Consider the following 144179-nt stretch of genomic DNA (forward strand, 5'->3'; position numbering starts at 1 on the left):
GCGCCAGAGTGACAATTTTGCACCCTTACTATCTTCCTAATGAATGATTATATGTGATAAGCCACCAGAAAACCAGGTTTATTGAGTTTTTCCAACAAATTGAGATTTTTGCAATTTTATGTTGCTTTGGTATAAATAAATAAAAATACCAAATATTAGAATTTATCTCCTTTTATTTCAGGAGCTATGACGCTGCAAAAATGAGATATGTTTTAAGCAATTTCTCACAATGCATTGAAAATTGGAAGAAAAGTCAAATATGAAAAAGTAATCTAGAAGATAAATACAAAGTTATTAAATAGTAAAAAAAAAAAAGATTTATTCATTTAAAATGTTTTGTGAATATAATGGCATCATTTTCTATCAAAGTTTAGTGCAAAAAGGTCATGATTTGAGAAGTTTTACATTAGCTTTTTACATGTAATATAGTTGTCTAAAAACAGAACTTTACGGCTTATCATTTTGAAACATCACACAATTATTCCTATCTAATAAAGGTAATACTAGTAATTAACAAATAATTTTACCTACAAACTACATACATGTACAAATAATTTCAAATACTGCAATTTATATAATATATGTATTATATTATACATAAATATGTATATTATGACACTGCACATTACAGTACACAATACACCTAAAATTTTACATCTCAGGAGAGGCAAACTGCTTTGGACATTTTCTTTTCTCTGGGTCTATTTTGACACGAGGTTTTGGACACACAGGCTTAGGGCAAGACTGTAGACTATCTGAAGTATCCCTGCAGAATGGTCTGATTTCATCATAAAGATACCACTGTCTGGCAGCATCAAGACCCTTGGGTGTAATCACGGATGGCAGGGTGTCAACATTAGGTAGTTGCTGTCCTTTCTTCAAAATGTTGATGGGTTTCTCTGCAGAGCTACGATAAGCCTTGACAAAGACAACTCCTGGACTTTCTTCAGACATTCTGAAATGGTGGAATTTAGAGATGGATGGTAGTTTCTTGAAGAAAGCTTCAAAGAAACTTGTCCAGTCGTAGAAGGAGACCGGCCTCTCAGCATCGTTGATGAGCTGGGGTATGTTGTGGCCATTTCTTGAGGAGCGCCTCACTGATTCTGCTACCTCATCAAGAGTTTCTGCTGTAGAATGTCTCCACTTCATCTTCCAGAGGCCAAAATGCCAGTCTGGACTAAATTTTGTATGTCCAGCTTCCATCAAGGAAAACTCTATGCTGCGATGACGACCTGTCATTATCCTCCACATGCCATATCTGAGAATTTCAAGACTTAAACATTAACATGTGATATATACAAATACTATAAACATGTACAATCTATAAGTTTGTTCACAGATATACTTAAAAACATATGACACTCTTTATGTAAGGAACATTTGAACTTTTTACCTAATCATTGTGTTGTTTTTGTTTTGTCCGGCACAATTGTCCATCTGCAGCACAGCATCCTTCTCTCCATATCCCCATTGCTCAAAGAAGTGATGTAATAGGCTCACCACAGTATTGGCTCCCTTGCCTACCTCCTCAGCCTCATCCACCAGATAGAATACTTGCTCACCTATAGTAAAAGTGAAATCATTGATTTACTCGCATATTCTTTTCAATATATTTTTACAACCCAAATAAAAGAAATTTACAAATTAGACTTGATTAAGCTTGATTGTTAATGATAAAACATGTACCTGCTCCCTCTGCACACACACCAAAGGCTTGGCACTTTCTGGGGGGTTTTGAAGAACAGAGGCCCCACCTCTTGTGCATGATGAGGATAGTGAATCTGCTGAGCAAAGTCAAAGCTGTACATCTGAGTCATGTCTATTGTACATACTTGTCCTAAAATAAATAACATTTTGAATGACTATGTAACCTCTAAAATACTTATTACAATGTACATGTACTATTTCAAACTATATAAATCACTCACCAATACTTATGAAATGCATTTACAAATTTCAAGCATGAATTTATGCAACATATTGCTCACAAAGATTGTTGTTGCTGAGTAGTTCTCGTGCAACTATCCATGACCATTTACGATATCTTGAATTTTGTACATTAATTACTTGGTGTAGACTATCATCTTCAATCAGGAGTGAGTAATAAATAATATTAATTTGACTGTATGCATGGAACCAATTTATGAAAACATTTATTTACCTTTACCAAACACAATTAAATGGTGTATGTGATGAAAAAAATCAAGAAGAAACTTACCTCTTTCAGTTTGATTTAAGTCATGTGTTTGAAACAGTTCTTTGGACAGTAGACACCTTTCTCTGTAGTATTCTCTCTGTTGCTTGGCTTTGTCCAGGTGACACGTGTACTCATCCAGCATGGATTTCTTTTCCTCTTCTGACAGGTTCCCTGCATTACTGATGTTATGAACATATCTCTGGCACTTGGGACACAGATCAGTAGCTGGCTTCATAATCAGGATGTGTGGTGTTTGTTCCAACCAAACTTTCTTGAACTCAGATAAGCTCACTTGTCTGTCATTTAAACGAAACCTAATTATGCATAGTTTTGAAGACTACCATGAAATTTTCAATTTCATGTTTTCAAAAAATACAAAACTTTTTGGACATGTACACTATTAATCAAATATGTATATCATTAGTACCGGTAATTATTAGGAATGTTAATTCTTTTAAAGTACATCATGTGCACCATGTATTATAACACACTCTAAAATGCTCAACAGACCCACAAAATATGCACTACATTATTTGGTTATTATTCAGCATGAGTACATCAAATAACTTTGACTATTTTATTAAAACAGAATCACACATACCTATAATTAAGCATTGTCGCTGCTTGGTTATAAAGTTCCCAAATATCAGACTTTGTCTTGTCAGAGGGAAGCAACAACAGGACTTTGTCACCACGGGTTGAGTAGTTTGGCTGTCTGCCTGGCAGTGGGAGTCCATTCTTCAATGTGTATTCTTTCAAGAACTGAGATATACGCTGAACATCTGTGAGGCTGAGTGCATGTTTAGGGGTTTTCCCAGTGTTTCCATGAATCCTAGGTTTTAGGCCATCTTTATCCAGAGATGCAGCTATCTCGGCATACTTGCTGACCAGCAAAATAGTACTTTTGTGCTACTCTTTCTCTCTCTTTTGTTTTTTGCTTTTTACTTGTAGACTGGGACCAGTATGTACTAGATTTCCTGTGTGCGGCAAGTTGAACTTTCACTGTTAAATCTAATTCCTCACTTGACATTTCCTGACACTGTTGTCTGTATTCTAGCATGTGGTCGAATTCGATTTTTGTACTACATGGGGAACCATACAATTTACTGCAACCGCATGTTTTTGTTTTGAATACACCGACAAAATTAACTTCGTCTTGGTCGACAGTTCTGTATTCAAATTCGTGTTGATAATCTGAATTACATGTAGAATCTGAATAATTACCGACACTGATGTCTGTAGTCTCACTGTACTCTTCTTCGTCTTCGGACGATGACAATGGCACAAACTCGGTATGATTTCCGAAGTATAAATCATTCAAAGATGTGATTTCATCGATGAAAGGTTCATCTTGGTGACAAATTATTTCGTCGGGCACTTCACTGGCTCTGCTTGACTGGCTCATAATGAATATTTTATCATTCTCCTCTACTTCAGCGTAGCTGTCAATGTTCGTCTGCGGAACTTCCCGCCGATTGTTTATATTGGTTATACTTTCGTTTTTACTACGTCCGATAACTCCGACAAGAAAATGCGGGATGCCATTCGTGTATAAAATTGTTTCTCTTATATTGTATAGACCTAAATATTTTACACGACGTTTTTCCCCAAAAACTTTAATTATGATTGAATTTGACTATTGAGCATTAATTTTGTCAAGGACCATGGAAAAACTCGGAATACTTGTAACGTTACAATTTGGCTATCAATCGATACACACGCAGTAAATAAACATATCAAACGTTACATTACTATTGTCGTAAAATTCAATTTTTTGTGTAACACAGATTTAAAATTGACTTTATTTTATTCATAATTAGTTTATTGATTAAAATCGACGTAGTTTTGTATGGAAATCATTTCAAAAATGTACAAAACGATTATGGGAAATGTGTCATTCTTTTTTCGTTATAAAAAACGCGACGTTATTGACGTTGTGTTTCAGCGCCGTTTTCTCGATTATGACGTAAACTCAACAAGCCTGGTTTTGTCGTGGCGACTCACATATTTATAGGTAAATATCTCACCTGTCAGGCGAGATACACTTAAAACAAAAATAATTATATACTCTCTAGGCAGTTGTCTATCATTTGACATATATGTTTTTTGGGGGTTCTTTTTTCATGTTTTTGTTTTGTTTTGTTTTTTGCGAAACTACAACTCAAGCGGATTCAAAAATGCCATCTTTAAACAAAGATAACTATCAAGCACGGCAATAACAACACTTAAGATTTTTAATTTTAACCCAATGTAATTTTTTAAAACTTAAATCGTCAATAAATTGATATCAAGATAAGAGTTGCAGAGATAAAAAAAACTATTAAGAACATCATTCACACATATGTTTATTTTAACATTTTCATTTTTTAATCTTGCAGTATGCTTAATTTTCAATCATATATGCCTTTAAAAACAATGGTCATTTAGTCCAATTTTATCCGCAATAATTGGATAAAACATTGTTTTGCTTTCCTTTGAGTTTCAAGTAATTTTTTTTAAACATACATGTTGACGCTGATCAATAAACGGGGACTCTTTATTGGAGTGTTGTTGCTTGGTGCTTGCTATGGGCAGATAGCGCCCCTCTACGAGGCGCAATCGAGCCTAACATCCGGGACTCTAGTAGCAGCGGGCTCCATCGGCGTCGTGGCGCTTGCAGGTAGGGCTGGATCACTGTGATTAGAAATGCATTGACAAATACTGTATTTGTGTTATCTGAAAAGAAAAAAATAAAGCTTATGTATTACAGCGACTGTCGCGGTGGCGGCATTGTCTGTCCGTAGGGATGTTAGAAATTGTTACTGCGAGACAACAACTCAAACTCCAGAGGAGTCCTGTGCTCACAAATGTGAAGACTTGGTCGCATCAGAAAGGGAAAAATATGAAAAGGAAAACGAAGGTATTTGAACGAGCTATGAAGACCGGTTATATTATGGAGTTAGATTATGAACATTTTTGAAAAATGGTTATGGTACTTTTAAGCAAAGAAATCATGTGTTTGATCTGTTAATGCAGTATAAGTACTTCGGTTTACAGCAATCATTCTACAAGAGTGAGATGCTTTTAGACCAAGTCAAAGAGTTCTTTGTAAAATGCAGCCCGGAACTTTCTTATACTAAAGTCCAACTTTTTTCTTAATTTTTTTAAGACAAAGAAAGTCAGAGTGGCTGTCTGAGGTCATTCATGATGCATGAGGTCATATGTGCCAAGTTTGCTTAAAATCAATTAGGGTCAAAAGGTCATACATAATCTCAGGTCAAAAATAAAGTCAAAGATACAATGATGTAAGGTCAGAGAGAGGCGATTTGCCTAGGATCAAATGTGTTGAGTATGGTGTAAATCACCTACGATCATAAGGTCATTCTGACATCTCTGGTCAAGGTCACGCAGATGTAAGGTCAGAGAGAGGAGACAGCAGTTAATGGAATCTACCCGGACTGTTAGTCACGTGATTGTCTGGAGCCTATTTTTGGGGAATTGGACTGTAAACACAAATTGCTGCATTAACAGGAAAACTTCTAAATCAAAATTACAAGGCAATTTTGAACAGCAAATCAAAATAAAAACATTTTACAGGACAATTTCTAACAGCCAATCAAAATAATTTGTCAACTTCCAATAGCCAAAATAAACAGGATTTTTTTTTTCAATGTATGAAACTTAAATGATTTTAAATGAAGGCTAAATTTTATCTAACTTTTTGTGTTTGCTCCGAGAGAAAAGAAACCAGCACAACTGGTTTGATAAAGAACTTTATCTACATCACATATCATGGTAGGTCATAACTCTCTAATCCATTATCTCAGGTGTTAATTTCACTGGTCACAAACTCTAACCCAATATCTCAGGTGTTAATTTCACAGGTCACAAACTCTAACCCAATATCTCAGGTGTAAATTTCACTGTTAATGCAGCATTTTTATTCCTATCCTACAATGAAAGCATTCCTCTTTTGTTTTCAATGGTTGCCATGGTTACCATTCTCGATATGGGACCATCTTATCTCTTTGGACGCTAGTTTGAAAAAAACAAAGTGTCATCAAATTATGGAGGGACAAGTTGGACAAGGGGGTAGGAGTGACCTTCCCCCCAAACACAAGACTGAGGGGTAAACAATGCAGCACGTTTCTCATACACACGAGACAATACAGGTAAATACAGGTAAATACAGGTAACAAAGAGTAACAGTTGTTGAATCCAATACATGTCTATCCAATTATCAGATCTCTATGCCCAAATGCAACACTGCTATTCTTCTGAATATATATGTTTCTCTATTTCCCAATACTCCACATAAGTGTATAGATATTGTAATGGTGTGTAATGGTTATTTTCATTCCCATGTTATTTTTGCCCAATTAACCAACCCCTTGAATTAATAAATTTAAGATGGACCACATTATTAAATACACTAAATTTCTCTGTGTTAATTTTTCATGTTTCAAAAGAGGAAAAATTATTTTCTCAAGCCATTGGGCAAAAATAACATTGGTGTTGAAATTCACCTGGTGTACAGTCAGATCACAAAAGAAAGTGAGTGTTAACAGACTTCATCTGTGTCCGTATCGTTTCACCTTTATATCTCTAACCAAACTACAACAGTGTCTATTTACAGAATATATCTCTAGAGTATAAGCATTGTCTCAAATATGCAGGCAGTGACATTTCTCCTTATCATGAAATACATTCACAGTAACTCAGTCATCCGGGTCAGTTACAGACCCTAACAGCCATTCTGATTGGTTGCTTCCAAATAGTGCTGTCTCTGTATAAAAATTAAAGTTTCTTTTTTCTGATACACAAGACATCTGGACAAAATACACCAAAATAAAAGGGAAGCCAAAAAAATCAAACATGATACTTTAAGCTCAATACCTCCTTCTGCGGGTTGGCCCACTAAAAGAAAACCAAGTCAGATATATATCTACACAGCACTATGCCCATAATCACAAGCATTATCAGTTATCACAAGCCCACTTTGGGCATCGTCCATGAATACTATTACTGACCCACACGTTTTTTAACCCAGCCATTAAATGACTCAATCTTTGGCTCCTACTCTATGCCTTGTTCCCAAAATGATTACTTCTTATAAATTTAACTTCTTAAATATAACTTCCCAATAAATTGTTGCTCTTGAATTTTACTTTGCATTGAAATTAAATTCCAACAAATTTCACATCTTCTTACTTCCATTAACATTAACTACTGTAATTTTACTTCCTATGAATTTAATGCAATTTTTTCTTTCTGCTTTGCATTCATATCTACATTATGCAATATCTTGAGTTTTAAAAATGCTGCAAATTGTCTTATCTGTAATCTTTCAAAAAAATGTGTTATCTGTTTTAAAATTGTAAACAAATAATAATATCCATTCTTAAAACCTTTTCCTCTCATGCATATTATAATTCATATATACATGTATCAAAACAATCACCCATAGATTTTACTTTTAAAAAAGTTCAATAAAAAATATATATCTACAAAAATTGACAAATAATAAGATTTGAATGCTATGCATATATATGAGATAGATACGGTACAACAGAGCAGAATATCATAAAGTTGATGTGTCGGCTGTTATAATAATAATAATAATAATAATTTTTATAGCGCCCTATATAATAAAATTATCACTCTAAGGCGCTTTACATAAGATGGACATAAAATGGACATTACAAAGCATAAAATGCATAGCTAAAAAACAGAAGGAGAAGTAAATAATATATGTCGACAGATTACAATCATCTATGGTAAAAATTTGGATATAGTAAAAAGTTTGCGAACACATAAATATATATCTTAAAAATTAATCAAAAGCCAGTTTTAAAAATAAGTTTTCAATTGTTTTTTAAAACATTGAACGGATTTGGCTTGACGGATACGCACTGGAAGGCTGTTCCATAAATAGGGAGCAGCAAAGCTAAATTGTCTTTCACCATATGTTCCAGTGCGCACCCTAGGTAAAATCAGTGACAAGCTCCCGTCGGATCGTAGAGTCCGATTTATTTTACGGATTGTAACTAATTCCTGCAAGTATTCTGGAGCGAATCCATGAATTGTCAAATAGGTAAAAACAAGAATTTTATATTTCGGACGGAATTCAACAGGAAGCCAATGTAAGTCAGCAAGAATAGGGGTGATGTGATCTCGTTTTCTTGTTTTGGTCACAAGTCGAGCTGCGGTATTTTGAATTTTTTGTAATTTATCCATGGAGCCTTTGTTTACGTTAAAAAGTAAACTATTTCCATAGTCGAGTCTTGAAGTTACTAAGGAATTTACCAATGTCTTACAAGCGTCTGTTGAGATAAATCCCCTGATTCTTCCAATGTTTCTGATATGATAGTTACAAGTTTTAATGATGTATGAAACTTGCTTTTCCATGGTAAGAAAACTGTCGAAATGGATGCCTAAATTTCGAACTGAATTTACACTGTTGAAGACGCTTTCTCCGACTTTTAATTGTAGGACTGGCACATTTCTAGATTGGAATTTTGTTGTAAAAATTATCAATTCGGTTTTGTCCTGGTTTAATTTAAGTAGATTATTTGACATCCAGTTACTTATATCCTGCAAACATTTTTCGAGTCGTAGAAAGTAGTCGTTCCAGTTTTCATGGGTTTTAATTATCATGTATACTTGGGTGTCGTCAGCATAACAATGATACTTGAAACCGTGGTGACGACATATGTCTCCAATTGGTTTAGAAAAAAGACAATATAATTTTGGTCCTAAGACGGATCCCTGTGGAACACCAAACTGAAGATGGCAAGGGTCTGAAGTATCCGATCCAATCACAACACGTTGGTGCCTGTTGGTAAGATATGATTTTATCCAAGCCAGGGATTTTCCATGGATTCCATAAGTTGTCTCTAGCCGTTGAAATAGAATTGTGTGATCTATAACATCAAAGGCTGCTGAAAGGTCAAGGAGTACCATTACCGCGGACGATTGATTGTCCAAAGCCTCCATGATGTCATGATTAACCCTGAGAAGTGCTGTTTCCGTAGAGTGTTGTTGTCTGTAAGCCGACTGTAAGGAATTCCTTAACAAATTTTTGTCCAGATGTTCGTCGAGACGGTTTGCAACAACTTTTTCCAAAATTTTCGAGATAAAAGGGAGATTAGATACAGGACGATAATTTTTATATACTTCCTTATCCAGACCGGATTTTTTCAGCAATGGTCTCACTAGTGCCTCCTTGAAAACTGATGGTACTTCTGATTGATTTGCTTTGGTAACAGTGACACAGGGCTATACTTATTACATGTATAATGGCTACTCATCACATCCCTAATCTTGTCACAGGAATTATCAGTCACATACCTTTAATGAGTTCAGAGCAGTGTACAATTTCCTGTACGGACACCGCGACTTGGTGCGCACGTGCTGCCAGTGTCTGCTTGGCCTCCTGGGAAGGTTTCTGGACCACCTGAAAAATGGCCGTGAAACAAGAAGGTAAGATAACAGAATCACATGCCCCACATTTCTATAACAATCCTTCCCCACATATCAACAGCTTCAATCACAACAATCCTTCCCCACACATCAACAGCTTCAATCACAACAATCCCTCCCCACACATCAACAGCTTCAATCACAACAATCCCTCCCCACATATCAACAGCTTCAATCACAACAATCCCTCCCCACATATCAACAGCTTCAATAACAACAATCCTTCCCCACATATCAACAGCTTCAATAACAACAATCCTTCCCCACATATCAACACCTTCAATAACAACAATCCTTCCCCACATATCAACAGCTTCAATAACAACAATCCTTCCCCATATATCAACAGCTTCAATAACAACAATCCCTCCCCACATATCAACAGTTTCAATAACAACAATCCCTCCCCACATATCAACAGCTTCAATAACAACAATCCCTCCCCACACATCAACAGTTTCAATAACAACAATCCTTCCCCACACATCAACAGCTTCAATTACAACAATCCTTCCCCACATATCAACAGCTTCCATAACAACAATCCTTCCCCACATATCAACAGCTTCAATCACAACAATCCCTCCCCACACATCAACAGCTTCAATCACAACAATCCCTCCCCACATATCAACAGCTTCAATCACAACAATCCCTCCCCACATATCAACAGCTTCAATAACAACAATCCTTCCCCACATATCAACAGCTTCAATAACAACAATCCCTCCCCACATATCAACAGTTTCAATAACAACAATCCCTCCCCACATATCAACAGCTTCAATAACAACAATCCCTCCCCACACATCAACAGTTTCAATAACAACAATCCTTCCCCACATATCAACAGCTTCAATTACAACAATCCTTCCCCACACATCAACAGCTTCAATAACAACAATCCTTCCCCACATATCAACAGCTTCAATAACAACAATCCCTCCCCACATATCAACACCTTCAATAACAACAATCCTTCCCCACATATCAACAGCTTCAATCACAACAATCCTTCCCCACATATCAACAGCTTCAATAACAACAATCCTTCCCCACATATCAACAGCTTCAATAACAACAATCATTCCCCACATATCAACAGCTTCAATAACAACAATCCCTCCCCACATATCAACACCTTCAATAACAACAATCCTTCCCCACATATCAACAGCTTCAATCACAACAATCCTTCCCCACACATCAACAGCTTCAATAACAACAATCCTTCCCCATATATCAACAGCTTCAATTACAACAATCCTTCCCCACATATCAACAGCTTCAATAACAACAATCCCTCCCCACATATCAACAGCTTCAATAACAACAATCCTTCCCCACACATCAACAGCTTCAATAACAACAATCCTTCCCCACATATCAACAACTTTAATAACAACAATCCTTCCCCACATATCAACAGCTTCAATTACAACAATCCTTCCCCACATATCAACAGCTTCAATAACAACAATCCTTCCCCACATATCAACAGCTTCAATAACAACAATCCTTCCCCACATATCAACAGCTTCAATTACAACAATCCTTCCCCACACATCAACAGCTTCAATAACAACAATCCTTCCCCATATATCAACAGCTTCAATTACAACAATCCTTCCCCACATATCAACAGCTTCAATAACAACAATCCCTCCCCGCATATCAACAGCTTCAATTACAACAATCCTTCCCCACACATCAACAGCTTCAATAACAACAATCCTTCCCCATATATCAACAGCTTCAATTACAACAATTCTTCCCCACATATCAACAGCTTCAATAACAACAATCCCTCCCCGCATATCAACAGCTTCAATAACAACAATCCTTCCCCACATATCAACAGCTTCAATAACAACAATCCTTCCCCACATATCAACAACTTTAATAACAACAATCCTTCCCCACATATCAACAGCTTCAATAACAACAATCCTTCCCCACATATCAACAGCTTCAATAACAACAATCCTTCCCCACATATCAACAACTTTAATAACAACAATCCTTCCCCACATATCAACAGCTTCAATAACAACAATCCTTCCCCACACATTAACAGCTTCAATAACAACAATCCTTCCCCACACATCAACAGCTTCAATAACAACAATCCCTCCCCACATATCAACACCTTCAATAACAACAATCCTTCCCCACATATCAACAGCTTCAATAGCAACAATCCTTCCCCACATATCAACAGCTTCAATCACAACAATCCTTCCCCACATATCAACAGTTTCAATAACAACAATCCTTCCCCACATATCAACAGCTTCAATAACAACAATCCTTCCCCACATATCAACAGCTTTAATAACAACAATCCTTCCCCACATATCAACAGCTTTCATAACAACAATCCTTCCCCACATATCAACAGCTTTAATCACAACAATCCTTCCCCACATATCAACAGCTTCAATAAACTTCATGTTTTGAATATTCTATTACTGACTCTATGCATACTGTGTGCTAACTTTGTTTACATTGTGATAACTGTGCACATTGTGCTGGGTCCGTGCACATTGTGCTGACACCACACATTGTGCTGACACCACACATTGTGCTGATTTTTTACATTGTGCTAACTGTGCACATTGTGCTTACACCACACATTGTGCTGACACCACACATTGTGCTGACACCACACATTGTGCTGGGTCTGTGACACTGTGCTCTGTACACTTACCGTGCTGACCTGCTCCAGTAGATCTTTGTAGACAACAGCACAGTTCTTACCGGCTGCTATCGTCTTCTGTCGGACTTCTGTTGTCTCTGCAGTGCTGGCTGTGCCCTGTCAACACACAGAAACATCAATATTCTTAACATTTCTTGGAAATACAGTTTCAAGGAAATGTAAATTTGTGGACAATGATCTTATATGTTTTACATTGTACTCGAATCTCTAGCAGAATATAACATACCCTGCATGTTGCCAGTAAATCAAAGATGGCCTTGCGTCCCATGTTGGCACAGATGATGACGTCCTCTTGGCGACCCGAGTTCCCAGCAGCCACTTCTTTGGCGGTCGCCGTGGTGATAGGTTTGGTCAGTCGGATCAGATCTTCTGCCGTTGCTTTCTTCTCTGGCAAGGTTCCAGCCTCGTACGACTATGAAAGAAAACATCAAACAGTACAGTGTCTGTTGATGAAGGAGAAAAAACATAAATTGGGAAATAAACCATTGGACTTTAGTCGGATTACCCCTGGATAATCTTAACCTCCTGTCCTATGGTCTCTATGGTAGACTCCAGGGCCTGAGTTACCTGTATTTGTACCTGTAGTTACCTGTGTATCAGTGTATTACCTTAACCTCCTGTCCTATAGTCTCTATGGTAGACTTCAGGGCCCGAGCTACCTGTATTTGTACCTGTAGTTACCTGTGTGTATCAGTGTATTACCTTAACCTTTTGTCCTATGGCCTCTATGGTAGACTCCAGGGCCTGAGTTACCTGTATTTGTACCTGTAGTTACCTGTGTATCAGTGTATTACCTTAACCTCCTGTCCTATGGCTTCTATGGTAGACTCCAGGGCCCGAGTTCCCCGCGCGGCTTCATCCTCCACGGTCTTCACCGTCTTCAGTAACGATGTCACGTTGGTCACCATCACCTGGAGGGGAGATTGATATTTACTGTTTACTTCATCTGTTGTTTTACACATACTCTCATTTTCATTGATAAGTGACTGTTTTCATTAATAACTGTCTTATCATACATCCTGAATTTTGCTAATTTTCTTTTTTTTTCATCTTTTTACACTACAAAAACAAATTTCTGATAAGGCAGGTCAGACAAAACTTTTTAAAACAATATTTACTTACCTAAGAATGATTTTTTTCAAGTGTTTGATACATATGACTTGGTAATACTGTTTTTATTTGATGACTATTAACACAAACTTCTACAATATTGTTTATCTCTGAATGTCATAACCATCCTTCACCTCGATCAAAATCAAACACGTTTCTCTGAACAATTATTTTTAATTAACACAGACATGTTATACAGAGTCAAGCAAGATATGTAAATAAGAACAAGATATACAAGGCTTCCCTATCTAACATAGATCATAATACATTAATGGTCACAACATGGAGATATCCTTATTCAGCCCTACCTATGACATCAATTACACTATCAAATTAAATAAAATATTCATTGAGACTTGAGTTTTTCTTTCTTCAGACTTATTAAAAGGAAAAGCATTTGAATTTTTCATGCAAGAGTTGTCTTTCTTATCAAATAGGTCAATGTACCTTAAAGCTAAGCCTAACACAATGAAACAAGATTTTCTTGTCTGAACAATGCATTGTCTTTCTTATCAAATAGGTCATTGTACCTTAAAGATTAGCCTAACACAATGAAACAAGGTTTGTTTGTCTGAACAATGCTTGGTTTGAGATGAAAGCACAAGCTTGTATGAACAGGGAGACACAATGCAGGTGTCTGGAGATATCTGCATGTCCCAGCCTCATGCTCTCAACAGAAGCTTGCAGGGAGGTTTAATACTACAGGCCTCAAACTCCAACATCCTGCCTCTCAGCTAAACTTAAGGTGGCCAAATGGTCAGATGTACTGTCAAGTTATTTTATAGCCAAATTTTTAAATATATAAATTCATGCTTATTTTTATATTTTTTTCTCCAAATCCTTTTTTTTAATGTTAAATATAGAGGTCTTCTCTTCCTGAGGTTTGAAATGGTACAAAAATTACAAAATAGCCACCATTTTATAACATTACCAAAAGGTTTTTCTTTTCGAGTGAATCAAGCCGATGGTCAAGTTCCCCGAGTCTGAGAGGCAAAATGATTTGGTAGTTCACGCAGCTCATATAATTATTGGTACTGAATTCAAATTCTTGAGTTAAAATACTTAGCAGCTTACTGTTTCCACTGACAAATCATGATATGTATAGGAGTCCTGTGCTGGCTATAACCACCACAGGGAGTGAAATGAGCTGGAAACAACATTGTTACTGCAACACAAACATGTTACACCAAACTGTGCTCATTTCTTCCTATCAAGAAAGCACTGCAAAACTAATACTCAAAAATAGCTTTACTGCAAAACTAATACTCTACAATAGCTTTACTGCTTTTTCCATCCCCAAAAAATGTGAAACTTTAAACTACCAGGTAAATTTACAATGTCCAGTCAGTTAAAAGGTAGTGTGTCAACAATAATTTGTAGTCATATGCTAATTGAGTGTACAGTGCAAGTCGGTAAAAGGTAGTGTGTCAACAATAATTTGTAGTCATATGCTAATTGAGTGTACAGTGCAAGTCGGTAAAAGGTAGTGTGTCAACAATATTTTGTAGTCATATGCTGATTGAGTGTACAGTGCAAGTCAGTAAAAAGGTAGTGTGTCAACAATAATTTGTAGTCATATGCTGATTGAGTGTACAGTGCAAGTCGGTAAAAGGTAGTGTGTCAACAATAATTTGTAGTCTTTTGCTAATTGAGTGTACAGTGCAAGTCGGTAAAAGGTAGTGTGTCACCAATAATTTGTAGTCATTTGCTGATTGAGTGTACAGTGCAAGTCGGTAAAAGGTAGTGTGTCACCAATAATTTGTAGACATATGCTGATTGAGTGTACAGTGCAAGTCGGTAAAAGGTAGTGTGTCAACAATAATTTGTAGTCATATGCTGATTGAGTGTACAGTGCAAGTCGGTAAAAGGTAGTGTGTCAACAATAATTTGTAGACATATGCTGATTGAGTGTACAGTGCAAGTCGGTAAAAGGTAGTGTGTCAACAATAATTTGTAGTCATATGCTGATTGAGTGTACAGTGCAAGTCGGTAAAAGGTAGTGTGTCAACAATAATTTGTAGTCATATGCTAATTGAGTGTACAGTGCAAGTCGGTAAAAGGTAGTGTGTCAACAATAATTTGTAGTCATATGCTAATTGAGTGTACAGTGCAAGTCGGTAAAAGGTAGTGTGTCAACAATAATTTGTAGTCATATGCTGATTGAGTGTACAGTGCAAGTCGGTAAAAGGTAGTGTGTCAACAATAATTTGTAGTCATATGCTAATTGAGTGTACAGTGCAAGTCGGTAAAAGGTAGTGTGTCACCAATAATTTGTAGTCATTTGCTAATTGAGTGTACAGTGCAAGTCGGTAAAAGGTAGTGTGTCACCAATAATTTGTAGACATATGCTGATTGAGTGTACAGTGCAAGTCGGTAAAAGGTAGTGTGTCAACAATAATTTGTAGTCATATGCTAATTGAGTGTACAGTGCAAGTCGGTAAAAGGTAGTGTGTCACCAATAATTTGTAGACATATGCTGATTGAGTGTACAGTGCAAGTCGGTAAAAGGTAGTGTGTCACCAATAATTTGTAGACATATGCTGATTGAGTGTACAGTGCAAGTCGGTAAAAGGTAGTGTGTCAACAATAATTTGTAGTCATATGCTAATTGAGTGTACAGTGCAAGTCGGTAAAAGGTAGTGTGTCAACAATAATTTGTAGTCATATGCTGATTGAGTGTACAGTGCAAGTCGGTAAAAGAAACATTGGAGGAAAGGGGTGAACATGTTTTAGCAATAATTAATCCCCATGCAGAAATTTTCTGTAACTTGCAGGAAGAAATGAACACAGTTGTCACTAGTAGCCTGGTCAATGGTTCAGTGTGAAACAGGGGGATGGTTTCTATGGAAACACCAATTCAAATGCAATCTGTTGTTTCTTAAATCTCAAACCTCTACAGGATTTCAAAATTTCAATTTATAATGATAGAAGCTCTCACAAAAAGTCATTAATCACAACATTCAATATTTTTCTTCCTTTTTTTAAATTGTTTCATTAACAGCTCTTGTTTTTGTAAATTGTCAACAACACTAGAACAGAGAAATATCATCCAATTAGATGGCTCGAAATTTTTAACTGCACTCAGTACATGCTGGAAATCTAGATAGTATACCCGTCCGGAAAACCCTCGATCAGGGAGTCTGTCTTCTGTAAAATCACACGACTCCACAAATCAGACAACAGTTAACTTAACAATTGTATCTATCAACGCCTAGGCGGCCTTTGTCAAATTATACTGTATATATTTCTTACAATTAAGAAATAAAAAAAATATTTATGCACAGAAAACTTTTCAATTTTTAAACCTGTTTAAAATTGACTTTAAAAAAAAAACTTTATCTACATTTTGAATACAGAAAAATCATTGCTAATAAAAATTTAAGTTGTGCCTGGAATTGTTTGAAATAATGATTAGCAGAAAAGGTTTATAATTATAGACCTGGGCTACTCCAATAATTGATTGCCAGAAGAGGTTTTTCCATAGAAGAAGAGAGTGCATTACATCACTACACCACAACACTACCATCTCATCAAGGTTAAAGTTCTAACACAAGGTCAACGCTCCGTCCTTATGTTACAGTAATTCACTAATCAAAATTTTGAGCATTTATATAAGCAAATATTTTCAAAACTTTTTGAGTTTAAATAAAAAATAATAAACAAAGGTTTTAAAAAACTTTGGTCAAGGTTAAATGAAAATAAGAAATAATGTTGAATTTTGAGTGACCTTGGCAGACTCTTTGAGGGTCATTATTGCCGGATCAGAGACGTTTTTGCCGGAGGCGTTCTTGGTAGCGCTGATCAGATCATAGAGTGCGGAAGCCACATCCTTCACCGCGTTAATTATCATCACCTGAAAACAAGCTTACTCAGTTATTTCCCTCTTGAAAATTTGATCACTTTGGCAAATTAATTGATTCAACACCTTCATCGTTACAATGCCAAGTTATAAGCCACGTACCTGAGCCTGGTTGGTTAGATCCGAGTGAGGCTGCGCTTAGTTTGACGACATCTGCGAGTTTGGTGATGGTTTTGACGGCCTGTTGAGCGGCCCCGGTGAGCGTTTCCTGATCTGAGGCGGCGCCCTGTACCAACTTCTTGGTCTCCTCTACCAAAGCCTTCGCCGTTTTTAGGATGTCCTCTCTATAAGTGGTTACAAAAATAAATATCGTGGAATCATTAAACTTTGTGGGGGACAATTTCCATGCATTACTTTCATGAGTTATTTCATACCTACAATAGGAAGTATGACTCTATAACCCTTATTCATTAATGGATGAGAGGTACCCACAAACTCCACGAAAATTGATCCACCACAAAATCTAATGATTCTTCAGTATGAGACTACTGTTGGAGTGGATCAGTGGGTGGGGGTATTGAGGACTATTTGTCAGTGGATGGGGGTATTGAGGACTATTTGTCAGTGGGTGGGGGTATTGAGGACTATTTGTTAGTGGGTGGGGGTATTGAGGACTATTTGTCAGTGGGTGGGGGTATTGAGGACTATCTGTCAGTGGGTGGGGGCATTGAGGACTTTTTGTCAGTGGGTGGGGGTATTGAGGACTATTTGTCCCATTTACCTGTGGCTGGTGAAACTGTCATCTTCCTCAGTACACAGAGTTCCGGCGGTGGCAAACATAATGGTGGTGTCCAGATCAGCAATGATTACGCTCACCGCGCTCGCCGCATTGATACAGGCCTGGGTACTGCGAGACCCGGACTGTAGTGTTGCTAGAACAAAAGGCCACCTTCTCACTGACGCTGCGGGCATGGTCCTGGAGATCGCGTCTCGCGTATGTGTCGTGTAGGTCGCCCTGGACTTTGCCGGCGTCCTGTACCAGTTCCACACAGCTCTTACCCAGGTCTTGGACCGTCGTACGGATGCGATTCGCAATCTACAGATAAACCAACAAAATATATAACAATGAAATCAATGGAAATCTACAGACCCAACATAATGGATTTCTCAGAGATCTGTTAAACTTAAATATTATGGTAGCAATTACACTGATTATAAAGCCAGCATCTTTGGTTTCAAGGGAATTTCCCATTAAAAATTCAATATTCAGCTAGACAGGAAAAATGTTTGAATCAAAATAAAACCAAATGAACACTTTTTCATGCAGATAACCATATTCTTGACTGAACAGTACACAGAGCACACAATATTCATCCAAATTTGTCTACAAAACATTTTTAAAGTAACAGATAAACTAATAAACTAGGAACCACCAGACATTGTATCAGACTTGTGACTCCACTTACATCCTGACTGTTGGAGGTTGCGGCGGCATTTGCGGAGTTACTGGCCAACACATCGTAGTCTCGTGTCAGCTGATTGGCCAGTCGCCCGAGGTCGCCCGGGTTCACCCCCGCCTTGCCCACCATCTCCTGCGTCGTCATGGCGATCTTCTTGGCCAGACTGACCATGTTGGACAGGTACTCCACGAAAGACATCCCCTCCCTCACCATTGTCTGCTCGTCCGTCTGTAACCATAGAAACAAAAGGGTGTCAATATTGTAAACACAGACTCCTTTATTTGATAGACCTTATTATGTTACACCGATATGTATCCAAAATGTTCATAATGGCATAAGTTTGTTAAAATTTCATGATTTTAAAAAATTAAAGTCGATCAAATTCTTCCTCCAGTGCCACTATCAACACAATATTGGGGACTTTAAACAGAGCAAATTTTGGAGGAAAGAAGGTCCTTTATGTAAAGATTGTACCTACCTTAGTGATTGATTTGGTGAGTTTCTCTATCATACTGTTGACTACGCCGGCCTGTGAGGCGGCATCCTCCAGAGACTGTAACAGGTCCTGTACGACGTCCATTGTGTTGTCTGCTGCTGTGTCAATGTTATCATGGGTGTGCTTAGGGGCCTTCAACATAAAACAAGATATTGTAGTCTACAGAAGATCCGTGCACACACTTGTCTATTGTAAGGATTTGCTGCTGTGTCAATGTTATCATGGGTGTGCTTAGGGGCCTTCAACATAAAACAAGATATTGTAGTCTACAGAAGATCCGTGCACACACTTGTCTATTGTAAGGATTTGCTATGAAGTCCAGACTTAAACATGCCTCCTCTTTTTATCTTATGATACTCTAACCTCTCTATCTTATCTCTGGGTTGCCTCCCCCTCCTATCTTAAGGTACACTCTCCTTTTATAATAAGGTACACACTCCCTCTTTTTTCTTTAAGCTCATTCCTCTTCTCTCTTAATGTACACCTACCTAGGGTTCCCTACCCCTTTTATCTTTAGGTTCACTACTCATTCTACCTTAAGGTACACTCACCCTTCTGTCTTCAGGTACAACCCTCGCTTCCATCTTAAGGTACACTCCCCCTTCCATCTTAAGGTACACTCCCCCTTCCATCTTAAGGTACATCCCTCCCTTCCATCTTAAGGTACACTTCCCCTTCTAAGTTCTATCTTAAGGTAATTCTCCCTTCTATCTTAAGGTACAATCCCCCTTCCATCTTAAGGGACACCCCCCCCCTTCCATCTTAAGGTACACTTCCCCTTCTATCTTAAGGTACATCCCTCCCTCCCTTCCATCTTAAGGTATTCTCTCCCTTCCATCTTGAGGTACACTTCCCCCATTCTATCTTAAGGTACATTCTCCCTTCTATCTTAAGGTACACCTACATTAGGGTTGCCTCCCCCTTCCTTACAGGAGTACATGAACTGAAGTGCCGACTAGGCCACGGTCTTAGTCAGGTCCAGGATGTGGGTCCGTTGTTTGGAGTTCTGGATAAGCGAGGCGGCGCCTACAGCACCGTCCGAGAGTGGGCCAAAGTAGCTGGCCATCATTGTCACCTATAGATAAAGGGGAACTTTAAAAGTTAGTACTTACCTCTGTGTACATTGTGCTAACAAAAGGCATGTAAAAAATGACCATTATTATTTTGGATTATCATTCAAATTTCACAGAGAATGAGCCATGTTATCTCACATAATAAGTATTAAATATCACAACCGATGCTCTGTATACTGACCCTGTGACCCAGATTCTCCGGCTCTGCTTTAGCTGAATCCTTGACCTTGGAACAAAGGTCATGGATTTCTCTTGCACTCCCAATCATCTGTTCTTGGAATCCCTATAATACCATTCAACAGTAATAATTACCGGTAATGATTATTTACGAATATTGAAAATTGAACATATTTTGATTACTTTAAAATCTTAATAAAGGGGGGGGGGGGGGAGAGGTGAACTATCAAATAAATATGTTAAACTGTTGAAACAAGGGAGGGGGTGATACCTTAAAAATCTAGACATGAAAGGGAAAATTTGAAAACTTAAATATCTAGATATTGGGAATGAGGGGTTGATAATTTACAAATCTGGACTCATGGAGACATATTGGTGAATGGGGAAAAGGTGGTTTTGGGTGGAGTAAGTACTGACCCTGAGGGATTTCTCGGTCCGTTGCTGTAGACTCTGACTGATGGCGGCCAGTGAGGCCTGGTCCAGGTCGCGGATGTAGCGGTTCAGTTTGTCGATCGACTCGTCACACTCACGCTGACCCGGCGCACAGTCCCTGAAATATTCAGATGTATATAGTCAAACAGGTCCTGATGTTTTACAGGATATATGTTCAGTTCAAGATTATTACATTCCTTGAAAGTATACAGTCAAATACTATAATATGTGTCAAGAAATAACAGATGTATAGTGGAATGGACCTCAAACAAATTAAAATCAAGCTTCACAGAAATACAGTAAAATACTATAATATACATGTCTGAAAATTTAAAATCACTTTTAGGAATGAACCAGGCCATTGAAGAGCTAACACTTTTGTAAATCTAGAAATGTTGACCAACGTTAGGAGCTGGCATTATAATAAAGACTTGCACTATACACTTACTTGATGAAGGAAAGACTCACTAATGGTGGACAAACTTACTTGATGGAGGACACAAGTCGTTTGATGGCCTCGGACACACTCTTGGAGTGGTTGGAGTACAGTTGGTAAGTGGGCGGGTCCTTCGGGTTGACTGCCAGCTTTTTGGCGGCCGTCACCATGTGACACGCTCCATCCATCATCGCCTTACCTGCCGACACAATGGGCTCTTGGGCCTTCCTTGTCTACATATATATACAGATAAGTCATCTGTGTGTCTTGTCCCAGAAAATTAGGAATAACTGCATTAAACTTTCTTGAATTATGAAACCCCACCATGAACATATTCAAGTACATTTCTAATATGGGGTTTTACAGGACAACATAATCCTGGTAGTTGGGTGCTTTAACTTGCTAACTGTCTGCTAAATGTAGCTAGCTTAGTAGCTATCTGCTATATATTGCTAGCTGTCTTACTTCCTGTATTTATCGATAGCTTTTCATTTACTGTAATTACCTCAGGGCTGATCTTGACACTCACCTTGATGGCCTTGACCAGGTTGGCTGTGCTGTTGGCAACGTCCTTGGCACTCTGTACAAAGTGTCGCTTAGCGACAGGATTGGAGGTCTTGCTGGAGGCCAGGCGACAGGCGTTACACAGGGCGGACGTGTGCTTAGCAACCACTGTTGCTGCTGACAACACCTACAAGGGGAGAAAACTCTAAATCATCTCTACACAAAACACATCCTGGTGACAAGGTTAGAAATAATTACAAGTTAATCAAAGCAAAGTCATTACAAGTCTACTCTGTGTATGAAGTAAAATTGTTAGTTAAAATATTAATTCTTAATACAAAACTGATTTTAGATCTTGGCAAAAGTATGAAAAGTAGATAATCTCCTCCATTCATCAAAGTATTTTTTCATGTAGCACACAAGATGATGCTTGTATATATATGATACATAGCCTGATACCCTACAAACTTTTAACATAGAGATAAACACACATATATCTGTTTTTCCTGGTATACTGTAGAACAAGTTAACTCTGATATTTCTTGATACACGATACAATTCTGTTAACTATGATACGCTTTCTCCAGCAATACATGTTAGTAAAGTAAATAGCAACCCCCACTTAGCGCTGTTCCCGATTCTATGATATATATGATATATGATACACAGAAACATGCAAGATACAGGTGATACGGATTGAATTTCAACCTTCTCAACGATACACAGTGTGAACTATTGAACAATCTTGTCTAAACTTCTATCACGATACGTAATGTCGTTTTAATTATATCGTCTGTGATGTATCTAGATTCTGTGCGACGTCATACCACTATATTGAGCCCTGTATCTATTAATATCATATATACATTACAAACTCTTAACAGCCTACAACTGGAGAGTCTATAATTGTAAATACAATCCAATGACACTCAATGCATGCTTTAACATGGTGGTCAGAAACCATGAACAGAGACTATTGAATTATTGCCCTACACTATATACTAGAGACCATGAACAGAGACTATTGTATTGTTGCTCTACACTATATAACAGAGACCATGAACAGAGACTATTGAATTGTTGCTCTAAGCTATATAACGGAGACCATGAACAGAGACTATTAAATTGTTGCTCTACGCTTTATAACAGAGACCATGAACAGAGACTATTGAATTGTTGCTCTACACTATATAACAGAGACCATGAACAGAGACCATTGAATTATTGCTCTACACTATATAATAGAGACCGTGAACAGAGACCATTGAATTGTTGCTCTACACTATATAACAGAGACCATGAACAGAGACTATTGAATTGTTGCTCTACGCTATATAACAGAGGCCACGAACAGAGACTATTGAATTATTGCTCTACGCTATATAACAGAGACCATGAACAGAGGCTATTGAAGTGTTGCTCTACGCTACATAAGAGAGACCATGAACAGAGACTATTGAATCGTTGCTCTACGCTATATAACAGAGACCATGAACAGAGGCTATTGAATTGTTGCTCTACGCTATATAACAGAGACCATGAACAGAGACTATTGAATTGTTGCTCTACGCTTTATAACAGAGACCATAAACAGAGACTATTGAATTGTTGCTCTACGCTATATAAAAGAGACCATGAACAGAGGCTACTGAATTGTTGCTCTACGCTATATAACAGAGACCATGAACAGAGACTATTGAATTGTTGCTCTACGCTACATAAGAGAGACCATGAACAGAGACTATTGAATTGTTGCTCTACGCTATATAACAGAGGCCACGAACAGAGACTATTGAATTATTGCTCTACGCTATATAACAGAGACCATGAACAGAGGCTATTGAATTGTTGCTCTACGCTACATAAGAGAGACCATGAACAGAGACTATTGAATTGTTGCTCTACGCTATATAACAGAGACCATGAACAGAGACTATTGAATCGTTGCTCTACGCTATATAACAGAGACCATGAACAGAGGCTATTGAATTGTTGCTCTACGCTATATAACAGAGACCATGAACAGAGACTATTGAATTGTTGCTCTACGCTTTATAACAGAGACCATGAACAGAGACTATTGAATTGTTGCTCTACGCTATATAAAAGAGACCATGAACAGAGGCTACTGAATTGTTGCTCTACGCTATATAACAGAGACCATGAACAGAGACTATTGAATTGTTGCTCTACGCTACATAAGAGAGACCATGAACAGAGACTATTGAATCGTTGCTCTACGCTATATAACAGAGACCATGAACAGAGGCTATTGAATTGTTGCTCTACGCTATATAACAGAGACCATGAACAGAGGCTATTGAATTGTTGCTCTACACTATATAACAGAGACAATGAACAGAGGCTATTAAATTGTTGCTCTACACTATATAACAGAGACCATGAACAGAAGCTATTGAATTGTTGCTCTACACTATATAACAGAGACCATGAACAGACACTATGGAATTGTTGCTCTACGCTATATAACAGAGGCCACGAACAGAGACTATTGAATTATTGCTCTACGCTATATAACAGAGACCATGAACAGAGGCTATTGAATTGTTGCTCTACGCTACATAAGAGAGACCATGAACAGAGACTATTGAATCGTTGCTCTACGCTATATAACAGAGACCATGAACAGAGGCTATTGAATTGTTCCTCTACGCTATATAACAGAGACCATGAACAGAGACTATTGAATTGTTGCTCTACGCTTTATAACAGAGACCATGAACAGAGACTATTGAATTGTTGCTCTACGCTATATAAAAGAGACCATGAACAGAGGCTACTGAATTGTTGCTCTACGCTATATAACAGAGACCATGAACAGAGACTATTGAATTGTTGCTCTACGCTACATAAGAGAGACCATGAACAGAGACTATTGAATTGTTGCTCTACGCTATATAACAGAGGCCACGAACAGAGACTATTGAATTATTGCTCTACGCTATATAACAGAGACCATGAACAGAGGCTATTGAATTGTTGCTCTACGCTACATAAGAGAGACCATGAACAGAGACTATTGAATTGTTGCTCTACGCTACATAAGAGAGACCATGAACAGAGACTATTGAATCGTTGCTCTACGCTATATAACAGAGACCATGAACAGAGGCTATTGAATTGTTGCTCTACGCTATATAAAAGAGACCATGAACAGAGGCTACTGAATTGTTGCTCTACGCTATATAACAGAGACCATGAACAGAGACTATTGAATTGTTGCTCTACGCTACATAAGAGAGACCATGAACAGAGACTATTGAATCGTTGCTCTACGCTATATAACAGAGACCATGAACAGAGACTATTGAATCGTTGCTCTACGCTATATAACAGAGACCATGAACAGAGGCTATTTAATTGTTGCTCTACGCTATATAACAGAGACCATGAACAGAGGCTATTGAATTGTTGCTCTACACTATATAACAGAGACCATGAACAGAAGCTATTGAATTGTTGCTCTACGCTATATAACAGAGACCATGAACAGAGACTATTGAATTGTTGCTCTACACTATATAACAGAGACCATGAACAGACACTATGGAATTGTTGCTCTACACTATATAACAGAGACCATGAACAGAGGCTATTGAATTGTTGCTCTACACTATATAACAGAGACCATGAACAGAGACTATTGAATTGTTGCTCTACGCTATATAACAGAGACCATGAACAGAGACTATTGAATTGTTGCCCTACACTATATACTAGAGACGATGAACAGAGACTATTTAATTGTTGCTCTACACTATCTAACAGTGACCATGAACAGAGGCTATTGAATTGTTGCTCTACACTATATAACAGAGACCATGAACAGAGACTATTGAATTGTTGCTCTACACTATCTAACAGTGACCATGAACAGAGACTATTGAATTGTTGCTCTACGCTATATAATAGAGACCATGAACAGAGGCTATTGAATTGTTGCTCTACGCTTTATAACAGAGACGATGAACAGAGGCTATTGAATTGTTGCTCTACGCTATATAACAGAGACCATGAACAGAGGCTATTGAATTGTTGCTCTACGCTATATAACAGAGAAAATGAACAGAGGCTATTGAATTATTGCTCTACGCTATATAACAGAGACCATGAACAGAGGCTATTGAATTGTTGCTCTACGCTATATAACAGAGACCATGAACAGAGGCTATTGAATTGTTGCTCTACGCTATATAACAGAGACCATGAACAGAGGCTACTGAATTGTTGCTCTACGCTATATAACAGAGACCATGAACAGAGACTATTGAATTGTTGCTCTACGCTATATAACAGAGACGATGAACAGAGGCTATTGAATTGTTGCTCTACGCTATATAACAGAGACCATGAACAGAGACTATTGAATTGTTGCTCTACACTATATAACAGAGACCATGAACAGAGACTATTGAATTGTTGCTCTACACTATATAACAGAGACCATGAACAGTGACTATTGAATTGTTGCTCTACCCTACATAACAGAGACCATGAACAGAGACTATTAAATTGCTGCTCTACACTACATAACAGAGACCATGAACAGAGACTATTGAATTGTTGCTCTACACTACATAACAGAGACCATGAACATAGACTATTGAATTGTTGCTCTACACTACATAACAGAGACCATGAACAGAGACTATTGAATTGTTGCTCTACACTACAAAACAGAGACCATGAACAGAGACTATTAAATTGTTGCTCTACACTACATAACAGAGACCATGAACAGAGACTATTGAATTGTTGCTCTAAACTATATAACAGAGACCATGAACAGAGACTATTGAATTGTTGCTCTACACTATATAACAGAGACCATGAACAGAGACTATTGAATTGTTGCTCTACACTATATAACAGACCATGAACAGAGGCTATCGAATTGTTGCTCTACGCTATATAACAGAGACCATGAACAGAGACTACCGAATTGTTGCTCTACACTATATAACAGAGACCATGAACAGAGACTATTGAATTGTTGCTCTACACCATATAACAGAGACCATGAACAGAGACTATTGAATTGTTGCTCTACACTACATAACAGAGACCATGAACAGAGACTATTGAATTGTTGCTCTACACTACATAACAGAGACCATGAACAGAGACTATTGAATTGTTGCTCTACACTACATAACAGAGACCATGAACAGAGACTATTGAATTGTTGCTCTACACTATATAACAGAGACCATGAACAGAGACTATTGAATTGTTGCTCTACACTATATAACAGAGACCATGAACAGAGTCTATCGAATTGTTGCTCTACACTATATAACAGTGACCATGAACAGAGACTATCGAATTGTTGCTCTACACTATATAACAGAGACCATGAACAGAGACTATCGAATTGTTGCTCTACACTACATAACAGAGACCATGAACAGAGGCCATTGAATTGTTGCCCTACACTACATAACAGATACAATGAACAGAGACTATTGAATTGTTGCCCTACACTATATAACAGTGACCAAGAACAGAGACTATTGAATTGTTGCCCTACACTATATAACAGAGACCATGAACAGAGACTATTGAATTGTTGCTCTACACTATATAACAGAGACCATGAACAGAGACTATTGAATTGTTGCCCTACACTATATAACAGAGACCATGAACAGAGGCCATTGAATTGTTGCCCTACACTATATAACAGAGACAATGAACAGAGACTATTGAATTGTTGCCCTACACTATATAACAGTGACCATGAACAGAGACTATTGAATTGTTGCTCTACACTATATAACAGAGACCATGAACAGAGACTATTGAATTGTTGCTCTACACTACATAACAGAGACCATGAACAGAGACCATGAACAGAGACTATTGAATTGTTGCACTACACTAAATAACAGAGACCATGAACAGAGACTATGAACAGAGACTTTTGAATTGTTGCTCTACACTATATAACAGAGACCATGAACAGAGGCTACTGAATTGTTGCTCTACACTATATAACAGAGACCATGAACAGAGACTATTGAATTGTTGCTCTACACTACATAACAGAGACCATGAACAGAGACTATGAACAGAGACTATTGAATTGTTGCTCTACACTACATAACAGAGACCATGAACAGAGACTATTAACAGAGACTATTGAATTGTTGCTCTACACTACATAACAGAGACCATGAACAGAGACTATTAACAGAGACTTTTGAATTGTTGCTCTACACTATATAACAGAGACCATGAACAGAGACTATTGAATTGTTGCTCTACACTATATAACAGAGACCATGAACAGAGACTATTGAATTGTTGCCCTACACTACATAACAGACACCATGAACAGAGACTACTGAATTGTTGCTCTACACTATATAACAGAGACTTTTAACAGAGACAATTGAATTGTTGCCCTACACTACATAACAGAGACCATGAACAGAGACTATTGAATTGTTGCCCTACACTATATAACAGAGACCATGAACAGAGACTATTGAATTGTTGCTCTACACTACATAACAGAGACCATGAACAGAGGCCATTGAATTGTTGCCCTACACTATATAACAGAGACCATGAACAGAGACTATTGAATTGTTGCTCTACACTTTATAACAGAGACCATGAACAGAGGCTATTGAATTGTTGCTCTAAACTATATAACAGAGACCATGAACAGAGACTATTGAATTGTTGCCCTACACTATATAACAGAGACCATGAACAGAGACTATTGAATTGTTGCCCTACACTATATAACAGAGACCATGAACAGAGACTATTGAATTGTTGCTCTACACTATATAACAGAGACCATGAACAGAGACTATTGAATTGTTGCTCTACACTATATAACAGAGACCATGAACAGAGACTATTGAATTGTTGCTCTACACTACATAACAGAGACCATGAACAGAGACTATGAACAGAGACTATTGAATTGTTGCTCTACACTACATAACAGAGACCATGAACAGAGACTATTAACAGAGACTATTGAATTGTTGCTCTACACTACATAACAGAGACCATGAACAGAGACTATTAACAGAGACTTTTGAATTGTTGCTCTACACTATATAACAGAGACCATGAACAGAGACTATTGAATTGTTGCTCTACACTATATAACAGAGACCATGAACAGAGACTATTGAATTGTTGCTCTACACTATCTAACAGTGACCATGAACAGAGGCTATTGAATTGTTGCTCTACACTATATAACAGAGACCATGAACAGAGACTATTGAATTGTTGCTCTACACTATCTAACAGTGACCATGAACAGAGACTATTGAATTGTTGCTCTACGCTATATAATAGAGACCATGAACAGAGGCTATTGAATTGTTGCTCTACGCTATATAACAGAGACCATGAACAGAGGCTATTGAATTGTTGCTCTACGCTATATAACAGAGACCATGAACAGAAGCTATTGAATTGTTGCTCTACGCTATATAACAGAGACCATGAACAGAGGCTATTGAATTGTTGCTCTACGCTATATAACAGAGACAATGAACAGAGGCTATTGAATTATTGCTCTACGCTATATAACAGAGACCATGAACAGAGGCTATTGAATTGTTGCTCTACGCTATATAACGGAGACCATGAACAGAGGCTATTGAATTGTTGCTCTACACTATATAACAGAGACAATGAACAGAGGCTATTGAATTGTTGCTCTACGCTATATAAGAGGGACCATGAACAGAGACTACTTAATTGTTGCTCTACACTATATAACAGAGACCATGAACAGAGACTATTGAATTGTTGCTCTACGCTATATAACAGAGACCATGAACAGAGACTATTGAATTGTTGCTCTACGCTATATAACAGAGACGATGAACAGAGGCTATTGAATTGTTGCTCTACGCTATATAACAGAGACCATGAACAGAGACTATTGAATTGTTGCTCTACACTATATAACAGAGACCATGAACAGACACTATGGAATTGTTGCTCTACACTATATAACAGAGACCATGAACAGAGGCTATTGAATTGTTGCTCTACACTATATAACAGAGACCATGAACAGAGACTATTGAATTGTTGCTCTACGCTATATAACAGAGACCATGAACAGAGACTATTGAATTGTTGCCCTACACTATATACTAGAGACGATGAACAGAGACTATTTAATTGTTGCTCTACACTATCTAACGGTGACCATGAACAGAGACTATTGAATTGTTGCTCTACACTATAAAACAGAGACCATGAACAGAGACTATTGAATTGTTGCTCTACACTATATAACAGAGACCATGAACAGAGACTTTTGAATTGTTGCTCTACACTATATAACAGAGACCATGAACAGAGACTATTGAATTGTTGCTCTACACTATATAATCAGAGACCATGAACAGAGACTATTGAATTGTTGCTCTACACTATATAACAGTGACCATGAACAGAGACTACTGAATTGTTGCCCTACACTATATAACAGAGACCATGAACAGAGACTACTGAATTGTTGCCCTACACTTTCTAACAGAGACCATGAACAGAGACTATTGTATTGTTGCTCTACACTATATAACAGAGACCATGAACAGAGACTATTGAATTGTTGCTCTACACTATATAACAGAGACCATGAACAGAGACTATTGAATTGTTGCTCTACACTATATAACAGAGACCATTAACAGTGACTATTGAATTGTTGCTCTACCCTACATAACAGAGACCATGAACAGAGACTATTAAATTGCTGCTCTACACTACATAACAGAGACCATGAACAGAGACTATTGAATTGTTGCTCTACACTACATAACAGAGACCATGAACATAGACTATTGAATTGTTGCTCTACACTACATAACAGAGACCATGAACAGAGACTATTGAATTGTTGCTCTACACTACATAACAGAGACCATGAACAGAGACAATTAAATTGTTGCTCTACACTACATAACAGAGACCATGAACAGAGACTATTGAATTGTTGCTCTAAACTATATAACAGAGACCATGAACAGAGACTATTGAATTGTTGCTCTACACTATATAACAGAGACCATGAACAGAGACTATTGAATTGTTGCTCTACACTATATAACAGACCATGAACAGAGGCTATCGAATTGTTGCTCTACGCTATATAACAGAGACTATGAACAGAGACTATTGAATTGTTGCTCTACACTACATAACAGAGACCATGAACAGAGACTATTGAATTGTTGCTCTACACTACATAACAGAGACCATGAACAGACACTATTGAATTGTTGCTCTACACTACATAACAGAGACCATGAACAGAGACTATTGAATTGTTGCTCTACACTACATAACAGAGACCATGAACAGAGACTATGAACAGAGACTATTGAATTGTTGCTCTACACTACATAACAGAGACCATGAACAGAGACTATTAACAGAGACTATTGAATTGTTGCTCTACACTACATAACAGAGACCATGAACAGAGACTATTAACAGAGACTTTTGAATTGTTGCTCTACACTATATAACAGAGACCATGAACAGAGACTATTGAATTGTTGCTCTACACTATATAACAGAGACCATGAACAGAGACTATTGAATTGTTGCCCTACACTACATAACAGACACCATGAACAGAGACTACTGAATTGTTGCTCTACACTATATAACAGAGACTTTTAACAGAGACAATTGAATTGTTGCCCTACACTACATAACAGAGACCATGAACAGAGACTATTGAATTGTTGCCCTACACTATATAACAGAGACCATGAACAGAGACTATTGAATTGTTGCTCTACACTACATAACAGAGACCATGAACAGAGGCCATTGAATTGTTGCCCTACACTATATAACAGAGACCATGAACAGAGACTATTGAATTGTTGCTCTACACTTTATAACAGAGACCATGAACAGAGGCTATTGAATTGTTGCTCTAAACTATATAACAGAGACCATGAACAGAGACTATTGAATTGTTGCCCTACACTATATAACAGAGACCATGAACAGAGACTATTGAATTGTTGCCCTACACTATATAACAGAGACCATGAACAGAGACTATTGAATTGTTGCTCTACACTATATAACAGAGACCATGAACAGAGACTATTGAATTGTTGCTCTACACTATATAACAGAGACCATGAACAGAGACTATTGAATTGTTGCTCTACACTACATAACAGAGACCATGAACAGAGACTATGAACAGAGACTATTGAATTGTTGCTCTACACTACATAACAGAGACCATGAACAGAGACTATTAACAGAGACTATTGAATTGTTGCTCTACACTACATAACAGAGACCATGAACAGAGACTATTAACAGAGAATTTTGAATTGTTGCTCTACACTATATAACAGAGACCATGAACAGAGACTATTGAATTGTTGCTCTACACTATATAACAGAGACCATGAACAGAGACTATTGAATTGTTGCTCTACACTATCTAACAGTGACCATGAACAGAGGCTATTGAATTGTTGCTCTACACTATATAACAGAGACCATGAACAGAGACTATTGAATTGTTGCTCTACACTATCTAACAGTGACCATGAACAGAGACTATTGAATTGTTGCTCTACGCTATATAATAGAGACCATGAACAGAGGCTATTGAATTGTTGCTCTACGCTATATAACAGAGACCATGAACAGAGGCTATTGAATTGTTGCTCTACGCTATATAACAGAGACCATGAACAGAAGCTATTGAATTGTTGCTCTACGCTATATAACAGAGACCATGAACAGAGGCTATTGAATTGTTGCTCTACGCTATATAACAGAGACAATGAACAGAGGCTATTGAATTATTGCTCTACGCTATATAACAGAGACCATGAACAGAGGCTATTGAATTGTTGCTCTACGCTATATAACGGAGACCATGAACAGAGGCTATTGAATTGTTGCTCTACACTATATAACAGAGACAATGAACAGAGGCTATTGAATTGTTGCTCTACGCTATATAAGAGGGACCATGAACAGAGACTACTTAATTGTTGCTCTACACTATATAACAGAGACCATGAACAGAGACTATTGAATTGTTGCTCTACGCTATATAACAGAGACCATGAACAGAGACTATTGAATTGTTGCTCTACGCTATATAACAGAGACGATGAACAGAGGCTATTGAATTGTTGCTCTACGCTATATAACAGAGACCATGAACAGAGACTATTGAATTGTTGCTCTACACTATATAACAGAGACCATGAACAGACACTATGGAATTGTTGCTCTACACTATATAACAGAGACCATGAACAGAGGCTATTGAATTGTTGCTCTACACTATATAACAGAGACCATGAACAGAGACTATTGAATTGTTGCTCTACGCTATATAACAGAGACCATGAACAGAGACTATTGAATTGTTGCCCTACACTATATACTAGAGACGATGAACAGAGACTAATTAATTGTTGCTCTACACTATCTAACGGTGACCATGAACAGAGACTATTGAATTGTTGCTCTACACTATAAAACAGAGACCATGAACAGAGACTATTGAATTGTTGCTCTACACTATATAACAGAGACCATGAACAGAGACTTTTGAATTGTTGCTCTACACTATATAACAGAGACCATGAACAGAGACTATTGAATTGTTGCTCTACACTATATAATCAGAGACCATGAACAGAGACTATTGAATTGTTGCTCTACACTATATAACAGTGACCATGAACAGAGACTACTGAATTGTTGCCCTACACTATATAACAGAGACCATGAACAGAGACTACTGAATTGTTGCCCTACACTTTCTAACAGAGACCATGAACAGAGACTATTGTATTGTTGCTCTACACTATATAACAGAGACCATGAACAGAGACTATTGAATTGTTGCTCTACACTATATAACAGAGACCATGAACAGAGACTATTGAATTGTTGCTCTACACTATATAACAGAGACCATGAACAGTGACTATTGAATTGTTGCTCTACCCTACATAACAGAGACCATGAACAGAGACTATTAAATTGCTGCTCTACACTACATAACAGAGACCATGAACAGAGACTATTGAATTGTTGCTCTACACTACATAACAGAGACCATGAACATAGACTACTGAATTGTTGCTCTACACTACATAACAGAGACCATGAACAGAGACTATTGAATTGTTGCTCTACACTACATAACAGAGACCATGAACAGAGACTATTGAATTGTTGCTCTACACTACATAACAGAGACCATGAACAGAGACTATTGAATTGTTGCTCTAAACTATATAACAGAGACCATGAACAGAGACTATTGAATTGTTGCTCTACACTATATAACAGAGACCATGAACAGAGACTATTGAATTGTTGCTCTACGCTATATAACAGAGACTATGAACAGAGACTATTGAATTGTTGCTCTACACTACATAACAGAGACCATGAACAGAGACTATTGAATTGTTGCTCTACACTACATAACAGAGACCATGAACAGACACTATTGAATTGTTGCTCTACACTACATAACAGAGACCATGAACAGAGACTATTGAATTGTTGCTCTACACTATATAACAGAGACCATGAACAGAGACTATTGAATTGTTGCTCTACACTATATAACAGAGACCATGAACAGAGGCTATCGAATTGTTGCTCTACACTATATAACAGTGACCATGAACAGAGACTATCGAATTGTTGCTCTACACTATATAACAGAGACCATGAACAGAGACTATCGAATTGTTGCTCTACACTACATAACAGAGACCATGAACAGAGGCCATTGAATTGTTGCCCTACACTACATAACAGATACAATGAACAGAGACTATTGAATTGTTGCCCTACACTATATAACAGTGACCAAGAACAGAGACTATTGAATTGTTGCCCTACACTATATAACAGAGACCATGAACAGAGACTATTGAATAGTTGCTCTACACTATATAACAGAGACCATGAACAGAGACTATTGAATTGTTGCCCTACACTATATAACAGAGACCATGAACAGAGGCCATTGAATTGTTGCCCTACACTATATAACAGAGACAATGAACAGAGACTATTGAATTGTTGCCCTACACTATATAACAGTGACCATGAACAGAGACTATTGAATTGTTGCTCTACACTACATAACAGAGACCATGAACAGAGACCATGAACAGAGACTATTGAATTGTTGCACTACACTAAATAACAGAGACCATGAACAGAGACTATGAACAGAGACTTTTGAATTGTTGCTCTACACTATATAACAGAGACCATGAACAGAGGCTACTGAATTGTTGCTCTACACTATATAACAGAGACCATGAACAGAGACTATTGAATTGTTGCTCTACACTACATAACAGAGACCATGAACAGAGACTATGAACAGAGAGTATTGAATTGTTGCTCTACACTACATAACAGAGACCATGAACAGAGACTATTAACAGAGACTTTTGAATTGTTGCTCTACACTACATAACAGAGACCATGAACAGAGACTATTAACAGAGACTTTTGAATTGTTGCTCTACACTATATAACAGAGACCATGAACAGAGACTATTGAATTGTTGCTCTACACTATATAACAGAGACCATGAACAGAGACTATTGAATTGTTGCCCTACACTACATAACAGACACCATGAACAGAGACTACTGAATTGTTGCTCTACACTATATAACAGAGACTTTTAACAGAGACAATTGAATTGTTGCCCTACACTACATAACAGAGACCATGAACAGAGACTATTGAATTGTTGCCCTACACTATATAACAGAGACCATGAACAGAGACTATTGAATTGTTGCTCTACACTACATAACAGAGACCATGAACAGAGGCCATTGAATTGTTGCCCTACACTATATAACAGAGACCATGAACAGAGACTATTGAATTGTTGCTCTACACTTTATAACAGAGACCATGAACAGAGGCTATTGAATTGTTGCTCTAAACTATATAACAGAGACCATGAACAGAGACTATTGAATTGTTGCCCTACACTATATAACAGAGACCATGAACAGAGACTATTGAATTGTTGCCCTACACTATATAACAGAGACCATGAACAGAGACTATTGAATTGTTGCTCTACACTATATAACAGAGACCATGAACAGAGACTATTGAATTGTTGCTCTACACTATATAACAGAGACCATGAACAGAGACTATTGAATTGTTGCTCTACACTACATAACAGAGACCATGAACAGAGACTATGAACAGAGACTATTGAATTGTTGCTCTACACTACATAACAGAGACCATGAACAGAGACTATTAACAGAGACTATTGAATTGTTGCTCTACACTACATAACAGAGACCATGAACAGAGACTATTAACAGAGACTTTTGAATTGTTGCTCTACACTATATAACAGAGACCATGAACAGAGACTATTGAATTGTTGCTCTACACTATATAACAGAGACCATGAACAGAGACTATTGAATTGTTGCTCTACACTATCTAACAGTGACCATGAACAGAGGCTATTGAATTGTTGCTCTACACTATATAACAGAGACCATGAACAGAGACTATTGAATTGTTGCTCTACACTATCTAACAGTGACCATGAACAGAGACTATTGAATTGTTGCTCTACGCTATATAATAGAGACCATGAACAGAGGCTATTGAATTGTTGCTCTACGCTATATAACAGAGACGATGAACAGAGGCTATTGAATTGTTGCTCTACGCTATATAACAGAGACCATGAACAGAGGCTATTGAATTGTTGCTCTACGCTATATAACAGAGACAATGAACAGAGGCTATTGAATTATTGCTCTACGCTATATAACAGAGACCATGAACAGAGGCTATTGAATTGTTGCTCTACGCTATATAACAGAGACCATGAACAGAGGCTATTGAATTGTTGCTCTACGCTATATAACAGAGACCATGAACAGAGGCTATTGAATTGTTGCTCTACGCTATATAACAGAGACAATGAACAGAGGCTATTGAATTATTGCTCTACGCTATATAACAGAGACCATGAACAGAGGCTATTGAATTGTTGCTCTACGCTATATAACGGAGACCATGAACAGAGGCTATTGAATTGTTGCTCTACACTATATAACAGAGACAATGAACAGAGGCTATTGAATTGTTGCTCTACGCTATATAAGAGGGACCATGAACAGAGACTACTTAATTGTTGCTCTACACTATATAACAGAGACCATGAACAGAGACTATTGAATTGTTGCTCTACGCTATATAACAGAGACCATGAACAGAGACTATTGAATTGTTGCTCTACGCTATATAACAGAGACGATGAACAGAGGCTATTGAATTGTTGCTCTACGCTATATAACAGAGACCATGAACAGAGACTATTGAATTGTTGCTCTACACTATATAACAGAGACCATGAACAGACACTATGGAATTGTTGCTCTACACTATATAACAGAGACCATGAACAGAGGCTATTGAATTGTTGCTCTACACTATATAACAGAGACCATGAACAGAGACTATTGAATTGTTGCTCTACGCTATATAACAGAGACCATGAACAGAGACTATTGAATTGTTGCCCTACACTATATACTAGAGACGATGAACAGAGACTATTTAATTGTTGCTCTACACTATCTAACGGTGACCATGAACAGAGACTATTGAATTGTTGCTCTACACTATAAAACAGAGACCATGAACAGAGACTATTGAATTGTTGCTCTACACTATATAACAGAGACCATGAACAGAGAGTTTTGAATTGTTGCTCTACACTATATAACAGAGACCATGAACAGAGACTATTGAATTGTTGCTCTACACTATATAATCAGAGACCATGAACAGAGACTATTGAATTGTTGCTCTACACTATATAACAGTGAACATGAACAGAGACTACTGAATTGTTGCCCTACACTATATAACAGAGACCATGAACAGAGACTACTGAATTGTTGCCCTACACTTTCTAACAGAGACCATGAACAGAGACTATTGTATTGTTGCTCTACAGTATATAACAGAGACCATGAACAGAGACTATTGAATTGTTGCTCTACACTATATAACAGAGACCATGAACAGAGACTATTGAATTGTTGCTCTACACTATATAACAGAGACCATGAACAGTGACTATTGAATTGTTGCTCTACCCTACATAACAGAGACCATGAACAGAGACTATTAAATTGCTGCTCTACACTACATAACAGAGACCATGAACAGAGACTATTGAATTGTTGCTCTACACTACATAACAGAGACCATGAACATAGACTACTGAATTGTTGCTCTACACTACATAACAGAGACCATGAACAGAGACTATTGAATTGTTGCTCTACACTACATAACAGAGACCATGAACAGAGACTATTGAATTGTTGCTCTACACTACATAACAGAGACCATGAACAGAGACTATTGAATTGTTGCTCTAAACTATATAACAGAGACCATGAACAGAGACTATTGAATTGTTGCTCTACACTATATAACAGAGACCATGAACAGAGACTATTGAATTGTTGCTCTACACTATATAACAGACCATGAACAGAGGCTATCGAATTGTTGCTCTACGCTATATAACAGAGACCATGAACAGAGACTACCGAATTGTTGCTCTACACTATATAACAGAGACCATGAACAGAGACTATTGAATTGTTGCTCTACACTATATAACAGAGACCATGAACAGAGACTATTGAATTGTTGCTCTACACTACATAACAGAGACTATGAACAGAGACTATTGAATTGTTGCTCTACACTACATAACAGAGACCATGAACAGAGACTATTGAATTGTTGCTCTACACTACATAACAGAGACCATGAACAGACACTATTGAATTGTTGCTCTACACTACATAACAGAGACCATGAACAGAGACTATTGAATTGTTGCTCTACACTATATAACAGAGACCATGAACAGAGACTATTGAATTGTTGCTCTACACTATATAACAGAGACCATGAACAGAGGCTATCGAATTGTTGCTCTACACTATATAACAGTGACCATGAACAGAGACTATCGAATTGTTGCTCTACACTACATAACAGAGACCATGAACAGAGGCCATTGAATTGTTGCCCTACACTACATAACAGAGACAATGAACAGAGACTATTGAATTGTTGCCCTACACTATATAACAGTGACCAAGAACAGAGACTATTGAATTGTTGCCCTACACTATATAACAGAGACCATGAACAGAGACTATTGAATTGTTGCTCTACACTATATAACAGAGACCATGAACAGAGACTATTGAATTGTTGCCCTACACTATATAACAGAGACCATGAACAGAGGCCATTGAATTGTTGCCCTACACTATATAACAGAGACAATGAACAGAGACTATTGAATTGTTGCCCTACACTATATAACAGTGACCATGAACAGAGACTATTGAATTGTTGCTCTACACTATATAACAGAGACCATGAACAGAGACTATTGAATTGTTGCTCTACACTACATAACAGAGACCATGAACAGAGACCATGAACAGAGACTATTGAATTGTTGCACTACACTAAATAACAGAGACCATGAACAGAGACTATGAACAGAGACTTTTGAATTGTTGCTCTACACTATATAACAGAGACCATGAACAGAGGCTACTGAATTGTTGCTCTACACTATATAACAGAGACCATGAACAGAGACTATTGAATTGTTGCTCTACACTACATAACAGAGACCATGAACAGAGACTATGAACAGAGACTATTGAATTGTTGCTCTACACTACATAACAGAGACCATGAACAGAGACTATTAACAGAGACTATTGAATTGTTGCTCTACACTACATAACAGAGACCATGAACAGAGACTATTAACAGAGACTTTTGAATTGTTGCTCTACACTATATAACAGAGACCATGAACAGAGACTATTGAATTGTTGCTCTACACTATATAACAGAGACCATGAACAGAGACTATTGAATTGTTGCCCTACACTACATAACAGACACCATGAACAGAGACTACTGAATTGTTGCTCTACACTATATAACAGAGACTTTTAACAGAGACAATTGAATTGTTGCCCTACACTACATAACAGAGACCATGAACAGAGACTATTGAATTGTTGCCCTACACTATATAACAGAGACCATGAACAGAGACTATTGAATTGTTGCTCTACACTACATAACAGAGACCATGAACAGAGGCCATTGAATTGTTGCTCTACGCTATATAACAGAGACCATGAACAGAGACTATTGAATTGTTGCCCTACACTATATACTAGAGACGATGAACAGAGACTATTTAATTGTTGCTCTACACTATCTAACGGTGACCATGAACAGAGACTATTGAATTGTTGCTCTACACTATAAAACAGAGACCATGAACAGAGACTATTGAATTGTTGCTCTACACTATATAACAGAGACCATGAACAGAGAGTTTTGAATTGTTGCTCTACACTATATAACAGAGACCATGAACAGAGACTATTGAATTGTTGCTCTACACTATATAATCAGAGACCATGAACAGAGACTATTGAATTGTTGCTCTACACTATATAACAGTGAACATGAACAGAGACTACTGAATTGTTGCCCTACACTATATAACAGAGACCATGAACAGAGACTACTGAATTGTTGCCCTACACTTTCTAACAGAGACCATGAACAGAGACTATTGTATTGTTGCTCTACAGTATATAACAGAGACCATGAACAGAGACTATTGAATTGTTGCTCTACACTATATAACAGAGACCATGAACAGAGACTATTGAATTGTTGCTCTACACTATATAACAGAGACCATGAACAGTGACTATTGAATTGTTGCTCTACCCTACATAACAGAGACCATGAACAGAGACTATTAAATTGCTGCTCTACACTACATAACAGAGACCATGAACAGAGACTATTGAATTGTTGCTCTACACTACATAACAGAGACCATGAACATAGACTACTGAATTGTTGCTCTACACTACATAACAGAGACCATGAACAGAGACTATTGAATTGTTGCTCTACACTACATAACAGAGACCATGAACAGAGACTATTGAATTGTTGCTCTACACTACATAACAGAGACCATGAACAGAGACTATTGAATTGTTGCTCTAAACTATATAACAGAGACCATGAACAGAGACTATTGAATTGTTGCTCTACACTATATAACAGAGACCATGAACAGAGACTATTGAATTGTTGCTCTACACTATATAACAGACCATGAACAGAGGCTATCGAATTGTTGCTCTACGCTATATAACAGAGACCATGAACAGAGACTACCGAATTGTTGCTCTACACTATATAACAGAGACCATGAACAGAGACTATTGAATTGTTGCTCTACACTATATAACAGAGACCATGAACAGAGACTATTGAATTGTTGCTCTACACTACATAACAGAGACTATGAACAGAGACTATTGAATTGTTGCTCTACACTACATAACAGAGACCATGAACAGAGACTATTGAATTGTTGCTCTACACTACATAACAGAGACCATGAACAGACACTATTGAATTGTTGCTCTACACTACATAACAGAGACCATGAACAGAGACTATTGAATTGTTGCTCTACACTATATAACAGAGACCATGAACAGAGACTATTGAATTGTTGCTCTACACTATATAACAGAGACCATGAACAGAGGCTATCGAATTGTTGCTCTACACTATATAACAGTGACCATGAACAGAGACTATCGAATTGTTGCTCTACACTACATAACAGAGACCATGAACAGAGGCCATTGAATTGTTGCCCTACACTACATAACAGAGACAATGAACAGAGACTATTGAATTGTTGCCCTACACTATATAACAGTGACCAAGAACAGAGACTATTGAATTGTTGCCCTACACTATATAACAGAGACCATGAACAGAGACTATTGAATTGTTGCTCTACACTATATAACAGAGACCATGAACAGAGACTATTGAATTGTTGCCCTACACTATATAACAGAGACCATGAACAGAGGCCATTGAATTGTTGCCCTACACTATATAACAGAGACAATGAACAGAGACTATTGAATTGTTGCCCTACACTATATAACAGTGACCATGAACAGAGACTATTGAATTGTTGCTCTACACTATATAACAGAGACCATGAACAGAGACTATTGAATTGTTGCTCTACACTACATAACAGAGACCATGAACAGAGACCATGAACAGAGACTATTGAATTGTTGCACTACACTAAATAACAGAGACCATGAACAGAGACTATGAACAGAGACTTTTGAATTGTTGCTCTACACTATATAACAGAGACCATGAACAGAGGCTACTGAATTGTTGCTCTACACTATATAACAGAGACCATGAACAGAGACTATTGAATTGTTGCTCTACACTACATAACAGAGACCATGAACAGAGACTATGAACAGAGACTATTGAATTGTTGCTCTACACTACATAACAGAGACCATGAACAGAGACTATTAACAGAGACTATTGAATTGTTGCTCTACACTACATAACAGAGACCATGAACAGACACTATTAACAGAGACTTTTGAATTGTTGCTCTACACTATATAACAGAGACCATGAACAGAGACTATTGAATTGTTGCTCTACACTATATAACAGAGACCATGAACAGAGACTATTGAATTGTTGCCCTACACTACATAACGGACACCATGAACAGAGACTACTGAATTGTTGCTCTACACTATATAACAGAGACTTTTAACAGAGACAATTGAATTGTTGCCCTACACTACATAACAGAGACCATGAACAGAGACTATTGAATTGTTGCCCTACACTATATAACAGAGACCATGAACAGAGACTATTGAATTGTTGCTCTACACTACATAACAGAGACCATGAACAGAGGCCATTGAATTGTTGCCCTACACTATATAACAGAGACCATGAACAGAGACTATTGAATTGTTGCTCTACACTTTATAACAGAGACCATGAACAGAGGCTATTGAATTGTTGCTCTAAACTATATAACAGAGACCATGAACAGAGACTATTGAATTGTTGCCCTACACTATATAACAGAGACCATGAACAGAGACTATTGAATTGTTGCCCTACACTATATAACAGAGACCATGAACAGAGACTATTGAATTGTTGCTCTACACTATATAACAGAGACCATGAACAGAGACTATTGAATTGTTGCTCTACACTATATAACAGAGACCATGAACAGAGACTATTGTATTGTTGCTCTACACTATATAACAGAGACCATGAACAGAGGCTATTGAATTGTTGCTCTACACTATATAACAGAGACCATGAACAGAGGCTATTGAATTGTTGCCCTACACTATATAACAGAGACCATGAACAGAGGCTACTGAATTGTTGCTCTACACTATATAACAGAGACCATGAACAGAGACTATTGAATTGTTGCTCTACGCTATATAATCAGAGACCATGAACAGAGACTATTGTATTGTTGCCTACACTATATAACAGAGACCATGAACAGAGAATATTGAATTGTTGCTCTACGTTATATAACAGAGACCATGAACAGAGACTATTGAATTGTTGCTCTACGCTATATAACAGAGACCATGAACAGAGACTATTGAATTGTTGCTCTACGCTATATAACAGAGACCATGAACAGAGACTATTGAATTGTTGCTCTACACTATATAACAGAGACCATGAACAGAGACCATTGAATTGTTGCTCTACACTATATAACAGAGACCATGAACAGAGACTATTGAATTGTTGCCCTACACTATATAACAGAGACCATGAACAGAGGCTATTGAATTGTTGCTCTACACTACATAACAGAGACCATGAACAGAGGCCATTGAATTGTTGCTCTACACTACATAACAGAGACCATGAACAGAGACCATTGAATTGTTGCTCTACACTATATAACAGAGACCATGAACAGAGACCATTGAATTGTTGCTCTACACTACATAACAGAGACCATGAACAGAGACTATTGAATTGTTGTTCTACACTATATAACAGAGACCATGAACAGAGACTATTGAATTGTTGCTCTACACTATATAACAGAGACCATGAACAGAGACTATTGAATTGTTGCTCTACACTATATAACAGAGACCATGAACAGAGACTATTGAATTGTTGCCCGACACTATATAACAGAGACCATGAACAGAGACTATTGAATTGTTGCTCTACACTACATAACAGAGACCATGAACAGAGACTATTGAATTGTTGCTCTACACTACATAACAGAGACCATGAACAGAGGCCATTGAATTGTTGCTCTACACTACATAACAGAGACCATGAACAGAGACTATTGAATTGTTGCCCTACACTATATAACAGAGACCATGAACAGAGGCTACTGAATTGTTGCTCTACACTATATAACAGAGACCATGGACAGAGACTATTGAATTGTTGCTCTACACTATATAACAGAGACTACTGAATTGTTGCTCTACACTATATAACAGTGACAATGAACGTAATAAACTTTGCTGCTCTATGGTTTCCATGGAAACAATAAGACAGATGTGGCGCCAGACTATCTAAGACCTTTAGAACACTACTGAGGTGAAGACTGAGGACTATATACACTAACATTTATCACTAGAAAAGAAATCCCTACTAACTAGTTAATATGGTCAATATCCCCGAGTCCTGGCAAGTCTAACCTTTTGAGGTTGAGACAACTGCCAGCTACAAAGAAAATCTAATTCAGTCTGTATAAAAGTAAAATAGAAATTGCCTGCAGTTGAGACACGTTTTACCTACTGATGTACCCTAATTGCAGAGGTTGAGATAATCAAGTCCTAGCGAGTTCAATCTCGCCGAGTCTATACAATCACTACATATATACAAAGTTCATATGATAGATACACAGTTCCTACGGGGATACACACAGTACCATGGTAACTGTTACTAGGCAACAGTATAACATTTTAATCGATCCCCTTGTCAAGATGTCTGATGAAAAATGTAACAGAAAATGATTTAATTTTCACAATGAAGCTCCTCTTTAACAACAAGAAATGTGTTACCATGGCTACCAGTCATACAGACGAACTCTCTACAGAGAAGCTTACACAACAGTATAATGATTCTACGTGTTATATGGACAGGAAGTTTACAGAATTCTGGGAAGTATACAATTACGTCGTGATATCTTACATCATGCAGAGACCGCCTCTGAAAAGCGTGTGATACAAAAGAGAAAAAAATACATAAATATGCATGTACCTAATATAATGAATATTTAAATCTCTGTGTATGAAAGAAAAATACAACTCATGAATATGAATGAACCAAAGTATCTCTAAAGCACAAACATAAAAGTGAGTAAGATTTTTCTAAGATCATAGAAAATTGTGTTCTTGTATGTTGAATATTTTAAATACAATGGTAATTTGAAATCTAGATATGTTTAATTAAAGAGAATGAAGTTGATCATAAAAAATCTGACAACATGAATAATTATGAAGATATTTAAAGTCGTATACGAGTTGGAATGACCCAGACATTGTTACCCACTGTACCTTCTTTCTATCAAACAATAGAAGCTGTTTAAACAAAAAATGTTGCAAATACAATATTAGCCATGTAATAAATTAATGCTACAACAAATCTTTCTTAACTTTCTTAAAAATATGCTCAGTCAATAAAGCATGAAATAGAAGACTTAAAAGATTGACACAAAATGTAACTAATCATTAAGCACAAAAAAAAACAACGACCTTGAGCCACAATTTTTCATGACCTTAACCCAGATTTTGTTTTGTCTTTAAACATGGAAGGCTGACAACACAACGATATGGCGGTAAATAGCTCTGTGTACGCAATTTAACCAAAATAATTATTTTGAAAAAGATAATAAACATTCCACACACAGATCTACAAGTAAACTAAGGGTCACAATGCACAGGGTTACGTGACCCCAAGGTCATGACCCCAGGGGTGAAAGGTCACCTACCATTGACCTACAGCTTTCCGCCATGTAATACTAAACAAAGGACAAAAAGGAAATCAATTTACTTTGATTACTGAAATAAATCAAAATAACCAACAAATGAGGACAGAAAATGTGCTATGATTTGATTTCACCAATTCTAAAAGGGGGCTTTCCAATTGTATATTAATAAATCAATGCACATACAAATCATATAGCTTCTTTGTTGTTATAAAGCAAATGATTTATTTACAGCAATAAATTCTGGAGAGGAGGAGAAGGGGTAAATTATGCTGTATGGCTTCTGAGTGAGTTGGTCTTGATAAAAGTACACTGCTTTAAATCCTGTTATATATCATGGAGCATCATTGATCTGCTAGAAGCCAGGCTACGTTATCCACAGAATACAGAGTTATGGCTCTAAGGCAATTAGGCTGTAATCCAACAGCTCCTATAGCAGGATATATAAGGAGATACTTCCTTGTGAGATACATGTAACTCAGGTTCTGCTACAAGCAGTCAGTTTGTCTAAAGACTTAATTCTTTTTGCAACAAATTATGTCTTATAACCTGATTTGTTAAGAATGAAATGAAATTATTTTTGAAAATTACCTCCCATTTCACTGAAAATTTAAATCTTAAACATTCACGTAAAAAAGTTTGCTTATATTATGTCCTGAACTTTGTGGTTATTGGGAATTATGAAATAAATTCTAATACAACACAAGCTCATTCAAAGAGGGGCAATAATGATGTTATCACCAGTCGGCTCAATTAGCTCATTCAAAGAGGGGCAATAATGATGTTATCACCAGTTGGCTCAATAAGCTCATTCAGGGGGCAATATAGAGGTTTGAGAATTGATGCCATGTATTGCAATCTGACTGGTCCAACATTGGATCTGTAAAAGCTCCTACAGGGCTTGATTGACCAGGCTCTATACAGGTCCATTAGTAAGTCATTAGTCCTCCACTAATTAACCACTGATTAACGACGTACCTGTTGCTGGGAGCTGGCCGGGTTAACCAGGTTCTGACACGCCATCTGTATGGCCTGGTTAGCCCGGGCAAACTGGGACTGGTCCACCAGCCCGGCCTTCAGGGCTCTGATGCTCCATCAGCAATGCCCACAAGGTAGGCCGCCTGTAATTTAAAGGAAAAACAAATGTTATTATTCATTCATCATACATATTAGGAAGATCTGGCACTCCATCAGCTGCGCTACCTCTCTTCAGAGAGTTTAAAGACGGTCCTTCTCTACAGACAGTTCCTCGGTACCTCTATATGTATTTTACATTCTTTCGTTACAAAATAACCATGCCATTTTGGAAAAAAAATCTACAACTCATACAAATCAATCCCTGTGTACAGAGACTGTTCTTCTACATGAAGACTTTTGAGACGGTCCTTTACCTGTGAGGCGGCCTCAGTGAGTCCACAAACAGATGTTGAGAAGTTCCCCACAGAGTCACAGAAGTTCTCCAGGTCGCCCTTCTTGGCGTGGTTCGTGATCCCAGTCATAGAGTCTCCCAACAGCTGCAGGACAGAAAGAGGGGCCAGTTAGTTAATCCAGTAATTAACTAATTAACTGATCCAGATATTAACTTACCATTCAAAATATTATTAAATCTGAAGTGGTATGACAGGCATAATGTCAGTATAATTTATGAGTGATACAGTTGGCTTAATGATTCATCAAACACATCATCAATACATATACTGGTGAACTTATAGGAGATCAATATCATCAATACATATACTGGTGAACTTATAGGAGATCAATATCATCAATACATATACTGGTGAACTTACAGGAGATCAATATCATCAATACATAAACTGGTCAACTTATAGGCGATCAATATCATCAATACATATACTGGTCAACTTATAGGAGATCAATATCATCAATACATATACTGGTCAATTTATAGGAGATCAATATCATCAATACATATACTGGTCAACTTATAGGAGATCATTATCATCAATACATATACTGGTCAACTTATAGGAGATCAATATCATCAATACATATACTGGTCAACTTATAGGAGATCAATATCATCAATACATATACTGGTCAACTTATAGGAGATCAATATCATCAATACATATACTGGTCAACTTATAGGAGATCAATATCATCAATACATATACTGGTGAACTTATTGGAGATCAATATCATCAATACATATACTGGTCAACTTATAGGAGATCAATATCATCAATACAAATACTGGTCAACTTATAGGAGATCAATATCATCAATACATATACTGGTCAACTTATAGGAGATCAATATCATCCATACATATACTGGTCAACTTATAGGAGATCAATATCATCAGAATAAAGCAAATATTACATGCATCCAAAAATGTAATTCACATTTAAAGCCTCAAATTGTCTGAGTTTTTTCATATTGAAAACAATACCAAGGAGAGAGGAGTTGTAAACATTTGTAATACATGTAGTAGGCACAAACAGGCGAAGGAACCAAGCTCAGGGCCAGAGAATCTCAATTTGCTCATTCTCTGATTGACAGTTAGGCTTATTAGGGGACCATCATATAGTATTTGAGAAGACACTGTTGTAATGAGTTTTCCGGCTTAAACATGCAACAAACAACAAAACAACACACAACATAATGTTGACAGACAACAGACGGGGGGGGGGGGGGGGGGGGGGGTTAATGTTAACACACATACATGCTTTCTCTATATTGGGTTCTGGGATTGTACATTGGGGAAGAAATCTGTTCTTTATAAATGCTTATTTTAGCAAAATTACCGAAACTGAATTTTAAAAAATACATATGATCATATTAGTATCTGATTATCACAAAGGCAACCCATACCATAAAATGAAATTTGTCATGAATTTACAAAGCCTTGAAACCTCAGATCCTATGAAATGAAGTTTCTAAAGATATTTTAAAATTAAACCAACAACATATTTCATTTAATTTTTCCAGAGGAAGAACAAACAATCTAGAACTTGTAAGATGATAGCTGCACTGTTAATTCTCTGTGTATATCACATGTATGCTGTCCAGCTATGTACTTAGTACAGATAAACAAGAGAAATATACAATAAGCTTAATACAAAGTTTTTCCAGGTACATGTACAGTAACTAGCTTGGTTATTTTCTACTTATCTAATTAATGAATAAATACAAGATTATTATTCTATTTTCACATATGTGTATGCATAAAGCACTAGCTATATTTTTTTTTATCAAAACATAGCATAGAAGTCATTTCCTTCATTTTTTTGGTGGTGGGGGGGGGGGTATTAATCAATTTTCAAAACAACAAAGGCAGACACAAAAAATGACAACAAACATGCAACTGATGATGAAATTGACAGAGACAAATTGGAAAATAAAACCCCACAATCCAAGAAATAGTCCATAGAAAAACAAGTCTAAATCAAGATAACATTGAACAAGCACCAGTTTTCCCTCTCCCTTCACATGGCTGAACCCTGACCCTGAAAACAGTTTGTGGGAACACATAACAAGCTCAACATTGTTAATATAACGACCTTACACTAATTACTGGCCCATCAACTGTGACATGTACATTGTCAATATAATGACCTTACACTAATTACTGGCCCATCAACTGTGACATGTACATTGTCAATATAACGACCTTACACTAATTACTGGCCCATAAACTGTGACATGTACATTGTCAATATAACGACCTTACACTAATTACTGGACCATCAACTGTGACATGTACATTGTCAATATAACGACCTTACATTAATTACTTGCCCATAAACTGTGACATGTACATTGTCAATATAAGACCTTACACTAATTACTGGCCAATAAACTGTGACATGTACATTGTCAATATAACGACATTACACTAATTACTGGCCCATCAACTGTGACATGTACATTGTCAATATAACGACCTTACACTAATTACTGGCCCATCAACTGTGACATGTACATTCAAAATGACTGTTTTTTTCATTTACTTGAAGTTTCATTAAGTTCATTTGAGAAGGTTGGGTGTTTCATTTGAAATACAAGTGAAGTTCAGAGGTTAGGATAGTGTGTGATTATGTGTTCTGTGAGCAAATATAAAACGATGTGATCAACCCAAGATTTTTTGTGAGGGTGGGGGGTGGGGGTGAGGGTGGAGGTGGGGTGTTGAGCATGTCTGTTATAAGCTTTCTGGGTACAACAAAAATAGAAGAGATACAAGAGAAGGTGAGATTTACCCAGACTTGGCCCTGTGATAAAATCCTCACAAAATCAGCCAATCAGTCGATAGCATTCAAAACAGTATTATACAAAAAGCCAATCAGTTTACAGCATTCAAAACAGTTAATTTACAATCAGCCAATCAGTCAATAGTATTCAAAAAAGTTTAGAAATGATTAGCCAATCAGATATTGACATTCATAAATAATTCATAATATAGATGGCTGTAAATGTTAAAAGATTTAAATTAAAAAAAACAAAATTAAATATTAATCTAGTAGGATTTGGGAAAATTCTAGTTATACATTATTCAGCCATTAACAAAGATATGAATTTTTATTGCAAAGGTTTGTAAGTAACATGAAGACGAATGAAAACAAACCTAAACTTCATTCTATATACAAGACAAAGAGATTTTTCACAGATTCATTCTCTACACAAAAAAGTCAAAAACTGATAAAGCATCACTTTCTACTCCGACAGTCAGCCATCATGCGACTTAGTTCTTGGATACATTCAGAGAGTTCACTCTCCGCGCCACAGACATTGTGATACAGGCGAGGAATGAGTTACCTACCTTAGATTTCTCCATGACGGAGTCCAGACATTCGAAATACGACAGGTCGGTCACTGGCTCATTGGCACTCTCCAGCATAGATTTCATCATCTACAATAAAACAGCATCACAGCATTAAAAAAATACAGCATACTGAGCATTGAGAAGCATTGTACAGCATCGATTCTTACACGGCTCAAATCTTTATAATAAAATACACATCTTTAACATTTTCATTTTCAGTTTGGAGGGAAAGGGCTTAAGAGGAAAGGAGTATAAATCTAAGGAATCCACTACAAATAATGATTTTGCTATGAGGATGAAGGAGTAATTCATCTGTAAAATCAGAAGGATGAAAAGATGTCTTTTAAGGATAAGTTATGTGATTTCTGAATCTTACTTACAACAGTGTCATAAAGCCATACTCTACAACTTCTTTCTCACTCTTATCGTAATAATAGTCTGAGGGCGTTATCACACTCCTTCTGTCCTTGGTTATATATACTACATACACATTGGAGGGTGTTACTGACCTGTATCTGTCTGAGGGCGTTATCACACTCCTTCTGTCCTTGGTTATATATACTACATACACATTGGAGGGTGTTACTGACCTGTATCTGTCTGAGGGCGTTATCACACTCCTTCTGTCCTTGGTTATATATAAACTACATACACATTGGAGGGTGTTACTGACCTGTATCTGTCTGAGGGCGTTATCACACTCCTTCTGCCCTTGGTTATATAAACTACATACACATTGGAGGGTGTTACTGACCTGTATCTGTCTGAGGGCGTTATCACACTCCTTCTGCCCTTGGTTATATAAACTACATACACATTGGAGGGTGTTACTGACCTGTATCTGTCTGAGGGCGTTATCACACTCCTTCTGCCCTTGGTTATATATAAACTACATACACATTGGAGGGTGTTACTGACCTGTATCTGTCTGAGGGCGTTATCACACTCCTTCTGTCCTTGGTTATATAAACTACATACACATCCTTCTGCCCTGGAGCCGACACAGTACAGACGTTGATCACTGACCTGCCATGGTGAGTCCAGATTTGATGAACTCTGAGTAAGACGAGCTGTACTCGCGAGATGACTCGGCGAGTTGTTTAGGTGTGCCACGAGATGCGGTGACGATGTCACTGGCGGCCTGGTTGAGATTGACAGCGGCGTTGTTGATCTCGATCTGGATCTCCTGGAACGTGCGGTCTGTGCTCGGGTACTACAATGTACAGGAATGAAAAATTAAATCAATTCCTAATAATGATGCATAGATAAAGTAAATTTGTTTAAAAGATTACTTTTTATGAGATAAGGATTTCTATGCATATGTGAAGTAATTTAATTCTGAAAGAATGAGAACTATTTCTGTGAAAAAGGTGACTTTTTATGAGCCAAGTTAAAATTTGAGATGAAGTTTGTTTACTGTTGACATAAGGTTGCCTATTCGTCTATTTCTAAGATAGATGTAACTATCTCGGTGGATGCCATTTGACTCTTTATCCACTTATTCTGAGATCAAATCTGCTTCCGACTTTGTCTGCGGAACAGACAGATCTGCATACCTTGGTGGACGCCAGCTCCTGGCTCGAGTCTGTGATCTGTCTGATGGCGTTATCCACGTCTCTCTGTCCGGGAAGGGCGTTCACACAGTTGTTGAGCGCACTCGACACAGCCTTGGCCACCTGGTTAAGTCGAGCCTGGTTCTCATGATTTTCTGGGTCGTTCATGGCTCGCTTCGTCTCCTCCAGTAGATGCGTCGACTTGTCGATGAAGTCACGGGCGCTGTCGATCACTTGCCGTCTGACCTCGATGTCTTCTGAGGTTGAGGCGACACCGCGCGTGGCTTCTGTCAGCACGCGGAGAGCGTTCGCGGTGTCCCTGGCTGCTACACCCACGTAATTCTCATTGCCCTAAAAAATCACCATATAGTGGAAATATATTATATAGATAAATATATAGATAAATAAAATCCAATTCCCTGAGAAATGACCATAGGGAAGAATGTGTGAAGAAAAGCCACAACAGAATGAAATCATGTCATATATATATATTATACTGTTCACTCCGTTTTTTCTCATATCACAAAAATTACAAAAATGGGAGTAAATACGTTACTTTTTCATTTGCATCAGCCATCTTGTTTCAATTTTTGCGTATCATATTTTTTGTGATGTCTTATTTTTTTACAGCGATCATCTATTACCAGAATATATGAAATGTTCTATATATTCTACAAAATTTCTGTCTCCATTATACATTTATCTGTGTTTACCTGTGAGGCAGCCGTCAGTAGCTGAGCCATCGCCGATCCCACGTTCTTAGAGGTGGAGCCAAGTTTCATGGCCGACGCCTCCACCTGAAATACGTAACAGTATCATGTATCAACTCCATTCCACCATATAACAATAGAAAACCATGATACAATATCAAATCTCCCATTTATATAATAATCAAAAAATATCTGATACTTTACACCTGACTATATAATCACCATGACTTTTTCCTCTTGGCCTTACCGTTTCACCGGGTAGTGGCACAAGGTTACCGCTGTCGGCGGCTCTGCGGTACTCCTCCAGCTCGCGGTCGAGTTCTGTCAGCTGATCAAGGGCGGCGTCAACCTCCAGTGAGATACACATCTCCTCTGCCTTCCCAGAGGCGGTTCTCAGCTCAGCGAGCGCGGTGGTCATCGTCTTCACTGCCTGGTTCATGTTCATGCTTGCGGCTTGATCTCCAACCGTTGGGGCTGCGGCGTTTGCGGCGGATACCAGCTGACTGGCAGGCTGTCAGAAGAAATGTGGCCAGTGAACCGAGATGTGAAACTAGTGTCTATTATAATAGCTATGCACATCATATTATTTTGATAAAATAAATAAAATAAGTTAAATATAGCACAGAAACCTTAGTATTAATATATTTTCCTTTCTCCCCCAAACACTGCAGCGAGATTTTACATATATTGTACTATCAATGTTTGATTTTTTTTCTTGCCAAATGGTCTCCCTTACAATTTGTACTTTATACCTGTATAAATTCCTTGCTGGCATTGATCAGTTGTAGCTGGGCTGTAGCGCTGTCCTGGTTTGTCTCAGATCCCCGGAATCCTTGGATCAACAGAGGCAGCTGTTCATTCATGATCTGTAGAAGGAGAACAACATGTGATAGTCTCAGCCAATAAAATACAACAATACAAGGAGGACACACTATTATTTTCTTAGCCAATCAAATATGGTTTTACAAAAACTACAGTCCTAATCAGCCAATCATCGGCAGCATTTGGAAGACACAATACAATATTCTTAGACAATACTTTAATCCTCTGGAGAAACAGAAGGAATGCAGATACAATGCTTAGTCATAGAACACAACAAGAAGATTTGACCCCTTGACATTTGCCAATCAATTATAACCCAGCATTTGTCAGTGTTTCAACGTTCAGTGTGTCTTGTTAGTCATTTAACAACTTCAGGATTTAAACCAAGAACCTTTAGCTTACTGGCCAATCTACTATACCTCCCATAGCTAAGTGTTTCCATCATTATATAAATTGAATTGGGACTTCTTTTATTGAGTAGAATTATGGAATGATGTCCCCATCACTGCTTACCTGACATTGTTGTGTCAGTTGATGTTCCGAGGTTTTGTTAGTGTTGGATTTGTTAGCGTTCTTTGAGGCGTTAATCAGCTGTGTGGTGGCTGAGGCGGTACGACGTGCGGCGTTCTACAAAACATGGATATAGTCTCTTAAAGCCCAATTACATATTAAAGTACGATTGTAAAATACTCGTTTTACAATCCAATTACATTTCAAAGCATGGTTGTAACCAGAATACACCTAAATGACTCATGTAAAGTCTCATCACAACACATGATTGTAATATCAAGCCATCATGTCGTATATCATTTATTGCAATTAAATTACAGGTTCTAGAGATAATTAAACGACACTTAATGAGTCTCTGACCTCTAGCCTCCTGATGAGTTTCTTTTTGAGGGCGTTGCTGGCGGCGATATTTGTGGCAGCCCGGAGATCCTCTGCAGCGCCTCGTAGTCTCTTCTGCTGCTCCGAGTCGTTCGGACTCGACGCACAGCCCTGTAATATTAGAATATAACACTTTACTAAAATTGATTGAACATGATATAGCTGTCAACTGTGATATACAACTCTGTAACAAATATAACATTTGACTTTACAAATGTTAAACATGATATAGCTGTTCACTGTAATACACAACTCTGTAACAAATATAACATTTGACTTTACAAATGTTAAACATGATATAGCTGTTCACTGTAATATACAACTCTGTAACAAATATAACATTTGACTTTACAAATGTTAAACATGATATAGCTGTTCACTGTAATATACAACTCTGTAACAAATATAACATTTGACTTTACAAATGTTAAACATGATATTGCATTCTACAGTGTCAGCTGCTTTATCTTTACCGTCATATGTTCTGTGGCCTACAAATGTCTACATAACCAGACACACAGTATACTATTACACTTCCAATCTCATTGTTCAATGCACACAACTTTTCCTTACCTTGGCAGCTTCCACCATGTTCGCGGTGGCATCAGCGAGTTGTCTGGCGGCGGCCAGGAGCCGCTTCTGCATGTCCGAGTGAGAGTGGCCCTCAGCTTCTCCCCTGATGGCCCCAACCAATGAAGAGGTCGCCTGAAAACAACAGATATCAAGGTCAAAAATTATATCATAAACAAGTAAATATATTGAAACAGTCAACAGTGTTAAATTTCTGAGCCATGTAGGTGCTAACCCAATCTAGCATTGACTTTTATAGAATTGAACTTATGAAAGATGTGTGAGATATTTGCGAGCTTACCTGAGCTAGCTGCCTGGCCTGTCTCACCATCTCGTGGGCGTCGCCCACACTACTGAACAGTCTGTCCGTCACAGTCAGGATCGTGTCCACTGCGTCCTCGTGGGACTCCCCAGCCTGAATATCAAAAACATACATTTACTACCTCACTGCACAGAAGAGTTCAATGACATAATCTTGGTATCATTAAAGGCTCAATGCTTTGTATCAAAATATCCTTAAAATGTGTTTGTCATTATAACAAAAAATTCAGTGTAATAATTTCTTCATTTTTTCTAAATATTGTGTAACAGGTCTATTTCAGAGAGAGAGAGAGAGAAAGAGAGAGAGAGAGAGAGAGAGAGAGAGAGAGGGAGAGAGAGAGAAAATAAAAAGCTACAGAAAAAGAAAACAGTGACTATCCCACTTACCGCGGTGGGCCCTGCCCCCTTCTTGATGTGCTGTAGCAGGTCGTTAAGAGCCTGAGTAACCGCGGTGGCTGCGGTGCCTAGGTCGGCCAGAAGCTTGTCGTCGCTGCAGGACTGCTGGGCCGCCTCCACGATTCCCTCAACAAACTGAGCCACACCCTTTGTGGCGTGTATCAGCTGTTCCTGACAGGCCGGGCTACTGATGGTCGGAGCCACCACCTACAACATATATAGTGATACAATATAAAACGGTGTTAGTACCAACAGGCAGATGTCATCCTAAGAGATTATTATTCCAACCAATAGGACTTACTGTAACAAATGGATAAATTCAACCAATAGGACTTATTGTAACAAATGGATAAATTCAACCAATAGGACTTATTGTAACAAATGGATTAATTCAACCAATAGGACTTATTGTAACAAATGGATAAATTCAACCAATAGGACTTATTGTAACAAATGGATTAATTCAACCAATAAGAGCCACCATCTACACCACACTCAAAGACAGTATTTGCACTTAACATACAGGATCAATAAAAATCCAAGGTCTCAACAAATATAATGATTTCCATCCTACTGGATCAATCCTACCCAATAGGATCAATCTCAGCCTTTATGATCAATCTCAGTCTATAGGATCTATCTCAGCCTTTATGATCAATCTCAGTCTATAGGATCTATCTCAGCCTTTAGGATCAATCTCAGCCTATAGGATCTATCCCATCCAATTTGATCAATCCCGATTCAAGAAATCGGCCGCATTCTTTTGAGTATTTCTAACCTATAAGATCATTTCCAGAAGAATTTGTCAAGCAAAGGGATTAGTCTGAACCTCATGAATCAACCCGAAAAAATCAGATCCAAACAAATGGGTTAGTCAAACCAGTAAGTATCAATCATAAAGAATTCAAATGAAAAAATGTATATCATCTATTTCATATCACAATATTAGTACTAATATCAAACTCTGATATTCAATCTTTAAAACAGATTTCATAAAAATCAAATCCAAATTAACAGCAAACTAAAGGTTATCCAAATAAAATTGTGTTACCAGTCAGCATAGCTTCTTACCGAACCAAAGTCATGGAGCTACAGAGATATACAGAGACAATCTGAAAGCTTTGTACAAGCTATTAGCTCTGTCAGTCAATTTACCTTTAACTTAGAAGTGACAAAGTGTAACAAAATAGCCCTTGTTACATGTAATTACATAATCGAACAATGGTGATTGGACTTTATATTTTACGTATCCTATAACTTTGACTATACTTATTGGACGTTACATATTATTCTGTGAACTATTGTGAATTGACTTATCATTTTATTTCAGAATCAGTATAGAATGCTTTCGTAAAGTAAATACCTTTATTTAATGTATATTCCATGTTAATTGAATCACGAATATTTTGTGTCCATCAAAGACTATATTGCTTTAAAGGAAGGTCAGAGAGAGAGCCAATAGCTACCATGTTTACATTTATGGGGTATATTGTTTTGCGGTGATGATCCGTTAATGACATGTCTCCAAATTGGACATTAGGTTCCAGATTAGTACACAAATAACCTGAGGGGGTAAAGTTTAATGTAAACCAAACAATTACATACATCAATCTGCTAATTGAAGTCAATTAGCCGTTGATCGGTTCATGTAGATGACAATAATTGGTCACGATACAGTGACCCTCCCCCCTAGTAAATAACTGTCGTAACCTTGGTTGACCCTAAGAACACTGATTGAGGGCGGGTTCTTGACTGACCAGCTCGACGCCATCTTGGAGCATCATAGTAACAGGGTGTTGGCGCCCTCTTACGGGGCTTTTCAACAACCAATGAACACTTGTTTTACTTTGATAGTTGTTTTCCCCAAATATTATAAAACTACTAACTTCTCGCAAGTTAGGTTAATTCCGACGCTCTTTCGAACTCTCAACATCTCTCTCTGACTTCCCCGAATTGGGACTGTGTATTTAGTTTGCTTTTTGCCGAATAAAACCACTATACGATCACTTAAGACTTTTACTTAACGTGTGCACTACTTACGTAAGATACGCGTGGTAGTGTTATACGGGCTGATTGGTGCCAGCGACCAGGTTTTGTACCTTCTTTAAAAGACTTTGGATTTTTGGATCTATCTAACCAGTCACGGTAAGACAATTTTATTATTCTTTACTGTCCTGTTTTGTAAGTCCGAGTCTCATCTACTCTTGATTTATTCTTATTTATTCTATTATTCTTTTGGGTATTTATTGTCTGGTAAACATGACTGAAGGTTTAGAACAAGCCACAAATATTGTTGCTGGTACGATACAGCAAGGGTTTACTGAACTTAGTACGACAGTGAATGAGAAACTCAAACAAATTAAAATCGCCATTAAAAAGCAAGAAATCATAATTGATACACCTCCTTTTTCGGGGAAGCCGTCGGAATTCCGGGCTTGGATAAATGCAATAAACAAAGCTTTGGTCTTAAATCCCCATTTGACAGATGATGAAAAAGTCCGTCTTGCTCTAAGACATAGTAGGGGGGATGTAAGTGACTATATCGGCCTGTACATTGAACAGCGCGTTCATGACCAAACTGTAGAAAGGGGATGGGGGCACCTGAAAAACCAACTAATTTTAAGATTTGGGGAATGTAATGACAAACATCACGCATATGCATCCCTGTTCAAAATTAAACAAAAACCTGACGAAAATGTCCAAGTGTACAGCACTCGACTCTCTCGACTGGCCCTCGATGCATTTGACAGCCTTGACCCTCCTGAGGTACAGCGCCAGTTGGTACAATTGTTCATTGACGGTATGTCCGACGATCACATGAAAATCAAAATCATGCATCAAAAGCCGACTACGCTGACGGCTGCCGCGGATAGCGCGCTTTCGATACAAAACTTTCATACCGAGGTTAAAATGCGGTTAGGGAAAGAGTTTGTCCCGACGCGAGATCCGGAAGAGGTGGTATTTCCCAGGCTCAGACCTCTCGCGCCTGATCCGCCCTACCCTACCCCTACTTTAATACCTCAAAACCCTATCCCTGCCCCTCGCACTATTGTGCCTATGGAAATAGGTCACATGCGGTATAGAAGAAGGCCCAGAACTGAACAATTTGAGAATGCATGCTTTAATTGTAAAAGAGAAGGTCACATAGCTCGAAATTGCCCCGAAAGACCAGGACAGCCCCAAGCTCGAAAACGTCCCACCCCGAAAAACCGTTTAAACTAGAAACCCTCCGTCGCAATGAGGCCGGCAGCGGAGGAGGAGGAAAGGTAAGAGTAGGAGAACTAAGTAATCAATCACCTGCCAAGAAGTTAAAATCAGCTTTCATTAATTTTGCTGGTAGTCCAAATTCTTGTTTAATTAAAGTTCAGAACCAGAAACTTAGGGCTTTAGTGGATACTGGAGCAGAGGTGAGTCTTATCAAACGGAAAATTTACGATTCACTAAAATACAAACCGGAACTACAAAGAAAAAGGTTAAATTTAATGGGTGTGGATGGTTCCCCATTAGACATAGATGGAATGGCTAGAATTTCTTTTATTATTGGCGGAAATGGTGTTGTACAAGATTTTTATGTAACACGCTCAATGTCCAGAAATGTTATCCTTGGGCGTGATTGGTTGCTTAGTAACGGTGTTAGGTTGTATTTTGACCTAAAATCTTTAAGAATTAAGAATGCGTATGTACCCCTGGAGGAGGATGTGCACATCTCATCCGTAGAAAAAAGTACGAATTGCAGACTGGCCTCACTGAAAATTAATGATACTATAGTACCACTGGATGATGATTTGTGCATATCTTCCCTGCTACGAACCACAGGTAAAGTTAAACTGTGGGCAATGTGTATGGCTGGATATGACTGTACCGTAGAGTATGTTGCGGGTACAGATAACTCTTGTGCTGACCTCCTTTCTCGGATAGATCACTCACTACTGACTGATGACTCTGATAATTGCACAGAGACGGGATCGGATGTAAGCGACAAGACGTACGAGATCGGAGTCCTTGATTCTTCTAATTTTCTTCCTAATTTTCGTCCTAAGGATCATATGGACTCCACAATCGAAGACGAAGGGCCAGAAGCTCTCAATGACAAGTTCAGAGACGAAAGGAAGGACTCCTCTGATGAGGATGACATACCACTGGCCGAACTACAGAGACGAATAAGACATAGGGAAGAACGTTTAGCTGATAGGCCAAACGAACTTAGTGATCAGTTGACACTCGACCCCAACGACAGATGAGACTATGAATAATGACATTGAACCACTGACAGACGAGCAACTCAGGAGGAATGACATAAGGTCAAATTCGGACGACGACATGTCAATTGGGGAGGTTAAGGTCAAGAGACCCAAATCAAGGAGCATAAAGGCTACGGGTCTCTTGAAAGCACTGTATCAATTTTTGTAAACTCGTATATACCCTCACCACGTGGATTTTAAAATCCGGACGATATTTACGTCTTTAGGTCATAATGACTGACTTAAGCGTGGGAATAGCTAGATACATGATTAAAGCATTGTTAGTAAAGTATATTTGTTTTCTTTTCTTTTTTTCTCTTTTTTTATAAATTAAATATGTTGGCCATGGGACGTTTAAGCCCAGCAGTTATTTCCCATTGTTCACGTCCCTCTTTTAGACGGATATTCTACGGTTGAAGTATACCAAGTTGACAATTTACCTGTTCCACTAGTTACCACTTCTTCCGTTCCCGCTGAGGAACAACCGCTTTCTCCTAACTCCAATGATAAGAATTCTGTTGTAAGATACGCGTGGTAGTGTTATAAAAGCCTGATAAATCATACCTTATTCCAAGCCATGATATATAACTCGTACCTTGCTACAAGCTTCGAGTTGAAATGTGGCGAGGGTACAGACCGTCGCCCGGTCGATCAGTTTGTTCTGTGATGTACATGGATTAACTACAAACTCCGACTTATCATACTACACACCTCAAGTTTATCTGTATACAGGGAAATATTCGCACCCGGTTTTTTATTTTGCCCATTTTTCTCCTCATTGTCAGCAGATGAATTTAAGACTCAGAAAAATCAAAGGTCTCCAATCTTCTCCCTTTTAACACAACTACATCTTGGCAAATTGAAGACAGGACAAATTTGCAAGTAGAAGGGTGAAAGAAATACAAGGCTACAATAACCCTGTGTACAGTAGATGAACAGACGTACCTTGGTACAGGCCACGAGCTGTCGTGAGGGCACAGCTGGTCGCCGAGCTGATGACCTTGTTCTGAAGCCCCTGGTCCTCGGTGGTGCTGGCCACACTCTTGGCCTTCAGGACGAGCTGGGCCGTCGCATTGGCCACTGCCTTAGCAAGAGCTAGCAATGTCTCCTAAAAATACAACACCATTCATATCAAACCTTATGATACATGTACATTTAAAATGATAATGTAGATTCCTTATTTCATGCAAGTCTTAAATTTCAAGATTCAGCTGCATCAAATCTTGAGTATATGAAATTGCTACGCCAAAGTTTCATGTGATTTTACGTGATGTTTATACCTTGTGTTTAATAAGGAATCTACAGTTTTTAAAACACAAGAAATACGTCTTTCTGTAGACATTCATTGTTAATTCTATGAGATGTTACCTTAATGATATCAATTTTTAAGAAAGAAATCACACAGTTAGCCGAAGACAATTAATCAGAGCGCCTCACCTGGTACATCCTGTCCATGACGTCAGCCGTCTCTCCAATGCCTGTCATCACTTCCTGTGACGCCTCGCCGATCGTCTTACCTGCCGTGATTAGGTTAGATTTACCCTGTCAACACACGGAGTATACATATAAATAAATGGAATAATATAAGCACGTATCTGGTTAGATTTATCCAGTAAACACACTTATCTGTTTACATATAGCAGGTTGTATGTATAATTCTATGTTACCTGTACGTATAGCAGATTGTATGTATAATTCTAAGTTACCTGTATGTATAGCAGGTTGTATGTATAATTCTATGTTACCTGTATGTATAGCAGATTGTATGTATAATTCTATGTTACCTGTACATATAGCAGGTTGTATGTATAATTCTATGTAGTTGTACAGGGTCACGCTGGTCAACGTTTCGGTCGGAGAAAAAGAACTTCCTCCTCAGCAGTAGTGTGTCCACGTCCAACACCCCCTGTTCCCTCAGGGTCCGTGAATGGTCCAACCACTCCACTGAAAAATCATCCAATCAAAACTCATTTACAAAACATCCAATCAAAACTCAATACATTTTTTTTAATCTAAATTTCATCAACTACTCCAATTAAAATCATTTGATCAAAACTTTATGAAAATGTCCAATCACGTATCAATGAACATAGCCTACGTTCATCGTCCGTGTGGAGTTTCTTTTTCATCTCGTCGAGTTTCTTCTGGTCCTTGGCGATGGACTTGTCTCGGCGGAGAGTCAGCGTCTTCTCTTTCTCGTCGTCCATCATCTCGCGGACCAGTGAGTATTCCTCATGGTTAGAGATACCTAGAGAATAATACAACTGATAGGATTATAAGTAAGTAAGTAATTTATTTATTTATAGTGACATGTGTAAACATTTCCAAGTGTAATATTAACAACAGTCAGCATAGATTACACACCAGGCCCGTCGGGCCTATATGCCACTTTGAACACATAATACATGAAAAAAGAAAAGAAAATAACACAGCATCAAGCAGTAAACAAAGATATGAATGAAAATATACATTATATTTAGCATGGTCACATGTCAAGCACGTGTTCATCTATTGCTTAAGCAAAACGTAACGATAAATATGATTGGTTGTATTCGTTTAAGTGTCATTGGGAAAATGTCTGTGTTATTCATAATGAGGTAGGGAAAATCTGGGTCGAGTTATAAATACATATAGTCCTTCTGATTGGTTAAGAGAAACACACCCCCAGAGCGCGGTGTATATAAAGTCGGGATTTGACTTAGTCCAGCAGTTGACGTGGAATCTTCTCTAAGGTTCGAGTCAACTCACTTCCCCGGGTAGAAGGGTGGGCCCCAGTCTCCGTTTCCCATCTCGTTCATTAATTGCCTCGCTAAGCATTTTGTTTATTGTCCCATAAATTTCCATTGTGCAGCATGCAAGGCGTTTAGTCCGTGCTAAGTGGGTTGGCATTAGGTTTGGGTTACTTGGACTTTAAATTAACTTTAAGGCAGGCTTACATTTACGTTGTAACGTGGTAAGGATGGTGATAACGGGAAGTTTGTATAACTGTATATTTGTGTATATAACATTTGTTCATATCCATAACAAGCGTTTTCATTTACATGTGAAATGTGTGATTTTGAAATACTCGTAAATATTTGATAGAGTGATTGAGCGTTGATATAACTTTCTAGAACATTTACATTATTACGGAGTTTTGGATTTAAGAAAACTGACACATTTGAGACTGACTTAACTTAAGCGACTAGAGACTTAAGAATATCATGGAACTTCTGGTATAAATTAAAGTTATAACCACTATACAATTACACAATAATACAGAAAATATGTTGACAAGTGTTGCTGTATGTTGCTAACACTTACCCATCTTGGTACAAATTGTGTTGCCCAACTGTGTGGCTGTCATTCACCTTACATATGTGTTTGTGTTGCTACATGTTGCGTGTGTTGCTATTTGGTGCTGTATGTGCTAACATCTGTCCATCAAAAATTTGACCCCCACCATATTAAATGATTTCACAGTACCTATCTTGATATAGATGGTGACCATCAGTTGCCCCACTGTGTAGCTGTCATCCAACTGTAACTTCTGTGTTTCTGTGTGTTGAGAGTTACAGTGTGTTGCTATATGCCGCGTGTTGCTGTATGTTGCTTTAAGTTGCTCTATGTTGCTTAGACTTACCCGTCTTGGTACAGATGGTGACCATCAGCTGCCCCACTATAACTTCTTTCTTTGTGTGTTGCTATGAGTTGCTGTATGTTGCTGTGTGTTACTTTATGTTGCTATATGTGGCTTAGACTTACCCATCTTGGTACAGATGGTGACCATGTGACAATGTTTTTTACTGTTAATGTCTTTCCTGTTCCAGCTTGGCCTGTTATCAAGATATTGTGATCATTTTCCGCAATGTTTACACATTTTTCCTGGTCGCTGTCTATTTTCGCGGGGTTCTTTCGATTTCTCTGGACTTACCGTATGCATTCAAAACATCTCTGACTTTATATGGAGAGCCGCCGCTAGGTGTCGCGTTGCTCGATGCAAACTTCCGTTGCTTTCGATGAAATGGAATGGTATCGAGGACGTTTCGGGTCACTGGGTGGTTAAAACGGCATGTATACTTATATAAAGTATAGGGAGAAGTCATCGGATCATTTTGTGACCTAGTTCTCGCCAGAAACCGGTAGACAAAAGGTATAACTTGTTGAAATTAAACTGTGAATTGAGCCCCCCCCCCCCCCCCCCTGAAATCCAAGATGGCGAGTGTCGTCGCTTTACTTTTTAGCTCACCTGAGCCAAAGACTCAAGTAAGCTTTTCTGATCACAATTTGTCCGTTGTTTGTCGTTGTTGTAAACTTTTCCAATTTTAATCTTCTTCTCAAGAACCACTGGGCAGATTTCAACCAAATTTGGCACAAAGCACCACTAGGTGAAGGGGATTCAAGTTTGAAGGGCCACGCCCTCTTTAAACTGTGTTAAAGGGGAGATAATTGAGAATTATTGAAAATTTGTTGGTATTTTTAAAAAATCTTCTTCTCAAAAACTATTCGGCCTGAAAAGCTGTAACCTGTATGGAAATATCCTGAAATTTGTTTGGAGGCATCCTCAGGTATACTCTGTCCCAAGATATTTTGGATTCACATTTGGCTTAATTGCTTGATATTTATAAATACCTCAGGGTTCAAACGATGTTCATTCAAAACTATGAAAAATTTCCCAAGATTTCTCAGTCGAAACGCCCCTGGAAAATATCCCTTTCAACTATTTCAATTGCACTTCTTTCACAGGTAAGTGTATTTTTATTAAAAATCGTCCAAATGTGCAGCATAAATATCTTGGGACAGACTATAGTGTAGATTCAAGTTTGTTCAAATCATCGTTCCCGGGGGTAGGGAGGGGCCACAATTGAGGGATCAAGTTTTACATAGGAATATATAGAGAAAATCTTTAAAAATCTTCTTCTCAAAAACTATTAGGCCAGAAAAGCTCAAATTAAAATGAAAGCATCCTCAGGTAGTGTAGATTCAAGTTTGTTCAAATCATAGTCCCTGGTGGTATGGTGGGGCCACAATGGGGAATGGATTTTTACAAAGGAATATATTGAGGAAATCTTTAAAAATCGTCTTCTCAAAAACTATTAGGCCAGAAAAGCTCAACTTAAAATGGGAGCATCCTTATAGATAGTGTAGATTCAAGTTTGTTCAAATCATGGTCCCCGGGGGTAGGAAGGGGCCACAATAGGGGGATCAAGTTTTACACAGGAATATATAGAGAAAATCTTTTAAAATCTTCTTCTCAAAAACTATTATAGGCCAGGAATGCTCAAATTTGAGTGGAAGTATCCTCAGATAGTGTAGGCTCAAGTTTGTTCAAATCAAGGTCCCCGGGGGTAGGGTGGGGTCACAATTGGGGGATAAATTTTTATACAGGAATATATAGAGAAAATCTTTTTAAAAAAATTCTTTTAAAAACTACTAGGCCAAGAAAGCTCAAATTGGCGTGTAACCATCTTCAGATAATGTAGATTCAAGTTTGTTCAAATCATGGTTCCTGGGGTAGGGCAGGGCCACAATGGGGGATAAATTTTTATATATAGAGAAAACTTCTTCCCAAAACTATTAGGCAAGGAAAGCCCAAATTTGATTGGAAGCATCCCCAGATCGTATAGATTCAATTTTGTTTAAATAATAGTCCAGGGGTAGGGTGAGGCCACAATGGGGGATGAATTTTTACATAGGAATATATAGAGAAAATCTTTAAAAAATTTCTTTTTAAAGACTATTGGGCCAGAAAAGCTTAAACTTGTGTAGAGACATCCTCGGGTAGTGTAAATTCAAGTTTGCAAAATCACAGTCCCTAGTGGTAGGGCGGGGCCGTGATGGCAGTTTGAATTTTTACATAGGAATATATAGAGAAAATCTTTATAAATATTCTGGGAAAGTTTTCGGTCCAAAACTCAGTACTTAGTGTGAAAGCAGAGGTTATGCAGATTTAAGTTTGATGAAACCATGATTCCCTAGAGAAAAGTGAGGCCACGCAATGGGGGGGGGGGGGGGGGTATATAGGAAAAGAAAAAAATCTTCTTACAGGTACAACAAAAAAAGGGGCTTAATATTTACCCAAAAAAGAGGTGGGTAAAAATTGGCAGATTTTCAATTTTTTTTTAGCATTACCGTATCAAAATACCTCGACAACTAATGTCGAGGTATTTTGATACTGTAATGCTAATTTGATCAGAATTAAGGCAATTGTTGCTCAGGTGAGTGATGTGGCCCCTGGGCCTTTTGTTTTAATGTACATATGATACACATTTTTTAAAACAACGATAAAGGGCGATTTTAACGGCGTATTTTATTTCGATACCATAGAACATATATTGAATGACCATTTATGTATATTTTTTTTATTCGGGAATAAATTGTTATAAATTTCAGTGTCTGACAACCGAGCCCCTGTGGTTTTAAATTCAAAATAGATTTTAAAAAGGTAAAAACGGCAGGGTAATGCTATTTTTTGATTTCTGGAATATAAAATTACACATATTAAGCCATTTATTTTTCGAATTTTGTCTGGTTTAGACAGAGACATATTTTTTTATATGTCTCTGGTTTAGATGTTACATTTTAGATATATGATATTTAAAAATGCGAGATTGTGGTGTAACGGTATATGCAAAATGCGTAATTGTGGATTAACCGTATATGAAAAATGCGGGATCGCGGGTTATCGGTATATATACAAAGTGTGTGATTGTGGATTAATCTGTGTCCTCGTTCTGTACCAAGTATTACAGTACTGCCTGACTATGAAAAAAAGACAAACAATATAGACATGTCACTTTAAGTTTATTGACTTTTATCTACAGCTCGCTACATTTACCCAAACATCATTTGTATACAAGTATTATGTTTTTCATGGTAAGTGTAAACACAATAAAAATAAACATAATACTATATATATACGTTATCAATGTATTTCATCACGTTCATTGAGTGCGTAAACAAAGCAAAAAAATTCTCAAAAGAAAATGACATTAACTTGAGTTGTCCTATCTATCTGGTCAACAGAGATACAGAGTGTGAGAAATGTGCTTAAACACCATTAACAACACATAGGATTAGCAGCTTGCTAAATACAAATTGAGGTCATCATGACCTACTTTCACATTGATATACATGAGTAAATGACTCCTGGTATGATTAATGGTACTTCATTTCTAAAACACAAGTTTTTTTTTTTTCCAAATAGATATGTTCTAAAATAGTTTCACCATAAACTACCATAATTCTAATTGGGTCATTGTGACCTACATTTTGAGCACAACAAGCAATATATGATGCACCAATTGTTACACATGCACAGCTCAAACTTAATGAATTAATCTAACATCAACTATTAATATATTGAAATTAAAACTACATAACATTGTATAAAAAACCATCTAAAACTTATCAAATTCTTATCAAAAGCTTATCAGATCACTTCTTTCCAAATGATCACGGTATATTGTAAAAATACATTAACTGATATTCAATCCTACCAATAAAACTGTCAGGGATAAACACCATCAAATTCATTTCTCATTCTCAAGGGGAATAACTGTTTTTTCATCCTGACTGAAAAATACAAATTTTGAGTTATTCCCCTTTGAATATAATGTTTACTACAACATACAAGATTATTTGTGTAAAAATCAAAATTGAAAAAAACAACAACATGTGACACATTGGCTACAATTGTAATGGACATCTCCGTCCTAGCACCGAAAGATACCAGAAATTTCAGGAGCTTAGATATGTAAAACATATTATATACTGACAAAATTTACACTAAGATAAAATTAATAAAAAACGTATGATAACAAATACAGTAGAGTTCACATACACAAAAAAAACCCGATTCCATTGATGATGCCTTATTCATAAAGAGATAAGGTACACAGAGCACAGAGTCTATTGAGGATGCGTTATATATGCAGATTTCACCTATACAGATACAAAGTTTATTGATGAAGCGTTATTTTTGTGCAGATTTCACATGCACAGCAACAGTGTCCATTGATGACGCATTATTTTGGTTCACCTACACAGATACAGAGTCCATTCATGAAACGTTGTTTATGTAGAGTTCACGCACAGAACACAAAGTCCGTTGATGACCGGTAATTATTTAGCTTCTGTAACTCCATTGGAATTATGGGTAATCCGGGCAGGTTTTCTACTGTCTCCCCCTGAAGGCGTTTAAAAAAGCAGCTTTTCTGCAAGAAACAAAAATAATTAATTTATAATTGTATTAAATGATTAATACCAAATACTTGGACAAGAAGGAAAGAAAAAGTGAGCAAGCTCAAATACCCCATGTTCTCCCATTACTTGACAACGCTACACATCATGAATGGCAGAATATATATGCATTAAGGTGGCATTCTACACCACTTTTTGATGACGCAGTACGCAAAAAAAGTTAATCCTGGTACTGGCTGATTGCAACTGAGGCGAATTGTATGGGGACCGCTCTTTTGAAAAATTTGTTAAATAAATAGAATAAGTCAAAATTTTTATTAAATTCATTATTTACATGAAAGGTGGAATGGGACACCTTCATGTTGTGTCGTATTATTTATCGAAATAAACAATAAATCAAGTGTAATTTTATAAATAGTTTCTTTCCCATCATTGTTACCTTACAGCGCAGTGCAGTGGGTTAGAGCGCTCACTACGGACCTGTAAGTCACGAGTTCGAGTCGGGTTTGAAAATTTGTTACTTTTCCAAAATTTTCTTAAACAGATTTTTTGGTTAAATATTGTGAAAGAAAATTCTAAACCAATGAAAGTATTTCAGTAGTAATGTACTTTAATCCACATTTTTATTGACAGATGTTCCAAACCACCTTAATTAACGGGATGGGAGGGTGGCTTTGAATTTCTCTCAGGTTGGGATACATAAATCCTAATTATCTACCCTTGAAAAGGGGCACGTTCCTTAATTTTCAAAACTTTGAATCTTCTTTGCCTAAGGGTGCTTTGTGCCAAGTTTGGTTGAAATTGACCCAGTAGTTCGGGGGGAGATGTTGAAAATGTGAAAAGTTGACGGACAGAGGACAGACAAACAAACAGACAGACAGACGACAGACAAAATGTGATCAGAAAGGTTCACTTGAGCTTTCAGCTCAGTTAGCTAAAAATGATAAAGGGCATTACTAGCAAAACATTATCAGATCAAAACTTTCTGCAATTATGCACATATTTAATCATTTGTCTAAAACAGCAACATACTAAATTCTAATGGTTCAAAATTTGAAGACAAAACATTGTAATTAAAATTTCCTAGAAATGTGCAAATCAACACATTGTGCCCTAACTATCTACAAAAACAAGAGGCCAACTGGCCTTAACGGTCACCTGAGTAGCATATATCCCATACACAAACTTGTCAAGGAGTCTCATATGCATCTAATTAACTAGGTTTCATACTGGAGTAGAAAAATTATAAATTTGTAATGACGACCACATTTCAAAAAGAACTGGGAAACCTATAATTTTGGTGAAAAACTAAAAGATCTGGTCTACAAAATCATGAATTCAGTTTTCCTTTCAGGTGTGTGGGAGTAAAGAAGATAATTTTTTAACGTTATATGCATTAACATCTATACATCCATTTTGGCCCTGCCTGAGAGTCAAAACCCATACCCCAGGGGACATGAAAATTAAAATTTCAGTAGAGGACTTCCTGGTAAACATAATTATTATTCAGTTTTTTATACAGATGTGTGAGAATAGAGAAGAAGATTTTTAAACATTATATGCATTAACACTATATTGCCATATTGCCACCACCCCCTCATGTCCTGAACCCCTGACCCAGGGGCCATGAATTTCACAATTTAGGTAAAGGAGATTGTGGATATCATAACCATGTATTCAGTTTTTTGCCCACATGTGTGGGAGTAGAAAATAAGATTTTTTAATATTTAAAGCATTTTACTATATGGCCATATTGGCCCCACCCTAGAGCCTAATCACCTAACAAAGGGGTCATGAATTTCACAATTTTGGTAGAGGGCCTCATGGACATCATAACCATGCATTTGGTTTTTAACAAATATATATGGGAGTAGAGAAGAAGATTTTCTAAGATTTAATACATTTTTACTATTTGGCCATATTGGCCTCACCCTAGAGCCTGAACCCCTGACTGAGGGGTCATGAATTTCACAATTTTGGTAGAGGGCTTCATGGACATCATAACCATGCATTTAGTTTTTAACAAATATATATTGGAGAAGAGAAGAAGATTTTCTAAGATTTAATACATTTTTACTATCTGGCCATATTGGCCCCACCCTAGAGACTGAACCCCTGACCCAGGGGTCATGAATTTCACAATTTTGGTAGAGGGTTTCATGGACATCATTATCATGCATTTAGTTTTTAACAAATATATATGATAGTAGAGAAGAAGATTTTCTAAGATTTAATACATTTTTACTATATGGCCATATTGGACCCCACCCTAGAGCCAGAACCCCTGACCCAGGGGCCATAAATTTCACAATTTTGGTAGAGGGCCTCACGGACATCATAACCATGCAACCAGTTTTTTCCTCACATGCGTGGGAGTAGAGAAGAAGATTTTTGAAAATTAGGCTTTTTTTGCATATTTAGCCCCACCTGTGGCACCCCAGGGGTGGTAGAGCCATAAATTTAACAATTTAGATTCTTCTTACCATAGAGATGCTTCACACCAAAAATGGTAACGATTGGCCTGGTAGTTTTCAAGAAGAAGTTAAAAAATGTAAAATTGTTAACGCACGACGACGGACGAAGACCAATTGCAATAAGTCACCTGAGTGACTCAGGTGACCTAAAAATCATTGCTAAATTCAACATTTGGACAACAAACTAAGTTCCATGGAGGTAAAATTCCCAGAAAGATAAATAAATCAGAACTCCCTAGTAATTAGCACATCTACACGTTGTGTCCTAAATACCTTAGAAGTTTCATATTAAACATGATAAATTTCTGTGCAGCTGTTTTATAAATTATAATATATGTTTTGCTTAAAATCCAGGACTGACTGACATAGGTTGAAATCATTATTCTCTAACAATTCCATTACATGGGGTATAATAATGGCACAATTAGCAAAACAAAGATACATTTACAATTGATAAAGATCCAACATTTACAATGTTTAATTGTTTAGTTATTATTTGTTTTATAATATTCCACATTCAGAAAATAAAACTTGTATAACATGATGTTTCTCACTCAGCAACAGACAGCCATGTTTGGATGATCACAAAGTGTGAAATAAACAGGAGTCAGTATTACAGTCCATGTGAATTATACACAGCTCAATTTCAGCTGCAGATGTTGAACAAAGTGACAAACAACATGTGTGGTTTTGAGAGCAGACTAGATTTGTACAGAAACATTTACAACCTGTCAATATCCCAGCTATCTCCATTATACGGCTGGTGTTGAGCTGGACATGGCCTCCTCATCAGGACGGGGTCTGTGTTCATCTACAACAAGGCATTAATTAGCTGTTAATTAATCCACTCCATACATTATATTTAATTATAGAGCTACATCTACAAATTAAAACTTTAACCTGATTACCATGATACTTGCTTTATTATTTGTCTAATTAATTAAATTAGGTCAATTAACATGTAACAAAACAACCGATTACAAATACATGCGTCAGTGAGTTTTACTTTCGTTTAGTTGATGAGTTGTTGTGACGAGGTGTCCTGTATCTGATGTCTCCATCAGGACGGGGTCTGTGTTCATCTACAACAAGTCATTAATTAGCTGTTAATTAATTAATTACATACAGTATATGTAATGATAGAGCTACATCTACACATTAAAACTTTAACCTGATTACCATGACACTTGCTTTAATATTTATCTAAATAATTAAATTAAGTCAATTTACACGTCACAAAATAACTGATTACAAATAACATGAGTCACTCTATATATTTTATAATTAAATACAGCAACCTGCTATTTCTATTCACTAAATACAATGACATGTAACTGTACATTTAACTAATAAAATAATGTATCTAATTTCTGTTTATTTTAGATAAACACTGAATCCCAATGACTGGTAGATACAGCTAACCCTGTAACAATGAGTTGTTTATATTGACAAACAATCACACAGATAAACATGTCTTACATGTATCTTATTGACTGATAATTAACACGGACTGTGTGTCTTAGTTATCTATCTCTAATTAATGTGAATGATAATGACTCAGACTTACCTGTCAGAGCGTCCTGTCTGGTGATATACCTGTAGACACGCACCTTGTTGTTGTACCATGATACGACCCAGAGACGGTGAGTGTTGACATCATAACTCAGGCCCCGTGGTACATCCATCTCTTGTGATTTTGTCAGTAGATGTGACAGGAACTGACCGTCCTTATTTATCATCTGTATTGTTTTGGTTGTATCATCACACACCAGGATGTGTGACAGTGTGTCAGTACAGATTCCATGTGGTTCTAGTCGTGATCCTGATGGATGTCCTGTGTAGGAGAAACGATGTCTTCCTCCACGCTCTGTCACCACTACAGCACCAGACTCATAGATAGAGTCAGACACCACGACATCCCCATTGTTGTTCTCTGTTATATAGAGAGGATATCTATACAGTCCCTGTCCTGTGTTGTGGTACTGTATGGTTTGTGCGAGTTGTCCACTCTGGTTGTACCGGGTTACCTTAGCTGTCACTGTATAATTGTTACGCATCCCGACCAGTAGATCCCCAGTGGACGGGGACCAGTACACACACCGTGGTCTCCATGTAGAGTCTGTTCTCTCTATAAATGTGGTGGTTGTTTTCATATCCTTTGACAGTTTGTTGATGTTAGAATACCTATCTATATAAATCAGTTCACTCTCACTGTTCACTGTGTGTAATCCATAACCACTATCTGAATCCTCCACACGATGTAGAGGGACACCTGTTGTGTCTGTCAACATGAGATTGTTTTCATCATCACTGACCCAGACCCGGTCTGATGTCACACAGGAAATGTGATAACACCAATCAACACCTGTCACTGTGAGAGATTGATGGAGCTCAGCACCAGACGTCAGTTTCAGCAGACACTGGTTTCCTACGCGTCGGTTTCCTCTCTCTGTGATTTGGATTGCACTCAGTGACTCCATCACATCCTCCTTGTTGAGTGACTCAGTCATGGAGAGCTGGCTGGTGTGGAGTGTAAGATGTATCTGGGGGAGGGCTGTCTTTGTGAATGAGAGGAATTGTAGTGCACTGAATGTGAATGCTGGCTGTACATATTTGTGTTCATATCTCCTTAGTCTGACAATATGTCTGATCATTTTTATCTTTTGTTTTTTACATCTGTGTTTGAAATCAAAGTAACATAACACATTGTTCAATAGATCATATACCACATAGTCAATGAGATCCTTCAGTGTCTGGGCCTTTGTTAACATCTCTGATTGAAGGGGGGAGAATTCTGTGTGACAGGTTTTGACATCAGCTTTGATTCCTGTCAGGAGAACAGGTCTGTAAAAGAGAGCCTCACTTCTGATGGTGTGAATGGTTCCTCTGTGTTGTTGTCGCTTTGTTTTATAGGCTGTTTTAACATCTATCTGAGTGTGTTTTCTATGTGTTTGGCAATTATTACAGGCAGGAACTTGACAAGGTTCACAGTACTTTGTATAAACATGGCGAGGATGTCTCACACAGATCTCTTGTGTTGGGATGTAGTTGATTTTATCACGGTGTGACACAACATCATGGTCTATTGTTTGGAGATCTTTTACATGGTTCTCTTTACACTGGGGACACAGATCACATGGACACGATACACAATAGTACGCTGTGTCCCCCGGACACTTAGAACATTGATGTACTTGGCACGGGGAGCTTGCTGTGATGTATTGGGAGCTTGCTGTGTCCATGATGTGGGCGGTCTGAGTCACAACCTGTTGAATGAAAATAAAGAGTTTTAGGATTATTATTGTTTTATAGATTCAATGTCAAATTTTAAAAGAAATATATTTGGGTTTTTTAAAGATTGATATATTTTCTCTACTTGGATAATTGACGGTCTATTATTCTGGTTCTGATTATAGAGACACTCAACCAGTAGAAAAATACAACACAAGATTGCTGAGTGAGAAAGAGGTGCTCTCTCTCTCTCTCTCTCTTTCTCTTTATCCCTACATTTCTTTCTCTCTGTTTCTCTCTCTTGGGTGTGTACATAATTGAGAAAGTGTACTATATGATTATCTAGCAAAGAAAGTCAGAGAGAGAAAAAAAATAAGATGTAGAGTACACGTCTCAATTTAGTTCAATTCAATTACCGGGTATTTACTGTCTCGATTTACCTAACATGTACTCATGCTCTTTCTATTTCTTTCTCTCAATCTCAGTTTCTCACAATTTCAATACTAAACATGCACTCTTGCCCTCTCTCTCTCTCTCTCTCTCTCTCTCTCTCTCTCTCTCTCTCTAGATCTTATTCCTCCTCTCTCTCTGATTTTTTTTCTAACACATGCTTTTTCTCTGTCTCCTCAGATTTCTCTTCTAAACATGTATTTTTGCTCTCTCTTTCTATCTATTTCTCTCTTTCAGACAAACTCCATTAAACATGTACATGTACTGAATATATCTTACTCTCAAAGATGTAATCTCTCTCTCTTTCTCTCTCTCTCTCTCTGACCTATTCTTATAAACATGTGCATCTTACTATTGTAATTTCTCTCTCTCTCTCTCTTTTTCTCTCTGAGTTACTCTCTGTTAAACATATGCATCTTTCTATTTCTCTTAGACATGTAATCTCTCTATCTCTCTCTCTCTCTCTCTCTCTCTCTCACACACACATTATAACTCCTTCATTTACTATCTCAAAATTTTACAGCTAAGCAAGTACTTCTTATCTCTCATTCTTTCTCTAAGCCTCTGTCCCTCATATTTCATGAATAAACATGTACCGGTAAAAACTTTTTATCTTTTATGTAAACATGTGCATCTTACTTATTCTCTCAGATATGTACATGTAGTCTCTCTCTCTCTCTCTCTCTCTCTCTCTCTCTCTCTCTCTCTCTCTCTCTTGTGACTTCCTCTTATACATGTAAACATGTGCATCTTACTTATTCTCTCAGACATGTAGTCTCTCTTCTCTCTCTCTCTCTCTCTCTCTCTCTCTCTCTCGTGACTTCCTCTTATACATGTAAACATGTGCATCTTACTTATTCTCTCAGACATGTAGTCTTTCTCTCTCTCTCTCTCTCTCTCTCTCTCTTGTGACTTACTCTTATACATGTAAACATGTGCATCTTATTCTCTCAGACATGTAGTCTCTCTCTCTCTCTCTCTCTCTCTCTCTCTCTCTCTCTCTCTCTCTTGTGACTTACTCTTATACATGTAAACATGTGCATCTTATTCTCTCAGACATGTAGTCTCTCTCTCTCTCTCTCTCTCTCTCTCTCTCTCTCTCTCTCTTGTGACTTACTCTTATACATGTAAACATGTGCATCTTATTCTCTCAGGCATGTAGTCTCTCTCTCTCTCTCTCTCTCTCTCTCTCTCTCTCTCTCTCTCTCTCTCTCTCTTGTGACTTACTCTTATACATGTAAACATGTGCATCTTATTCTCTCAGGCATGTAGTCTCTGTTTCTTACTCACTGACTTAGTCTTGTAAACATGTGCATCTAACTATTTTTCTCAGACGTATTCTCTCTCTCTCTCTCTCTCTCTCTCTCTCTCTCTCTCTCTCTCTCTCTCTCTCTCTCTCTCTCTCTCTCTCTCTTCTCTGACTTACTTTGTCAAACATATGCATCATTCTATTTCTCTCAGACATGTAATCAATTTCTTTCTTTTATTATTACTTTCTTTCACTATCTCATGATTTTACAGCTAAACATGAACTTCTTATCTCTCATTTTTTCTCCAAGCCGCTGTCCCACATAATTTCCTAATAAATCTGTTCTCTTGCTTTCTAACTGTTCTCTCTTTCCCTAACACTTTCACTGCCAAACGTCTCTCTCTCTCTCTCTCTCTCTCCTAACATGTAATCTTGCTATCATCCCTCTCTTCTCTCTGTCTGTCTCTCTTTTTTTCAGATGAACTCAGCTAAACTTTGTCTCTTAATCTCATTCTTTTTTGTTCCTCATCCATCACTCCTTATTGCTCTGTATAACATGTCTGTTTGCTCTCTCTCTCTCTTTTTCTCTCTCTGACTTTCTCTGTTAAACATATGCATCTTTCTATTTCTCTTAGACATGTAATCGATCTCTCTTTCTCTCTTTATTACTTTCTTTAAAATGCAGTTGTGACATTACCCCATGTAGAGAACATTTTGTACTTGCTATCAATATTCAATGCACACCTAATCATCAAATGTGTGCAAAATGGGAACCCACCAATGTATACATGTTAATTACTGGCTTATGTCCAATGCTTTGTTATCTCCCTTAACCTGGCTGATTTTTTACTCTAACACATCAATCATCAAATGGGAATGTGGGCAATAGTTATATTGTCAGTTCCTGGGTAAGAAATTGATGTTGACCTCGGCCTATGCTCTCGAGCAACAGTTCTTACCCCAGGACTAACACAATGACTACTGCCCTCATACCCATTTAAAAATGTAAAATGTCTATGAATGACACACGACGACAAACGTGAGATAGCAATGGGTCTCCTGAGTGACTCAGGTGACCTAAAAATACATAGAATAGTTACATGAACATAGTGATATTACATGAATACTATACCACATATATTCTCTCTTTGATCTCGCAGTACACAGCACAGTCAAACACAGCCTTGGAACCTGTAAAGAGACCATCAACTGTTACATACTACAGACTGGTATAACCTATCAGTCAACAGTCAGACACAGAGAACCTGTAAAGAGACCATCAACTGTTACATTCTAGTACTTGATGATATCCCGCACAAGTGTGGGATTTAATAATTTATATGACACAAAGCTTAATTACATGTACGTATATGTTGATCCATATTTTTTGGTTTATTTATGTAAATATAGTGTCCGATTTTATTTCTTAATTGCTTTATTAACCTTTTCTCAAACTCGTAAAAATCTACATTTACTATATTAATTACTGCTTACTCTCAAACATGTACTTTCAATCTATGTTAATTTTCTCTCTCTCCTCTCTCTCTCTCTCTTTCTTTACACACAGATCACCATAACTTAGTTATAGAAATGAGGGCCGACACAGGATTTGTCTTCTGTCTGATTCTATTGAAACACTGTTTTTCAAATGTGACACATATCTTCAGTGTATTCTTATTTACAATTCACCTATGAAATACAGAATGTAACTTTTTATAATGTGTTTATAAAACATAGGTATATTTGTGTCATTATCCCATGTAGAGAACGGACTGTAATTACTACCCAAAATACAATTCACACCTAGTCCTCAAATTTGTGCAAAATGGGAGCCCACCAATGTATATATGTTAATTACCGGCTTATGGCCCATGCTTTGCTATTCCCCTATCCCTGGCTGATTGTTTGACTGTCCCCCCGGGCAGATAATTGGACAATACCCCAGCCCTGACATTCGACAAGAATATGTTTCTCCTCATCTAACACATCAATCATCGAATGGGAATGTGGGCAATAGTTATATTGTCAGTTCCTGGGTAAGAAATTGATGTTGACCTCGGCCTATGCTCTCGGGCAACAGTTCTTACCCAAGGACTAACTCAATGACTACTGCCCTCATACCCATTTAAAAGATGTATACTAAAATGTCTATGAATGACACACGACAACAAACGTGACATAGCAATGGGTCTCCTGAGTGACTCAGGTGACCTAAAAATACAGAGTATAGCTACATGAACATAGTGATATTACATGAATACTATACCATATATATTCTCTCTTTGATCTATCAGTACACAGCACAGTCAAACACAGCCTTGGAACCTGTAAAGAGGCCATCAACTGTTACATACTACAGACTGGTAAAACCTATCAGTCAACAGTCAGACACAGAGAACCTGTAAAGAGACCATCAACTGTTACATTCTAGTACTTGATGATGTCCCGCACAAGTGCGTGATTTAATAATATACACATTTATATGATACAATGCTTAATATTTCGAAAATTATTTTTTGGTTCATTTTTGTACATATTTTGTCTGATGTTTTTCTTAATTGTTTTCTTAACCTTTTCTTTAAAATTGAAATAAAAAACCAACTGCATGGCTGGATATTTACAGGAGCGGCGATGAAAAATCTAAACTAAAATGGATGACATATACATATTATATACCCATCAGTTTTCCTTCCTTGATACTGTCAGTTTTACAGAGTTTGGTCTGAGTTTCCGGATCACCACACTGTGGTTTTCCGATTCCGTATCACTGCTCTCTGAAACTGATAACGTCTGTATTTTAGCCCGTTTTTAAAAGAGTTCGTATAAAATACAGTCAAACTTCATTATCTCGAACTAGATGGGTCTGTTTAAAAACTTTGAGATATCCGAGTATTTGAAATATCAAGGTACAATACTTAAAGCGGAAGGAAAGTCAAAAATACATTTTATTTATATTAATAAAGTGTTTTAAATTATCACACATGGTCATGCTGTTTTGAAAATAAACTACATAATTAAGCTATAATGCACGTTTGAAGTGAGAAATTGTATTTACGGGAGGCTGACATGATGTAGAACTCTTTTGTATTGAAAACCAAGAAAATTAATTATTTTGACGTCCCACAATCTATTCTGGTTTGGTTTACATACATGCATACGACGTATACAATGCTCTGAATAAAACACTGGTTTAGGCCTAACAAAAAAAATAGTTTGTTTCCGCTTTCACTCTTTCATGATGAAAAAAAGTAGGGTCGGTTGGTCGGAAATTTTTTATTTTTTCAAATATTTTTTTCCCTTTAATATTGCAGTATCCATACATGCCGGTTAGATACTGGTATGGTATAAATGGTATTAAGCTGGTCTTAAGAAAACACAATTTGAAAAATGATATTATATATCAGATACTTCCTCTGCCAACGATGAGAGCATTAATAAAATATACAACACATGGAAACAAACAGCCATTTGAAACAAAACGTTTGTTACACTGATTTGAGAAGAGTAACTGCTTCAAGCATTTTTGTGACCAAAATTTTGATTAATTTTTTTTTCCAAATTGGATAAAAACGAAAATAAACGATTTATCATCAAAAACCCTTAAAAAAAGTTTTGAGTCGGGGGGGGGGGGGGGGGGGGGTAAAAGCTAGTGTCGGTCGGGAAAGCGGAAACAAACAATTTTTTTTTTAGGCCTTATGCCTTTCTGTTACTCAAGTAATCGACGGAACAAAAATAATGTTTAGGTTCACACTTCAATCTAAAGAATATTATATGTATGCATAAATATATGATTTTTTATTAAAGCACATAGTAGGCCAATTCATTTAATTTTGTATTCCTACAAATTTTCTCTATCAAATTAGAACGATGTCGATTATTTGTTTCAATGTTCAATTGTTCCGCCCCCTCCTTCTCAGTTTTATATATTCAAATACATTAATGTATTAAATTAATTAAATTAGTTTATTAAAACATCCTACCATATTCACCATTCTATTAATGATCACTATTGATGTGAATCATTAGTAGTATAGGAAAACGGTTTAGGAAAAACAAAACATTTTTAATGAACATTCATCGCCCAGTCCCCTTTCAACCTCCCTATTTGATGTACACATGATTTATTCATATAAATGTAGAACACAATCTGTTCATTGTTTACAAATTCATGTAAAAAGTTTACTTAATCTTTCCTGGTATAAAAATGTATGAAATTAAAAGACACTAGTGTATGCTAACGATGCAACTGTGAAACGATAAGCACGTGCCTTTATCATTGTGATGTCATGAAAAAAGTTCAAACATTATTGAAATGATTCGCTATTCTGCAGGTTCATATAAGGAAACATATTTGCAACTATAAATATCAAGTATCACCTTCTATGTATGCACTAAGTCAATTCCTAGTAAATATATTCACCCTTTACATAATCATTCAATATCATTTCGTTGCTAGTATATAATTTGATACAACTCCCACTGACTTGGATCCCCCAAAACTAGTCCGACTTAATATCTGATGTTTTACTTGCCAGGAAAGTAAATATCAAAATCGTTAAAAAAGCCAGAAAACGTCAGATATTTCGGACTACCCCAAAACATGTCCACCACCAAACTCTCATTTCAGGCTGGTTTTAAAATATTGAAAATGAAAGTAGGTTTTAATTAATTCAACAATAATTACTTATCAGGTAAAATTCAATTATAGTTTATGGACATCATATTGCACTTGTTAAAATACCAAAAGTGTAAGGAGTTACTCTGGTGCAGGCATTTTTTAGTTAATTGACAAAATGTAGTATAGATATTCTTACATGTAACAAATGTTAAAGTGGCAATAACTATATATATTTTTTTCAAATTCTGGTAAGCGATTAAGACATTGATAAATGATTTCTCATAAAATGTTGGTCTTTCAACAGGAAAACAAAATGTTACTTACTTTTTTAGACAAATGCCACCCCCCCCCCCCCCCAAAAAAAAAGCTATTCTAAAATTTAGTTTTGAATGTTTTAATCGGTCAACTTAGTTTTCATTATTAATTAATTTCATCTTTATATTACTTAACGTACATATACTCCAAGTAAACATTTAAAAAAAAAAAGGGGGGGGGGTTCTATGTCTGAACAAACGACTTGTCTTGTCACTGGTACATACAGCTGTTGGATTGAAACAACTTACCCCCTCCTCCCTTACCTGAACTAAGTTACAACAGTGTTTTCTTCAACACTTTACATATACACGAATGACATGATTTTGAAGGTTTGTTTTCGGGTCAGCCATTTTACATAGTTGATTTTTAAAACTATCGCGTTTTATCTCACCTAAATTGTCACTGGCAAGATATATGGAAGAAGTAGACTACATTGTAGAATATATGATATGACAAACCTTTTTTTCACGGGGAACAATTATCTAAACGGATAGAAATAAACTTTCCTTTTCTCTTCCCAAATCGGTCTATCGTCTGTTCGACATACGTCACAGCGATGCTTAGACGTTTCGCCACCTAGCAATTTCGACCCCAAATGGTTTCGGTCCCAGATAATGAATTTACCGGTTTTCAAAAATAGAAAAAAGCTGTTCGAATATTTAGTTTTAAATGTATTAATCGGTCAACTTAGTTTTCATTATTACTTTATACTACTTAACGTATATGTACTCGAAGTAAACATTTTTTAAAGTAAGGGGGTGGGTGGAGGGATCGGGGGGGGGGGGGGGGTAAAAATGGATTTGAGACCACGGATGACTTCTAAAGCAATCCTGTATTTCTACATATTTTGCAGAAATGTTTGCCAGAACAATTCAAGTGAATTTACTGGTCAGTTTCACTGTATGTGCTTTGTTTTATTAATCCATGTTAAATTTCATTATGCGTTTGTGAAATAAAATTTTAGAATTATCTTTTGGACGGCAATCCTGCTATCTGTAGCGTTCCTGTTGAGTCACGAAGAAGTGTGTTTGTTTATAACAGAATGTCTGATTCTGACTGACACCGGAAATCGTGTTTATTTCAGCAGCAAAATCATCGCACTTGTTGAACTGAACACAAGCACATAACAATATGTCAAGGACATTCGGTACACGCACTTTTGCACAAAATAAAATAATCAATGAAAGCAAAATATATACGCTAAAAATCGAATGACATAATGGTTTTTTTTTTATGAATTACAGCTAGAAATGTTATTCGCATTATAGACACAATCTATTTAAGAAACAGCATACATTAAACATATAAATTATAACAAAGCTATTAATATACATTAAACATATAAATTATAACAAAGCTATTAATATACATTAAACATATATAAGCAGCAATCACCAAGATATTATAATTTTCAACTTTTAGCCTAAGGTGTGTTATTTTGTTTGTCCCCACCCTCCTCCCGGAGGAAGGGGTGGGAGGGGGGGGGGGGTACAGAGGCGGATCCAGCAATTTGGAAAAGGGGGGGGGGTTCCAATTGATGAACATCATTGCGTACAAAAATCATTATTTGTCAATAAACAAGGCCTTTTGAACGTTCTCCATGCCTAAATTTAAAAAACAGTTATTTCGTCAATATCTAATTCATATCTATTTTAATATCAGAGTGCACTGTATTTATTAAGCGTTTTTGGTTTAGGTAAGGAAGATTTGTATAATTTCTAGTCTTAAAAAAACAAGTCTACAGCCATGAGAACGTGCGTCTGTGCTAAATAGACAGAAACACTAAGAAACAAAAAATAATTCAGACTAATTACGACAAGCTATAATTATAAAAAGGAATTTTTTTTTGGGGGGGGGGGTATTTTTTTTCATGTTTTGATGTGTACATTCTGAACTATTTATCGATTTTGATTTCTATCGATTGCCTTCTTAAAGAATGGTCTAAATGATAGGATATGACAAAAAATTAAATTGGAATAGTTTATTTGCTGAATAGATGGAACATGTGTAATACAATTGTACAAGCAATATAGTCGTCCCAGGGAACTTAATATTGATGTGACCTCTGTAATGGGTGCGCCACATCATTCGGCACTAGTATAGATGCGATCAAATTCAGGAACGTTTTGAAAAGTTGTGCATTTTCATAATGGTTTACATATAAACCCCTTACACGGTATTTTTGAAACATAATATCCGATTCTCGGAAACACAACAAAAAAGGCTTTCTTTTGTGTTTCATGTGGGTATGAACGTATCTAGCATTCCAAAAAAAAAATAACATAACCCGCATAAGCGGGTTTAATTTTCTCTGTATTTTTCTTTCTTTTTTTTTTTTTAGTATTAAACAACGAAGTAAAACTTTTTTATTATAATTACTTCAGTTAACTAAACAATACATTTGAAAGCAGCTTTTAAAAGTAAAAGGAATGTTTGTACTTGTACTTGAACGCCGTTTTACTCGATGGCTTGTCAGTTCAAACTGTATGTTTTCTCATGGAAGTGAACACCGGATGCTGAAGGGGAGTACTTTTTTCGATTAAAATATAGTTAGGGTTTTTCATATCAGAAATACATGTGAATTACGGTACGTTGTGAGAAAATCTTTAGATAAGCAATTCTTAAAGCATTTATTTGATATAATTACAGTATTTATATTACAAATGGGAAAAATTGCCTTTAAATATGCATTAGAAGTTTTCAAAAAAATTCATATGTCCCAGAGAAAGGAAGGGGGGGGGGGGTTCCGACCCCCGGAACCCCCTCTCTGGATCCGCCAATGGGATATGAGGTCTTTTTTTGGTAGCTTTACTACACTGCTTTAATAAGTTGGGTTTTTTAAAACTAAAACCACGCCATCGTTTAAAAATCGTCAGCGTAAGACACGTCCTTTACTTCCTATAATTAGGCAACTTTCAAAACAAAGAAATGTTTGCAGGCTTCAGGATCGGGGGCGGATTAGGGGAGGGGGGGGGTGGATGGGGCCTGCCCTCCCCAACACTTATGTGGTATTTCTTACTTATCAACAATGCATGCGTAAGCAAGAGAGAGAGAGAGAGAGAGAGAGAGAGAGAGAGAGAGAGAGAGAGAGAGAGAGAGAGAGAGAGAGAACATGTACAAGATCAACCCTGACTCTTAATACAAATGTGAAGTATGGGGGTTCGAAACTGGGGAGCATTTTAAATTTAATCTTCTAATAAAACACATAATTTCCGCTGAGTACTATTTGGAGTATGCTCCAAAAGCTGGCGGAGGAAATTTTTACGTCTCTAGAGGAAGACAGAGCACGGAAATTCATGTAAAAAGTCCTGACATGTATACAAACTGTACGTGTATTCAGATCAATTATTTCTCAACAAAATATAACACATTATTTACATGTATATTATGCCCTTTATCATCTGCAAGCATGGAGATGTGTCTGCATCTATAACTGGTGAAATTCTCTTTCTATCTCTCTATCCCTCTTTCTCTTTTTTTTCTCTCTCTCTCATAATTTTTAGCTTCTATCATGCGTGTTTTAATTAATTAAAGTACTATCATTATTTTACATAAACAAGCTTAATTTTTATAAAAATGCAAAATAAATACCCAGGTTCCAAAGCAGAATATATATCACATCAATCATACTTAATTTCTTTGCATAAATGTTTACTTAAGAATAACATTTGAGAGAGAGAGAGAGAGAGAGAGAGAGAGAGAGAGAGAGAATTATACAGACTGTTATAATTACCTCGTTCTTTTAAAAGTTGTTTATATCTACGCTCCCTACCCTCTTTTCCTCAAACATTTGACATAAACAGAGTTTGTTGATAAATTCCCCAATAACACTGGATTTATCGTCTTTGTTGCTCAAAAATTCATCAGTGTTTAAATATAACCGTACACGCCTAATTAAGTGTATCAAATACGATAGACCAACAAAATACAAAAGCCACCCCACGTGCTGAACCTATACACTTCTATTCAATCAAGCCATCGCCTTTCATGTATGCATGTTTTAGACTTTCCAGATCTGTTCCAGCTCGCCCATTCTTTCCACAAATTGTTTATGAAATATGTTTTCGGAATTTCATAAGTTAAAGTGACAAACACTTATAAATACACGTGTCTACACCACATTAAAATCCCTTAGTAAGTTCACACGCACCGTTGTATTTTGTGATGCGATTTTTATAAACCATAATCTTTGAAATAATCAATTAAACATAAGCATTATTCACATTTTTTTCTCAAAATGTAAGATTGCATGTAACTATCAATAAGACACCTGCGTTAATTATGTCCATTTTTTGGCACGAATCGATAGCAGAGTGCCGATAGTTGTGGCTTAAACTCTGTCAGTAGTAAGATTTTTACGTGGTGTCTAAAATTTTCATATTATCGATGTTACACAACGAATGGATACATGTCTCTCTCTCTCTCTCTCTCTCTCTCTCTCTCTCTCTCTCTCTCAATGAACAAATACAAATATCGGCCAAGTGATTATCTATTTAAAAAAATTAAATAATAGTCATTTATAGAGTGCATGCAGTTGCATACGTTAATCTGAAGTTTTAATAAATTTCGCGATTCTAAGTTTTTTTTATTGCTGTACATTGTACATTGTAACAAACACACATAAACATTGACCTCAGTATCATCTAAATTTGTTTCTTGTATAAAAAAGAAAAGATGAAATATCATTTAAGTTTACATCTAATGCCCTCTAACATGCGTTTGTATTACTTACTGCTAATATTTGATTACTTTCTATATTTCCAAGTAAGATTGCTTTTTGTTAACTTTCAAAATCGGTTCTTATTATTCTTAATGGTCTTGATATTTCGAAAAAAAAATCGTTGTAAATTATTTACAGGATATGTCATAACTTGGTGTTATAAGGGAGATAACTCAAATTATCAACCTCTTCAGCATAACTAACCCTCTCTCTCTCTCTCTCTCTCTCTCTCTCTCTCTCTCTCTCTCTCTCTCTCTCTCGTTAAATGTGTTGTCATGGTAATCAGTCCCTCTACATCTATCCACCCACCACGCATTATTCACAACCTTTCACCTCGCATGTTTTATCATTAAAACACGGCGATAAAGCTCTGCCATTCGTTCAACTGTATTTGAAATCATGAGCGTGATGAGTTTTCATACATACATGAACTCGAATAGGTTTCGAGTCACGTGATCAGGTAATATAAATAGTAGAACAATGCGGTGGCGTGACACTCTAAGCTTGCTCGTTAGTTGTATGTGTTTTAAATGAGGTAAAATGGCAGATAGAATGGAATGCGGTGATATAGGACTATCGAACGATGAGACAGTTTCATTAATTTCCTTCCTTACTAAACAAAGCGATAGAAAAACAGAGTTGTTTAATCATAAAAACATAACGGGGCTTACTCAGAAACTTGCAAGAAAACCCACCACGGTGAGCAGTGCTGCGCATGTGGCAGAGACCGGACCAGCATTTGAATTCAAGCACGAGGGGCGAAGTCCCAAAAGTTGGCTGAATTTGAAGAACTGTTTCAGGAGAGAAATTTAGCGAAGGCCGCGCTCGTTTTTGACGGGGAGAAAGCCGTTCACAACAAAGAAACAAAGTCATTAAGGTGGACTACCACACCTGGTAAAAGTCACTAAAATTAAAGGTAAATTGTTTAATTACGATAGATATGATGATAAATAAACCGTACGTATGTCCAAAAAGCGAACAAATGTGGGAGGGGGTATTTTGTTTAGCGGATGGGGGATCCAATGCCTTTTTTGGGGGTGGGGGTAGCTTTGCTTTACTTATTTAATAAGGTTTCTTTTCAGGGGAAATACACGCAACCACTCCACCTGTAGACCCGCGCATAAAATGTATTACACGAGGAATTTTTTAAAGAGTAAAATGGACATTAAGTGTTCAAACAGTTGTACCCTGCTGCATGTAAGTGTAGGTGTCCCTGACAATATGTTATTTCTTGATTTGTTCTCAGTAAATAAAATATTGGTGCATTGCATTTCATGTAGAATAAAGTGCATCTATTTATTGATATTTTTGAAACAATGATCGGTGTACTTCAACCACGCCATTATTTAAAGATCCAGGTCAATTCCTGACTTTGAGCTTTGGAGGACCCTTATCGTGCCAGCGCCTACCAAGACATGTCCTTCACTTCCACCATGGAAATAGATATAATAGTTGATTTTTCTAAAATTATGGTTAAGTATGCCACTCCCCCATGCGCTAATCTAGAGGGGGTCAGGGGTACGAACCCCCTCCAACCCTTGCAAAATTCAAATTTCTTTAAATTAACTAAAGAAATTGCCAGAATTATGTTAATACTCGATTTTTACATGCATTTTTTTTAATTTACCAACCATTAAGGAATTAATTTTAGAAAAAAATCCAGACATTTTGCAAATTTCATGTTTTTCACAAACGTTTTTAAGGGGATACCCATTTCTGAGAGGTTATAACAAACAACTAGCAAGTAAACATATACTTTTTCTTATCTATATGTATTGTTAGGATGTATATATATAATCTAAACTGGGTTTTCCATGATTGAGCCCAATTACATGTACCACATTACCGGCATACATTAACACACTCTCTACATGTGAATGTCTTTAATTTAAACATTTCCATAAGATAATACCACATTACCGGCATACATTATCACACTTTCTACATGTGTATGTCTTTAATTTAAACAGTTACACAAGATAATACCACATTACCGGCATACATTATCACACTTTCTACATGTGAATGTCTTTAATTTAAACAGTTACACAAGATAATACCACATTACCGGCATACATTATCACACTTTCTACATGTGTATGTCTTTAATTTAAACAGTTACACAAGATAATACCACATTACCGGCATACATTATCACACTTTCTACATGTGTATGTCTTTAATTTAAACATTTCCATAAGATAATACCACATTACCGGCATACATTATCACACTTTCTATGTATGTCTGTGTATGTCTTTAATTAACCCCATTCCCCCACCTCACGCTTCTAAACCACTTCTGTGCCACAGGGCCGATTTTGGGCCGATCACACAGTTGCGTAGGGTGCCACGGGGCCGATTTTGGGCCGATTTAAACATAAGATATTTAATACATATTTTATGGTTTTAAAAATAACAGTAATGAAATTTTTGCACATTTAAAATATTATATATTGCAATTTTTGTGGATTATGTGTGGAGTTTTTTTGGTATAAATTAACAAGAAAAAAATATTATATGTACATATGTCCTACATGTAATAAAAAAAAATGAAATTTGAGATAGAAATAATTCCATGTTACATGTATGCTCTGTTTATGCTCTTGCTCATAGCAGTATTGAATAAATGAAATAAAGATCAACTACATGTACTTTAAAAATGAAATAGTTCGCACTGGCAATCAGGTTAGAATAATGATTGACACACGAAACGTTAACGATTTAAATTGACGTCATTTTACGTAAGTGACGTCATAATTACATGTGCGTGCTCGTATATTCTTCTGTCACCCAAACAACTGTAATTTACAGCACAGAAAAAGTCATATCACTTATCACTTAATTACTATATTTACTGCTATTTTCTAAATACAAATCTCAAAATAAAGTTATTTGTCATACAAGTAATATGCCGAATACAGTGGAAAAAATATGAACAAAAAATGTGAGTCGTGTTTTTTTATGTGACATGGTGATCCAAACAATTTGTCAGAGTAGAATTCTTGCATGATACCATCTTATTGTGTTTCACAGGTAAAACATCATGGTTTTGAAAATGCTACTTGTACTGACTTTTGTCAATCTTTTACCAACATACAGGCTTTATATGTTATGCTTATGTTTGAAATGCGTCACAATCTCCTGAACATTCATTTTCATATTTCCATCCTCCGAGTATAATTCCTTCTATTTCTTACGGAAACGTATAGTTATTTCATAGCTATATAGAAGAATTCAGACTGAAAATTACGCGCCCCGTTTATCGACTGGTCTAACCTTTCTTCGACTGAAACTGACAGGACCTATATATATATATATATATATATATATATATATATATATATATATATATATATATATATATATATATATATACACACACACGCTCCGTTTATGGATTGGTCAAAACCTACAGCGACCTAAGAGAAATCACGGACTGCACGAAATAATCATGATGATGTCAGACACAAAGTCTCACTGGAGACGTTTTGGCCGTGTCTTTTAGCTAACGTATTATAGTCTGTCCCAAGATATTTATGCAGCACGTTTGGACGATTATTGATAAAAATACACTTACCTGTGAAAGAAGTGCAATTGAAATAGTTGAAAGGGATATTTTCCAAGATAATTTCATTGACACATTATCATCTTTCACTCGGAAAAATACACAGGAACGAAAACAGATTCCTTACGGAGATTTATAATGGGGAATGTTTACATTTTTTTTTCATTCGGAATACACTCGGAATACATCGCGCAATTTTTCAACGTTATCATCCGGGCTTGCTGCAATACAAAATCTCCGTAGACAATTCAGAAAAAAATAGGCATTTTTTCTGCAATATAGCGACCTTCACATTCCGCATGAATCACCAGAGGAAGCATTTAAAATTGTTTAAATAGTCATCTACATCTGCTTATATCATTTATCACCTTTAAAATAAATAAAGGCCTTTTTTTCAAATAACCATTTAATGCCATTCAATTATTATCACACGTAAAATTGTATTTATTTTTAGGACTTTGTCACTTATCAGTTTGATGTCGGGTTCCTTGAGAAAATAACTCAAAATCTTTAAAATCAATTAACCGGGACGTAAAATTCATACACAATGTTGAACTACTTATAAGAGATTAAATATTCTCATGACAACTAGTGTTAAGATCGAGATCAAGTTAACTTGTTTAAAAGTCAAATTATATAAAAGAAAGGCGCCTGCATTTGCACGCAATGTACTCAGTCGTTTTTGTGACACGAGAAATATACCCCACCCTCTCGAAGTATTTACAATTATAGATTATCTTTTGTAAAGATGAATTGTGACTAATAGAATTACCCTAAACCTCGGCTCAAAGTCATTTTTACTGAATAAGAGATTTACTGTCATTCTAAAATTAAAAATCTACAAATATAAAAATCGTCTGCTTCACAGGTTTAGATATTTGTTTGGAGACATATTTAAAATTATACATAACCGTATTTCACCAAAATAATTATTCTAATTTTCATTGTCGTCGTTCTTTGCGTGAGAGTGAATTTGGCAATAAAGAGCACCTACTGAAAGACTGAAAGTGCTGAGATTTGCAGGGAAAACATTCCAAGGTTCTCCTTTATGTAACTATGAAAATGCAACCTGAACTGTGTGCAATAACTGTTGGTTAACTTTACTTTTGATCGGTATGTTGATGCTAAAAGAACTGAAATTTAAATAACGACTGAATAAAATTCAATAGCTAGCGACGTTATACTTAGACATCATAAACTGGGTTAAAACAACATTTTTAACGTTAAAAAATACATTCTTTGTCTAAAGTGGAATAACACACCTGGAAAAAGTCACTCGAGCTAACAGTAAATTATTTGATTATGGAAGATTTTATGATAAATTAACCGTACATATGTCAAATAAACGAAAATTTGCAGTTTGGGGATAAAAAAAGAATAATTAGTAATAACAGTGCGACATTTAAGTCCGGACATGACAAAGTCCGGGCTTTTAGCTACCATTTCCGTTGGACATAGCTTACTTTTGTTTATATATCTTGGTGGGACATTTTACTTTGATCCTATCATGTCAGCATGAATGTACACATTGCTCTAGTTTTCTTGTAATTGTCTCTCAAATATCAAAATCCCATGGGATTTTGGTGGGATTTTTCATCCCATCTCAAACCCCACCAAAATCCCATGGGAGAAAAAGTATTGTGGGATAAATTGTCCCATGTGGGAGAAAAAATCCCATCATTCATAAAAGATGGGATTAATTCTCCCATATAGGACAAAAAATCCCACATAATAAAGAAAATAGGATATATCCCATGATTTTTCACATAGGATAAATTTTCCCATATATCACAGATATCTTTCTCATGATTTCTCATAATAAATTATTTTCTTTTGTTATTTCACCTTAATTTGCACATAACATTAAACTCTGTCTCATGGCAATTGATTGGATCAACAACTGTACAGACATTTCATATTTTCATCTGATATTAATCTTTTAAAGACATGTGAGATTGTATTGTGTTGATTTTTCAAAATACTGTAGGTGCATGTTTGCTATAAAATGCAGATTCTAATCCTAAATAAATAGTTATTTGGTTCTTCATTTTTAATCCATCTAATTAGACTTTCTTGTTATCTATTTCTTAGGAACTGTCTTCCCACAAATGTTTATTTAAAAATAAAATTTGGTGTTATGACTAGTCATATTTAAACACCAAATTTTATTTTTAAATAAACATTTGTGGGAAGACAGAACTAATAATTTCATTACATATTATATAGCTCTTTCTGGTAATTACCATAGGCGCTTCCCACCTAAAATCAGTGTATTAAAAATCCATCCGAAAAGAGATGAAGATTTCGCACAATGATGTATAGATAGTGAGCGTCTAACAGGTGCAGTTCTTTACCTCAGCAGATAGGAATGACCATTGTAAATGTTGCTGTGCAGTACTAATGCAACGCTAAAAAAATACCTTATGCAGATTGTAAACAACGAAATGTTTACCCAATGATGACGTTTTTTTCATATCTAATGCTCATAAACTTCTCATATTTCTCATGTACTCATTTCTCAATGTTCCCAGTTTCCATCTTGGAGTGTAATAATTATGTTGAATTGCGAACCCGATTGTTAAATACACCCCCCCCCCTCCCCCCTTTTAAAAGAATTCGGAATACTAGGACAATCTCATATCATGTTTCATGGAGTCAGGTGCACAGAACAAGAACCACATCGTCAATAACGGCGATTGTCTACGCCGCATTGTTACCCATTGTACGGATTTTTTTTAATAAAAGAGAGTAAAATATAACCTTTGAAAAAAAATGTTTTATATTGAGTTCAAAATCATGCTTAAATAACTGTATCAAGTTTTGTAGTTTGATTAAGTCATTATAGTGAGACTGTTTGGGGTTTTTTTTCAATGTGATTGTTGTTGTTTTGATACATGTAAGAAGGTAACAAGACTTCAAATTGTCGCTAAGTTTAATAAATTTCACAAACGCTATTTCTATTGGTTGGTTGCACCGAGCTCAGCTTGAGCGAGTTTCTGTACTTGTGTACATTACCTGCATACGTGTAAGTAACAGTAAATCAAATAAGTGTATTTTAAAAATACATGCACATACATAGTACAGAAGATCAAAGGTGGCAATGTTGCATACATCAACCCGTTAATTGCCAGACTGTCACCTTTATTAAAATTCTTATCCCTCGGTGGTTCGTTTTATATATACATGTAATTATATCCCCGACTGTTTAAGACTTGTTACCTGTAATTAAATCCGAGAAAAGAAAAACAATTAAAAGCTCTTTAGATTTAGATGCTTTTTATCAATATTTTAAGAGTGTTTGTAATGTAGATGAAAATATTGTAGACATTGAAAGTCCATTTTTTGAGCAGAGGAGTACTGATACTGTTTTTAGTGAATTAGATAAAGCCATAGATGAGGAGGAATTACTTTCAGTATTAAAAAATTAAAATGTGGTAAAGCTGCCGGAACAGATCACATGTTAAATGAATATTTTGTTAAATTTAAAGAGTTTTTTTTACCAGTTTTAGTTAGACTTTTTAATAAAATTTTGGATGCAGGTACTTTCCCAAGGAGCTGGTCTATAGGTGTAATAATTCCACTTCTTAAAAAAGGTAACACCAATGATGTTAACAATTACAGGGGAATAACTCTTGTTAGTAATCTGGCAAAAATATTTACCACAGTGTTGAACTATAGATTACTTCGCTGGTCTGACGACAATGGTATCATAAGCGATGCGCAGTTTGGGTTTAAGCCAGGTCATAGTACCACAGATGCCATTTTTGCACTTACTAGTTTAGTATCTTTATATTTGAAAAAGAAAAAGAAATTATATTGTTGTTTTGTTGATTACAGAAAAGCGTTTGATAGTGTGAATAGAAACAAGTTATTATACAAACTTGCTACAAATGGAGTCACGGGAAAGTTGTTAAGTATTATTAAGCATATTTATTGTGAGTTAAAATCATGTGTCAGATATAAGTCTGAACTGTCAAATTATTTTTCGTCAACAACTGGACTTATGCAAGGAGAGGCTTTGTCGCCTTTTCTTTTTTCATTATATATTAATGATTTTGAAATGGATCTTATTCGAAGTTGTTGTGAACCTGTTGACTTCAGAGACCTTTCGCTTTTTCTTTTAATGTATGCTGATGATACTGTGTTAATAGCTAATTCAAGGGAGAGTCTACAGGGTATGTTGAATCAATTGTATCAATTTAGTAATGATTGGAATATTGGTGTGAACACAGATAAAACTAAAATAGTTGTTTTTCGACATGCGGGTAGAATGTGTAAAAATGATTTTTGGACCTATGACCAAAAGCATGTTGAGGTTGTTAATTGTTTCAATTATTTAGGAATCAATTTGAATTTTAATGGGAATTTTAATGTTACACAGAAAACAATTGCAATGCAGGGTAGGAAATGTATGTTTGGTATTCTAAAACTATGTAATGAAACTTATTTAAATATTGAGACTAAATTAAGCATTTTTGACACCTATGTATCTAGCGTTCTTAACTATGGCTCCGAGATATGGGGTTTTCATTCTGGTGATGAAATAGAACGAGTTCACACAAATTTTTGTAAAAGAATTTTGAAAGTTAAAAAATGTACGTCAAACTTTATGGTTTATTCAGAGTTAGGTCGTCTACCTATGAGTATTATACGTAAATTGCGTATCATTAAGTATTGGTTGAAATTGATTAAAACAGAAAATTGTATATTACGCAATGTATATGAGGAAATGGTCTCACAGTTGATACCAAATACATGGTGTTTTAATGTCAGAGAATTATTAGTATCTCTGGGTATGCATGAAGTCTGGCTTTCACAAAATGTGGCTAACACTAATGTTTTCTTAAAAATTGTAAAGCAGAGGTTGTCTGATTTTTTTATTCAGGAAAGAGACGCATTTTTCGAGTCATCCTCTAAATGTTTATTGTACAAGTATCTGCCTGACACTTTTTCGTTACAATTTTATTTGAGTAAAAATATTCCGGAAAACCTTGTTGTCCTTTTAACAAAATATAGACTGTCATCGCATATGCTTTTGGTAGAGCAAGGCCGTTATAATGGAACTGTCAGATCGATGCGTATCTGTAAATATTGTAATTTAGGTGAAGTCGAGGATGAATTCCATTTCATACTTATCTGTCCATTTTATAAAAGTCTACGGGTATTGTATTTAAAAAAAATATTACTGGTCTCGTCCTTCAATGTTTAAGTTAGTTCAACTCCTTGCCATTCATAATCGCAAACAATTGTGCCATCTCGCAATGTTTCTGCGTGAGGCAGGTAAAAAACGGGATGTCGGATAACTAGTACATCCAACTGATGTATTATTACTATCACTATTATTATTAATATTACTATTATTATCATTATTATCATTATTATAATCATTTGATTTATTGATTTATAGGGTCTCTCCTCCTATGAATGTACATGTATGAATAATATTTTTTTAGAATATTGTTTAACGTCAATAGCGAACTGTTTGATTTTGATTGGATAGAGTGTAGCATTATATATTTATAATTATGTACATATGTTTCAACAGCTTATAATTCATTTGAATTTAGCCAATAAACAATACAGTACGGTTCTAGGATAACACAAAAGTGAAATTTTTGTTTCAAATTCAATTAACGGGTTACAATATTATTTCCCTATAAAAGAAATTATATATGAATTAACCATTAACCATTTACCAAATGTTTCATTTTATATTTTGAAATCTCTCTCTCTCTCTCTCTCTCTCTCTCTCTCTCTCTCTCTCTCTCTCTCTCTCTCTCTCCTCATTATTTGCTTGCTTAATTACTGCTTTAAAGTACACCAGGGACAAACGGTATCTAGACTACCTATATGTAAAGTGCGGTCAATTTTTGATATGATGGAGATCTATATGTGAAAACACCCTGAAAATTTAACTGCGGTCGCATGAGTACTTTTCGAGATATTTGGGGGAAACCCGATTTCACACCTTCAGAACGATTTTTAATCAAGCCGATTTGGCGCGGGATGAACTGTGGCGTCACTGGGTCAACTACTATAATATGAGAAACAAGAATATCGTATGAAAACTGTTTGTTTTCTTGCATTGCATTTTCTATATATGAACATTTTTTTTTTTATCGACCCTGAATGACTAAATTGATGTTGTTTGAGTTTAAACCCATATTTTATTGAACAAAAATGCCGAATTTGGAAACTTGTTAACGTTTGCTTCATGAATTTAGTCAAATGTGTGACACATTTTGCATCACATGTGTATCCTATGTAGCAAATTGACAATCAATCAAGGCACTGTTGTTATAAGAAATATTTGTTGAAATATTTTTTTGTAAAAGGTAACGTGGGGGGGGGGGGGGTGTCTATTCCTCGTATGAGACATAAAATTCAGGCACGTAGCATCGGGGGGGGGGGGGGGGGGGGAGCTTGCATTTACCATGTTTACATATAAAAAATTGAATTATCATGGAGCCTCCCCCCCCCCCCACTTTTTGGGGGAGTATGTAAGTATTAATTAAGGAAATTAAGAGAGAAATCGAAGTTACAGATATATACCACGCCAGCTCCCGCCCCCCCCCCCCCCCCACGAATAAGGATATTTAAGATTTCAATTTCCCCTTTATTTTTTATTTTTTTTGCTTGCTTGTCAAGATTATTTGGATGAGTCTGAGATGTAATTTCAGGCAGGTAGCATCCTTTTTGAATTGTGGGGGGGGGGGGGGATCAAAAACGATGCTACCTGCCCGATATTACATCAATATTGCCCGATTATTCATTTTCATATTGATTTCGGACTATTAACAATCAAAATAGCATGCACATTTTAACAAACAATCGAGGGATTATTAATGGATCAAGGCGAAATTTAAGTCCAAGATGGCCGCATGATGAAGTTTGTCTCGTAACTTCTTTGAAAATACGATAATGGAATTTTATTTTACACTTATTTACATCCTTTGTCAAGATATGTTAAAGTTTCTTTCAGTTTTAATAATGATTCGGTGTTAGTATAACAATTTAATTTAAGCTATTTGGAGTTAAATTGCTGACTATACCGCTCGAAAGAAAGGTGTTCTTTATTGGACAAGAAATTAAGACCAGGGACGTAATTACTTCCGAAATTATTACTTCATTATTACTTGATTGCATTTTTTAAACAAGGTTTAAATTGCTGAATTGTGAGTTTTGTCATTTTTTAAATGATAAGATAAGTAACAATTAAGGCATATTTTGAACATTAGTTTCTTTTTGATAGTCTCATGCATAATTCTTTAACCACTGATTGACGGATTATACCCGTGTATTAGCTAATGAATGCTTATTTTACACAGTCTAATTTAATTTATGTTTTAGCTGATAATAATTGAGTAGCTAATTATACACAAATCAATTTACCAGTCTAGAGGTGTGAAACCTCCTCTTTGTTCTCCAGACTCGTGTACAATGTGTATACATACCCCAGACACACACGTGTCTGGAGCAGTAGCTTCGTTAGCTTACCGGTGACATCGTCTCGGGTCATTCGTGTGTGAAGGGAGATTATGTAATCAGCAACTGAATAATGAACATCAATCTGTCCATGCAAGCATTTAAGATATCGTAATCATCGGTAAAAAAGGCGACCAGAATAGCCAAAATCCCTAAAAAGAAACTTGATTGTGCCAAAATAATTACGGATACAAATTTCTAAATCTACAATACTTAAAATAACTAGATACGTCAAAACATCAAAACTCTATCAATTTTTTGTAATTTTTTACTGCAAAATGGTATTTATTTTGTAAAGCTTTTTAAGGTAATTCCCTTCCTGTTGATCTCGTAACCTCTTTTCCGCATGTTGAATAAGCAAATTAATCAAATAATGTTAAATATGTCGCCTTAACTATAATTATATTATGTAAGTAGAACAAATAATTTTCAATAATATCAAACTGATAGCATTCATGCCGTAAATACTCCATTTCATAGATCTTTATTTGTGATGCTGAATTAGTAAATATATTATTCACCAATTCCTATATATTTGCTTTGTATATCTGTTTGTATTTTTTGTATTCATGTCGTTTTGTATGTACATGTATATCGAGAAGGTCATTGTGTACACATCACAAGTCAATCACAAGTCAGTGGATTTTGTCTAGATTTTTGTTTTCTCTCAACTTGATTAGCTAGTGATTAATTGCTAGTGATTAATTTTGTGATTAATTTTGCTCTAAATTATAAAGTATTAATTATGAAGAAATTTTGGGGAAAAATCAGCGCCGCGAATGTGATTTGATCCCACGCTAGTACAATAGTGCTACTTACACCGCCCTCCGCGCAGCCACTGCGCCACTCCTGCTATATTTGTAAAGGCTTTTATTTTAAATATAAGGTAAGGCTATCTTATTAAAAAGGAAATAAACTGAAATTCGATTAAAGTGAAGCTAATTTTTTCTTCGGAATAATATATTCTTAAAAATATAGAGTATTTCACCCCTTGTTATGATTCTTTATTCAAAACTTGAATAATTACATTTCGATGTTTTATAGTACATGTACTACCAGGGACATTTATGCATATATATGTATCACCGGTGCTATGGACACGGAATGCACCGATCCAGCTTTTTTTCCTTGGGGAGGGGCCGGGGGGTGGGGGGGTGGGTTCGGAGTGACAATTTAGTTTGCCAGGGGGTCAGAGGCATATTTTCGATATTTCTTTATGTATATTCAAATTTTCAAGGGGGTCCGTCCGGTCAATGATACGCGTTTTGTCACTGCCGGTTTAGATTTACTTTTGATACTCAGCTTAGCATTAGCTTTGAAATTCATGATCATTTATACGTTCTAATTAGAAACCAATGATATTTTTTCATTATAGCCGAAGTACTTGTTCATGTCTTTAAAATGATGCTCAAAATCACGCATGTATTGCATTTAACTTGGATTTACACGAAATAATTTAATTGAATGATCAGCCCAAGTTTGTGGGATCCCGTTTAATACAGGTTAAGAAGCCCGATAATTAACAGTGTTTTAAAACTTACGCACACTTGTATTGATTGGCAAAATGTGAATATAATAATCTTCGTTTCGGGATAGCATTGTAACGGGATTAGCAAAACCAGGCACGTTGGTGTCTCAATGGCAAAACAACTACCATTTACTTAAAATGATATATGTAGCATTGATCCACGTAAATATCTTATGCCAAAAGCTATCTGATTAATAAATTAAATAACGTTAATTCATTAATATTGCTAGTAACGATTAAAGTTAACAAAATTGGTTAATAATGTTTACATTCACGTAATAAAAACTGTGTTTGTTTCGTGGAGACGGAAGACCTTAATGATAAGACAGTGTTCGGTGAAAACTTTCTCGCTTCTGAACTTCCAGTAAAAAAATAAGAACCTTAAAAATGGATGAAAAACACTCCAAAATTAATCTAAAGATTCACAATTCACTCCTTGTATGTGCCAAATTTCCATTTTATCATGCAACTTGATAAACTGGTTCACAGTTTCCAAAACTCGGAAGTGGAGTGAAGAAAAACGAGGGGAATAATTTTGTTATCATGAGCAGTAAGTATATGTATGTTCTTAATTATTTTCTTCACCCAATTTTAGCCCCAAGCGAGTTCACCTGTGTCACGTGTTTCTGTTCAATCTGGTTTCTGCTCGCACGTGTCTTACACGTGTATATCTCCATTCTTTGTAGAACAATAGGGTGCTAATTAATATACACAGACTGACACCTGTAGATACTGCCATGTAAATTGGTAGATGCTTTAGGACAATAGGATAGTTATTAGGTATACACAGAATGTGTCTCCTTGGTCAGTTGACTTATCTATAAGGAATTCATAATGAACACAACAAAGACTTTTGATGCTACATGTAAAGCTTATTTGTAATTGACATCAACACAATATTTAAAAGTTATTAAAAAGATATTATAAATGAAATGAATGTGCAAGTAATAAAATGTTGAAAAAGTATATTATCATATATAGTCAATGTAATACAAATCATTGCATTCCTAAAACTATATGCATTGATCTAAATTGATAACGTTTAAATACAGTTTTGTTACTATACTTGTATTGTTTTCATTTTAAGGAAATATTTATAAGTAATATGAACAGAACCATATTTTAATTTTGTCATTAGTACAATTGGCAACATTTTAAAAAACATTATATAGTCTGGCATCATGTCTATTATAGACTGTGCACTGTTGTATTCTCTCATGGGGGGGGGGGGGGGGGGGAGAGTGAAGACTTTTGTTAGGAACCGTTTCTATTGTTATAGTCAAATTATTTTACTACTCCTATTACAAAGTAAACTCATATATCAACTTATATTCTTCGAATAATATTAATTATACATGTCATCGGTATAAAATTTTTCTTTTTCTTTTTAAAATAAAAGTTTTCTTCTGAGACTGTAATCTAAGTTCATTTCAGAAGAAATTGGAATGTGTCCTCTACATGTATTTCATCTACAGAGTTTTCATGTGCACTCAGTCTAGACAAGTTCACCCTGAAATGGTGCAGTCTCTATTTTCAGGGGTAGTACCCCACATCGAAACTGTGCTATTGTTGATCTAGCTAACAATATGTTTAGGAATGTTCATTGAGATGTATAATTTTCTAGGCAAGAATTTTCCTTTGATAGTTTTTATGTTCTTAATTTAGGAGTATTTAATGTGGATATCCATTTGCCATCTTAGTTCATGTTCTAACTGCTGTTTACTGATATGAGTTAATATATACATGAAGTACATGGGGGCATATTTCCATAGGCTGCCAGTATATCTACATCATCTAAAATAGACATTGTGGTTTTATGAATAGTCCTTGTTACACTACTACATGTACATTTTAATAAGTGTATTGTCAAACAACAATATTCATGTACATGATATACCATATGACTGCCCAGAAAGACAACAACTTCAGTAAATAATGAGTAACATAAATACAAGGCTTTTAGTTACTAAAACATCTTGTCAATGAATAGAAGAAGTCGATCAGAAATAATTAAGTACTACATGTAGGTAACTGCAAGTTAAAAATCAGAATTAATCCTTTAAAACCTATGGCCAAAAATTTTCAGAGAATCGAGAGAAAGAAAACAAACCCGGTATATATAATCATGTTCATATTCATTAACTTTGAAACAAACCGAAATCATTCATTAGGGGAGAGAGAGAGAGTTGTTGAACATTAGGGTACACTGGTTAAAAATACATGTATGTATTCAGAGCTTTATTTAAGCTCATTGAGCAGAGTATTAGGACCAATATTCTATGTCTGTCTGTCGGTATGAATGAATGAGGTGATGGGTTTATAAATGTAGGAATGAATGTGTTCATGTATATGCTAAACAACCAGTTAATTTATCATCATATGACAAAAGTCAAGCTTATTATTTATTATCCAATTATCCTTTGTTTTGTATACAAATATATCAATAACATATCACTCTGTAAACTGGTAAATTATACTACATACTATATACTATATTCTATGATTATTTTATAACACCACTTCTTGACTTTTTATTTTGGAGAGGGTTTATATAGGCTTTGCCTGTTGCCTAATCCATTTGATTACTCAATAAAATATGCTTAAATTAGAGTATTAGGAAAAATTTAATATGAAACATAACTATTGAATAAACATTTAAGTGTTGATAGTATAACCTCACAATATCCATAAAAGTACCACTGAGACCAACATAATACAACTGCATAATAAATAAATGTTATTTAAGAAATTAATGGGTTCCAGCTTCTGATCCGCCATTCAGTAGATATTTTAAAACAATCTTGACTAATAAATGTCAGTCATATAATAATGATTCCAATATAAGTCGATCATATGAGCAAATCTAATGTTTTGAGGCTGTATGATCGAGCTATAATTTTTGAGAACCTTAAATTTATCACTATTATGGGACCCAGTTCATTTAACAGGCATGGGACAATTACTTTTTCATAAAGGAAAAGCATGGGACAAAAACTTCCTTAGGTACCCGTGGGATGAACACTTCTTTAAAAATGAGTTACAATTCTCAACTCAAGAGGAACAATTAATATCTTTAAACATATTTCATTTTAAAAAAAATAATCATTTAGGAGGGAGTTACTCTCATTATTATCCAAAACTGTGTGACTTGCTCTCTTTAACTTACACTAAAATTCTATGAAAAGATGAAATTAGAAAGCTTATGCAATTTTGAGAAAAAATATGCATCATATTGCCAATTCCATTGAGGTCTAAGAAAAATATAGCCATTTAAGTGAACCTACCATTTCCCCACTCCTCTATTTAACACAGATTCATGGGGCTCTCCTTTAGTAAAACATATTAACTTAATCTTTTAGACATCAATTGTTGTTCAACCTCCTTGAATAAGAAACCTTATTCAGTACTACATACATCTACATAATATTACCATGATAAAAGCATCAAATCACTTAGAAATACTCTTACATGTATTACACTCCCCCTATTTTGATTGTCATAAAAAGCATTTATAGTTTGAAATATTTTACCTAATATTATGAAATTTGTGGCAATTTTCTAGGGTCATTTCTTACACATATTTGAAATAATCATCACTGATGCTCAGAAATTGCTCTTTTTTTGGTAAATTGGATGATTTGTAGCATTTTTATTCACAACTAGACATGCCATCCTGCATGTGTTTTTTTTTTCTTCATGAAAATGGAAGTTTAACAATCATATTTAGTGAATATCTTATCTATTCTGGTTTCTAGTCTCCTTTTGATAAACCATATGCATGCTAAAACAGTAGGACCTGCAAGTATGATATGCCTACCTTTAATTTAAATAAAATTCAAACACACCAGGGTAGCTGGAGATGGATAAGAATTTCATGAAAAATGTTCAATTTTTACATGTATTTCTACATTTTTGACGCATATATACAATAAAAGGGTAAAAATATGTTGATTCTTGTTCGATTCAATAGAAGTACCATAAATATAGTAGCTAGATGTTATTTGAAGATCAAGTGTACCTTTACATATCATACATGTATATGCGTAATAAAAGAAGAGAGATGATTTTTTAACTAATGTAAAAACATCTTAAATATCACTTTTGCACAGGATACATACACTTGGGTTTTTAAGGTTGATACTATGATAACTACATTTGTTTACATGTAATTACTACATTTGAAAGAGACATATTCTTATAAAAAAAAAATGGGTATTTATAATTAGTCAGGTTTCTTAATGTTATTTCATAAAACCAGAGAGCAACTTCACTGCAGATTTATAAATTTAATGATTAAATTGATAAAAACTGTTTTTATCGCTTATCTCAGTAATTAACTTAAGCCTATAAATTGTCATCAGGATAGGAAATTCCAACTTTCTGGGTAGGCCAAATTTTACTCAAGTGGTGGCCATTCTACACATGTAACCGAAGAGGGAGTATTTATAAACTCTCCTTCTGTATGCATATAAAAATAATTGTTTACATTGTACCTTTTGTAATTAAGTCTCCCAAAAGAAGTTTGGAGACATTGTTTTTGAAAGCGGTTTCTTCTTTTTCTTCTTTCTTGCCTTTGAACTTGTCCATCGCGTTTCTCAGAGATGGTTGAACAGAGTTGTACACAACTCAAGGATATGATAGGCCTGCATACCCTGTTTTAAATTTTGAATTTATTGTTTTTAAATTGCGGTTGGGCAACCATAGTTTTGGGGGGTCAAATAGGGGTGGGGTCTAACATTGAATCCTTAGGGAAAAATTATACACTATATTGTAAATGGTTATAACTTGAAAACCGTTAAAGATATTGACATGGATTTTTCAAATGCTAAATATATTGAGTGTTAATTATGGTCAATACATGGTACATTATAGATATGATCTCTGGGGACTATATATATTCCCCAACCCCCAGGTTAATGGGAAATTACTTAATATTTGAAAAACCGTGACTCCTCACCCTTAAACCATAAATATTCTTGTTCCTTGTGTAATGGGGCATCATATGGTATATAGGTTATGGCCATATGGGGGTGGTTCCGTCTACCCCTGACACAGGAAGTGCCCTAATTTAAATATCTCATTAAATTCCTATGAGATCCCCAACCCCAGACTACTTATATTCTTGTCATTTGTGTTAAGGGGCATCAAATGGTATGTAGGTTATGGGCCCTGGGGGTTTTCCTGACCCCCATTGAACAGGAAGTGCCCAAATATCTCAAAAATGGTTGAGATCCCCACCCCTAAACTAAATATATTCTTGTTCCTTGTGTCAAGGAGCATCAAATAGTATATAGGTCATGGGCCCCAAGGGTGGTCATGACCCCCCTCCCCCCCCCCCCCCCCCCCCTTTGAACAGGAAGTGCCCAAATATCTTGAAAATAGTCGAGATCCCCGCCCATTAATCATATATTTTCTTGTTCCTTGGGTCATGCCGGTTCACCTGATGTACAGTATCAAATCAAATCATATCAATCAATCAAAATTTTAAACAAAAATGAGTCTCCTTGCAGCAGTGAAAAGTAAGAGCTTATGGGTTTACATAAACAGAAATATTTTCATTAATATTCAATAGAATTGGTAATTTTTGGTATTTATTTTCTCAGAATTTGTTAAATCTTATTGTTATAAGCTCTATTAAGTCATTTCAAGAAGAATATGTTATCGATAGTACATATAATTTAGCACATGTAATTCATTAGATGGATATAATGACATTATCTAATAAATTAATACATTGGTTTTTTGAATACTAGTATTGCTTTTACTAGACTATATGATCAGACAATTGAATCATAAGAGTTTGTGGGTTTACATAAACAGAAATACTTTTATTAATATTCAATAGAATTGGTAATTCTTGGTATTTATTTTCTCAGAATTTGTTAGATCTTATTGTTATAAGCTCTATTAAGTCATTTCAAGAAGAATATGTTATTGATATGGTGCATATAATTTAGCACGTGTAATTCATTAGATGGATATAATGACATTATCTAATAAATTAATACATTGGTTGTTTGAATATTGCTTTTACTAGACTATATGATCAGACAATTGAATCATAAGTGTTTAGTTAACCCCAACATACAATCAATCAAGATGATATATTTAGAGGACTTTTTATCCTCTGGGATAAAATATCCCAACATGGTGTTTCATAGGATTTTAAATCCTATAAAAGCCTTTTAGAGGATTATTTATCCTATAAACACCAATGATGGGAGAAAAAATCCCACGGGAGTTTATATCCCACAAAGATTTTTTTCTCCCATGGGATTTTAGTGGGGTTTGAGATGGGATGAAAAATCCCACCAAAATCCCATGGGATTTTGATATTTGAGAGACAATTACAAGAAAACTAGAGCAATGTGTACATTCATGCTGACATGATAGGATCAAAGGAAAATGTCCCACCAAGATATATAAACAAAAGTAAGCTATGTCCAATGGAAATGGTAGCTAAAAGCCCGGACTTTGTCATGTCCGGACTTAAATGTCGCACTGTTTAATTCAATTCAGTAAGTAACAGCAAAAGCCCCCAATGGATTCGAACTCGGGATGTACGGATCATAAGCCAAACACTTTAACCACCCGGCTATGAAGTACGTAATGTAGATGTTGCTGTCGATAAAATCCTTTTAATATAATGAAAGTTCGTTTCGATCAGAGGTCAGCCATTTTGTGACGATGTGTTATTCAACCTTTAGAAAGAAAACGAAGTTGGGAAGGGGAAGAAATATGAAATATATATGTGACCTATTAAATCTTTTTGTTTTTCTTTTCAATCGGCGCGGCAGGTGCAATAATCCCCTTCAAGGAATTGTTTCATAAATCTGTACATTTGTATCTGATCTCTAATAAATTGGCAATTAAACACAATTCATCAGACATCTGGGAGGAACTGAATCCAGTGGTAGGGTTTATGTTCTATGTAGAAAGCTCATCCAGCGCATGAGAAACGTCCTAGTCAATACCATCTGACGCTATCATCTCCCTTGCTAAAAGTTTCTAGTTCATTCCGGAAAGATTGTTTCATGTAATTAATATTCTATGTAACTATTTTACGGAAGCCCGTTGGTGCCATGTAAAAAAAAAGATTAAAAATTATATTTAAGATTGCTCTTGTCAGTCGCTGAAAAAAGATTGAATATTATAACAGGACACGGTGATTCAGTGACTTGTAAAATGTAATTTGTCTCAATAGACTTTAATTAACTAGATCTCTAACTAACGGATCCACACCCAGACTTTATGTGTGTAGCATGCACGTTGATGATGACTTAATTTTTTACATACCAACTACAAAAAAATAACATATATATGTTTTAATTTTGGTATAATAATTTATCAACGCAGATTAAAGTCAGTTTTTTTTACCACGACAGCTAGTACAGGCAATATTATCACGAGAGCGGATCCTACTCTCCGATGACTTTATAAGGATAAACTAGGATAAGTGTGAAGCATTCATGGCCATGCAAATGAAACTAGTTAACTGACTGTGTTGTTAAACTCTTATTCCAAATCACATAGAAGGCAATACAATAAAAAGATCGTGATCGGCCACAGTCTCTCTGGGTAAAAAACGAATGGTCAGTTAAGAGACTTTATATGAATGACACGACTGATTGTCAGCATACCAAATTCATGCGTGAGAACACATTGGTTAAAAAACCCCAAACAACAGAAACACTGGAATTACTTAATTTAATACTTTCCTACGAGATTTTAAAATATGACTACAAGTATTATGTAAAATAACAAAATTAGGGGCATAACAAGAATAGCTAGCATTTTCATTCCATTCTTATAATGAAAAAAATCGTGAATGTAATCTTTTTTTTTTTTTAGGGATGGGGGGGGGGGGGTTGTGACGTGGTGAATGGCGGACGTGTTCGCTGAGCTCTAATCGAGAATCCGGGTAGTTGCACATAGAGACGTTTTATGAGGAGCAAAAACAGCACAAACAGACATTGGAAAGTGTATGTACTAGTATTGTGACTTCTCGTGTCTTGATATTTAGTAGTTTTATAGCAAAGCGTTTATCTACATGACTATATATACGTGTCATAGTCCGTGAATAGTCGCATTACCTGAAATAAACAAAGGTATTCGCACCTGATTGTATATGGCACATGTTACAAAGGCTAAGAGTAGAAACACAAACAAAAACGAAATTGAAATTGGCAAACGTAGGCGGTCTGATAGAAGTTCTGCAGGAACAGAAAGTGAATTATCACCCAAAAGAACGCAAGAATTGCATGACCAACATAACACACATACACAGAGTACTAGTATTACTAGTCAAAATGTCACGCTTGGCTCCACTGGCGAAATGATAGCCGGTTCAAATGAAATTCTAAATGCTGGACCCGAATTAGCTATGATGCACCATACAAACACCCAACCAAATGACAAACACACAGGTACCGGAAGGAGCCCCAATCCATAGCCCTAATCTCCAGTAACACCCTCATTTTAGTGTACCGTCAGGATTCCCCCAGTTTCAAGCCCCTGTGCCCACTGTTTAGAACATGCTAGTGGATATCCACAACAAATTTTCAAAGTTAAACTGCTTAGATGAGATTCTTAATAAACTTGGCAATCTTGAAACTAGATTCGCTCATATGGAGCAAACAGTTGATTATCTAACAGAGGAAGTTGCCAAATGCAAAACAAACACATCCGTTTTTGAAAACACAACAAGCAATATCAAAGCAGATCTAGCCAAAACAAAAGACGATTTGCTTGATTTAGAGACCAGAACTATGAGAGACAACTTAATATTTTTCAATATTCCCGAGAAACCAAATGAAAAATCAGAAGAAACAGAGCAAATCCTATATGAATTCATCGAACATGACATGAGACTAGATAGTCAGTTTGCCAAAAATATCAGTTTTGAAAGGGTTCACAGGGCTGGACCTATTGACAAGAAAAAACATAGGAAAATTGTGGCCAAGTTCAGTTTTCATAAAGAAAGAGAAACAGTCCGATCCCATTCAAAGAACCTGAAAGGCACCAACTATTTTGTTTGTGAGCAATTCCCCACAGAGGTAATCGAAGCGAGAAAGAGGCTTTACCCTATCTACCAAGAAGCTAAGAAAAACAACCAACGCGCAAGCTTAGTAGTAAATAGATTCTATATTATAGACGGAAAAGAGGTCAAGGTACCCGATGATACAAAATAGGACAGCGGAAGGGGTTCATTTGAACATCCTTTGAAGATATGTAGCTGGAACGTCCAGAGATCTCTTGATAAAAAATTACAGGACGAACACTTTCAAACTCTTTTAAAGGCCAATGATTTGATATTCTTGTGTGAAATCTGGCTAGCGATAATGATTTTGAACTGTGTGATTTTGACGTTTTCCCGCCAATACAGAGAAGTAAATGTAAAGGGGGTGGGTTATTACTTGCTAGCAAAACGTGGCTAAAGTCATTTATCACTGTATCCGAGGTTCTATTCGATAGCATTATTTGGCTAAAGCTTGACAAACGATTATTTGACACTGGTAAGGACCTCTATATTGCCTTCAAATACATACCACCCGAGGGAAGCGTCTTCCACTCTGCTTACAGTATAGAGATTTTTGATATTCCAGAAGACAGTGTTGCGAAATATATCTTTCGCGGAAATTTACTTATTATGGTTGACTTGAATAGCAGGTGTGGAATTGCAGCATATTTCATTGAATCTGATATTATTGATAAAACTTAACATAGTCATATACTAAGTGTCTTAAGTTATATCCCTGATGAAGAAATTACAAAACGCAGAACAGAAGATAAGAATACTATTAACTCCCATGGACGTGCCCTAATCTCTTTATGTAAGTCAACGCAGTTGAGAATCTTGAATGGTCGGTCTAGTGATGATAAAACAGGAAAAGTGACCTTATGTAACTCGAGAGGCACAAGTCTTATAGATTACTAGACTTTGACCCGTGCGTGCCCGGGTTAACATTGCATATGATATTGAACATTTATAAAATAGATACATCGACACACCGTATTGTTGACCTTAACAGAACCAAGCGTTAAGCCTGTAATAATGCTATTATTTCACTACCCTCTGCTTAATTAAAATAATCTAACTGTGTCTCAGAACAGGCCTTCACCACAGTTAAAATGCCTCCCATATAACCGTAATGTAGTAGGAAATTGCAGAATCGATCCAAAACAATTTTTTTTATAACAAACCATTTTGAGACTGTAAATACCTTTCATCTAAATATTTTATTCAAATTATTGAATAATTCAATTCTTTTTCACCAACTTTTCTTTTTACCAGAATATATAAAGCAGATTTCCAATAAAAATGTACACGTATTTGTAGTATTGTTTCTGAGTTCATCCATGCAAATGTGATATTGTGGGAACGTAAACTAAAACGGCTCCCGTGATTTAGCGTTAATGCAATGCGCATGCGCAATATTGTAAAAAAAAAATCCAGATGATTTCCGGAATTTTTAAAGCCATTTTCGTTGATTTTTAATAAGCAAAGCTTGATTGAGAAAAAATTAAAACAAATTGGTAAAATTAAAGTACCAATAATGTTTAAAATATATAAAACAGAAGACAGTACTCTTCCGATTTATCGGTATAAAAGGCGAAAAATTCGAGTCTATTATTTTAATATAGTAGTATAGCTGTACTTATTGAAAATGCTTTTTTATGAAGTGAAACTTGTAACTTTCGTGTTGGGGACTTTAATTTATATTCCGACCATGCGCCTATTTACCTCACAGTAAAAACGAAAGAAAACAATAATAAACAGCATAATATACTTCAAACCCCTGTGGAAAAAACTACAAAAGTATTATGGAACCCGGATGCTATCTGCGAAATAAAAAAACGACTAGACCATAGTTCACCAAATATAATCGCTTCTGTTGAAGATATAGAAGAATCTCCTGAAGGTATCAACATCTCAGCGACAAAATTTTTCCAGCGCAATACTAGACACCTTCAGTGAGTTCTGTGAAAAGGAAATAACATATAACCAAAACAGCGTACGCGGTTCCAAACAAAATTCCAAGTCAAACACCAACTCAGAACACAAATCATGGTTCGATGATCGATGCAAGGCCCTATATCAGGATTACAGAAAGTCTTTGTCAACATTCAACACATCTAGAACACCGGAAAACCATGATAAACTAGCTGCTGCCAAAAAGAAATACAAAACCGTCGAAACTCGTCTTAAAAGTATATACCAAAGACATGAGGGAAATCAACTGGAGTTACCCCGCCGATCCAACCCAAAGTCATTCTTCCATGTATTTAAAGGTGCAAAAAAGAAAAATAATACAACGCTCTCGACATTAGACTTTTATGAACACTTCAAAAATATTGCGATCAACCAAACTGATTATGAAGACCCCGGACCCGAATTTACCGAACCCCCGATATTTCCACAACGTGACTCTCCATGTACAATTGATGAAATAAACAAAGCAATTGCTGATTCAAAATTAGATAAGTCTGCAGGTTTTGATAATGTACTTAATGAATGTTTCAAAAGTTTTTCAAATGTATTTTCACCTCTTTTGACAAAACTGTTCAATGCCATTTTGAATGCCGGTTGTTACCCAACTGTTTGGTCACAAGGAATATTTGTTGTGGAGTGAGGAAAATAATGTAGTAAGTGACACACAGTTTGGGTTTAAACCTGGATCAGGGACAAGAGATGCTATATTTGTCTTACACTCATTAATAAGCAAAACGTTGAATGACAAGAAACGTTTGTACTGTTGTTTTGTTGACTTTAAAAAGGCGTTCGACAGCATTCAACACAATAAACTATGGCGTTAATTGGTTAAAGCTGGTATTAATGGAAAATTGTTTAATATCATTAGATCTATGTATAATGACATCAGAAGCTGTGTGAAAGTTAATGGTCAATTTTTCGAATATTTTCCTTTACAGTCAGGTCTTATACAAGGTGATGCACTCTCACCCATGCTGTTTTTATTATTTATTAATGATCTAGAAAATGAATTACTTTCAAACTGTTGTCAAAGCATTGAGCTTCAAGATTTGAATCTGTTTAACTTTTGTATGCTGACGATACTGTGTTATTCCCAGAACCTGTAGAAGGGCTTCAAAAAATGTTAGATACACAAAAAGCGTATACAGATAGTTGGAAGCTAGAGGTAAATGTTAGCAAAACAAAAATGGTTGTTTTTCGAAATGTTGGAAAAATTAAAAGCTCTGAAAAATGTTTTTTTATGATAACACAGAGCTCGAAAATGTTGACGTATTTACTTATCTTGGTGTTAATTTCAAGTATAATGGCAAATTTGACTCTACTCAAAACTCAATACAAGCAAAAACATATTTGTTTCTACTGTTGAAAAGGGTTAAAGAAAATAGTCGAAATGTTGAGACCACGCTCTCTTTATTTGATACATATTTTAGTTCTGTTCTGAACTATGGGTGTTAAACTTGGGGTTTTCATAAAGCCCCACAAGTTGAAAAAATACATATTGATTTTTTGAAAAGAATTATGTCGCTTCGAAATAATTTTATGGTTTACTTTGAATTTGGTAGATATTCTATGTATGTACAAAGAAAACTTCGTATTTTGAAATACTGGTGTAGCTTGCTGACAACAAATAATTGTATACTTCAGAACTGTTATAAGGAATTGTTATATAAATATGAAAAACAACAGCAAAAATGTAAAAACTGGGCAAGTCTTGTTAGAAATGAACTTTATTATCTGGGACTTGGAAATTTTTGAGAACAACAAGAAGTTACTAATGTTAAATAATTGGTTCTACTAGTTGAACAGCGCCTTACGGACGCGTTCATACAGAATTGTTATAGTGTTTTTGAAAATTCTTTAAAATGTATAGTGTACAAGGAAATAGCTTCACATTGTTTTAGCAGCGGCTGTGTCAACATCAATCTTCTCAACCAAATATAAATACACTAACACTTACGTTTTGCAAAATGATTAAGGTGGCGGCCGCTAGATAAATTATGTGGCGGCCGCCAGATATTAAGTTGCGGCCGCCAGATATATAAGTGGCGGTCGCCAGAACATTATGTGGCGGCCGTCTGATAATAAAATGCGGCCGCCAAATAACTATCTGGCGGCCGCCAGATGAAATATTTTTAATTTCCTACGTGGCACAAACGAGCTTCCGTACGATTTTTCATGCATTTTATATTTATCTATTGTCATGCATTGCGAAGGTGTTTTAGTGTTGGTAGTACATATACATTGTACTTACTGTACATGTATATACGTATAAATGGTTAGCTAAACTAAACACCACAATCATGCTATCCTTATTGTTTCTTTTTTTAAAATTTAGTTCAACTCATTGCTGTTGTAGCTTGCGTCAATCCTTTCATTATTATTTATGTGTATAACTTTTTTTTATCGAGTTGTTCAGTATTAAAAATTGAAGAAAACCTATTAGCAGGCAATGACAATATTCATTTGAGCCATTTTACAAGTGCTTTGACTTTCGGTGGGATGTAACGATCTATAGTTTGCTCATCAAAACAAGCTGTCAAATATTGATATCCATTTTATCTGATTAGTTACGAAAAGCTCATTATTTGTTCAAACGCTTTTTTATATCTTTAACATCAAACATTTAAACTTTTCTTTCTTCCTCTTATGCAAAATCTAAAACTTCTTGAAGCGCCTCCATAATCAATTTACTGTCATGTTTTTCAATGACGTCACCTATTGTATTTTGTCAACGTTTATTTTCACTATTCAATCAACAGTGATTGGATATATACATATCCAACTGATGGGCAGTTGGATATTTTTAATATCCAACCGCCCGTCAGTTGGATATTCAAATATCCAACAGTGCATAAAACAAATAAAAATGACAAAATGCTAAAACATGTATTTCCAACATATATCCAAATTTATAAAATCTTGTCATCCGTAAATGTAAATCCGATAAGCCACAAATGAAATTTCAGCAGAAATATCTCCTTTTCCTAATTTTGATAGATTTGGGATCACATATAAATCACTTCCATAAACAGTACTAGACTTCCTCTTTGAACCTTGAACCACATCATTCCTTTTCCTTAATATTGTCGCACTTTGACTTCATAAGACTCCTATAAAATTTTTAACAAATCATCGTCTGTTAATTTTCGTCAAATTTCTGATTTGTCCTTTCTCCTTGCAAGTCTAAAATATCATTCAAACGGTATTCGTGTCTTTCCCGGTAGTGTAGACCTCTAGATCTATATACATTAAATGTACTTTTCGTTAAAAAGTTCATCATCTACATTTAAGTCTGCTCAGTACAGCGGAATGGTTTACTATAAGATGCGCACCTATTCACTCGTCCATGAATAAAAGGTGTGTTTGGTTAGGCTATTGTGTATGGTACTATTGGAATCTCAAATGAGCTTGATGCTTTTGTATTACAGCACAGTTGGATATATGAATGGGTCAATGCTTCTTGGAGGTTCAATGGGGGGATTTTAAGTAAGATAAAGAACTCGATAGTGTTGAATATTTTAGAGAAAACATTCCCTCCGAGGGCCGACTTAACACCACAGTGACGTCATAATGTAGAAATGACGTCATAAAGATTGCATTATTTTGATAAATTGGTGTTTTGTAGCAAAATATGGGTGTTTCCGATGGTTTTTCGACTGGGAAACAATGAGTGCAGGCTTGCTCAAGTACCATTTTTTAGTATAATGTGTATACCTATCTGAAGATAAACATATTTTAAAATCGCACTTGAGGAGACCTGCGCTCTATACTTCCAAATGCAAAATATAGAGCAAAAATGAGATTATTTTCATTTGTTCGAAAATTTGCGGGAATTATGTCATTTAGGTGACGTCATAGATAAACAGCAAATAAGCAATGCTGACTAAAATCAAGATAAAAGTTATAGGCATCCTCTAGATCTATACAATGATTTGTACAGATTTTGTTTTAATTCGATACTATTTAAAATTGGTTGAAATCGGGGGCAGATATTTGACCATACCGCACATAGTCCTTTCGTAACCAGTGACGTTAAATATTTGGCAATTCAAATATTTACGTTGGCAGCGAAAGGGTTAAACTTTTTTCATAATTAGGGCCTATATCATTCCTATTTTACAATGGAATTCGATAATTTCTTTTCAAGTAAAATTGGGATTAGGCAAATGTTGGTACCTCGTTTCCTTTAATGAAGCGCTCATAACAATCGCAATACATTAGAGGAATTGACTTTTAAATGACCCTTGCAGTTTGATATTCTATTTCTAAAATGACAAACTAAAGTCTATAGATGCATTAAATATACATATTTGTTTAAGAGAAAGCAGTATGATTTTATTTTCATGGATTAACACATTTTTTTGGGAGTTGATTTTAATCAACTCCCATCTGCAGTTACTCGGGCAAAAAGGAAGTGAAACAGTGTTTGGACATAATTAACACAACTTATCACACTGACAAGACTCAGTACTTGAATATAATCGATAAATTCAATGAAATGTATTTAGAAGCAGGTGGATCCTCTCCTAAGCAACTTTGTACAGAACATGATTCATATGGGCTTTTCCGTCTATAGTTCTGTTTTTTTGCCGAAGCCCGAGAATTTATATTCATTAGGCAAAAAATATGCGTAATAATTAAAATACATCTCATAAGCTATTTGCCATTCGAAATTTCATATTGTTGATTTTTAAGATATTTGACAATCTATTAAATCAACTCCCGACAGTACTTCACTACTTTGACATATATTTTAGTTCCACGTGTAGATCTCAAGATAAATACATGTAAAAAATTTCCGCCATGTGCAATATAAACTGGAAATTCGACTACTGCGGAATAAACATCAATAGTTTAACTTTATATCTTATTATTTGACGATTAAAATTGAATGACATACCGGTAATTATCATACAAAATGTTTGAACTGCCGTTTACATAATAGACCCAACCAATCTAAAAATAAAATATGTCAAAATTCATTTAACATCAAGATATGGATTTTCAACTAAGCGATTAACAATTTTTGTCTTGTTATTCCTAGACAGTTTTCCCAGTTTACGAATGCATGCACGGAACTCGATTTTAATTCGGAAGAGAGGCTGTTATCGAGGAGGGGAGGGGAGGGGAGGGGGGCTCCAAAGTTTATTTTCGGTAACTTTACCATTCTAATTTGACAGGTTTGAATTGTTCAGAGTTTCTGACCAGAACCACCAGGGCCCTCTATACCTGTAGATATGTGCATTTAATGCATTACATTCAATCACTTAAAGGTTTGTTTGCCGTTTTTAACGCCATTTTTGCGATGTTGAAAACGGAACCCAAATTGTTTTATGCATATAAAAAAGAATGTGATAGAAAATCATATATACCGTTTTTAACGCCATTTTTTCGATGTTAAAAACCAAACCCAAATTTTGCCAGCATGACTAGATACATAAAAAAAGAATTTTATAGAAAATCCTACAAATAAATAACGGTGTTTTACCTATGCACATTCGTAAACGAATAACGTTTGAGGTACATTTGCGCATGTGCACGGGAATAATTTTTCACATATAGAAAAATATTCTTTTATGGAAATGGCTACACAATTTTGGGGGGAATTATGGAAACAATTATAGGAGAACATTGATAAGAATACTGGGTTATAGGACTCTGAAGATTGGCGCTAAGTATCAACATGTCGTTGTGTACTTGTTGTAGATTACCCTTGAACATATTAACTGCAAAGTTAAAACTTGGAGTACTCAACTCTCTCTCTCTCTCTCTCTCTCTCTCTCTCTCTCTCTCTCTCTCTCTTTTCACTGTTTCGCTATTTCGTTCTTTCCGTCTCTGGCTATGTTTCTGTCTGTATTTCTCTCTCTTTTTTCTTTCTCTCTCTCCTCTAGACATACACATGTTGGTGACGAAAGACCCCCAATTTTACTTACAATTATTGTTCCCATACCGGTTTTCACCGAAGGGAACTGTAGCTGTCCTCTGCGTCCCTCAGTCCGTCTTTCCGTCCGTCCCGTCTGTTCGTCCGTCTGTCTGCCCCACTTCAGTTTTCCACATTTTTTTTCTTGATGCGTTTGAGGAATGATATGAAATTTGGTGAACAGCTTCAAAATCTCAAACTAAACATCAAGTTTACACTTTTGTAACGTCGGGTTGACACATTTTCGATAAAAATTAATTGTCTATATTCCATTTTTTAATGTTTGGGTTCGTTATCGGTTTTGATGTGTGTTGAACAAATGAGGAAAGTATGTAGTCAGTAATAATATCGTGCATTACTTGGACCATTCCTTTTTTTATTGTTTGTAACAAATAAGTTCTGTAAAATAGTGTCATGCATTGTATTGTAAATTTAATCGACAGGGTTATTGTATTATTACAATCGGGTTCGTTTCGGGTTGGTCTGTTGATTCGGGGTACAGAAGACGGTTAGAAATGATATTCTGCATAACAGTGCATTATTTTCTCAGATTTCTACAAACCGGTATGGGACGTGTATTATTTATGTAATACTATCAGAATAATTGCTAAACATGTTCTCTCTTATTATTTATGTAATACTATCAGAATGATTGTTTAACATGTTCTCTCTTATTAGTCCCCTACCGGTTTCACCGGAGGGGACTATAGCTCAGTCCGTCGGCGTCCGTCAGTCCGTCTGTCTGTCTGTACGTCTGTCCGTCCGTCCGTCCGTCCGTCTGTCTGTCTGTCCGTCCGTCTGTCTGTCCCACTTCAGTTTTTCGTTGTTTTTTTCTGCATGCGTTTGACGAATGATGTGAAACTTGCTGAGCAGCTTCAAAATATCAAACAGCAGACCAAGTTTATACTTTTGTAGCGAATAGTCAACATAATTTCCAGAAATTTAATTTTTTCACTCCAAATTGTTTAATGATCGGGTTCATTATCGGTGTGTACTAAATGAACGAGGACATTATGTGGTCAGTAAAATAATAAATACTATCGTGCATTATTTGTTTTATTACATTTATCATTTCTAGTTCGTTATCGGGTTATGCTGTTGAATGAGATATATAGACTAACGTTAGACTTCTGTGTTTGCTTTGCTTCAAATATGTATTTTTTTATGGATTTTTGAGATTGTTTGCTGTTAATTATAATCATTTTTCATACTTTACAATTACTACATTTATGATTTGGGATATTTAATATACAGGGTCTCAAACTGTTGTCATTCTCAATCAAAGGGGTTAACGGTAGGGGACGTGTATTGCTTATGCAATACTCTTAGAATGCTTGTTATTTATGTAATACTATCAGACTGATTGTTTAACATGTTCTCCCTTATTATTTATGTAATACTATTAGAATGATTGTCTAACATGTTCTCTCTTATTATTCATGTAATACTATCAGAATGATTGTTTAACATGTTCTCTCTTATTATTTATGTAATACTATCAGAATGATTGTTTAACATGTTCTCTCCTATTATTTATGTAATACTATCAGAATGTTGTTTAGCATGTTCTCTCCTATTATTTATGTACTACTATCAGAATGATTGTTTAACATGTTCTCTCTTATTATTCATGTAATACTATCAGAATGATTGTCTAACATGTTCTCTCTTATTATTCATGTAATACTATCAGAATGATTGTCTAACATGTTCTCTCCTATTATTTATGTAATACTATCACAATGATTGTTTAACATGTTCTCTCTTATTATTTATGTAATACTCTCAGAATGATTGTTTAACATGTTCTCTCTTATTATTTATGTAATACTATTAGAATGATTGTTTAACATGTTCTCTCTTATTATTCATGTAATACTATCAGAATGATTGTCTAACATGTTCTCTCCTATTATTTATGTAATACTATCACAATGATTGTTTAACATGTTCTCTCTTATTATTTATGTAATACTATCAGAATAATTGTTTAACATGTTCTCCCTTATTATTTATGTAATACTATCAGAATGATTGTTTAACATGTTCTCTCTTATTATTTATGTAATACTATCAGAATAATTGTTTAACATGTTCTCCCTTATTATTTATGTAATACTATCAGAATGATTGTCTAACATGTTCTCTCCTATTATTTATGTAATACTATCACAATGATTGTTTAACATGTTCTCTCTTATCATTTATGTAATACTATCAGAATAATTGTTTAACATGTTCTCCCTTATTATTTATGTAATACTATCAGAATGATTGTTTAACATGTTCTCTCTTATTATTTATGTAATACTATCAGAATGATTGTTTAACATGTTCTCTCTTATTATTTATGTAATACTATCACAATGATTGTTTAACATGTTCTCTCTTATTATTTATGTAATACTATCAGAATGATTGTTTAACATGTTCTCTCTTATTAGTCCCCTACCGGTTTCACCGGAGGGGACTATAGCTCAGTCCGTCGGCGTCCGTCAGTCCGTCAGTCCGTCTGTCTGTCTGTACGTCTGTCCGTCCGTCCGTCCGTCTGTCTGTCTGTCCGTCCGTCTGTCTGTCCCACTTCAGTTTTTCGTTGTTTTTTTCTGCATGCGTTTGACGAATGATGTGAAACTTGCTGAGCAGCTTCAAAATATCAAACAGCAGACCAAGTTTATACTTTTGTAGCGAATAGTCAACATAATTTCCAGAAATTTAATTTTTTCACTCCAAATTGTTTAATGATCGGGTTCATTATCGGTGTGTACTAAATGAACGAGGACATTATGTGGTCAGTAAAATAATAAATACTATCGTGCATTATTTGTTTTATTACATTTATCATTTCTAGTTCGTTATCGGGTTATGCTGTTGAATGAGATATATAGACTAACGTTAGACTTCTGTGTTTGCTTTGCTTCAAATATGTATTTTTTTTATGGATTTTTGAGATTGTTTGCTGTTAATTATAATCATTTTTCATACTTTACAATTACTACATTTATGATTTGGGATATTTAATATACAGGGTCTCAAACTGTTGTCATTCTCAATCAAAGGGGTTACCGGTAGGGGACGTGTATTGCTTATGCAATACTCTTAGAATGCTTGTTATTTATGTAATACTATCAGACTGATTGTTTAACATGTTCTCTCTTATTATTTATTTACTTCTTCTCAGGTGATACGTTACATGACTGGCTTTAATCGAATTGGAACTTTTTGGTTTTTTAATGTTCAACAATCAGCATTAATTAATTAATTTCTGATCTCATGCAATTCAACACAAAAGAATAATGTGCAGCAGTTTTTAAATTGAAATTCGAGGACGCTGCAAACATCTTAGTTAGCTGCTCACGACAAAACTTTGACCCGGCGAGTTCACTTCTTAGTCATGCTATCCAGAAACACTCTATATTAGCAGCATTACTATTTTCTTTTTTAAAATGTTACCATGTCAACCAGTCACTCAACAATGCTTGACGTTTATTCATTCACTACGCATCTCAATCGTGCATAACTTGTTCATGTAAACACAGCTCACCTTGTCCATAAGGGTGTGTGTACATCACATTACATTAATTCAACTGACACCATACACATTGTTTGCCGTGTTTGTGTGTGTGTGTGTGTGTGTGTGTGTGTGTGTGTGTGTGTGTGTGCATCACATTACATTGATTCAATTGACACCGTATACATTGTTTTGCAGACACTTGTTATGAGTCGCCGCGGTCGAATCCAAAATATGAAAAACGAGAAATTGCAGATACACAGAACAACATACAGTGGCGTCAAGGATTTCTCTGCATGACAAAAAGTCAAGGTTGATCTCTTCCACTTAGGGTTGTTCTCTTCCACTTCCGGGTTATGCCACAATTACTGAATTTCATGTTTACGCTCTTGTGCCAAAGATCAGAACAAAGTAAATAATTTTACTGCATTCTATATTGAGGCCTTAAAGCTCACAGTGCATAAACTAGTTGCAACTCCGATTTTCTTTACCAATCTAATAGCATGAGGAAGAAAATGAACCTTAAACAGTTAAGTTCAATAAAAAAGTTTCTATGACTAAATAACGTTAACTCTAGTTCTGATAATTAAAATGTTTCACTGTGTGCAGTTTGTTGATTGTAAATTAAGGCTTCAATTAAATTTATGTTTTCTTTTAATTTTAATCAATAACCAGGGAAGTATATGATGAAGAAGATTTAACTGTATTTGCTTCCGGGCACATCTTTCCGTATCAAAGATGAATGTCCCAATCATTATCAACCGTGTGAAGTTTTTTTTTTTTTTTATTAATTTATGCATAATAGATTTCCTGAAATATTTAGACAAAATATAAACAACAGTTGTATGTCGACGGACTGCTTTGTCGAAGGATCTTGCTACCACCTTATATAATTTGACATGGTACATTGTTTGTCCTGACTTACTTTTATATTCAAATATTTGGTCTTTTATTTAAAAAAAAGGCAAATACTTCCTGTATATTTGTTACTGATTTTGTATTACTGCGTTTAACCTACAGTAAGTATAAGCAGTTTTATAAGATAATAACTCATTACATGCATGCATTATCACCTGATATAATCACCTCATATAATTGTTCATTAACAAATATACCACGTATTCTACATGTACTCAACAACACCCCTACCCACTTTTTTTAAAGAAGGAAATCACAACCACAAAATGGAATCGAGAAATTATGAATTGATTCAACGGCAGTTTATTCAATGGCATTTACGTCTTATAGACAAGTCTATTCAATGGCATGTACGTCTTACAGACTGCCTTATATAATTTGACATGGTATATAGTTTGGAGTGACTTACTTTAATGTTACTTGTGTCTGTATCATGTCTGTGTGACCTACTCAATGGCATGCACTTCTAATAGACTGCATTGTGTAATGCGATATGATACATCTAATCGACTACCTTATATAGTTTGACATGGTACATAGTTTGTCGTGACTTACTTTTATATTCCGTGTGTCGTTTAATGTAATCTGTAGTTCCGCTCTACTTCTCGGAAGCTATGGATTGTAGTTGTTTCCCTTAACACCCGATTAAGCACGCGAAAAGCAGAACTCTGTAGTCTATAATAAATAAAAAGAGAAACCGGAATACTTGAACATCAAGAAAACTCGTAAACAAACGACATGTTCGCTCATATACTTAACACTATTTCTATATCCCAACCGTCATAAAGCCCCCCCCCCCCCCCCCCCCCCCACCACCACCACCAAAACAAGACTTCACTTCAATTCAAAGTTCACATTTTTTAAAACGAAAAATGTTTTAATCAAATCAAAGTTACATATAATAATCAATATCTTACCCAATGATGACAAATGTATTTTTGTCAGATTATTAAAATATCTGGCCTGTAATAATGCATATGAAACCTGCAGTCAGGTGTACCTGAATGTGTGCAGACTTTGTCGGGCTGACATCGAGAACCCAACAATAGAAGTGTCACTTGATTGGTTGGTTTACTGTATAGTCTGTGTCAGTCCCTGAATTGTTGTACTTTATACCTTTTTACATGTGTTTAACATAAGATGAATGTGAAGAAGTAAAGTATTAAACAAATATTGAAACACTCTCTCTCTCTCTCTCTTATTTCAATAAACTTTTTTTTTCTAGAAGAAGCTAGTGTCGTTCCAGCAGAGATATCAAGTATAAATTCACACTAGCTGTACATCGATCATGGAATGTATCAGATTTCAATCTAATATATTTTAAAATTCAGTTTAAATTGTTGATTGTTTGCCCAGCAATGTTTAAATTTAAAACAAAACTCATGCAGTTTATTAGCAATTTTCACCGAATCACGCTCGAGTTTTCACCCCCCCCCCCCCCCCCTGCATCATGTTTTAAATGTTGATACAGCCGACTGGTTGCCCTACATACTACAAGGTGTTTTGATGTAATACGACACCTGTTTACCTACGATGACGCGAATAATTGGATGCCAGACTGTAAGCTGATAGGCGTGTGTGGTGTGTAAGGATGAAAGGATTTTTGAATTTAAAATCAAAATTAGACTGTCTGGTAGAAGTTTATAGTACATGTTTTTATTAATTCGTTTTAAATAAGCATCGTTTGATAGATGCTTTATATGATTGTTAAGTGTGATTAGAATTTTCCATGGATTTAAAAGATAATAAAGAATAATGAATTTTATGTCAATTATTGTTTTATCAAAGAAATCAAGACTTGATTATACAATCTTATGCATGCTCTCATAAATTACTAAAATTAAATTACATCCATTGAGACCAATTTTTAATCTCCAGATTATAAAGTCCGCAGCCAAAACAACCTCTCCGGTTTATTTTTTATTTTTTTTTTAAAACAAATCAATTCATTCAAAAGCGACGGCGGCCCATTATTGACCCATTTAAATAAACATAATTGTGGTTTGACGAACCTACTGATACTTTAGTTTAGGAATTTTTTTTCATTGCACAAATTAATCAAAAGCAACACATTTCTGAGTACATGGACTTAAAAAATAGTTGTTTTAGTATACTGCACAATTGCCTTCAATACACTACATTGTCAATTTGCTAACTGATAGCTATAACATTGAGATCACACACTAATATACCCACAAGTACAGGATAACATTTCTTAATGCTACTTAAATATTTCAAGCAGTACCCATAATAAGAATGGAGAGAAAAATAATTGAATGTAGTTAATAAGTATTTTATTTTAGATTAAAATCCATTCTTTGATGATTCATACTGGATATGAAGCTAGTGACACTGAAGAAAATACATAACCCACATTAATCATAAAACATATTAATGAATGAAGGTAAATATATGCCATTTTAACGCCATTTTTTGTGATGTTGAAAGCCAAACCCAAATTTTGTCAGCATGACTAAGTACATAAAAAAGAATTCGATAAAAAATGTTACAAATGAATAACGGCGATTTACCTATGCGCATCCATAAACGATTAACGTTTGAGGTACATTTGCGCATGTGTGCGGGAATAATAATTCAGAGGAGCAGCATGCAGGACGAGGTAATAAGACAGGTTTGTTTACAGTTGTTTGGGGGTTTTTGTGCTGTTAACAGAAAAAATATCATATATTTTCATCTGCATTTTATGAGGATGGGTGCGTATCGGTGTCGATGACAACTGATGAGAGCTCTTTTGCAATAAATCATTATTTTCATGCATTTGACAACATATATAATTATAAAATAGCAAGTCAAAATTATCCCTTCTGGGGTCACTTGACTCAAAACAGATACAATTTATACATTTTTTAAAAAGGTTTTTGTATAATAACCTATACAAGTTTTATCATAATCAGACAATGAATATCATACCATGCATATAATTTGTTTTCCTTTATGAGTAAATATATCTTATTTAAAAAAGAAAACACACCGCTGTGTGACCCACCCGTCTTTAGCATGAACCCGGCAAGCTCATAATTAAGGTGGAAAAACACATCATCACAAAAATGGCTGACACTGATCGAAACGACATTTCGTTTTATTAAAAGGATTTTATGGACTTTTTCCAGCTGTTTTATTCCACTTTAAGCACGACGTCTCTAACACGTTCCCACCGCTAGATGTGTTCTTCAATATATACTCTAATTTTACAACGTTCTCTGTCAAACTGTTTCTTTCTTTTCTCTTTGGACGCGTTATTCCACTGTCCACAGACAAACAACGTTTTTGCGTCGACATCTTGTGTACGTTCTAAAATTAGCTTGTCACATCACGTGTTTTTGAATATTTCAAAATTGTCGTTTACCGACCGAATGAATTCATTAGAATCTATATTCAATACTTTTAAATGCGTTTGACTTAAACTGTATAATTTACAGAAAGTGTATAAAATGTGTTGCTTAATAGATTTCAAACGGCATTTATACCTTTAATAATTCTCATCATAGAAAGCCAAGGGTTTTGTAAGGTGTCTGGATTTTGCCCTCTGGGTAGTTTATTTGTTTAATAAATATGAACGCGATTCCATTGTTTCAACCTAGAACATAGAATGGACACTAAAATTGTTTCTTGCAAAGATGAGGAATTCTGTTAAAAGTAAAATGGAAATAGAGAGAAAAAAAGTGAGTCTCTGCTATCTGTCACTGACCGTGTTATTTGTACCAACTTAAAATATTAGCTTGTTGCATTAAATGTAGGATAAAGAGCCGATTTTTGCATGTTGGGTCAATATGATGCACTTTAATCACTGCATCATTTAAATATCTACGGTATATCCCAGAACTCCTGATCTTTGAGCTGTGGACGTTTTCGGCGCCGACAATGACAAACTCTTCCTTCACCCTATAAATATCGACACCCTGGGGGCTGGGGGGGGGGTCGGAAAGCCCTGTCTATAGCACATATTTTTAAATCAGACATTTTTCACATATAGAAAAATATTCTTTTATGGAAATGGCCACCCCTTTTACACTATTTATTTAGGGAATTATGGAAACAATTATAGGGGAACATAAATAAGAATACCGGGTTTTAGGATTCTGAAGATTGGCACAAAGTATTAACATGTTGTTGTGTACTTGTTTTTGATTACCCTTGATCATATTAACTGCACAGTCAAAACCTGCAGTCAAATTATTTACCTCTTCAGCTATGTACTCAACCCCCCCTCTCTCTCTCTCTCTCTCTCTCTTTCTTTCTCTCTTCCTGTCTATCTTTTTTTCGCTATTTCGTTCTTTCCGCCTCCGTCTATGTTTCTGTCTGTCTGTATCTCTCTCTACCGCTCTTTCTCTTTCTCCTCTTAACCTTCACAATGTTGGTGACGAAAGACCCCTTATTTTACTTATACTTTAAACTTTTTTATCATGTTCTCTCTTATCATTTATTTACTTCTTCTCAGGTGTACCTGACTGGCTGTTATCGATTTGGATCCTTAAAGGCAGTTGTTTATTTAAAATTCGAGGACGCCGTCAACATCTTAGTTAGCTGCTCAGGACAAAACTTTGACCAGGCAGCATTACTGTTTCCTTTATGAAAGGTGTTACCATGTCAACCAGTCACTTAACGTTTATCATTCACTACGCATCTCAATCTTGCATAACTTGCTCTTGTAAACGCGGCTGACCTTATACATAAGGCTGTGTGTACATCACATTACATTGATTTAATTGACACCGTATACTTAAGCATTGGGTCATTATTTTTTGAAAGATATAGTCTCATAATCTCATTACTAATAACTGCAGCGGTGTGTGCATGCAAATTGAATAATGCGCGCTAGCGCGTTATGAAAATTTATATGCACACACCGCTGCAGTTATGAGACTATATCTTTAAAAAAATAATGATTTAATGCTTATATTTACATTTTTTAAAACTTCTTTCCTTGTCTGCAAATGTGTTTTTTAGGTCAAAATTTCTGTTTTATCCTAAGGGTAAGTTCAAATTAATGGAAGAGCCACCGAACAGCCACAAGCGTGAACTTTGATTTTCGCTTGTGACGTTTCATTTTACAGCGTTCAGCGTTTGTGACGTCATAATAAAACTAGTCATTTTAACCTTTGAGTACCCTGTGTGTGTTACAGTCTTATAACTGCAGTATCTTTTCACACACTTTACATGCAAAAAATATTTGGAATGTAAATATATTGTTTTGAATACACTTGTGATGAGTCGCCGTGGTCGAATCCAAAATATGAAAACAGGCAATTGCAGACACACGGAACAACTTGCAGTGGCATCAATGATTTCTCTGCATGACAAAAAGGTCAAGGTCAAAGGTCAAGGTTATTCAAAAGTGAAAACAAATTTAACCAGTAACATGTTTGTCGTGAACGTTTCTTTATAAGATATTGGAGAAGTTGTAACCCCCCTAAAAGTGACACTGAGATGTAACCTTGACCTTTTGTTCTTGATCTATTCTACCAATATTGTAATGAAGGAGATAACAACAGGTTTGAAATCGCCCTTTTCCTGTTCTCCACTTCCAGTTTATGCCACAATTACTGAATTCCATGTTTACACTCTTGTGCCAAAGATCAGAATAAAGTAATTTAGTTTACGACATTCTATATTAAGCCTTGCTCAGCTCAAAATACATAAAATAGTTGCAACTTCGATTTCTCCCCCCCCCCCCCCCAAAAAAATATATATATATGAGGGACGTTTCAGTTTAACTTCTCTCCAGGTACATGCAAAAATCAAATAAGATTTAATTGTATTTCCGTATAAAAGATGAATGTCCCAACCATTATCCTCTTTGTTAAGTTTTTTTTTTATTTATGCATGCATGATAACGGATATCCTAAAATATTTCGACAAAACATAAGCAACAGTTGTATGTCTCTGCTTAGTCGAAAGACCTCACTACCATCTGTGGAAAGTTTTATTTTATCAAAATTTTATTAAAACATTTTAATTTTTATTTAAAAAAGGCAAATACTTCCGTTATATTTGTAACTGATCTGTCATTACTGTGTTCAGTAAGTATAAACAGGTTTATAAGATAATACCACATTACATACATGCATTATCACCCCATATAATTGTTCATTAACAAATATACTCCACATTTTACACAATTTCAATAACATCCCCCACCCCCTTTTTTTAAAACACGCACAAAACGGATTCGAAAAATAATGAATTGATTCAAAAACAGTCTATTTAATGGCATGAATATTTAATAGACTGCTTTATATAATTTGACATGGTATATAGTTTGGAGTGACTTACTTTAATGTTACTTGTGTCTGTATCATGTCTATGTGACCTACTCAATGACATGTACATCTAATAGACTGCATTGTGTAATGTGATATGATACATCTAATAGACTACCTTATATACGAGGGTTGTTCGGAAATTATTGAGACAAATCGATTATTTTCTTTTCGAAGTGACGAATTTTGGTGAAAATTGGCATAGACACTGAAGAAACACCAAAAAATAATAAAACAAAGTAATATTAAAAGAATATTTAATATTTTGTTTACGACATTAGATAAACAAGTCGGTGGTCGGGGTACCCGGCGCAGCCTTGAACTCGGAGATTAGATACACTTATACATCTACTTTATAAGTGTCCGTAGAATTTCAGTTAATGATAAAAGAAATCAAATTAAATATGTTCATTTTGCTATTCTTTGCGACTAACTGTTGATTAAGTTTCACTGATGTTCGAGTTGAAATACGGATATGGTACACATATATTTACCAAACAATAAAAATCTGACAACGACTTTACATTGAATTTTGACGTCAAGGCGGCGCAACGAGAACCATTAAACTGGTGGAAATCTCAGAAGAAGACCTTTTAAAGCCACGCAATTGCGTAAAAAATTATACGATGACAAGACAGGGTATAGAACTTCAGTTCATCATATTTTTTTCACTGATTGTTTAACTAGAATTAGGCCAAAGGGATTAATAAACAACTTTTGACACACTAACTGTTGTCAACAGTTCTAAAATATGTAAAAAAAAAAACGACTGCAGGAGACATTCACAGTAATTAGACTTTCGGGTAAAAATAACTCGATTTTTTCTCTAAAAAACAAGAATGAGAGAAAAAGTCAATGATGACATCTTGAAATTAAAACAAAAGATGAGAAATAAAGAATAATTCTTATTTCAGTTCGTTTGTAAGGTGTTTAAAACACGGGAGCAATAAGAAGCGTTAAAATGACGTTGCGAAAAGTTTGCGGTTGCGCCGGGTTACAAGACGAAGGCACGTTGGTCAGCTTGCTTGGAATGATCTATTCATGCCATGAACAAGAAACTTTTCACATTGATAAACTCTATCCTGATTTACGTTTTGGTAAAATTTCAAGAGTTTATCTTTTTTACTAAAAGAATAAGAGAAAATGTCTCAATAATTTCCGAACAACCCTCGTAGTTTGACATGGTACATAGTTTGGAGTGACTTACTTCTATATTCCTCGTGCCGTTTAATGAAATCTGTAGTTCCGCTCTATTTCTCAGAAGCTATGGATTGTAGTTTTTCCCCTTAACATCCGATTTAGCACGCTAAAATCAGAACTCTTTAGTCTATAAGGAATAAAAAGAGAAACTGGAATACTGGAACATAAAGAAAATTAGTTAACAAACGACAAGTTCTCTCATATACTTAACGCTATTTTTTTTATCCCCACTGTCATAACCCCCCCTCCCCCCACTCCCCACCACCACCTTAAACAAAGCTTCACATCAATTTTTTTAAAACAGGAAATTCTTAAATGAAATCAAAGTTACCTATAATAATCAATATTTTACCCAATGATGACAAACGTATTTTTCGTATGATTATTAGAATATCCGGCCTGTAATAATTCATGTAAGACCTGCAGTCAGGTGTACCTGAATGTATGCAGACCTTGTATGACTGACATCCCACACCCAACAATAGAAGTGTCACCTGATTGGTTGGTTTGCTGTATAGTCTCTGTCACACCCTGAATTGTTGTACTGTATATCTTTTTACATGTGTTTGACATCTCTCTTCATCTCCATTTAAAAAAACTTTTTTTAGAAGAAACTAGTATCGTTCCAGCAGAGAAATCGTGTATAAATTCACTCCAGCTGTACACCGAGTTTGGAATGCATCATATTCCACATTCAATATATTTTAAAGTTCAGTTTAAATTGTTCATTGTTTACCCAGCAAAGTATGATTTAAGAGCTTAACTCATGCTTAACTCATGCAGTTTATTAGCAATTTTTACTGAATCACGCTCGAGTTCTCACCCCCCCCACCCGCATCATTTTTTAAATGTTAATACACCCGATCGGTTGCCCTACATACTACAAGGTGTTTTGATGTAATCCGACACCTGTTTTCCTACAATGACGCAAATAATTAGAATGCCAGACCGTAAGTTAATAGGCGTGTGTAAGGATGAAAGTATTTTTTTAATTTAAAATCAAAATTAAGCTGTCTGGTAAAAGGGGTTAAATATATTAATTTTGTTTATCTTTTTTTTTTATTCGTTTTGAATAATCATCTTTTGAAAAATGGTTTATATGAGTGTTAGGCCTTAGGTGTGGTCAGCATTTTCCATGGACTTAAAAGATACTAAAGAATAATGATTAAATATATCCATTTATATTTTATTTTATTAAATAAATCAATACTTGATTATACAATCTTATGCATGCTCTTATAAATTATTAAAATTAAATTACACATATTACATATATCACATATTAACCAAAAGCAACACATAACTAAACTTGAAAACTAGTTTTTTTTAGTATACTGCACGATTGTCTTCAATTCGGTGCATTGACAATTTGCTAACTGATAGCCATAACAATGAAAACATGCACTAATATACCCACAAGTACATTGTGACATTTCCTAATGCTACTCAAATATTTAAAGCGGTACCCATGAAAAGTATGGAGAGAAAAATAATTGTATGTAATAAGTATTTTATATTAGATTGAAATCTATTCTTTGGTGAATCTTGGAGGATTTGATGGAGTGACACTGCAGAAAATACATAGCCCACATTAATCATAAAATATATGAATGAATTGATCGTAATGATAAAATTAATTTAACTACTATGAAAATTTGAGTCTTAAACACCCTGATTAATTTGTGCAGTCCGTGAATTTCCTTGGGTTCCTAAATGTCTTGACCGATCGACCACTAGTTTAAAAAGTGAATCATGTAGATTTCAGTCCTGTGAGATTTGTTATAGCTGTCAATTATAAGTAATTTCCGTAAAAAAGTATTGGGAATCATACTCAAATAACTTAAATATAATAGATTTATCGACGCCAATCTGATCTCAGACACAATTCACACGCTTTGATAAGCACAGTTGTATGGTAAAGAATTATTGGTGTCATATTTTTAGGCTTAACAGCTGTTTTTATAGCAAGTGTGATCTAATGAGTTTTGTGTCATAATAATGCTTAATGCCCGACAGTGGGTGGCCACTTAGTAGTTTGGCGTCCAACAAGTTAATTTGATTTGAACATATTTTATTGCATTATATATTGCAATGGGATTGGTCACAAGTAATTAAAACTTGATCCGCCCTCTTTAATATAAGTTAAGTTTGAATTAAGTTGTGTGTTCTTATCTGATGCTAGTCAAGTGGGAAAATAAACTGATTTATATGTATCACAGAAAATGTTTTTAGAAGAAAATGATTTTGTGACACCTGTCCTTTAAATTTAATACATTAATCGACGCCAGTATGATCTCAGACACAATTCTCACGCTCTGATTAGCACACGTGTATGGTAAAGAACAACTTGTGTCTCATATTTAGGCTAAACAGCTGTTTCTATAGCAAGTGTGATCTGATGAGATTGTTTGCCATAACTATGCTTTCCGCCTGAAAGTGGGTCTACATTTTTTTAGTAGTCTTGCATCAAACAAGTTAAATTATCTCTATCTTTCTATATTTCTCTTTTCTGTTTGCCTTTATATCTGTTTTTCTCTCTCACATTCTGGGGTTATATTTATTTCTCTCTCTATATATATATCCGAAAAATATATACTGATCCACTTAACCCTTTAGCGCCCAAAAACGTCTTTTGACGCCTTTCGGTAGTTACTAATTATAAAATGCTGGCGTTTTGTTAGTAACTCGTCTATAGCAAAACCGTTTGTATTTTCTAAAAGTACAATTGAAACTTAACATTTTTATTATTATCATTTTTTGTGCGACGTCTAGAAATTACCGAAAACCTGGAGTGCATATCGCATTTTTGTACAGAAATCTTAAAACCTCGCTCTTGGTCGACTGAATCTGCCCTAACTTCCATCGGTCGTACTTTTGTTTTAAAATCACCATGGAGGAAAATGTTAATCAACATTTAAAAGCTTGATATTGTTGCTACATTTGTCTCTACAAGCATTTCGACAAAAAACAATTGTTAAGGTGATATTTGTTTATGGGAGTTTTGGTGTTTTCTGGTTGAGATAAACACGGTGTATAAACTATATATGCATCTTGAATACAACGCAAATTAAACCATTAAGTTTCATTTTTGTAAGTTTTAAATTTTTAATATAAAAATAAAATATCTAATTTAAAATTCTGTAACAAATTTATAATAATTTACTAAGAGTCAGACCGTGCCTGCGAGTACAAAGCGCAACACTATTCCATGACGAACACCTGTATCAAGTTAAGTGTTTTTCCTCAATAAAAGCAAAAGGTAAAAAACGTTCTGGATCTTCGTATAATGTAAAATTAAACAAAGACGACCTTCATGATGTGGAAATAGCGGAGTTTGGAGAAGATCAAGGCCCATGCAATACTCTTGATCCCAAAGAGCACGTGTACCGGTACTTCCAGCTAATGCTGCCATCAGCCATATTCGGGAAGATAACAGAGGAAACCATCAAAATGGCAGCACAGACGGCGGATGCAAAGCAAATGCAGATGTTTGGAATGATAATAAACCAGTGAGATTTTGTTAATCTTTGTGTATACTGTACCGGTATATCTTGGATCATTTTTAACACAATTGTCTGAAACAGGTTTCTTTTTCTTGATATGAAAACCTGGAAAACCTGGAATAAATAGTTATATGACATGAATGCATGCTTTTTCAGGTACGTGTATTGTCCACTAAATCAAACCCACTTACTAATATCTATACAGCAATCAGACCCAGGAGGGATGGTGTATTGGTTGTTCTTAAGCGTCCTCCTCCAATACAATATTACCAGCAGAACTACTCTGGAGTGGACTGCTCCCAACAGTATAGATCAAAGTCGGAGAACCCTAAAAAAAATTCTGGAAATAATTTATGAATTTCATATTTAAAATCTGTATTATTCCTTCTGTGGTTGAACAGTCCGGGCACAGCAAAGCATACTTGGCTCTATTCCTTGAAATAATTCTCTCTGGTGTTAAACTTGCATTGGTGGAAACAAAGAGGCGATGAAGATGATGCAGTTCTCATGGTCAAAGACAGAAAACTATATTTGGTTGTAATGTTTGCAATATCTACTTGTATAGATTTGCCTGTTTATAAATGTACCACATTCACAATCAGTTACCTCATGATTAGTTGTACATGCATTAGGTTTACATGATTCTGCATGTGTAATCACTGTTTTGTATCTTTATTCAGCTATACTTCTGTGTATACACTATATGTACATGTAACTAATAGGTCCATTAATGTATAATGTATATTCATACATTTATTATAAATTCCATTGATATATATTGTGTTCGTATTCATTTGTACCAAACATTTCAATGTGTTTGTTTACATTGTGTTTTTAGTAATCTATTCAGTAACCATGGCAAATAAAATTTATGTATTGAAGATCCCTCACTGCAGACCTTTTTTTAATAATTATTTTTGGCTTATTTTACACCGACGATGTAACTTACTGCTTAACTGTTCACAATTCAGTATGCATGTGTATGTGCGATTACCATTTTTTGTTTTTATTTATTGTATACAGGGTTTTTTTTGGCCCCATTTAAATTTCGTAATTATTCACTTGCAAACAGTTTTGCTCCAACTTAAATTCGCGCTGACATAAATGTGCTCATAAAGAGATAATTTTAAATATCGGAATTCGCCCAGTTTTAAATTTGCCTGTTGACGACGAAGGCAAAAAGGGGGGGGGGATAAAATGGGAAATATTTCTCTGCATACAGTAATACTTGTTTTCAGAAATTAGAGTAAAATCTTTAGACCGACACACTTTGTGCATCAGTGTACTAAATAAGAATACAAAAAAAAACTATTTAAATTGTTGACGCAATAATAGATGCAATTTACATGTTTGTCAACGATAATGTCTCTATGACTGTCACGTGTTACATTTATTTTTCTAAAAAGTAAACATCGAAATTTGTACTTTATAGCTTATTCATTTACCATGACACAGATTACTTATTGCAAAATTCTTTAATTTCAAACAGATTGTTGTTTTTCATTTAAAATTAAACCGATACTCAAATGCACTCTTAGTAAACTCAAGAATAACATCCCACCCCTGCAAAGACACATTCTAAAAGTCGTCTTGTAAAATAAAACTCCAACAGTTTCTCTTAAGAAGGATAAAGACAAGATGCAATTAAAGATTTTTTTTGTCAATGACCTTGAACTTTACGAAATGACAGTAAGTCAATGTCATGTCACATTGTGTGGTCATAAGAAATCTTTGTGTGAAGTATGAACAACCATAACAAAGATATGCACCTGACATAAATTTTGAACTTATTTTGTAAGTAACCGTATACTGTACGAAATGACCTTGAGTCAAAAGTAATGTCATTTATTTTGGTCATAACAATCTTGATGTGAAGTTTGAACTTCCAGTGATTCTCATTAGTAAAGTTATGCACCTGCCACCAATTATGAACTTATGTAAGTGACCTTGGACTGTTAACTGATTTTCGCTGGGAACAATGCATCATGTCTAGATTCAGTGAAGAAGCCAAATCTCAAATACTACAATGAATACTCCCAGGTCTGCAAACAAGGGGTAGGTTTGTTATTAAAATGACATTCTCTGGTCTGCCAACAAGGGGTAAGTTTGTTATTACAATGATTTCTCCAAAAGCCAGTTTTAAAAATCAATTTTACAGAATTTGAGTGAAAAATCACAAAAAGCAATCACTAAAGATATAATTTTCAGAAGTCGTTAGCTGTATGCTTTTGCAATCAAATGAAAGGAAGCTACTAAAACTAATAATATTATTATGATAATATTAATGGTTTCTTTTCAGTTTTGCACAGGCTCCTTGTGTCTGAAGGTCGGAACACCAGAAGATGGGATATCTCCAGGTGATTGGGAGGAATGCTTTGTTACACTGCCTGGTGATCTGACAGTACAACAAATGGAACAGCTGTGTTATTTAGCCTGTAGTAAGTATTGTTGTCTAATCTATAGTATTATAGACAAATTGTCTGACAGTACAACAAAAGAACAAGCTGTGTTTTTTAGCCTGCAGTAAGTATTATAGACAAGTTGTCTAATCTGTAGTATTATAGACAAGTTGTCTAATGTGTAGTAAGTATTATAGACAAATTGTCTGACAGTACAACAAAAGGAGCAGCTGTGTTACTTAGCCTGTAGTAAGTATTATAGACAAGTTGTCTAATCTGTAGTATTATAGACAAGTTGTCTAATATGTAGTATTATATACAAGTTATCTAATCTGTAGTAAGTATTGTAGACAAGTTGTCTAATCTGTATTATTATAGACAAGTTGTCTAATCTGTAGTAAGTATTATAGACAGATTATCTAATCTGTAGTATTTTAGACAAAATACTTATTCTAAATATATATCTTGTATAATCAGCAGTCATAAAAGCACTGTAAATAAGTGCAACACTAGCGCGTTGTAAACCGTTTCTTGTGATCGGTAACTAAGCCAGAATTTCCTCAATGTAATTTTAAAAATGATGTTTATTACTTTTAATCCTGATATTACAGTTAGTTGATAAGCTGTTAGTAGTTGATAATTCTGAAATAAAAGTTAAAATTATTATATAAATGTTTGTCTATACAGATCCTGTACAAAACAGTAGTAAGTGGGTCAAAGGGTTGGACTACTACCCCAAATACACAGAAGTACAAAGACTGATTTTATAAATATTGTCATTAGGCTAACACAATCAAGAAACATTTATCTGTAAAAGGTATAAATACAAAATAGACTAAATTTTACATTAATAATGCAAATAAGATAACTTTTTTTAAAACTCTAAAAGACTGTTACATTATTTTCTTTGCCATTTGGCACATAGCTAGTAATTACACAAAAAACTTTAAGGAAAGAACTGCGAACGCTAACGCCCGTTTCCCGCCTACATTTTACATCCAAATATTTCGAAATTTCTGTCAGATATTAAAAAATTAAGTTTTCTAATAAAAAACATAATCAAATCCTAATCAATTAATATAAAAATAAAATTTGTAATCAAATTAATTATCTTTAAACAAAAGTTTTGCTAACGCGGGGCTTTAAAAAAATTTCATTGAAATCGGTCACTATGAGTGAGTAAAATATTTATAGCGGCCAATATGTGCATAAAAACTTAATAATAACATATTTACAATGCGTATTAAAGTAAAATTCCATTTTAATTCTAATCTGTTAATAATTTTGAGATAATTTACAAAGCAAAATTCTTTTTTTTGAAATGTATTTCGGTCTGTAGACATATGTCCCCCCCCCCCCGTGAAACAACAAACCGTTTGGTAAAAATATGCTAAATAACAATAATTAAATCCCCTCAAAAGGAAATTTTGTTTCACGGGGGGGGGGGGGGGAGATGTTTTAAAAACATTTTCTGTTTTCGGTTATTTTCTGTTATGAAATGAGCTATTTTAACCCAAAATGCAAAGTTATGTATCTCTTTGTTTGACTAAATCATTTATATTTAATGAAAATATACATAAATGTTAATAGTAAAAAAATAACATAGATTAGACAACTTTCAAAAAATTACTTTTAGTTAGGCGGCTAGACAATGCTTTCGTTCGCAGTCCTTTAACATCTTCATTAACAAACTTGTATCACACACTGTGAATAAACTTTTTTCCTTTTCATTATTATACACACATGTTCCCAGTATAAGAAATGATTTTTTTTTAAAGATTAACTTTTAAAAAATTATATCATTATACCCTAGTTTTTCGTTCAGGGGACTGTACATTTAGCAAGGATAAAAACTCCCACTTAATATCAAAACGTTGCATTTTCCCAATCCATTGGCCCCAGTCACAGTACCAAAAAATGGGTGTGAGAGGCCTTGACAAGTTGTAGTTCATGCTGTAGATCAATCTTGTAAATCAATCTTGTTAAGTTTTGTCTGTTTTGCCATAGTGTGATTAATATGTTGGAGTCTTTCAACAGAAAAGAAGAATGACTCTGATGCTGTATGCTATGCCACAAACGAGAACCTGGACAGTTCTAATGCCCTGTATGCTCTCCTACAAGATGTCAACCAGCGGAAACAGTCCAGCGGCGGAATCAAACTAACAGCCGGTAAGATATTTGTTTGAAATCACAGGTGAAATATAAAATCTCTCCCTGTTAGAAATACTGTGGAATCGTTAGACTTCCTTGTGGTTCAGTTTTTGTGGTATTTGTGAATAGCTGTCACCCACGAATCAGAGTTTACATCCTCGACGAAAACTTATTATAAAAGATTTAGTTTTCCTACTGAAACTAAAAACCGATGCATCCACAATACTACATCCCCACAAATAAGACAAACCCACAGTCCCTGAAAATTGGCCTCACAAAATTAAATGATTCCATAGTATGACACACGTATGCAGAAATAAGTTGCCTGTCTGGTTGTTACTTTTAACACAAGTCAAAACTTAACCTGCTTCTCTTTAGAAGGAGGGAATCAAGTAAATGATTAGACCTGTCAACACTTTTATATTTTGCTGTTCTCGGGAAAGTAAACAAACCAAACCTTCCCAATCAAAATCCTAGTCTTAATCCTCGGTCCTGCATAAAAAAAGCTCCTGTAGGATTCATCCATAGTTGGGAAATATTTGATAGACAAATTAAGATTTGAAAATGAAATTAAATACTATTAAATTTATGATACAGATTCACCATGTAATAATTTTAAGCTCACCTAAATCGTTGGTTCAGGTGAGCTCTTCTGATCACACCCATCCATCTGTATGTCAGTCTGTCTGTTCGTCTCTAAACTTTTCTCATTTTTGAGTTCTTCTCAAGAACCACTAGGCCAAATTATACCAAACTTAGTACAAAGCATCCTTATGGAAAGGGAATTTCAAATTGTTTAAAGAAAGCAAATAAAAAGGGATGCATGAATTGGTTTAAAAAGCTTCTGCTTAAGAACCACTGTATCAGAAATGCCGATATTTACAAAGAAACTTGTACATATAGTGAAGACTCTACATTGTAAAATCCTCACCCCAGAACAAATAATGGGGCCCTAAGAGGGGTTCAAAGTTTGACATAGAAATATAATAGGAAATTGTTTTAAAATCTTCTTCTCAAGAACTATGATGCTACAATTTAAGAGATTACTATGCAAGCATCCTGATATGATAAAGGTTCTAATTGTTCAAATCATGGGGTCCCAATAAAAGTTTTAAGTGTAACTTAGAAATAAAGAGGGAAGTTGTTGAAAAACTGATATAGAATGATACACCCTCAAATAATGTAGATTCTTAATTGTTCAAATAAAAACCCTGAACCAATACTGGAGTCCCAATAAGAATTTAAAGTTATACATAGAAATATATAGGCCTAGGGAAGATGTCGAAAAACAGATATATAGAGGATATCTATATTGTGTGATTTTATATTTGTTTTATCGAACGAGTTGAAATGGTGTATATATTTGCGAGGCTTGCCGAGCGAATATAACCATTTCAACGAGTTGGATAAAGCAAATATAAAATCACACAATTATTGATGTTCCATTTATCTCATACAATTTGATTTATATTATGAAGCTTTTGAGACAGTCCCTTGTGTGACCCGAATTGTTGGGTTTTTTTTTCAAAGATTAAAAACGATGATGCAACGTTGTGTTATGCCGCTATTGTGACCTTGCGCAATACAATTTAATACGTTATTCTTGAGATAAATCTAACTGTTTTTATGTATAATTTCACTGAAATAAACCTTAAAATAATTTTTTGGCTCTAAATAATTTTTCTTAGAGCTTATTCACTTGAATAAATGGAAATTCCAATTAGAAGACTTGAATAATCAAGTTTGTTGACATATATATATACAAAGTTGCGAATGCTCGTAAGTTTGAATTGACTCGAACGAGGAGCAGTTGTTGATGTTTATTAAAACAAACACTAGGCTAGCCTTATGATTCGAAATTGAAAATAGTGAATAAGGATGCTTACTGGTGGTGGAAAAAAAGTCTTATGAAACATTTTTTTGGTAAGTTCTTGTATATAAACACAACCAGAGCGATCTGTTTTCATCGCGTCGTAATGATGAACTCCTTGATAGTTAACGTAATTTGCAGTTTTATAATCTTCACAAAGCAAGTTGGAAGTGGGCTAAACTTATCAAAAATCGGACAAACAAGATAAAAGTGTCTTGTGGTTACAGATATGAATAACTTTGTAAAAAAGGTGTGTGTGTGTGTGTGTCTGTGGGGGGGGGGGTTAACACCGCCCCCCCCCCCACTCACAATAGCCCCCCTCCCCCGGTTCCGACGCCTGTGCTACGCAGTTATATGTTTTCCTTCATATTTGTAATTTAAATCTTTGAATCTTTGACAAAATCAATTTTATATTAATTTTTCTAGTAGATATAGTTATGTTGAAAGTACTAGCAAATCTTCGAAAATAGGTAACTGAAGCGTTGAAGCGAGTGGTTGTGTCAAAAATAGTTCGGACCGGAAGTATTTTATAAAACATCACCCGTTTGATATGGTTTATCACACGGGTAATATACACCACACGTATGAGATAAAGAACTATACAAAAACTGTTGTAATAGTGTCATGTAGCCCATAGGCCTCTATTTTGATTTATCCCACAGTTTCACAACCAATGTGTTAATTTTTTATGATCTAGGTTCCCCCTGTAACAATTACCAAGGTTACTGTGATGTGTTTTCTCGTTGCCGTGGCGTTGATAATGAAGGACCACTACAGCGACTGAAGAACTTGATATTTAACGAAAAAACGCTGGCCAATATAAAGAACTGGATTATTGTAAGTCATGCTGTATTATTGTAAGTCATCCTGAATTATTGTAGGTCATGCTGAATTATTGTTAGTCATGCTGTATTATTGTAAGTCATGCTGAATCATTGTAAGTCATGCTGAATCATTGTAAGTCATGCTGGATTACTGTAAATCATGCTGGATTATTGTAAGTCATGCTGGATTATTGTAAAGCATACTGGGTTATTGTAAGTCATACTTGATTATTGTAAGTCATGCTGGATAAATGTAAGTCATGATTGATTATTGAAAGTTATGCTGGGTTATTGTAAGTCATACTGGGTTATTGTAAGTCATACTGGGTTATTGTAAGTCATAATTGATTATTGTAAGTCATGCTGGATAAATATAAGTCATGATGGATTATTGTAAGTCATACTGAGTTAATGTAGGGTAACAATAAATATAATTGCTTTTTCTTCGGTCTGAAATGTCACACTTTCATTGGTTTAAACATAGCACTCGATTGCCTCATATATCTCTATGTTTGTTCAGGGAAAAGTAATATTCGGCAATATGGCTGTCATTGGCTGACACTTCGCCTTGTTATTTGGTTGATCTATTGATGGCATGATGTATAAATATATAGATGTACTGTTGTAGGAATATTGGTGGGCCGTCTTACTGATGGCTATAGGCCTTATCCTGTTTATGGGATTCTGTGCTGTATCTAACATGTTATACTGTAAATAACTTGTGTTATATATATATAAAATGTAATGTTGTAGGAATATTGGTGGGCTGTGTTACTGATGGCTATAGGCCTTATCCTGTTTATGGGATTGTTAATCAAGTTATGTGCTGTATCTAACATGTTATACTGTAAATAACTTGTGTTATATATATAATGTAATGTTGTAGGAATATTTGTGGGCCGTCTTACTGATGGGTATAGGCCTTATCCTGTTTATGGGATTGTTAATCAAGTTATGTGCTGTATCTAACATGTTATACTGTAAATAACTTGTGTTATATATATAATGTAATGTTGTACGAATATTGGTGGGCCGTCTTATTGATGGGTATAGGCCTTATCCTGTTTATGGGATTGTTCATCAAGTTCTGTACTGTATCTAACATGTTATACTGTAAAGGACTTGTGTTATATATATAATGTAATGTTGTAGGAATATTGGTGGGCCGTCTTATTGATGGCTATAGGACTTATCCTGTTTATGGGATTGTTCATCAAGTTGTGTACTGTATCTAACGTGTTATACTGTAAATAACTTGTGTTATATATATAATGTAATGTTGTAGGAATATTGGTGGGCCGTCTTACTGATGGCTATAGGCCTTATCCTGTTTATGGGATTGTTAATCAAGTTATGTGCTGTATCTAACATGTTATACTGTAAATAACTTGTGTTATATATATAATGTAATGTTGTAGGAATATTGGTGGGCCGTCTTATTGATGGGTATAGGCCTTATCCTGTTTATGGGATTGTTCATCAAGTTCTGTACTGTATCTAACATGTTATACTGTAAATAACTTGTGTTATATATATAATGTAATGTTGTAGGAATATTGGTGGGCCGTCTTACTGATGGCTATAGGCCTTATCCTGTTTATGGGATTCTGTGCTGTATCTAACATGTTATACTGTAAATAACTTGTGTTATATATATAATGTAATGTTGTAGGAATATTGGTGGGCCGTCTTACTGATGGCTATAGGCCTTATCCTGTTTATGGGATTGTTCATCAAGTTCTGTGCCGTGCACACACCCAGCTCAAACCCTAACGCCAAACCAGCCTTGAAATTGACGGACACATTGAGGCGACGACGCCGTCACCCAGAGCAACAGTATCGAGCCCAGGTAGGATGGTCAATGACCTTGACATAGTTATTTGAGGACAGATAATGTCAAGGTCGTACTTAAATTACAGATAAAGAAATTATAACATCATAAAATATAGATCACCTGGGCTAAAGAAACTTTGTGATGTAATACAAATGGTTACACAATAGTTGAATGTCATACAAAATGCGATCAACCACTGATTAGATTGACAGAGTAATGATGATAGACTGATAATGTCGGACTTTATAGGGTTAATGGAGTGAGTGACTACATCATTGGTAGAGTCACAACTACACACAACAAGTTTATCCGCTGGTGTCTTACAATGTCTTGTCTAGAAGTAGTCTGGATTTCCTGGATACATGGAAATAGTCTGGATTTCCTAAACCAATAATGGTTTTGATATAAAAAAAAATCATAGTCCTAGTGCAGGATGCTTAAGACCATAGTCCTAGTGTAGGATGTTTAGGACCATAGTCCTATTGTAGGATGTTTAGTACAATAGTCCTAGTGTAAGGTGTTAAGAACTTTAGTCCTTGTGTAGGATGTTTAGGACTATAGTCCTAGTGTAGGATATTAAGGACCTTATTCCTACTATAGGATGATCTGTAGAAAATAGGGGTGATATGTGATATATTAACAGATGTATGAATAAGATTGGACATATTTATATATTGGATTATTTATTTATCAACATCTTAATTGTCACTAATGGTCAATGTGGTTACTTTGCCTTCAAGTCTTACGTTTAGAGATTTCTATTTAATCATATGCTTTACTAACTGTGATATGCACTAAAACAAACAATGATGTTCTTCACTTACACACTGTTATGGATCATACTGCTACTCAACAACTGACATTTAATAGGACTGGACGGTAATGGCCATTTTTAGACTGTATTGATCTCCGTTCAAAGAAGAGCTGTAGATAAAGTAAAGGAAAATATTCTAATTTTATAACGAAAGTATAAAATTTTGTAATTTGTCTTTACCAATTAAAGTTTATAGCCTTTAGAACTTATCTGAAAATTTAAGATAACTGCATTAACTTCAAACTATAACCTTTCTCTTCAATCAGACATTTGTTTAATTATTTCATTGAAACTCAAGTTATTGTTCTAGAGAGATTTTTAAAAACTCTTAAATAATTGATGAAGATAAATGAAAGTTATGTAAACACTAAGTGCTCTAAGAATTGCTTGTATCTGTAACTGATGCACTAATAGCATAATAATCTAAAGAACGAGTGTACTCATGGGCCCCGGTAAAAAGTGAATAAATGAGGATTCTAATTATGTTTTAACTTTTTCGTTTCACATCATCTCTTGATATAAAATTTAGTTTTGGTTGTAACACGCTTTCTGATTGACTAAAAATTAGTTTATATTGTAAAAAGAACGTTGCTTACGTCATAGTAAGGCTAACGTCAAAAACGTATTAATCCGCCTGACGTTACATTTGAATGTTTTACAATTTAATGTAATTTTAAAGGTCAAATGACCGTTTTTATCTACGATTTATAACAAACAATTAAATCATGAACAATGAATTCAAATATTAACTAATTTCATACGATATAAATTGGTAAGGGTCAACCGACATTCCTGAATGTATATACTAAATCAAGGACGGGCATTCATTTCAAAGCCTTTGTTTACTGTCAGCCTAACCGAGTACAAATGTGTGTAAAAGACAAATAACGCAGTTTACATTTAAAACATTCCTGTGAAAATGTTTGTACAACATCAGGTCAGTCTTTAAAAAATGAAAAAAAGTATAAAAAAATTAAAGGTATTTCCTTTGAAATATAATCAGCGTGGCCCATGTTAAACCAACGCATGGATTAAATTCTTCCAAATAGACACTTGGGTCCTAACCTGGTAGACGTTTGTCAAATGTGCTCATTGTAAAATACTGTTACGTTTAAATCTTTTTGTTCTGGCTTTGTAGGATTAGGAATGTTTGTTTGATCACTATGGCATTTAAAAATCAACAATTGTCTAAAATGTATATTAATTTCCGTGAAGTTAAGGTGGTATGGGACATCTGTCGTCGATATTAATGTGGAGTAAAATATTTGGAAAGGTAAAAGTTATTAAAAGCCCAGCGGGATTCGAACCTATGGCCTATTGATTTGTAGTAAACCATCTAATCCACTGCACTACGCTGTTAGATGACAACATTGGGAAAGAAACTACTAACATAATACAGTTTATTTAATTGTTTATTCTGATAAACAATACACCACAATATGAAAGTGTCCCATGCCAACTTAAGCGTGCATTTGAAACAGAAGTTTCCATCAGTGCTTGAATATTACGGAAAAAAGAAACTTGTTTATATTTTCTACATGTAAACGGCACTGAAAAGGGCCAATTCTCTATAATTTAAGTGCACTCGTTCTTTTCAAAATAATTATGCATGCAAATATACTTTGCCTGTTTAAGTTTCTAATGAGAGGTTACAGCTTAAGCTTTCCATAGTTTAATGAGCTTTTATAAGCTTCTTAACCTTTTTTTTTCATTAACTATTGCTACTTTCGTTGGCAGCACTATTTTTTAACATTTAACTTTTTAACATTAAGAAATTTGAAACAGAATATTTATTCAGAGATTAAATGTTTAAGGGGTCTGGGTGGCAATCCACCATTAAATATAATTTTTTTTTTTGAAATTATAGACCAATCCACACTTTACAAAAGTTATGTCCCTTGGCCGCCATCTTTGGGGAAAAACCCATAGGTTTCTCACTGTAACTTTTGTAGCTTAAAGGTTTGTAACTTTGTCATTTGGCAATAAAATTCCGTTTCCGTTGTGTAGTTTGATTGCCCAAGAATGGGGCAATCCACACATCGAAGGAATAAACTAAATTCAAATAGATTTAATCACAGGACGCCCACAATTTTGTTTGGTAGCATAACGAAGAAAAATGTTTGGTCTTTCCCTTTTGACCTTGGATTGACCCTGCAAAGGGAAACAATCTTTGCAAAGTGTGGATTTGACAAGAATACTGACTGACCTTTTCACACTTATTATATCAATTGCCGATTTGTGTACGAAATTGTGCCATTTATGCAATTACGACAAAGAGCTCACGGCAGGTGTGACCGGTCAGCAGAGGATGCTCGCTCCTCCATGGCACCTGATCCTACCTCTAATTAATATAAGTCCATGTTTGATCTGCTCCAGAATAGTAATTTTCAATTGGACTTTTGATTGTGTACACTGTTCGTTATCACCACATGTCATCCATATAATTGAAGCTTATTATTAACATACATTCGTTTATACCCCCAATAAATGTTTTACATGACATGTAGTTTGACACAATATAGTAAATTATCAAACAATATTGTATTGTTTATTACATACCTTTTAATATACCTTCATCACCTGAACACTGTTGTTAATACCACATGTCATTTTTAATAAATCTATAAACGATTATGCAATAAGAAACAATTATAAATTTTAGCCTTGACATTATGATTCGTTTGTGTGTCTAAACCTTAAAACAGTGTACTTGCTCTAATATAGATTTAATAGATATAAACTTTTGTCAAAAGTAGCCACTGCCATCCGACCGTCTCCAAGTATAGACCAAGTGCTGTATATTTTATTATATCCCTGCAAACGAAGTTTTTTCTGCGAAAACATTACAAAAGCAAAACTCTTCATTTAAACCGTATGTAATTTACTATAGTTTTAAACTATTTGCGAATTTAAAAAAACAAAAAACTTACCAATTGCCTCTTTTAAAGGGATCACCTCAGAATAAAAGTTTATTTTCTCTGAAAATTGCCAGCAGATTAAGAAAATACTATAATGGTGTAAATTTTAACATGTTGTTAGTAATATCATCATTTTCTACCATACTGTAAAAAAATACTAAATCATTCCATCTGCTTATAGTTTTGGGCATCTCAAAATATCGAAATGCATCAAGTTTTGCTGTACCTATAGATTTGAAATATTACAACTGTAGATTAAATGACCCCCCCCCCCCCCCACCCTTCCAGAAAAAAATGACAATGGACAATCAGCCAAACCATGATTCATACAGTATAATGGTTCCCCTCATAGTGTAACATACTGTATACAGGGTTATATTCGCCCATGATTTTACTTTGGGTTTTTTGCTCCACGTTTCACACCCTAATAAATCGTCCAATCACATTAATGTGATAGATAATGCTTATTTAACACAGTTATTGAATTTGTCCAGTCTTAAATTCACCTACTGACAAAGAGGGACGAAAAAAAACTAGGCTGATAATTTCCATGTATATTAATCCTTGAGTTAATAGCAATAAAACACTAAATATGACACTGTCTGGGTTTTGTAGAACCACGACACTCAATACCCTTTGATAGTTGTAAGTATATATATCCTGTCTAAGGCAAATCTACATGTGTGAATTAACCTGCATATATCCTAGCACTGCACATCAGCGAAATCTCACAGCCAGTCTCAAAACAACACCCCTGACAGGAACCAACTTCCTCTTCTTTCTTTTACATGCACTAATATAGTGAGAAAATATCTGCAAGAAAAAAATGTCCAAATTCCTTCTGTTCTCACATTCATATAGCATTATACGTAAGCAATGTTTTATAAAGTGAAATTAGGCGACTAGCCGTGAGATTTGGTTGATGTCGGCCATTATCTATACAGAAACCTTACCAAATTTGTGTGCTTAAAACTGCTGTCGTAGTTTGCACTAGTTAGATAACTTTTTAATG

At 35.6% G+C, this 144179-nt stretch overlaps 1 protein-coding gene, 1 long non-coding RNA gene and 3 pseudogenes across 2 annotated transcripts in view; 1 reads left to right on the top strand and 4 right to left on the bottom strand.

The window, feature by feature from the left end:
- Nucleotides 1–345: 345 nt before the first annotated feature.
- Nucleotides 346–3714, bottom strand: LOC128171365 (uncharacterized; annotated as a pseudogene).
- A 687-nt stretch (nucleotides 3715–4401) lies between these two features.
- LOC128171904 (talin-1-like) lies at nucleotides 4402–64347 on the bottom strand (annotated as a pseudogene).
- A 2635-nt stretch (nucleotides 64348–66982) lies between these two features.
- On the bottom strand, nucleotides 66983–79111 carry LOC128171378 (uncharacterized; annotated as a pseudogene).
- A 32625-nt stretch (nucleotides 79112–111736) lies between these two features.
- Nucleotides 111737–127070, bottom strand: LOC128171471 (uncharacterized). Its single transcript, XR_008242090.1, has 3 exons — nucleotides 126862–127070; nucleotides 119929–120048; nucleotides 111737–112266 (listed from the first exon to the last, which is right to left on the bottom strand). It is a non-coding gene; the product is annotated as an uncharacterized LOC128171471 (long non-coding RNA).
- Nucleotides 127071–134801: 7731 nt separating this feature from the next.
- The window catches only part of LOC128171429 (disintegrin and metalloproteinase domain-containing protein 10-like), a 12596-nt gene continuing 3218 nt past the window's right edge, over nucleotides 134802–144179 (top strand). The window contains exons 1-4 of the mRNA XM_052837226.1: nucleotides 134802–134925; nucleotides 137475–137614; nucleotides 139274–139450; nucleotides 143783–143812. Of these exons, the coding sequence (XP_052693186.1) occupies nucleotides 139298–139450; nucleotides 143783–143812 (183 nt within the window). The 5' untranslated portion in view covers nucleotides 134802–134925; nucleotides 137475–137614; nucleotides 139274–139297. The remainder of the gene's footprint in view (nucleotides 134926–137474; nucleotides 137615–139273; nucleotides 139451–143782; nucleotides 143813–144179) is intronic.

The sequence above is a fragment of the Crassostrea angulata genome, chromosome 2 (genome assembly GCF_025612915.1).
Source record: "Crassostrea angulata isolate pt1a10 chromosome 2, ASM2561291v2, whole genome shotgun sequence".
Taxonomy (NCBI): domain Eukaryota; kingdom Metazoa; phylum Mollusca; class Bivalvia; order Ostreida; family Ostreidae; genus Magallana; species Magallana angulata.